The sequence below is a fragment of the Lissotriton helveticus genome, chromosome 5_1 (assembly GCF_964261635.1).
Source record: "Lissotriton helveticus chromosome 5_1, aLisHel1.1, whole genome shotgun sequence".
NCBI lineage: Eukaryota > Metazoa > Chordata > Amphibia > Caudata > Salamandridae > Lissotriton > Lissotriton helveticus.
This window is the reverse complement of record NC_136065.1, coordinates 1866433989-1866578167: the sequence shown is the minus strand read 5'-3', so window position 1 is coordinate 1866578167 and position 144179 is coordinate 1866433989.

Sequence of the window (144179 nt, the reverse complement as noted above, 5' to 3'; positions counted from 1 at the left end):
CAGCCGCCTGAAACTGAACTCAGACAAGATGGAAGTCCTCATCCTGGGCTCTTCACCCTCCGCCTGGGACGACTCCTGGTGGCCCACCGCCTTGGGCAGCGCACCCAAACCCAGGGCTTCATCCTGGACTCCTCCCTCTCCATGACCAGACAAGTCAACACCATCTCCTCGGCATGCTTCAACATCCTGCGCATGCTACGGAGGATCTTCCGGTGGCTCCCCACCGAGACCAGGAAGACGGTCACCCAGGCCCTCGTCACCAGCCGACTGGACTACGGCAACTCCCTCTACGCCGGAACCACCGCCAAACTCTAGAGGAGACTCCAGCGGATCCAGAACGCCTCAGAAAGACTCATCCTCGACATCCCCCGACACAGCCACATCTCTGGACACCTGAGAGACCTGCACTGGCTCCCGGTCAACAAAAGAATCACCTTCCGTCTCCTCACCCACGCACACAAGGCCCTACACAACCAAGGCCCAAGATACCTCAACAGCCGCCTCAACCTCTACACTCCCACACGCCAGCTTCGATCGACCAACCACGCCCCCGCCGCCGTCCCCCGCATCCGAAGAGCCACCACAGGAGGAAGGTCCTTCTCCTACCTGGCCGCCAAGACCTGGAACTCCCTCCCGGACCACCTCCGCCTGACCCAAGACCACCTCGCCTTCATGAAGCAGCTCAAGACCTGGCTGTTCGAGCAGTAGCGGACCCCCCTTCCCCAAGCGCCTTGAGACCCTCCGGGTGAGTAGTGCGCTATATAAATGCTTGATTGATTGATTGATTGATTGATTGGTCTTATTTAACATTTTGAAGTAAAAGGTTTCTGCATCACTTGTGTTAAATCATGAGAAGTACGGGAATTTCCCGAAATATGTTTTTGAACTACCTTTCGGTGGAGTTGCACAATGTTCCCATTGATTATAATTAAAAACATTTCTAGGTTGAGCAGATTTGTGCAAATAGTGATGTGCAAAGTGGTTGTAGCAATACATTTCTTCATAATTTGATGAACCCTGTAAATAATCATGTTCTGTAAATTTTGCTGACATTACTAAATCTGACATCATATCATTAATACTTTCAAAGTCCCAATCATCAGAGAATGTACTTGGTTTTTCAAAGTCACTTAACCCCTTCAGTGCTAATGACAAGGGTAACTCGTCATGGAGTTTCCATTGATTTCAATGGAAATTACATTGAAGAGCCACTAGTAGCTTAGCATCCAAGTGGTTAATGAAATCTTTAACTGATGTGGATATTTCAATAGCTCAACCGGGCCATAGTTTTCGTAATCCGTTTTGTCCCATGCTACCCCACCGGGTATTGGATTGGCTGTGACATTTACTGATGATAGCTCTCTTTTCTCGATGTGAGATGACTTGTGTGGCTTTAGGACCAAGTTGATGTTCTGACTTGCTGTGTCCATTGTACTGTATTTTCCCTCAATTAATTTTCCCAAACAAAGAACCATGATGAGCCAAAGCAAGAGGAAAAGTACAACTAACACAATCCAAAATTCAATCCATGGAGAAATCAGATAGGTTTCTTTGAGTTGATGAAAGAGTTCTGTTACTTTGTCTTTAAAAGTTTTTGTTGTTGGCTGTTCTTCAGGCTCGCTTGGATCCTCAGAAAAGTCATCGAAATTGATGAAGTAGCCAGATGCAGTTCTGTCAATTGTTGGAATTGCTTCCGAATTTTCATTTGCTTTTGGATTTTTCTTTGTTTCACTAGCATAGTCTGGGGCTACATCGTTGTAGACTGGTGTTTCTTGACGAACTGTTGCAATTTGGGTTTCAAGAGGCACAAGTTCCATGGCATTGTTGCATAGTCCTTTTTTATTCACTGCAGGTTTATCAAATGTGATTAGTCTCTCAGTTTGAACCTCTTGTATTGTAGCAAGTTTTGGTATTCTGCTATTTCTTGGGAGTCCACTGGGCCTACTACTTATTATTGGCCACATAATTGTGGTTTTACCAGGTCGATGGATACAACTCGGTTCTCCTTTTTACCAGCAAGGGGCGGTAGTACAACTGATCTTGTTCCGCTGACAGCTAAGACAGGTACTGCTTTTCTGTAAGAAGGCCCAAATTCCTTCTTCACCGAGATCTTCTCTCTGACCAGATCCCCAATCTTTGGAATCCAGGCAGGCCTTGCTGAGACAGGTGGTTTATCTTCAGTGGTTGTTGGCTGCTGTTTTAACTTTACATTGCTCAGGTCTTTTCTTGTTTCATTTAAGTCCTGTAAAATAGCCAAACGATCTTTGATATCAAAGCATTTTTCTTCTACCACTGAAGTCTGACTATCGAGGTCCTGAATATGCATTCTAATCCCGAACAATAGTTTGTACGGACTGAAACCTTTCAGAGAATTTCTTGGCAGATTATTAAGACTACGTTGGACACTTGTTAAATGTTGGACCCACCCATCACCCGAACCTAATACCCTCGCCGTTATAGATTGCTTTATGTCCCGGTTTTTTATTTCCACAATCCCATTTCCCTCAGGATGGAAGGGACAAGAGTACCGCAATGCAATGCTATGCTGGTCATGGCCTCCTTATAAGCTCGAGAGCTAAAAGCAGGACCCTGGTCAGAATGTAGTATGCCAATTGCGTATGTGCCGATATGGACTCGCAAATCTTTTATAACAGTTCTGGCGTCAGCCGAGCGCTGGTGTCTACATTTTAAGTGAATCTAGTCTTAAACTTAAATGGGACGCATTTCTCCTATTGGATTTCTGCGTATAGATAGCCTTATGCTTTCTAAAAGAAAGGTCCTGGCAATACTCCGGCCGGTTCGCCACTGCGATCTCTGTTGCAGTTTTGACAGCCCATTGCAAATTTGTAGTTATGCAGGCTCATCCCCGGCCACCAGTATTCTGATTGTAATTCTTTCAGAGATGTCAAGATCTCCTGGTGCCTTAGACCTAATCCCATATGTGCGTCCGCTATTAAAAAGACTCTCCTGTTCGTGTTTGGAATCACTCTATCCCCCACTCCAGGGATTCGAGCAAAAGGAACGGAGTTTGCATCAATTATGTATGTATAATTGAGTGGATAGTTCAAGGGTAGTGCTGCACAGTCGCCTTTTGAAGACGTTTTTACCGCCAGCATGGTTTCCCCGTCTATGTATTTTTCTGAACGCTTTTTTGTGGCTACGGAAGCCGGATTAGTTGCTTCCGCTGTGGCTGTTTCAGCCAATAAATTCCCTGCAGCGTGAACGCCATCACGCTGATGACTCAGTGTATGGATCACGTGAGTCTTTTGTAGTTCTTTCTGCAAAAGAAGTACTTGTTCCCAAAGCTTTTTATGCTTTATTGTGGCACCTGTGTCATCTTTGAAATCGTTTTGAACTCAGTTCTGCAAGTCATTATTGTAAGATTTGACGCAGTAATGGGAATCGCACACTATTAGTGTCGGGAATTCGCGATCTGCATTTTCCAGCGCCATCTTTAAAGATCTTATTTCAGCTCGCTGAGTTGAACAGTTTATGAGTGATTCAGTTTTGGTAATTAATGGTCTGAATTTACCCAAGCGCCAGCAACCTTTAACAATCGCGCACGCTGCGTTGTAGGATTTTTTCTCTACATCGTAGTGTTGTGCAAATCTGTCCATGTAGATTACACATTTGTATTTTTCTAGAGGCAGAATGTCGATTGGCAGAGGATATTCTTCTTCATATTCTAGATTTTCTAGTTTTTTCATGTTCGGGTCAAAATAGTATTTCACGTCTTCTGCAGCAAGAGAATTTTCCCATTCGATCCATTTTGGATCTAATGCCACTTTAGTCAAATTGCGTGGGCTAGTTAATGCCTCAAAGGCTAATTCTGCTGTTAAAACAGTTATCCTTTTGCCTTATGCTTGGGCTCTTTCTTTTGCTACAGCAGTTTGAACCGCATTTACAATGTTTTCTGTAAGACTGAATGTTTTTTCAGATTGTGTGTACAAGTGTGATTTGTAAGCTATTGGTACCTTTTCTCCCTCATTAGAGGTCAGGTACGTGAATCCGCATCTTCCTGGGATGACTCGGATTACAAGGTTGCGTATGTTTTCGCGTGTTTGTAATTTTGTTTTAGCTAACATGTTTGTTTGCAATGATCTTAAAATTTCTGTGTGTTTTTGAGTCCAATTGATTGGTTTGAAAATCAGGTTTTATTAATTCATAGAGAGGTTTAACCCTCTCTGCATAATTTAGAATGTAAGTTCTTCCAAAATTCAGGAAACCTAGTATTGATTGTAAGTTCTTCAGCGTTTTTGGTGCTTGGAGGACTGCGCATTTCTCTAAGAAATTGTCCGCTAGGCTTTTGCCTTCACTTGATAATTCATATCCTAAAAACAGGACAGTTAGATGGGCAATTCGTGACTTTTTAAAGTTGAATTTGTAACCCTCTGCTGCAAACCCAAGTATTATGGTGTTCACTCTTTTCAAGTGAGTGTCCAAGTCATCATCTGTGAGATAGATGTCATCGACATAAGATAATGCCTCATCATCATATATTTGTAGTAACTCTGTTACTCTTGCTGAGAATAATCCTGGGCTATTCTTGAATCCCTGTGGGAGTCGACAGAAATTGTTCTGTGACCCCATTATTGAGAAAGCGGTCAAATAACCTGCTTTCAGGTGCAATATTTTGACAAAAGAATCCATTAGAGATGTCTACTGTTGTTTTGTATTTTTTGCGCACGATGTTATTCATTAGTGCTGCACTGTGTGAGTTTTGTACTGCAAATGTTTTGCAACATGAGTTAAGATGTCTGTAGTCCAAAACTAGACGATATGAGTCGTCTGGCTTGGAGACAGGAAACAAAGGATTGTTCATTTGAGAGGTGCATGTTTCAATCACCCCTTGGTATTCAAGTTGATCTAAGATCTCCCTGACTTGCTTTTTAGCTTCTTGTTTAATTGGGTACTGCCTCTGTGCAGTTGGTTGACATTTTAACTGGATTTTGTGAGGAGGAGAGTCCTCATCCCATCCAACATGATTTTTGTATAATGCAGGAGCTTGGGCTACTGCCCATCTTCTTGCATATGTATATTTTCTATGAATTGGAATATGATTTGAGAAGTCAGGCATAATCATTTTTTTGCCATGAGGGCACTCCCTGACAAACTCTGGTGGCCAGTCTTTCTCAGCTAAAAGGATGGCATAGCCTTTGGAAAGGTTATCCCAAAATAGACCTCTTACTTTCCTGGTCTTATCTCCCTCTATACGTAATGTTATCTCATATATGTTATGAGGTTTGCTAACTCTGGTATCTGCAGTTTCCACTTGAATGTATTCATTCGTGTCCACTGTCTCCAGATGATTCATCAGGATCTTGCGAGCTATTGTCACTTCTGCTGCGCTGTCTAGCATTGTCTGGGCCCACTCTCCGTTTTTCAGTTGTGTCCTCAGTATCCTCGGCATGTTTAATTTTTTTAATACTGGCTACCTTCTTTCTTGGAAATTGTAATTTTTTACTTTGATGAGCAGGTTCTTTGCCTTTGGACTTGACGTGCTCTTCCCTGTGTTCTGACAATCCTCTTCTTTCCGATTTCTGCGAGGAAGTCTGAAAAGATCGAGAGGGACGTGTATCAATATCTTGATATCTATCAGGTTTTTTCAAATTATCCCTATTTCTAAGGTTGTATCTTTCCTCAGAGGGCTCCCTCTGGGGAGACTTGTGTCCTTGGTCTGGAGATCTTTCTCTCCGCCGAGGAGACCTTCCTCTGGACTGGAATCTTTTTTCTCTGGGAGTGGATTGTTTATTTCCATCCCAGCTCTTTTTTGAAGTCTTTAGATTATTTTTAATAAATGTCTTTTCAGGATTTTCAGTTAGTTGGGGTTTTACTGGTTTCCCACCCAAACTATCTCTACCTAGTTCTTCATAGGATTTTTTTATGATTCTGGCAAGTTCAATTGGTTGGTCTGCTATATCTGTCTCTCTCAATTTCTGGCGGATCGCTACAGATGCTGCTTCTCCTTTTATGTTGGCTAATAATATAGCCGAGACCTGCTTGACGTCTTTCAGTAGTTTCATACCCAGAGTTAAAGCAGGTTTTGGACCGTATTCATTTGAATCTGTCTTAGCACATCTGGTATAACCGCCATGGACGGAACAACATGTGCTTTTGTGTAAATGGAAGCAAAGACTGTGCCCCAAGTGTCACAGTCCTCCACATGTGGTGCGATCCCCACTGGAAGACAGATAGTCAGAATTCTGTGTTTCTCAGTAGGGGTAGTATCCGGAAATACTGCCTCTAGTTGAGTGATTTTTTGTGCTAACCAGAATGGAATTTGTTCCCGTTTTGCAGGTGTTTTACCAAGACAGGATTGTATATTCTGTGGTGTTCAAGTCAAAATTTCTTTATTCGACTGCATGGAATACAGTCATAAAAGTTTCATAAAAATACACATACATATATAAAACACCAATAATAAAAAGATATTTCAACGAAGCTAGAGATCACTAGATGAATTGTACGTGCACAAACAAATGTGAGTATACCATTAATCAGAGACATATTTACAAAGATAGGAAGGGGTGGGGGTTAGCCTTCCATACTTTTCCTGAATTTCAAGGCTGTCTTTAAAAAGTTACAAATGAATAAAGTGCTTTCACAGTGCAGCATTTGAAGATAGAGTTGTGCTGGTCTTATTTGCACAAAATTCATTTTTTTAAGGAGAGGTTTTAAAAACATTTTCCGAGGTATCGTGTAATAGGAGCATACAAATAAAAAGTGTGCCAAATCTTGCGGAGACTTGTTGTCGCAGCCGCAAGTTGGCAACACTTGTCCCCTGTGGGCTCCACTGGGCACAGCTAACAACAGATTGAATAGATCAAATCGAAATCTAGTCAACAAGAAGCGCTCGTATCTGGAAATGGACCAGGATAGGTAAGGTTCAATTTGCAAACATGATTTAGTTAAGACATGTCTCATCACACTATCCTTCTTCAGTTCCAACTCTTCCCTGACAAGCTGTCGAGACAACAAGAAAGCATCCTTTACAGATGTTATGTCATACTTGGATACATGCTGTGGTGTTAGGAAGAGATCCGGCCTACCCAGATCTTGAAGACAGTTTTTGATATATTTTAGCCATGGGATCTTGAGTTTCCCATCCCAGTTGAGTGCTTCGAGGAGGATGTTTTGGGTGAATGGAATTTCATCATTCAGCCAGCAATTAAGCCAACACAACAGTGGTTTTACGGCGATCTTATCCCCTAGGTGTGGCATGCCCAGTTCCTCATGAATGGAGAAATGTGCTGTGCTTTTTGGGAGACACAAGACTTGTTTTAGGAAGTTATTTTCAGTGGTTACAATGTCGCCCACTGGGACAAAGCCCCAAAGTTCGCTCCCATAACTGGCGACGGCGATGCTTTTAGCTTGGTATAATTTCATCGTAGCAACCACTGGTGTGTTTCCCATTTTGCGCGCAAAGTCAATTATAGCAGCATTGGTCCTTGTTAATTCTCCTTTCTTTTTCCTTACTGCAGGACCCCATGTGAGTTTTTGGTCAAACAATACACCAAGATATGAAAAAGTTTTTGTTATGGGTATTTCTTCCCCATTAATATGAAAAGGGTAGGATTTTTTTTAACCAGAACCTACCTTCATAACAAAAGACTTGGTATTGTTGATGCACAGGCCCCGTAGCTTCATAAATTGGAAAAAAGAGTCAAGTAATATTTGAAGGCCAAGTGCAGTCCTAGAGATGAGGACGGCGTCGTCTGCATAAAGCAGAACAGGTACGCCCTTTTTCCCTATATAAGGATAGTCAGTGTTAGTTTTTAAAAGATGCTCCTCAAGACCATTTCCGTATAATTTAAAAAGAAATGGTGCTAAAATACAGCCCTGCCTAACCCCCCGATTTATTTTGAAGTCTCTGGTTACTTTCAAGTCTTTAGTATAACGAACATTCGCTCGAGTGTCAGCTAAGAAATTAATTAAGTTTTTTTCAACTCCCATATTAAGCAAGACGTCCCAGAGTTTTCTTCTGTCTACACAATCAAAGGCCGATGAAAGGTCCATAAAGGCCATGATTAGGGTTCCATTTCTAGCCAGGGTGTATTTGCCACTAATTAGATATAAATTCAGGCATTGGGTTATTGTTGAATGCCCTGGTCTAAAACCGTATTGAGCGGGTGACATTATGTTATTATTTTTGGCCCAGTTGGTCAGTCTGTTTAAAATGATACCTCCAACTACTTTAGTCACTGAATTTATCAAAGAAATTGGCCTGTAGCATGCTGCGTTGCTTCTGTCACCTTTCTTGTAAACTGGTACAATAGTCGAGGTCCCCCAAGATTTTGGAGCCCCAATTTTAGCTCCAGCATTAACAACCGCCGTAAGGATTGGGGCCCAGAATGGAATATTTGATTTAAATAGGTCTGGCGGGAGGCCGTCTGGGCCCGGAGCCTTATTACTGGTTAGACAACGAATCCCCTTTTCAACTTCTTTAACTGTGAAAGACAGAGGTGCTTCCTCAGGAAGTTTGGTTGCTTGAGTCATCTGGGGATCGTCGCTCTTGAAAATTAGGCTAAAATGGGAAATCCATTCATTCTCGGGTATGACAGTTCCCAGGCATGCAGCGTTGGGTTCATCAAACATCGGTTTGTTGATAATGCTCCAAAATTTAGAGCTGTTGCCAAGAATTGACGGGTCAAGCAGGGACTCCCAAATGTTCGATTTTAGAGTCTTTTTACGTGATGCCAGGGCTAATTTGTATTCTGCTCGCAAGATTTTGATTTGAGCAAGATCTCTTGGTTTGTTCTTAAGAGCTGTTTTTAGATTTCGGCTTGCTGCTGAACAAGCATGATCGAAACATCTTGGCTGTTGGTCGATTGGAGCTTTTGATGAAACAGAAAGCATTTTATCAATTCTTTGAGTTAGTACGTTAAAAGCAGATAGAATGGATTCAGGAGTCGTAGAGTTAGAGGCACAAAGGTACAGTTCCTGTTCACAACTCATTTTGACGGACTCATGTAAAGTATCACTATTTATCGTCGTCCATTTCAAACGGCGGTTTCTACTAGTCAGTTTCAAAACACCCGGGTCCTTTTTGTTTTCCCGAATTTGAAAGGGGCCCTTATCCAATTCCACTGAAATTGGGTTGTGGTCACTGAAAATACTTTCATGTATATTAAATTTTAACACTGAAGTTGTCAGGTCAACAGAAAGGAGTATATGGTCTATAAAAGAACCATGCTCAGAACCTTTGTATGTTGGGGTTTCAAAAACAAACGAGTCCACATTCAGAGACATTGCAACCCTCAGGTTCAGGCCATCTGTTAAATTGTTCATATTTGTTCCTCGCGGACAATGCGCAAAGTGAAGTCCCGACCTGTATCCACATCCCAAGGAATCCAAAGCTGTCATAGTCGGGTTTCCACAAACGTGTGCATTAAAATCGCCGACAATTATTTTGTTTCGTGGTAATTTTACCAGATTGTCTTGCAGGTAGGTTAGGAGCTTACTAATGTTACACTCTCCTACTGGCAATAACGAGTTGTAAAAGTTAACTAGGGATAGTGCAGTTTTGCCCCTACCGATCTCCAGAATCTGGGTGTTCCTGTTGTTCGTCTGCTTGTTTTTTATCTGGGAGATAAGAGAGAGGCTAATGAATGTTGCAAGGCCCCCTTTTGACCTTCCACTGGGCGATGGAGTTGCTGGGACAAAGAAACTTTGGTAACCCTCGATGAAGACATTGGTGTTTGTGAGCCAAGTTTCCTGGAAGCACAGAATGGTAAAATTCCTAACGAATGCTACCCACGAATGGTCATTAACTTTTTTAGCTAATCCAGCGACGTTCCAGGACAGAATTTTTAAGGAGTTAAGGACGTTACGATCACTCCGTAGCTCTAAGATCGCATCAGATGAAGAATGCGAGTTTGAGTTAGGTTGACTTATTATTGCTGACTGGTGAATATTGCTGCTATCTGACAAGTGATGGGCAGCAGTAGGGGGAGGACTGGCCACTTCTAATATAAGTGGGGTAGGTGCTCTTAGTGTGGAGGCATTTTCACGACAGGATGTTATCAACTCTGTTAGATTAATGTTTGGAGCCACACATGGGAGGTCGAAGGTACTTGCTAGTTTGTTAGTACTTATTACATCGGTTAGTTCTTGGGGATTTAAATGATCCGATGAAGTACCAGGGATCAGGACAGGTGACAGTCAATCCACCTCATCCAAATAGTCATAGGTATATAAAGCATCATATCTATTTGATGTTGGGATCTCATAATGATTTTGGTACAAGTGGGGATATGTATGTTCTCGCTTGTAGGAGTGTTGGGCAGGTTCCAGTCTCTCAATCGTTGCTTGAGGTGGGTAATTATATGCTCTACCTGCCCATGCGTGTTCATATCTTAGTGGTTCTAAATCTAAAGACATCCCCTGTTTAAAAATAGGGGGGGAGCCTGAGGATAGAGATATGCTTGGGGCATCGAAAATCCCTCTTGACCATGATGATAGTTGATGTTTTTCCTATGACTAGTTATATTACGTGGATAAAAATAACTTAGACCCATTGTGCGGATTAGGCTATTTGTCGAGGGGCTTCTCCAGTTTGCAATAAATTTCGCCGCTCCTCTTTCTTTAAAAGTGACTACAATACAGTCTCCCTCTGTAGATTTAAATCTATGGCCCACCCAATCTACTCTCTTCACTTGGGAGATGGTCCCTGTTATGTGGGAGGGAAGTGGCCTATGAGTGGTTAGCCATTGCATGACCTTGTTCTTTAATTCCACATAGGTTTCTCTCCTGTTATCGGTTAGTTTAGGAACCCCAATCATGACTATAGTATGTGCGTTAGAGTCAGGTGGGAGGTTTATGTGGGTAGGTGTTTTTGCCGTCATTGAGTCAAGCTGACAAGCCCCGGATGCTTTAGTAAGGATGTTTGTCGTTGGTAGCAAGGAATGCCTCAGCGGCTCAGTATTTGTATTAACTACTTCTGGTGTGTAATCCTCCGCAGCCCATTCGCTATCTTCGGTGTCCTCCCTTGTCTGAGTAACTTGTGTATTATTAGTAGGTGTAACTATTACCTTCACTAAAGTAGGTGCTACTTGTGTGGTTAGTGTTGGGCCTGCTATAGAAGGGGATTCCTGAGGTTGTAACGTTATCTCATTGACAATACTGTCTGCTGAGTCGCTAATGTTTTTTACAGATTTTGAGTTGATTACTTTGAGGCTTGTACTAGCTGGGACGAAAATAGAGGTTTTATCAGACATTTTTAGCGATTTAAGAATACTAGAGGATACTTCATTTTGTGTTCTCTCAAATTTCCCTAAGGCTTTTTCAATATTCACAATCCTTTTGTTGATAGGGTGTAGGAGAGATTTAATCATAGATTCTATATCACTCAGAGAAGGTGTTTCTGTTATAAGAGTCTGGGCCATTTGCTTTGTCTGTTCTTTAGGTGAGCTACCCCCCGCGTTGTTCTTGTCAGGTCGAGGGGTGTCCAGGTCTTGAGAGGGTATCAGCAGAGGCCTTGTCATAGATACTTCAGAGGGTTTCTCCTGCATGAATTTCTGCCACATGTCTTTGATTGAGCGTTTCGATTTACCTGGGAGGCAGTGGGATTTTTTCATAAGGTGTTTCATCTTTCGTTTTTTCTTGTGGCACTGAGTTTTACTTTTTTGTTCAGGAGTTAGCGTAGGTTCCGGTTGGGTGGCGGGTATGTGGTTTTCAATTAGAAGAACCTCAGGATCTTGTATTGAGGTATGCAAACAAGAGATGTTACAACCACAGTTAGATGATACCACGGGGCTACTCTCCATTGTATTCCCTGTGGGGAATGTATACAAGGGTTTTGAGGTGTTATCCTTAATGTGTGACCTAGGCAAATCTGTAAATGATTGCATCAGTATGGATTCCTGAGAATGTAAAGTTTCATCCATGGTGTTTGTATTATTGGTGGTATGCATGGATAAATTAGGAAAACACATATCTGGGGTCAGGGAGAGTCGTCTCTCAGTGTTCTGAATTGCGTCCGCCACTACGCTTATCGTTTTTTGCAACATAATATCAATGGCGGTTATAGTGGGTAATGGAGTACTCACTGTTTTTAATCTCGTCGTTGATCTCGTTGCCATTGGGGTTTTCTGTACTTTGGTCATCCTTGAACTATGAGCTTATACCTAAGTGCCTTTTGTTAGATATGTAGATTTATCCTGGTACCGGTGGTCTCACGATGTAGATTAAAGGGGGGGTGGCCCAGCCCGGCCACTACAGGCCTCGGAGGGCCCGCCCTTTGCCCGGGCTTAGCCCCGGCGCGTCCCGCGCGCGTCCTCGCGGGAGGAGGGACCTGCCGGGGCTTTATGCGCCACCTGGCGCGCTGGTGGATGTCGTCGCCGCCTCCCCCTGGAGGCTGCTGGGAGATGGAGTCCGACCGGCGGAGCCAAGCCCGGCCGGTCGGCGATTCAAGCAAAGTGGCGGAGCCAAGCCCGGCCGCTGCAGGGAAAGGTGCGTGTCCTCTTCGTTCAGGGCGTCACTCTTGCAAATTAGTCAACTGCTGGGCTCTGTGGAGTTTGCCTTTTACCCGCTGAACTGGGCAGGGCTGGGTTGAGCTGAGGTCGGGCTGATGTCGGGCTAATGTCTGGCTTTAATCAAAATTGGGCTGGCTTGGGGTGGTGTTCCCAGACTCCTGGGGACCTCCTCGGCTCCTCTCTGCCGCTGCCCCGCCTTGGCTCAGCTGTTTGTCAACACCGGGTGCTTCTGCCTTCTTCCACTTTCTGCTGGAGCCCCCTGCCCGCCACCGGACTACACAGCTGGTGAGACTTGGTGAGGCTAGTTTGCAGATTGGGAGCGGCCGCGGCTCCTAGTGCCTCACGGCGTCTGAGTGGCTCTGCCGCCGGGCACCTCTACCGCGGCTTGCACTTTCTCCCGCCCCTGCCCAAGCGCAGGCTGAGAGCGGGCGGGCGGCTGAAAAGCGGGCGGGCGAGCGGGCGGGCAGACAAGCAAGGTAGGCGGCAGTGCCTTAACGTCCCCCGGCCCGACCCGCAGTGACAAGGGGCTCGAGTTGGCTTGGGTATACTGGTTGAAAATGCCGGCTCGAGCACAACGCGCTGCCGCCGGTCGGCTTCCTTGGGCTCCTCGTCTTCCGCGCACAGACGTGAGCTCCGTGCAAACCCTGGACTGGAATCGCTTCACCTGAATGAATTCAAACATTATTCTGTGGTGTTATTTTGTTTGTGTTCCCCTGATGAGGGCTCAGCAGTGGAATGTTAATTGCTGGTTGGACTGTTGAAGTCCGCATTACATATTGGACCAATTGTCTATGTATTTTAATCAGTTGTTTTAGCTGTGCTAAAAGTTCTGGTACTGACATTTTTTCGATGTCTGGATGTGGTGTGTAGCTGGCTAGAACCGGCCACGTTGCTCCTGGTCTACCTAGTGGACCGAGCCTTGTGATGTGATTGTTATGTTTTAGGGCGCCATTAAACCAGAGCAGGTTCTCTTGGTAATTTAGTGGGATTTCCACCTCCTCGAAAGGGGTGTACTCTTCCTGAGGTTCCTCTATTTTGTAATAGTGGAACTCGTGTGTGACAGCGTTTGCTGCTGGAAAGTTTATCCATGAATAGAATACCTCTGTCTGCCGATATTCATGGGCCTCTATCACGAATATGACTATACAACCTCGTGATGTCAGTCCGTTTTCTATAAGTTTAAGAGTTACAGTTTTCCTTATGTTGACCGGAATGAGTATAGCATTCGGGTCATTGTCTCGAAGACTTGTGTCATCCGCTAGGAGTTGAGCTGCTATTCTAGCTGCCTCCCTTTCGTCTTCACTTTCTGACATTTTTACTGACAGAAAGGTTTTTGTTGCAGATCAAGTTTCAAGGGAACAAAGATTAGGTGCACAATATTTTGGAGCACTGTATCCTTCAACGTTGACTAAACCAAAAACTATACATAGGAATCTCTTCCTACTAAGCTCCGGCGGATTTTAACCTTTTACCCACTCCAGACATCTTTTGGAGTATTTACGAAAAAAGGGTTCTGTGTGAAAAAGCACGACTGAGTTACTCTAACGTCTTGCGTTAGATTTATTGCCTTACCAAACGTTGGGCGCCATGTAGTGTAGTTCCTATATTCACAATAGGCTCTGCGCATTGGAATAATATATTCAGCAGTGTAGACGTAGGACTGAGGTCGACTAGGTCTCTACTGACTATATTAGACTTAAGTTTTTGCCAGCTAGCTCAGAGGTCACTAGAAACTTTCTCGAATAAACGAGGAGGAGTTTAACCTCCCTGAATAGACAAGAAGGGATTAGCTTCTGACAACCATATAACATGACAACTTTGCTCCCTCAGAATAAGAGTGTATCTCTAGAGTCCTGTGAAAACAATAGACAGCTATTTCACTCAGTCAAGTGTGCATACTTAGTTTCACCAGAGTGCAGAGAAAAGAGAGACGGGCGTTTTCAATAAAATGCTGTTCTTTATTGAGAAGTCTTCTTTCTCATACAAGAGAAATGAATTGCCACAATTGCAATACTCAGCATAAAGTAAAGTGCGTACAGTAAAAGGAGGATTAAGAAATAATACTGTAAACGCATTGATATGGTTTCTTAGCCATATGATACTTTAAAATAGATAAAATATATACATACAAATATACATTGACTAACGTACTCAACTGGTGCTTCTAAATACGCCTACCCCGGTGTACCTGACCTAAGCCTAATACGTGGGAAGGAGTAAGTAAGTAGCAGTTTAAGTTAAGTTGGTTTTGCCAAGAATCTGAATCAAGAATTCTCTCTAAGGTTTTAGTCAGCTCCGTACCTGGGTTAATAGAAAGCAGGAGGTCTTGTATCTCTCTCTCAGGACTCGATAACCCAGTAACCCGCGAAGGTATCTGGAAACACCAGAGCTGGATTTCTCGGCAGGAGAAAAGACAGTTGGTATATTTATGCCTGAAAGGTGCCGGGTTTTGACGTAAGGTTGGACATAAGACATCAATAAAGATGTCACTAAGAACTGGCCGTTCTTAGAGTGCTCACAGGAGTTCTAGGACGAAATCAAAACAAAAGCAATGGGAATTCCCAGGTTGCTGGAGGTTTCGTTTGTTTACAGAACTCGTTGTACTTTCTAGGAGCCTGGGGAAGTAGCCTTGCTTAATTTGGACAGCATGGGCTATGACTAAATATGGATATGATTCTTATGCCTTTGTAAGGATATTATTTATTGTGCTTCAAAGACCAAGGTCAAATTTCAGACTTTGTTCTGTGACAAAGTGCTGCTTATTCTTTTAACATGGAGATTGGTGTTTACTTTTCTTTCTCTGACTGCAGAGTGCGAGGAGTTTTGAAGTGAACTATGTGACAAACGTGCTTGTACATAAAGTGTGAATGGAAGGCTGTAGGATGTCATTTTTGAAACACACAACACAATTCAAATTCCTGTAAATGAGCTGTACACATTTCAGAGTATATCAGCAGTTGGGAAAGGAAAAATGAAGCACATATTTTTTGCACTTCTGAAGTGTGATATGATCAAACCCTTGCAAGTATTCCCAAGCAAGACTCAGAGAGAAACTTCCAATATTTTTTCAGCTGTTATTTTACTTCACAAAGTCATGTAATCATACACAACCATCCTACTCATGTATAACTTTCACACATTAATTGAACAATATGGATGTGGCCCAACGACCAGAGCTGCGGACTCTGGATCTGGAGAACCAGGTTCAAACCTGGCATTCTCTCTGGCAAATCATAAAATCTCCCGTGCTTAAAATCCAATTAATCTAACCTCATGTAATGTAATCTGGTGCTCATGTAAACTGCTTCATCTAAGATTTTTCAGAAACTTGTGATTTTAGTGAACAGACGCTAGACGCCAAAACACCACTCCGATAAATGTGCATCCCATGCATTTCACCATTTGTCCCTTTTATGGACAGATCAAACTGTGGCCCATATATGGCACAGGTGGTCGATAATGACATGTCAAAGGGCGTGATCAAGATTGTGACATTTGCAAACAATTTCTGTTAGAGGGGAAGGCAAAAACATGTAAAGAGTATGTTATTTTCGGTACTTCAGAGCATTTTGAATGCATGTCTAAGATTACATTAAAAAAATGTACCAGCCTCATGTCCGTTAAAGGTAGATGGGCAGTGAAAGTTTATCATTCTAAAAATTAGGTCATGGTTCTAAAAAGTTTGAGAAGCACTGTATTTGAGAGTTTGCGGTCCAAACAGATGCTTCAGAACATGGGATAGTGGCAGTGATATCACAGCTGAATGGTGAGGATCAAGATCAACCAGTTGTCTTTATTAGCAGATGATCACTCTCCATAGAGTAGCGCTGGAGTTTCATAGAAAGGGAAGCCTTCACTTTTACGGGTTGGTCACTGATAAACATAGACCCCTACTTGGTTGAGACTCGCATCTGGGTTCAAACTGAATGATGCCTCCCAGATGGTTCATGCAGATGAGAGGGGAAAGCCCCAAAAACTGTTGAGTTGTGTCAGAGGGCTACAGCGCATGTAGAGGCTGCTGGGCCCAGCCATGGTGGTTGAGGTCTTCTACTACTCATGTCCTGGGGCTCGACCTACTATGAATCCTGCTCAGCTGGGAAAAGTAGCCCTTTTCCACTTGACTCTCAGTGGAATCTGTGGTTGAGCAGACAAGGACGGCTCAGGGGAATGTAGATACAGGTTAGTGAACACCATTCATAACTTAAAGTGCAAACAGTACGAACAATAAATAAATATCCAGCCAAATACTTGCTTATATAAGAAAAAGTAGTACTTTTTTTCTAACTCTACACCTGCAAAGAAATGCGACATTCAAATGCAACACAACCCCCCTTGAGGTCGGGGCTCTGATAGTTGTCAGACAAATCCCTCTCCCACCCTCCTTTATATAACACGTTCAGGGTTATTCCCCATTTACTGGTGGCCACATCTGGGAAGGCAAACTATTAGGCCATACTCAATAGTTCTCACTTTTGACCTTTTAGGAACTTAGTCAAAGTGACTATGGTGACTCAGCATCATTTGCAGCAAGTTACCCCAGGCCAGGGCTCAGCTAGCCCAGTTCATGTCCTACCCACTCTTACAGCACAGAAGAGTTCCGCAATGTAGTGGGCACCTTCAAACGCGCATCCGCAAGTCCTGCCTAGTTTGGAGAGGTCGGGCTGCTCGAAGGCCCAGGAGGCAGAACCCGCCGGTGTAGATTCTCTTCCGAAGCGGCACAGCCTGAGGTCTCTCAGATGTTGGAGCAGCTCCCTGCTTGTGAAAAAGCAGTAAGTTGACTTTGTTCAGCTGGGCAGGGGGGACCCTTTCTTCAGCTCCCGACTGGAGCCAGCAAGGATATGACATCGTCCATGGTGTCTCTGGCAGTCCTTCATGGTGAGTTGGGGTCAGTTCCCTCATAGCGGTTCTCTAACTTGTGAGTCATAGGCTCAGTCCCTCCTTTGGGTGATGGCCTGAATCCTTTGACAATGTTGGTACCGGCAGTTCGTCCTAGCATATGGGGATGCGTGATACGGGTGTAGGCTTTTCTAGCCTTTACGCCCCGGCCCAGACAGTCACAAGTCTTGGCACTCCTTGAGATGGTACTTTACCGATGGCCCCCTCTGGCCTACAGGATCACCACAGCACTACGGTACAGGCGTAGTAGGACCCGTACAGCACTCAACACACAATGTCATTCTGCTACGGGCCTCTCATGGCATACAAAGGTTGCTGAAAACAATCTTGCACACAGGCGATGATCCAATCAGTGCTTAGTTGAAACTTCACACAGGGAGTCCTCACAGTAGGGCTCCCAAATGAACCTTTCTCCCTCCAACCTCTCCTCTTCCTCACAGGGCACACTGGTCTTGACAAGCAGGCAAGCGTTGGTGCTCCAGGACAGGGCGTCTTGAGTACTCTGGGTGATGTCCCCTCCCCTGCTGGCCTCACTAGCAGGCCTTAGCCCCCAGTTCTGGTCACAGGCAGAAGTCTTGCAGAGCTTCCCCTTCTCACACAACCAGTCTGGATGCTTGGCAGATGACACATTTTTGGGGACTCAACCCCTCCTTCCTATATCCCTTTTCCACATACCAAATGTAATTTAGGGTCTGGATCTTTGAAGTTTTATGTTAGGGTTCTGCTTCTTTTTAAGTGGGCACTTCTCCTTTTCATCTTCCTTCATGAAAGAGGTCTGCCATAGCAGAAACGACCCCTGAAGCTGATTGTCCACAACACCATTCATGGCTGTGACCAGAGTTCCCACCTAGATGTCAACCACAGTGATATGTGCATCAGAAGGACAATCTCAGCCCTACTCTTTATGATTCTCTTATCAGCCCCATCTCCCTTCCTGAGTTGTGTCAAGGCCCCTCCCTTGTGATCTATCACTGAATCAAAGAGCAGTTTTTTGAAATGTAAAGGATGGCTCTTTCTTTTCCCTGCAGTGTGTGCGTCCCCACCCAGCTCACAGGAATGCAGCAATACACAAATCTGTATGGGGCGTTCCTGTCCTCCTCATGTATTTACCAGGCAGGCCTGAGCTTCCCAAAATGGAACCCAGGATCCTCCATACAATGTACCATTCTAGACACACTCACTCAGTGTACTTTCACAGCACACTTTGGGTCCAGCACTGTTACCTCCATGGATTGTAGCCTTATGTATACACATCGTATACACATCATTCAGTACACACACTCAATCTGCATGCATTGTTCAGCACTGAATCTTTTCTATGTTTAACCAGGGTGTGCTATTTACAAACACACACTGCCAGCACACACACTCACTAACTGTGCGCTGCACAACACTTCACCCTTCATGTATTGTACTCCATGCAAGCACTCATACATCTAGCCCAGGCGTTATCCACACATGCACTATGCACTGCACAGCACTACATTTCTCATGTAATATATTCCTCACAGCATACATACACCCTGTACAAATAATAACCACACAGCACAGTAATACTCCATCCTTGTACTGTACCCTTCCCAGTACACATACAACTAACACAGAGTCACTAATCATGTGTTGTGCTGCAACCACAACTTACCTGATGTAGACCAAGGGTGAGCTAAGCACACAACAGTGGAATTTAGACAGTGGAATGTAGACCAAGGGTGAGCTAAGCACACAACAGTGGAATTTTTAATAAGCGTGCGACACAGGGTAAAAAGATCCTATGCACTACTACTGATCACTACTACACAGTATGCTCCCACCACCATGCTCGTGCTGCTTAACTCTTGCTGGAGGCTGTAGTCTTCCACCACTATGAGGGTAACGCTTTGGGCGCCACTCTCATTTCAGTAAGACTGCAATCTGTGTGACAGGTCTATGTCATGGAGCACACGAATGATCTGTCTTTGCCTATAAGAGAAAATCAGCATTAGAGATCCAGAAAATGGTACAGTTGGGCACTCAGGGACACGCTACACATGGGTCTTTTCCGTTCCAACAAGGTGGCCCATCTGCCTACAAGATATGGACTTTACAGTGGAGCACAGTGAAAGAATCTGGAAAGGCATTGGGATGGGCAGTCCCAGGTGATGAGTACTGAAAAAGGAATGGCTGAGTTGCTCCTCATCTTTCATCTAGAGGGGTCCATGAAAGAATATGCCTCTTTCTGCACAATAACCCTCAATGTATTCATATGTACTGCAAGTAGGAGTACTGAAGCACCCCCAAAATCACCATTCTGGAGTTCAGAAGGTGAACAAGTAATAAAGATACCTTCAGATTTAATTTTTTTCCATTAACATTTGCTGTGCTTCAAAGAGAGAGGTCAAATATAAGGCAATATTTTCTGCCAAATGGCTGTTTATTCTTTTAACATGGAGATTGGTGTTTATTTTCTCTGACAGCAAATTGAGATGATTTCGTAAAGTGAACTGTTAGAAATGCGGGTCTCTAGTTGTCCAAATAGGGACCCTTCTTCCTAGACAGGATAAGGGAGTTACACTCCTAAAATAACCCCCGCTCACCCCCTTGGTAGCTTGGCACGAGCAGTCAGGCTTATCTTAGAGGCAGTGTGTAAAGCATTTGCACATAACCAACAGTAATACAGTGTAAGAACTACAAAAGGACACCACACCAGTTTAGAAAAACATCCAATATTTTATATACTTAAGATAAAACTCCCCAGTACAGTACTTAGAAATCTTCAGTTATCACAATAACCTTGAAAAACAGTTCCTTGAAGTTGATAGCTGCCTCTGGGGCTATCACGGTGTTGTGAACAAACTAATCCAAACAATTCTGGCTGACCGTGGCGTCGCAGGCCAGCAATGGTGTCGGAAAGACCCGCAAAAACAGTACCTTTAGAAATACAGGGCATCAGCGACCTCTCGTTAAGCTTCCGAAAGCACAGCGTCCGCAGACATCAGTACCAGGGGTCGGTGCAGGAGTCGTCGGGACCTCAAAGTCACACGTGTTGCAGATCGAACTCCTCGCAGTTGAAGTCAGGAGTGCTGGCGTTGACAGGCGTCGGGTGCTGTGGTGCGAAATACAGCGGTGTGGCTTGCGATGCCCTTAGGTCACGGTGCGAGCAGCTGGTCGGTGGCAGCGTCAGATGGCATCATCGGTGAGACCAGGGTCGTTGTGCAAAGTGATGCGGTGCTCGTCGCGGTCGCTGTCAGGTCACGGTGCAAGCAGCGGCGTTGTCGTTGCTGAAGCGCTGTCGTTGACTGCCGAACTGAAGTCGATGGCACCGGCGTCGGTAGGCCAAGGCTACAGTGTGGGATGAGGGTGGTGCGTCATGTAGCTTACGAGCTGTGCCCTCGAATCATGGTGCAAGCAGCGGCATCGATTTCGGCATGGAGCTGCGGTGTCAGGGATACCAAGGCGGTGTCGTGAAGCGAGGCGGTGCGGAGTGCGGTGCCCACAGGTCGCAGTGGCAGCATCAGCAGGTGTCGTCAGTGAGCCCAGGGTCACGGTGCGGTGTTGCCCTCTGCGGTGCCTTCAGGACACAGAGTCAGCAGCGTCATGATAGACGGCGTCGGGTTGTTTTTCTTCTGTTGCAGCACAAAACACACAGTCACCAGTGCTGAGAGCAGAAGAACTTGAAGTCTTTGCTGTTCCTGAGACTTCTTGAACAGGGGGCAAGCTCTACCACAAGCCCTTGGAGAAACTCACAAAATAGATTGCGGAAAGTTCAGTCCAGTCCTTTCATTGTCCAAAACAGAAGCAACCACTGCATGCCAACACAGCAAATAATAATAATAATAATAAAGGAGATTTATAAAGCGCATGGTTTCGCCATCCCGGCATGTCCCCGCGCTGTGGTGAGAGAGAGGTAACGGCCCAACTGCAGTCTGAGGCCTATACTAGGCTAACCGGAGAACAGATAAGTTTTCAGCACCTTCAGCACTCAGCAAAGTGGTAGTTCCTCCTCACAGCTTCTCCAGCTCTTCTTCTTGGCAGTCTTCTTGGTCCAAAAGAGTTCTAAAGTTCAGGGGTTTGGGCCCCAATATCTATACCACAAAATCCTTTGTCCTCTTAGGCGGAGGGTGTCTGTGCCCAGCCAGAACCAGTTCTGCCCTCTCTGGTGTGGCTTCCTGGCAGGAGGTGGAGATGGCATTGTCAGAGGCAGACTGAATAATTGATCCCTGCGTAAGCCTTAATGCCAATAAGCAGGGTGCATGGTATTTAAAAGTACAGCATGTAAAATGTAATGTAAAATATGTTCTTACAGTGACAAGGCCCCAAACCCTATTTTCACTGCAGCAGGGTTAGCTGTTCCACAAGAAAACATTGGAAGGCAATATTAAACTTAAATAATGTTATCCCCGCCTAGAAACCAAATAGAAGGTTAATGGACTTTTTAAAATATATATTACAAATCCAAATCATTAGTAAAGTCAGTCAGATTTTAAACAATTTTTTATAAAAGGTACTTTTAAAGAGTCACCTTTACCAGGTCTATAGCCTCTAGAAGCCCATTTGCCTGAGCTTCAAAACTGCCACCCATGAGCTAAATAAGAAAAACACCATTATTAATTGTGGTGTGTTAGATCTGGGGATCTCTAGTTGTCAATGGTATTCACCATTGTCCAAATAGGGACCCTTACTGCTAAGTCAGAATAAGGGGATTACACTCCTTAATAACCTATGCTCACCCCCTTGGTAGCTTGGCACGAGCAGACAGGCTTATCTCAGAGGCAGTGTGTTAAGCATTTGTGAATATACACAGTAATACAGTGGTAGCACTACAGATGGACACAACACAGGTTTTATAAAAATAAGTATTCTTTATATAGACTTAAACACAAGACCACAAACGACAAAAATCCACAATACGACACTTAAGATTACTTAAAAGATGATTAAAGTCTCTTAGTTCAAGTTGATGGTAGATGCGACAAATTTCTCAACAAAGTACCTGGATGAATAACGCAAAGTAAGCAAAAGGACTCGCAGAAGGGGAGATGCGTCGGTTCCGTGACCCGGGGGAATGGTTGCGTCCTTCCTCAATGCTTGCGCAGAGCCTTACCGGTGCGGAGGTGATGCGTAGATTCTCGACCTGTTGCGGTGCGCAAGATGGCGCCTTGATGCGATGCGAGGACGATGCAATGATCCAGTTGCGATGCGAGAAGATGGCTCCCTTGATGCGGCGATATAATCCACATTTGTATAGCGCACAATCACCCGTTAGGGTCTCTAGGCGCTGGGGGGCCGTCGGGAAGATTAAGCAAGCTATTGCCCAGAGTCGCATGGTGCTAGGCTAACCTGCCGCCGGAGCCAGGGATCGAACCCTGATCCCCAGATTCCAGCATCAGTCGCCCTGGCTGCGGCGCCACACCTCTCTCTCGCGATGCGATGACGATGCGATGACGGCCTGGCAACCTTGCGGCGACTCTGTACTTTGGAGCCACGACAGGCCCTGCGACACGCTTCTCCGGCGATGCAATGGCGACTTCCTCGATGGCGTCACGCTTCTCCGGTGATGTGACAGCAGGCAGCTTCGATGAACATACGCTTCCAGGGAGATGCGACGAAGGCTCGCTTCTCTGGCGTTGCGATGATTTCAGCTGCGGCGGCGACACGCTTCTTCTCGATCCGTCGCGCTTCCAGCTCCCAGGGGCACGCAAGTGACTGGAGTCAGAATTCCCAGCAAGGAAATTGAGGAGGGAGCTGGAGGTGAAGTCTTTTGGCCCTGAGACTTCAGCAGGAGGCAAGCGCAGTTCAAGCCCTTGGAGAATATTCTGTAGATGAAAGTCCTTACAAAGTTCCTTCTCCCTTCCCTTGGCAATGAAGCAACCACTGCAGGCCAACCCAGCAAACAGCACACTGGCAGAGGGGCAGTCCAAACTCCTGCAGCTTACTTGGTTGTTCTCCTTGGCAGAAAGGTTTCTTGTTCCAGAAGTGATCTAAAGTCTGTGGGACTGGGTCCCAATATTTATACCCCAAAAACCTTTGTTCTCTGAAGGCAGAGAGGCCTCTGCCTAGTTCAAACCAGTTCCTGAGCACTTTGTTGACATGACTCTCCTCTTCCTTTCACTGTGCAGGGCAGAGACATCAGACGCCTCACAGGAGGTGGAGCCAGCACAGGGGAGGGAAGATACAGCTCTGGAGCACTCTGTTGACAGGAATACACAAACCAGCAGAGGCAGGCTCAAATGGTTAGGCAAGCAAATACCTGCTTTCTAAAAGTGGTATTTGCAAACACAGAATATTAAAATAAACTTTACTAAAAGATGTATTTTATTATTCTGAGTTCAGACATACTGAATTCGAATTTCTATCATGATCCCTGAGTCAGTTAGGATTATTAGAATGTAATAATCTTCACTGCCCATTCTGGCCTATGAGAACGGGTAGCCTTCAATAGTGAAAAACGAAAATGGCTGTAATTCACTATTAGAAGATGCTACACACATCAGAGCATGTCCTACCTTATACTTACAATGCACCCTGCCCTTGGGCCTACCATAGGGGTGTCTAATATGAAGCAAAGGGAAGGTTTAGGGACTGGCAAGTGGGTGCACTTGGCCAAGTCGACATGACAGTGCTAGACTGCACACAGGCCTTGCAATGGCAGGCCTGATACATACTTTACAAGCAGCTTCTGTGGGTGACACAACCAGTGCTGCAAGCCCACCAGCAGCATTTGATCTACAAGTCCTGGGCACACAGGGTGCACTGTACTAGGGGCTGACAGTAAATCAAATAACCCAATTGTGGAATAACCAATCAGTACATCAATTTAACATAGGGAGCACTTGCACTGTGGCACTGATTAGCAGTGGCACAGTGCCCAAAGCATAAATCCAGCAAAAACATATCAAAACAGAGGAGGCAATCCATCAAAAATAGAAGGGAGACGCACGCCAATGATGTCAGGTCTAACACGTGTCCCCTCCAGCTGAAATGTGGGGAGAACTACCCTTCCCCTTGGGAGTTCTCTTCACTAAGGCGGAAAAAACTGGACAGACCATCAGCGTTGGCGTGTTCTGTACCAGGGCGGTGTTCCACCTTAAAGTCCATACCCTGTAGTGAAATGGACCACCTCAACAACTTTGGGTTCTCACCCCTCATCTGCATCAGCCATCTGAGGGACCTGTGGTCAGTCTGAACCCGGAAGTGAGCCCCAAACAAGTATGGTCTCAACTTCTTCAGTACCCAGACCACAGCAAATGCCTCACGCTCAATTGCACTCCACCTCTGTTCCCGTGGAAGTAACCTCCTACTGATGAAGGCTACAGGTTGGTCAAAGCCCTCTTCAGTAATCTGTGATAGAACAGCCCCCACACCATGCTCTGAAGCGTCTGTCTGTACAATGAATTCTTTTGAGAAGTTGGGCACCTGAAGCACGGGTGCTGTGCACATGGCAGTCTTCAGGGCATCAAAAGCCTTCTGACAGGTGTCAGTCCAGTTCACTTTCTTGGGCTGCTTCCTGGAAGGCAGCTCAGTCAAGGGTGCAACAATGTTGCCATACCCCTGGCCAAACCTCCTGTAGTACCCCGTGAGTCCTAAAAAGGTTCTCACATGTGTCTGAGTCTTTGGGGGTTGCCATGCCAGGATGGTATCAATCTTGGTTTGTAGGGGCGCCACCTGGCCGCTTCCTACCTGGTGACCCAAGTACACAACGGAACCCTGCCCGATCTGACACTTACTTGCCTTGATCGTGAGGCCTGCCTTGCGCAGCGCCATCAACACTTCCCAGAGATGCTGCAAGTGTTCTTCACAACTGGCGCTGAACACTGCAATGTCATCCAGGTAGGCGGCACTGAAATCCTCCAGCCCAGCCAACACCTGGTTGACCAACCTCTGAAAGGTGGCAGGTGCATTCTTCATCCCAAAGGGCATAACCCGGAATTGGTAGTGCTTATCTGGTGTGGAGAATGCTGACCTCTCCTTAGCCCCATCAGTCAAGGCGATCTGCCAGTACCCAGACATCAAATCAAACGTGCTGAGGTACCGTGCAGCCCCTAACCGATCAATGAGCTGATCAGCTATGGGGATGGGGTGTGCATCAGTCCTTGTGACGGAATTGAGCTCTCTGTAGTCCACACAGAACTAGAGTTCGGGTGTGGCACCCGGTGAGGCAGCCTTTGGGACCAAGACCACTGGGCTGGCCCAAGGACGGTTGGAGGACTCAATGACCCCTTAAGCAAACATCTTGGAGATTTCCTCCTTAATGTAAGCCCTAACCTTGTCAGTCACTCTGTAAGCCTTGTGCTTTACAGGAGGACTGTCACCAGTGTCCACATCATGGACGCACCACTCTGTGACACCAGGGACCAAGGAAAATAGATCAGAGAATTGCCCAAACAGTTGGCGACACTCTTGCTGCTGATCAGGGGTCAGTGTGGCAGAGAGGCTGACACCATCCACTGACCCATCTTGCTCTGCTGCAGATAGGAGGTCAGGAAGAGGCTCGGTCTCCTCTTCCATTCCATCATCTGTTGCTAGGAGCATGCCCACTTCAGACCTTTCTAAGTGGGGCTTCAGGCGGTTAACATGAAGGACCCTCAAAGGGTTCCTTGGAGACTGCAAGTTCACCAGATAGGTGATATCACTCTTGCGCTCCACCACCTCGTATGGACCGGTCCACCTGTCCTGGAGCGCACAAGGCTCCACAGGGGCCATGACCCAAACTTTCTGTCCAGGGTGAAGCTCAATCAGAGTGGCATTCTGATCGTACCACTGCTTCATCTCTTCCTGGCTGGCTTCCAGATTCACCTGAGCAAGATCCCTGAAACGCCGAGTCTGGTTCCTGAAGGCCAGCATGTAGCTATATACATCCTGGGGAGGTTTCCTGGGAGATTGCTCCCAGCCTTCCTTGACCAGAGTCAAACGTCCTCTTACCGGGTGTCCATACAAAAGCTCAAAGGGGCTGAACCCTAGAGACTTTTGTGGCACCTCACGGTAGGAAAACAGAAGGCATGGCAGGAGGACGTCCCACTTACGCCTCATTGGTTCTTCAAGACCCATGATCATGCCTTTAAGGGTCCGGTTCAATCTTTCAACCAGCCCATTTCCTTGTGGGTGGTAAGGAGTGGTGAACTTGTAGGTAACCCCACACTCCTTCCACAGAGACTTCATATAATTGGAAATTAAGTTTGTACCTCGGTCAGACACAACCTCTCTGGGGAACCCGACACAGGAGAAGATCCCCATCAGTGCACGTCCCACCACGGGGGCCGTCACTGTCCTGCGCGTAATGGCTTCCTGGGTACCGGGTAGCATGGTCCACCAAGACCAGGATAAACCTGTTGCCCATGGCTGTCTTGGAGTCCAGTGGCCCCACAATGTCAATGCCACCCGTTCAAAGGGGGTACTGATTACAGGGAAGGGTTGGAGAGGGGCCTTGTGCTTCCTTCCACTTTTCCCACTTGCCTGGCAAGTTTTACAGGTCCTACAATGAGTATCTGAACTCTTCCGCATCTGGGGCCAATAAAAGTGAGAGACAAGCCTTTCAAAGGTCTTGTTCTGCCCCCAGATGACCAGCTAAAGGAACATCATGAGCCAAACCCAGTAGGAAGGCTCTGAAGCGCTGGGGTACCACCAGCACACGGGCTGACCCAGCCTCAGCAACTTTAGGCTCGCTATACAGGAGACCATTCTCCCAGTAGATCCAATGTGATCCAGACTGATCACATGCTGCCTGGTTTGTGGCCTGTTGTCTCAAACCCACAATGGAAGGGCACTTCTACTGCTCTTCACAAAATTCCTCCCTGGAGGGACTCCCTTCTTGCTGCCAATGGGTCAGCTCAGGTAGGTTCCCCAGTTCAGAAACATGCTCACCAGTGGGTTCCAGTGCATCTCCCTCAAGGTCTGCCTCCTCCTGGACCATGGGAACAATAGAGGCTGGTTTCCCGCGACCCTTACCTCTTCTCTTTAAGGCAGGTCCCTAGGCCATAGTTTCAGGCTCCAGGGTCTCTTGAACACCCTTAGCTGCCATAGACCGAGAGGTCACACATGCCCACTCAGGCAGACCCAACATCTCCAAATGTGCCTTCCTCTCCACCTTCATCCAAGGGGAGTTTTCTAAATCATTGCCTAACAGACAATAAACAGGCATGGATGGCCTCACAGCCACTTGAAGAGTACCAGAGACCCCCCCCCACTCAAAGGGAACTTGAGCCACCTTGAAATGGTTCTCTGTGTTGTCAGCCGCAACAACTGGGAAGAATGCATTGGGGACTACCTGCTCTTCAGAGACCAAGTGACACTTGACAGCTGTCACACTTGCTCCTGTGTCTCTGAGAGCCTCCACTCTATGGCCACTGATGGTCACCCACTGCCTGTATTTTTTAGTGTTCTCAGGCAGTTGAGTTTTAGGGACCATCTCAAAGTCTCCTAATGAGACAAGGGACATTTCTGCGGGACCCCACCCACCTTGGGCACCCATCTCCTCCCCACCCAGGGCTACACTGGCCATCTGACGGGGTGGCACATACTATCCTTTCTGAGGACACTGGGGATCATACCAACGGTGTCCCACCTGCTTACACTGAAAGCAGGTAACAGGCCCCCTATGAACAGGTTTACCTGTCGGGGGTCCTGACTTCTTTTCAGGGGGAGGCTGGGAACCCTTACCTTGGTTTCCTTGGGAATTACTTTGGGGGCCCTTTTTGGAACTCCCTCTGTTTACCCTAGTTCCCCCCACTCCTCTGCTGGGGACCCTGCCCACCTTTGGCGGAGTCTCCCACAAGACCCTTGTGGACCCTGGTACTGACCCAGCGGTCCGCCTCCTCATCAAGCTTTCTAGGATTAGTCAACTTGCAACCAATTAGGTGCTGGCGTAGCTCTGGAAAACAACTAACAGACAAGTGCTCCCTAGCAATCAAATCATAGAGCGCTTGAAAATGATCAACATTGCTACCCCTCACCCAACCATCCATAGCTCTGCAAAAGTAAGACACATATTCTACCCAAGCGGTTCCCTCCAGTTTCTTACAATTCCTGAACCTCTGTCTATAGAGCTCTGGAGTTAACCCATTCCTTGTCATCAGTGCTTCCTTCATGCTCACTGGGTAGGTCTAACAAAGTATCCCTCCCCTCAGTTAAAAAGCGGTCCCACAACCCCGCTTCCCAATCCTTCTCAGGGACCCGGTGGGCCAACATTGCTATCTCATAGGCTGCAAACCACTGCCCAATATCTTCACCTTTGTGAAAATCTTTGATGACATCCTTGGGGATATGTACCCTGCCTTCTGAAGGCACAGATGGTGTGCTGCCACCAGAGGGATTGATCTCTAAGCCCTTGGTCTTCATCTCTAACTCCGTCAACATTCTCTCAGGCTCCATTCTCATTCTCTCTCTTTCCAAAGATAACATGTTATTCTTTTTTTCCCTCTGACCCTCCATCTTAAGCTTAGCCAACTCCAGCTTGAGTGCCCTATTTCTCTCCCTGTCTTCCAGCTGCCTGGGGGACAGGTCTTTGGAAGAGATGCTGCTGCCAGATGGGGACGGCACCCCTCCCCTGGCTGGAAATTCTTGCCCATCAATTTGCCCATTTGTATCCCCAACAGGCACCACCACACGATATGGGGCATTTCTTGCTTCTACCCAGGCCCTCAGCGCCTTTTGGTAGTCTTCCTTTTTAGAAATGCTTGGTGTAGCAACTTTCAATTTCCTGCAGAGATACTTGAGCTGTTTCACAGAGTAGGTTTCCAACCTCTCTACCTCAAAATCAAGATCCATAGATGCAACAGATGCTGGTTTACTCATGGTAGTAAAAATTGGGAGTCTTCAGGAAAAAACTAACAGTCCAAGGAAAAAGGATTCTATAAAAAAAATATATATATGTGGTCGCGTTTGGTCTGCACTCACTGGTAGTGTACACCAATCACTGTATATGAAACAGAAATGCAAAGTCCAAATTCTCACCGCTGACCACCAATGTTATGTTATGTTATGTTAACAATGGTTTGTATAGCGCACTGTCACCGGTTGGTTTCCTAGCGCTGTAAAAGACAGAGGGTGGTCAGAGTTGGAAGCTTATGGAATTAGTGGTATGCTTGTTGGTAAAGCCAGGTCTTTAAGGATTTCCTGAATGACATGAGGTCAGGGCATAGCCTGATCTCGAGGGGAAGAGCATTCCATAAGCGAGGTGCCAGGGTGCCAAATCTGCATCCGCCCATACGCTTACGTTTGAAGGAGGGTGTTTGTAGGAGACAGTGATGTGCCGAACGTAGGCTTCGGGACGGGACATATTTTATGATAAGTTTTTAAATGAATTTGGGACTTTTACAATAGAGTGATTTAAAGATCATGCAGCTGACCTTGAAGGTGCAGCGCTGGGCCACCGGGAGCCAGTGAAGTGTTTTCAGAAGAGGGGTGGCTGGGTGCCATCTAGGCTGGCTAAGAATCAGTTTTGCTGCATGATTCTGCACCATCTGGAGTCGTTTCAAAAGGAACTGAGGGAGACCCAAATAGATTGAATTGGCGTAATCTAAGTGGGAGATCACTGTAGCGATCACAACCTGTGTCAGGGCTTCGCAAGTCAGAAGGCGACGAACCTTCCGGATTTTCCTCAATTGGAAAAGACATTTGGAAACTACCTGACCTACTTGCGTTTTAAGTGAGAGGTCGCTGTTTAAAGTGATGCCAAGCGTCTTTGCCGATGGTGAGGGAGTCGGGGCTTGACCCATGTCTGTTGGCCAATAGTGTGGGCCCCAGTATTTAACACTGTCCCCAGTCAGGACCAGCTCGGTTTTCCCTGGGTTCAGTTTCAGATGATTCTGGTTCATCCATGCTTGGATGAACCTCATTGTTGACTGGAAAAAGGAGATGGACGTTTCAGAGTTGTCGATTGTAAATAGGAGCTGTAAGTCGTCCGCGTAGTTCAGCACCGTGACCTGTTTCTTTCTAAGAGCCTGGATTAGTGGGGAGATGTAGAGGTTAAACAGGCGTGGTGATAGGGACGAGCCCTGGGGTACACCGCATGTGATGGGTTGCTTGGTGCCCACTAGATTGCCCAGGCGAACTGCCTGAGAACGGTCAACTAAGAAGGACTTCAGCCAACAGGCTGCCGTGCCCCGGATGCCAGCCTGGGCGACACGGTCGATCAAGATGGTGTGATCGACCGTGTCAAATGCGGCTGACAGATCCAGGAGCACTAAAGCCTGCGGGATGCGATTGTCTGCGCAGTCCCTGAGGGTGTCCATCACTGCCACTACCACAGCCTCCGTTGAATGGGCTGGGCGAAAGCCCGCTTGATGAGGGTCTAGACAGTTTGATGTCTCTATAAAGTTAGACAGGCAGTTGGCAACATGCGCCTCCAACACCTTCGCTAAGAAGGGGAGAAGGGAAATTGGGCGGTAGTTAGCATTACAGGTAGGGTCTGCGCCTGGTTTCTTCAGGAGGGGTATTACTGTTGCTTCTTTGAATGCGAGTGGAACTTGTCCACTAGCCAGTGAGCTATTCAGAAGGGTACAAGCGGGAGCCGGGATGACTGATAAGCAATCTTTTAGAATGTAAAGAGGGCATCTGTCGGAAGGGGCACCTGATTTCACTCTTATCAGTAGTTCCTGGAATAGTTCTGGGGTGATAGGAGTAAAATTACTTAGTGAGCCGGTAGCTTTGGGGCCTAAATCTGGAAGAGAGGGACTTGAGCTATGAGGAATACTGGATTTGATGGTAACAATTTTCTCTATAAAGAAGATGTTCAGTGAGTCGCAAAGAGCCTGGGTCGGGGGCAGACTAGGGCGGGCATTGTCCAGGTTGGTTAATTCGTTGAGAATAGAAAAGATATCTTTGGATTTATTGGTTGAGTTGGTGATACGAGCAGAAAAGTAGGCAGTTTTTGCCGCAAAGATAGATTTCAAGTTAGATCTAGGGGTCTCTAGTTGGCAATGGTATTCACCTTTGTCCAAATAGGGACCCTTACTTCTAAGTCAGGATAAGGGGATTACACTCCTTAATAACCCCTGCTCACCATCTTGGTAGCTTGGCACGAGCAGACAGGCTCATCTCAGAGGCAGTGTGTTAAGCATTTGTGAATATACACAGTAATACAGTGGTAGCACTACAGATGGACACAACACAGGTTTTATAAAAATAAGTATTCTTTATATAGACTTAAACACAAGACCATACACGACAAAAATCCACAATACTACACTTAAGATTACTTAAAAGATGATTAAAGTCTCTTAGTTCAAGTTGATGGTAGATGCGACAAAGTTCTCAACAAAGTACCTGGATGCGTAACGCAAAGTAAGCAAAATGACTCGCAGAAGGGGAGATGCGTCGGTTCCGTGACCCGGGGGAATGGTTGCGTCCTTCCTCAATGTTTGCGCAGAGTAGGGTACTCGTCGTGAGCCTTACCGGTGCGGAGGTGATGCGTAGATTCTCGACCTGTTGCGGTGCGCAAGATGGCGCCTTGATGCGATGCGAGGATGATGCGAGGATCCAGTTGCGATGCGAGAAGATGACGCCCTTGATGACGCGATGCGATGACGATGTGATGACGCCCTGGCAACCTTGCGGCGACTCTGTACTTTGGAGCCGCGACAGGCCCTGCGACGCGGTTCTCCGGCGATGCGATGGCGACTCTCTCGATGGCGTCACGCTTCTCCGGCGATGTGACAGCAGGCAGCTTCGATGAACACACGCTTCCAGGGAGATGCGACGAAGGCTCGCTTCTCCGGTGTTGCGATGATTTTAGCTGCGGCGGCGACACGCTTCTTCTCGATCCGTCGCGCTTCCAGCTCCCAGCGGCACGCAAGTGACTGGAGTCAGAATTCCCAGCAAGGAAATTCAGGAGGGAGCTGGAGGTGAAGTCTTTTGGCCCTGGGACTTCAGCAAGAGGAAAGCACAGTTCAAGCCCTTGGAGAATAATCTGTAGATGAAAGTCCCTACAAAGTTCCTTCTCCTTTCCCTTGGCAATGAAGCAACCACTGCAGGCCAACCCAGCAAACAGCACACTGGCAGAGGGGCAGTCCAAACTCCCGCAGCTTCTTTGGTTCTCCTTGGCAGAAAGGTTTCTTGTTCCAGAAGTGATCTAAAGTCTGTGGGTCTGGGTCCCAATATTTATAAACCAAAATCCTTTGTTCTCTGAAGGCAGAGGCCTCTGCCTAGTTCAAACCAGTTCCTGAGCACTTTGTTGACATGACTCTCCTCTTCCTTTCACTGTGCAGGGCAGAGACATCAGACGCCCCACAGGAGGTGGAGCCAGCACAGGGGAGGAAAGATACAGCTCTGGAGCACTCTGTTGACAGGATTCCTCTTCTCCTTTCACTCTGCAGGGCAGAGACATCAGACAAGCCACAGGGGGTGGAGCCAGCATTGTAGAGGGAAGGCCCAGCCATATTCATATCCCAGGTGCACTCTCCCCCTCCCATCTGGATGTAAATCTCCCTATTCACCACTGGGCTGTCCCAGACTGTTTCCTGGAATTTCCCCAGCCCTGTCACACACAAACCCAGACAAGGAATACACAAACCAGGAGAGGCAGGCTCAAATGGTTAGGCAAGCAAATACCTGCTTTCTAAAAGTAGTATTTGCAAACACAGAATATTAAAATAAACTTTACTAAAAGATGTATTTTATTATTCTGAGTTCAGGCATTCTGAATTCGAATTTCCACCATGTTCCCTGAGTCAGTTAGGATTATAAGAATGTAATAATCTTCACTGCCCATTCTGGCCTATGAGAACAGGTAGCCTTCAATAGTGAAAAACGAAAATGGCTGTAATTCACTATTAGAACATGCTACACACACCTTATACTTACAATGTACCCTGCCCTTGGGCCTACCATAGGGGTGTCTAATATGAAGCAAAGGGAAGGTTTAGGGACTGGCAAGTGGGTGCACTTGGCAAGTCGACATGGCAATGCTAGACTGCACACAGGCCTTGCAATGGCAGGCCTGATACATACTTTACAAGCAGCTTCTGTGGGTGACACAACCAGTGCTGCAAGCCCACCAGCAGCATTTGATCTACAAGCCCTGGGCACACAGGGTGCACTGTACTAGGGGCTTACAGTAAATCAAATAACCCAATTGTGGAATAACCAATCAGTACATCAATTTAACATAGGGAGCACTTGCACTGTGGCACTGATTAGCAGTGGCACAGTGCCCAAAGCATAAATCAAGCAAAAAGACATCAAAACAGAGGAGGCAATCCGTCAAAAATGGAAGGGAGACTCACGCCAATGATGTCAGGTCTAACATGGTGCATTACCATCCTCCCCACCCTGAAGCTCTTTCATTGTTGTATAAGTAGCTAATTCATATGCATCATTTATACAGTGCATTGTAATCCTAGCAAGATCATGGATCACTCTAGTTTTATCAGGTTCCTGGGTACCCTCAGGTTGTATGGTTGAAAGAGTGCTGGTAGTAGTTTGGCCTATGTGTCAGAAGCTAGGATCATAATACCCTGCTTGTTAGGGACAAAAATGAGCCCCTCGTGCCACATGGCCTCACCACTGGTGGCTCTTTCATAGCGAATGGTGAGAAGTGGTGCAAGCAGGGTAGCAATGGAGAAATCATGCGCTACCTCGGTGTAATGGATTCTTTCCATGATGATCTAACTGAGGATACTGAAAACTGTCGATCATGTGCTACCTGTGTGTAATGGATTCTTTCCATTATGATCTAACTGAGGATATTGAAAACTGTCGATTATGTGTTAACTCGGTGTAACGGAACCTTGCCATTGTGTGTTATGAAAAATGGAAACTCTGAATCATGTGCTAAGTGGGTAGACTGAAAAGTGGCAACAATGTGCTAACGTCTTATGTGCTCACTAGACATATGTGCTCAATATATATATATATATATATATATATATATATATATATATATATATATATATATATATGTATATATATATATATATATATATATATATATATATATATATATATATATATATATATTGTGCTCACTAGATATATTGGAAAATGTCACTGATGGGCTAAATAGGTGTAATAGAAAGTGGCTACCGTGTGCTAACTGGTCATCTTGAAACAAGGGCTATTGTGCTGACCGGTATTGCTCATCTATGACTCTACCATGGACCCTTCATAGAAGTTGTCTGACCTTTAGTATGACCCTGAAGAATCAACTCCATTTCACTGCAATTCGAGAGAAACGTTGCCCCTATCCCTCTATGGATCACAGAACAGCAACTGCAGCAGCGTGTCACAGAGATGCACGAGTCCTCAATAATGCAGCTGGATTTTAGGACCGGCTGTTCTTTCCATCCAGGCGTCTGTGTCTTAGAGCGCTCCAGGAAGGTTTTTAAGAGAACAGAATTTGCTTTGCACCCGAAGCAACTTTCTCGTTTTCCGCAGTGCCAATGCCTCCCAGCACTGAAGCTCTCCAAATTAATAATGCATTGGCAAAGTGTTTATCTGCACATATCCCCGAGAAAAAAATGCATCAGTCATAGAACTTAAAGGATGAAGGAAATAAAAAGCGCCTTTAACATCACGCTGTTTCTGAGCCCCGGGCCTCGTATAACCCTTTTTAATATTCATCAACCGGCGGGCTCAGTAAATAATGCAGCACTGCTCGTGTTGAGGGAGTGCGCCGCTTATTCTAAGTTCACAAAACTATACGTTTTTGTGTGAAAACAAAACCATTGTGGCCTCATTCAATAGTTATTTCGATATTTGGGGTGCACTGCTTCGCGACCACTTCAAAGCGCTTCAAGGAGAGATAGAGGGGGAAAGTACCAGGGTTCCAGCTGTCAGGCTCCTTGGATGTCCTATTTTTCTTGTGGGGAAACAGAACAGCAAGACAATGAGAAGAGGGGTTCGTTTGGGGAATGGGAAACAACCAGCTCAGCGCATGCATTACAGCGCATGCGTTTACATCGCGCCGTCGCGTGCGTTGTCTATGCACGCCATTACCTCGCATGCGCATTTAGAATGCATGCATTCACAACGCATGGGATGGGATGTAATAATGGCGGCCTCCGGGGAACACAGACGACAGGGAGACAACGCGGGAACAACGACGACACAGGTAAGGAGGTGCTGTTTTGGGGTTGCGTTAGGGCTACTAGGGCTACTTAGAAAATGGGTGCTGTTTTGGGGTGGCATTAGGGCTACTAGGGCTACTTAGAAAATGGGTGCTGTTTTGGGGTGGCGGTAGGGCTACTAGGGCTACTTTAAAAATGGGTGCTGATTTGGGGTGGCGTTAGGGCTACTAGGGCTACTTAGAGAATGGGTGCTGGATTGGGGTTGCATTAGGGCTTAGGGTTCGTTTACTATTGATGCTGTTTTTGGGGTTTCGGTAGGGCTTAGGGCTACTTTCAGTATAGGGGCTGTTTTCACCATTGGGGATTAGGCTTTAGGGTTGAGGTCAGAGTGTAGGCTTGTATTACTGTTTAGGGCTTAGGGTTTAGGGAAGGGTTAGCGTGCTATATTGTATAGGGGCTGTTTTCACCTTTGTGCATTAGGCTTTAGGGTTGAGTTCGGAGTGTAGGCTTGTATTACTGTTTAGGGTTTAGGGGTTAGGGAAGGGTTAGCGTGCCATATTGTAGGGTACAAGGTTTAAGGTTTAGGGTTTAGGGTCGGGTGAAGTGAAATGCGCATAAATTTCTATGTAATACCATGCGGGGTGTCTGTATGCGATGTTACGGTCTTTCACATGCATGCCTATACCAATGCGAGGTAATGGTATGCAATGTGATTACTCACGCTGTAAGGGCACATACGGTGTAATAATTGCGATGTAAGGGCATGCGATGCGAGGGTTTTCGATGGATCGTCATACAACCGTTCGTTTGTATTGATTCCCCCATTAGGAGCTAGGTTAGAGCCTTCAAGGCACTCCTAATGCGGTCTCAGCATCTCTTCCTGAAATTGGGTAGGCACCCCTGATTTGGATCTATTGAGATTTACATAGCAGGTTTGCAGGAGGCCTGTATAAAGCTGGCAATGGTTCAGCCTCCAGGCAGGTGAAGGTATGACTGTCCTGTAATCAAGGCTTCTGGTTTTATGCTACTTTTTTACATTTCCTTTTCTATCCGTATTTTTCGTTAGCTCAACATAAAGGCATGTGCCCTTTTTAGGTTTTGCCTACGCAATGCGTACGAAGTACGCATGCGCTAGCAAAATCTAATGTCTTGCAGTGGGGTTGCAGTGGGGAACAGGGACTCGCCCCCTCCTCCCATTGGCTAGCTCCATAAATGGAGGCTAGCCATTGGGAGACGGCTCTGTCCGTCAATCCCGGACCAGATTCGGGGGCGTTCCCGAGAATTTTTCCCTTTTGGTGACGTCAGCCGAAAGCCTGTTCTCGGGAACGCCCCTGAATCTGGTCCGGCATTGCCGGCACCCGCCTTCCTGACCTTCTCAGTTTCTTCCCTCAGCCACGCCTCGTTCAACTGCCCTCACACTCCCCCGTGCTCGTTTTCAGCGGGTGCTTACCTGTAATAAATAAAAAAAAGTATATACATTAGCTTAGAGAAGAAACGTTCGTGTGCAGAAATAACCAGTGTAAATCCCTGACAAAACAATGTGTAAAGTGAAGTAGTGGGCGGGGCGATCGCAAGAGTTCGGGCTTGTCTGAGTCTCTCAGAAGTCATTACCCTCTGCCCTAACCGGCCCAACAGCCCATTAGAAGAAAAAAGTCCGCGTTTAAAGCAACTGTGCGTCTGCTTCAAGCCTAATGCGTCTACCTCACAACGGTCGCATCGGACGTGGTTTATTCCCAGTAAAACCCAGACATGCAGACTAGTGAAAGCGTCAATGCTTTCTGGAATAATTGTTACAAAAAAAACAATACATTTTTTGAACTATTTCCTCCAACACACCGGTGACTGTTCTGCGTACTTCTATAAAAAGTATATTTATCAAGGAAACGTACAGCAGAGATTGGAGAAAGGATTTTTACGTGGACTTTACTCCGTGCTTGCTATCCGCTATTTCTGAATGTATCTGTGTGCAGCTATAGTGAGTTCACCCCTGCGCCCTCGAGCACCTCCTGTGTTTGACCTTGACCACGCGCAGATGACACTTGCCTCCCCCTAGGGACCCGTAGGTCCATCTTTCCAGGAGTGTAAAGACTGCTCGTTTGACCGCAACTAGCACCTGCCAGCGCTGCTGGGAGCACAGACACAACTGCGCCACGAGCGTCGCAAAAAAACGCTCGCAAACATTATAGTCGGAACCTTCTTTCAACCTGGGCCTTCTTCTTCTTTCTCTTGCCTCAAAGGCGTCTCAAAGCTTGTAACTGTTCATATGACTGGACTCTTATATTTACTACCAAAATCACGCATGATTAGCCCTCGTGCGCTCGCACTAACAGCAGGTTTAAAGTTCGAATCTAACTGTTCAGCCTTCAGTTATAATACGTTCTGTAGAGCGCTTAGATGCGCAGAACTGCGTCTGTAGCGCATAAGACAATGTATCACTAGAGAGAGTAGCGTCTAGTGGTATAGCACAAACTGCAGGCAATGCTTGCCTTCCGCAAAAATAAAGATTTAGCTTTGCGCCAGAGCTCATATTTCTGTTACACATTTTCCATAAGAAAAATATAGCACAGTCTTGCTAATTTCTTGCTTTATTATGTGGCATGTTTTATACATCGGATGCCCTGACTTCACGAAGTAGGGGCTGGTGGCAAGGGAGAGCTGTAAGGGGCTCGCAGACCGGCATGTCATGTTTACTTCCTGGCATGAACGTAAAATGGGAGCCCGCTTCTAAAGCAATCGGGGTTACAGTATTCAACACGCGTACAAGTTATTAAATTTTTTCTGGGGTGTGATTCACTGCAAGTCCTGCATAAACTCTGGACTCAAGCCGCGCCAAGAAGTTATATCCAAAGAGGTCAGGGACTGGATGTCTGCGCCCCCTCCAACGCAGACCGTCGTTGGCAGGCACCGCACATCCAGTTTTGCTCGTGTCGTGGTAAGTAGGATCACCAGACTTAGACGGGAGGGTCGAACCAACGTATATAGCAGGGTCGATCATATTATGCGGCAAAAAAAAGTTATGCCCCACATTTTGTGATAGTATCACTTCATTATTGTGTTGGTTTTTTTGTGCTCGGTTTAACACTGTTTGAGCAAGCATTTCACCTCTTTAGTACCATGCTAACACATCAATAAGAAACTTGAAATTGACTAGTAACTCTTTGTGAATGGCCTTCCACTGCCAACAACACCCGTTGCAGCATAGTAGTATTCTTTATCTGTTTGAGTTAGTCATGTTTTTTGTTAAAATGTGCAGTTTATGCAGAACATGATGGATTATGTGGCAACATTCATAATTATGCGGAAAGTGCCACATAATAAGAGATGTTTCGCTGTTTGTGGAACTGATGTCTTCATCTGTTGCATGGAATGAGCCTGTCCCGGCACAACTAACCCAGAACAGAGGGTGCCCTGTTAATGTTCTTATCTCCAGACGCTCTTCACAAGCGAAGTCTGTGGTGTTCCCTTAAAGACCAGTACCCTAAAATGACCAGCGTCAGTGGCACCCGAGGCTCAGCCAGTCTGGCATGCCACTGCTGCGCTGTCTGTCCCAGCTCTACTGGCCTGTCCGCCGACAGTAACACCAGACACCAGTACCTTCCTCTAACATTCGGTTAAACAGGTTTAATATTATCCTAAATGTGTCCTTTGTTTAAAACTCTTTAGACTGCAAGTTCCTGGGATAAAACTCTACGTAGCCTTTCTTTGGTCATGGTAAAAGTTTAATAAGGTTCATGGTCTGTAAGACAGAGCTCAACTGACCATGGACATGACAAGGATGTCTCATGACCTCTCCATCCTTGGATGTCACTGTCAGCAACGCCCCCCCCCCCCTCTCATTCAAGGGCAGTCCACTTTTACGGCAGCCTCTTACACAGAAACAAGACGTATCTTCTGTGAGGCGAAACCTCCCCGACCAAGGGGCGCATGTTCATGCACGGTTACTGACCCTGCCCCATACCTTCTATCCTTTCTGGGACAAAGGCGTTCGAGGGCGACTCCTCCTACATGTAAACCTTCCTACGCAGCAGGGGCGCTTGCTCTCTTTCCACGAGAGCCAGGCAGGCAAAAAAGAAAGAAAGTTTCCGGAAATTGCAGGCTCGGTCCGGAAGAAGCTAAAAGGGGAAAGCCGAGGGTCAGTTAGACCGAGTAGACACGCATCCTTCAAATGCGCGTGAACGGCGGATGCCACGTTCCAGAGGCGGAAATGAATTTATGTCCTGTTAATTTTACGCCGCTCGGACAAAACCCTGACACCTTTCCCGGCATCAGCCTCCTAGGGACTTCTGCACTCGACCTTCCTCTCACTTTTTGGAGATTCTGATGTTTAAAATAAGATTCCCGATTTTCACATGTTCCCCAAGAGTCGTTTCTATGGTCTAGCATTATTGCTACAATTTATTTTTAATCGATTGTTATAGCTAATGTTTAAATAAAAAAAAAAAGAATCGTTGCAATTTATATTCGTTTTTTTCTTGTCGGTTTGAGTCATGGTAAGGCAAACTCCACCTTTTATCCTTCCCAGGTTGGCTGAGCACTAATAAATTGGTTCATAGTACCGACGGTTACTTACAGCGCATAGAATCGGCAGATGTGAGCCGTGGAGCGCCCCCTAGAGCCTGTTATTATTGCCAATCATTTGCCTGTGATGTCACAACTCAGCTAAAAGCTGGGACAAGTGCCCCATGCTACCCCTTGGCCCAACTGCCCTCCCGAAGCCTTACCTTTAAGTGCCTCAGAATAAAATGTAAATGGTGGCATATTATTCTATAAATTACAGCTAAGGCTATAGTGCTTGCACCTGCGCTGTGATTTTAGGAACTTCATGTATTCCCATTGTTAGCACGTGCTCTTTTGACATTTATTTTCAGAGTATAAAATAGTGTCTATTAACCGGCTGTGAATGGACAAAGTTGCATATGAAAAGATGCGGCGCCGTTTTTGAACCCTCCCTGCTTCCCAGTGCCTGGTGTGTTAATTACAGCTCCTGTTTTCCATATACTTGCCGTTCAATGGTTAAGCCCGGGAGCATTCATTACTTCCGCCCTGTCCCTCCCCTGCCTCTCCGGGGGCCTGGTGCCGGCACATATGACAATCGCGGAATGCGGGGCCTGCACGCTTAGTGGTTCCCATGAACTGCCTGCTCGCTGCAGCTGAGAGGGCCCACCCGCTCTAGTGGACGAGCCGAGGGCTCTCAGCCTTTCACTGGTGGCTGCCATTTCCTGCTTTGGAACGCATGTTTAAAACATTGCTTTCCGTCGCTTCAGAGCAGGTCTTGGCGCTGTTAGACAAGGACTGCTGGACCAAGGCCCACAAACTCTCCGAGGAAATATTTCCACACCGAACCTACATTCTTCAAGCACTTGCGGCGCGCAGCTCCACGTACTCTAGGTTTGTATCCCAACATCCACCCTTCCTCTTTGGTATATTGTTTGAAAATGATGCCAAACTATTCAGTTGGAGACGATGTGGCTTACCGACAAGAGCTGCCGATGTTGGAACTGGGCAACCAGCTTCGAGTTTCAGAGTCGGCTCACAATCATGTGATGCTGGGCAAATCACTTATATGATATATCTATCTCTCAGTGCCAACACAATAAATAAATGTATAACGTGTCCTTGTGTAATATAAGTGGTACCCATGTACAGACCTCTAATAGCTTCAAGTCGAGTTGCGTTGTGCAAAAGAAAATACAAATACATGTAGAGCCAGGTTTTCTCACTATGTGGTTATGAAGGCACAGCTCAGTTCCAGATGGTTCTAAAGAGAAACCAGTAAAAGAATCCACTGCTCCAGAGTCTGGTACATCACTCTTGCTTTCGGCAGCAGAACGCAAGAGCGTGGCTATAGAATTTCTTTTATTGGTGGTCCCGGGGCTGAACCACTTCCCCTCAGATTTCCGTGTTTTTTTCCGTGACACATATGCACATTGAAACCCTGGGTCAGACTAACCATGGTATTTTTTTAAGGAGTGGTAAATTCGTATAATGTTCTCTTATATAATTACGCAAACATTCTGGGGCCTATTATGTGCAATTATTCTAATTGTAAATTCTTTACTTAGGGCTACAGTTTAGAGCATGGGTACTCACAAATATTTTCTCAAGGGCCAAAAAGATTGGTCTGTGATGCGATGGAGGGTGGCACTGATGTCAACCGGGTGGCTGTTGGTCGGGTGAGGGGGCTGATGGTATGGTAGGTGTAGGGTAAGTGAAGCATGCACCTCTACTGGTCGGCAAAATTACACAAAGTGAAGCCAGAAAACCTGGGATAAATTTTGGCTTTCCCACTTGACCAAATTGTGTGATACAAGGCAATTGTTTTATTTCACTTTCCCTCCTTTTTAGGTTTTGCCTGGCGAAAGATGCGCTCTGCGCATCTTTTTCGCGCTGGCGAAAACCTAATGACTATAGTAGGGGAGACAGGAACGGCCCCCGTCTTCCATTGGCTAGCTCCATAAATGGAGGCTAGCCATTGGAAGACGGGCCTGTCCGTCAATGCCGGACCAGATTCGGGGGCGTTCCCGAGAATTTTTGGCTTTTGGCTACGTCACGCTACGTCAGCCAAAAGCCAAAAATTCTCGGGAACGCCCCCGAATCTGGTCCGGCATTGCCGGCACCCGCCTTCCTGCTCGGGGCCGTGAGGAGCCCGCAGCCGCCGCCCCGTCTTCGGCGAGGCCCCGGAGAGGAGGAGTTTGAAGGTTGGTAGGGGGGCGGGGGCATGGATGTCTAACGTTAGCGGCATTAAATACAGCTACTGAATTCAGGTTTTACTTGTTCAATTCCAGAGACCAGCACTGCCCCTTATCCCCGTTTCAGCTCAGCCTCTCATCTTGCCCATGTCGTTCACAAGAGTACCACCGAGCCCGGTGATAAAAAGCCCCGGTAGGATTGTAGGGCAGTGTGCTAATAGCAAGCTGTCACTACCAGGGCACCTGCCGGGAGGCTGGCATGTGCCCTCGTTTGTGCACACTTCCTGGCTCGCCTGTGACTCCCATTTCACAAGTGCTCACACGTCGATGCCCCGGCTGAGGACCGGAGGGCACTGGTTCCCGGTGTGTAATAAGGAGGAAGGGACTCACCTGTGCCAGGCCCGCTGCAGACCTCACCCCACGGCCGCTCCTTTCACCCTAATTATCCGGAGGTGAAATCAGGTGTCTGAGACCTCGCCGTGCACGCCCAGAAGAGACGGGCACCTCCGTCGTCAGAGAGACAAAGCAGGAAGTCCGCGGGGCAGGAAGCGAGTGTGGAGCAATAACTGCTGCCCTGGACCGCTGCACACCCGGGCCTGTTTACTCAGCGGCGCGCTGCATTCTGGGGCTTGTATTTTGCGTTTACCTTCCGAAGGATGAGCGTTACATCTCAGCACACAAAGTTAGGTGTTCTAAAGTGCTTAATGAACTCGAGTTAAGTGCAGAGTGAAAATCAGCCATTTACACGGGGCTTTCAGTGGGAGCGAAAAAAGGTGTGTGTGTGTGTGGAGAGGGTGGTCTCTAGAAGGTGCTGAACTCAGTGCTTCGCATTATGTGGCTATCTCAGCTGCTGGCATTGCCACGGTCCCCCATAAAGGCTTTTTAACCAGCTAAAACTTCTGGAGAGCGATGTGGACCACTCCAGTGTCGCACTGTATTTGAGAATGTGAAAACGTCTGTCTTTGGCTACTACATCCTGCCTTGGCTTTCTAGCAGGGTATGTGTATAAATGCCCAGTATTGACATTTGAAAGTATACTTCAGGGGTGCGTGTATGCATGTGCAGCAGGGTATGTGTGTGCTTTGAAATCTGGGTATCTTTGTCTTCAAGGTGAGTGTGTGTGTGTCAGCATACTGGGAGTATGTACTTCTGTCTAAAGGGGATCTGTGTGTCTGTACATGCGAACGTCTGTGCATGATAGAGTTTCTGCATTAGTGTGTCTGCACTGTGGTGTGCCTCTGTAGGGAGGGCTGTGTGGTACTGTGCTGGGGTGGGTGCATCTGTGTAGTGTGGTTGTCTCTGTGTAATTGGGTTGTCTGTATTTCCAGTGGTTAAGCAATAGGCGAAGACAAAATGTAAATACCCATTGGTAAAGAATTAGGAAGACAGCATGGAGAATTTCCAGGTTTGAGCTAATAAGACAGAATCAACAATATTTTGGCGTATAGACTGAGTAACAACTGGTGAAAGAGGTAATGAATGTCAGTGCTGGAAGCGAAATTAGTGCACACCCATAAGGCCTAGTACCACATTCAAAATAAAAGCCGTTTTTTTTTTAATGGACTCTGCTTGTGCCTCCGTGTGCCCCTGTTGCGCCTCTGTGTGCCCCTGTTGCCTGCTTGTGCCTCTGTGTGCCCCTATTGCCTGCTTGTTCCTCTGTGTGCCCCTGTTGCCTGCTTGTGCCTCTGTGTGCCCCTGTTGCCTGCTTGTGCCTCCGTGTGCCCCTGTTGCCTGCTTGTGCCTCCGTGTGCCCCTGTTGCCTGCTTGTGCTGTGTGGGTGTGTGTGGAGGGCTCCGTGTGGCTGTGTGTGTGGGAAGCTTTGTGTGGCTGTGTGTGTAGGAAGCTTTGTGTGGCTCTGTGTGTGAGGGGCTTTGTGTGGCTGTGTGTGTGGGGGGCTCTGTGTGGGTGTGTGTGTGGGGGGCTCTGTGTGGGTGTGTGTGTGGGGGGGCTCTGTGTGTGTCATTTGCGGGAGATAAAGCTAGTGGCATTGTAAATGACAATGCCATTTATTTATGTTAAAAAAAACATTAATAAAAATAATGTCAAGAGCAATGCCAATAGCTCTAACTTTAACAAAGGCAAAACCATTGCATTGTAAATGCTTGTTAGTGTTCCGTCTAAAAATGAATTCGTTGCATCAAATGTGCAGTCAAATATTAGCATGCTGAGCAGCCGTGTATGTACGACAAAACGTTAATCCCGAAAACAATAGATAATTCAGTATCTGCACACTTGCACATCCGTAGCCATTTATTTACGTTTTTTTCTGTTTAAAACTCACCACCCTTTTCAAGTGTGTCCTCTATTCGTCTGGCTGTCACAACCCTATATTTTATTTTTCTAGGTGGAAATATATATATAGAAACAGACTTTTTTTCGTCCGTATTTAATCACACACATCAGTAAACACAAAACTGAAATACTTGCTTGTAAGAACAGGAAGCTTTTTAGATCGAGCCTGGGCAGCGCATGCGCTGCTCTGCGAGGCATGCTGTACTAAGGTATGGAATAGAAGCTCTGTTCATTTCGCACCTATCTTTTTAATTGGTTCTTGTTATTGTCCTTTTGAAATCATTGCTTTTCATTCATGAATAGGCATAGTAGTCCCAACTTGGTACCGCCTTGTCTGAATTTGTAACCTCTCATAATGACTGGACTTTTTACCTGTGTTGTTACACGGTCTGCTTTATGTAGTCAGTGAGTACTATTATCTTTAATGATCTTCCCCTCGGGAGTTCTGTTTGGGAGGAGGGGAACCGGGAGGAGAGGGTGGGTCGTCCAGTGTGCTATGCCGGGTAACAGATCTGGGAGGGGAGGGTGGGTCGTCCAGTGCACCATGAAAGGTTGTACTCATTCCAGCGGCGTCTATGCTCCTCGCTCCACTCAGGGGGAGATTCTGCGCCTTCACTTCCATTATGTCTCATGCCTCCCACAACTATTAAGGTGGTAACCCTCAATGTCAGGGGCCTAAACAATCCGGTCAAGAGATGAGCGGTGTTGTCGCTCCTCGAGAGCACTCACGCAGATATCTGTCTTCTTCAGGAGACCCACTTGCTGGCCCTCGACTCTCATAGACTGCGCTCCCATAAATTCCAGACACAACTGTTTTCCTCTAACACTACTAAGACAGCGGGGGTAGCAATTCTGGTGGCCCGACACTTCAGGGGAGAAGTCCTTCAAAAACATGCAGAACACAAAGGCAGGCTATTGGTCTATCGGTTTAGGATCGGGGGGGTTCCTTTTACGATTGGGTCCCTGTACAGCCCTAATGACCAGCAAGACTGCTTCTTACGATCAGCTATGGTAGACGTTACCGCTTCACCAGATAGGCACATTATTGTGGGGGGAGACTTCAACATGGTCTTCGACTCGGCCCTAGATAGATCCGCAGGTCGGGGAGTTCTGGCGCTCCATGCATCCCGCCGATCCGGGGTATTCTTACTACTCCCACGCACATAAAACATACGCGAGGCTAGATCATCTTCTGGTCACAACCCCGGTACGTGCTCTAGTCTCCTCATCCGAACTGGGAGTGATATCCTTATTGGATCATGCCCGGTCATCGCCACTCTCTGTCTGCCGCCAGTGTCCTGCCCTCCCAGACTCTGGTGCCTTAGGGATACCCTACTGCATAAGAAGGTGGTGGTTAAGCGTATAGAAGATGCGATCCGGGATTACCTATCACACAATGATTTCCCCGATACCTCCCTGGCAACACAGTGGGCGGCCCTGAAAGCGGTCCTCAGGGGAGAGTTTCTGGCCATCTCCTCAGCCGAGAATAAAGAACGACAGGACAAGAGGGAGGAACTCACCCGAAGGGTCCGCGAGCTCAAGCAGATACACCGCCGGACGGGGGCCCCCCGGATTTGGAAGCAGCTTAAAGAGTCAAGGAAACTCCTAACGGCCCTAGACACGGACCAAGCAGATACACCGCCGGACGGGGGCCCCCCGGATTTGGAAGCAGCAAGGAAACTCCTAACGGCCCTAGACACGGACCGAGCGGAGTATGCTGCGCTTCGTTTGCGCCATGCTTACTACACGGGGGGGACCGCTGTGGCCGACTACTAGCCAGCAGGCTCCGAGTAACGCACCAGCGTCTGATGGTGAAGGAGATCTCTGATCCCACAGGGTCAATGGTCACGGAAGACACCCAAATTGCCGAAACTTTTAGCGGATTTTATGCAGATCTCTACACCGGGGATCCTCCGGATGAGTCCGCGACATCGGCATATCTGGCCTCGGTCACCCTCCCGTCCCTTCCCCCTCCACAGGCAGAACACATGGAAAGAGACATTCGGATTGAGGAGGTGATCTCCGCCATCGCCAAACTTAAACATGGCAAGGCTCCGGGACCGGACGGGTATACATCTCTTTTTTATAAAACATTCTGCACGTCACTAGCACCACTCCTCACCCGCCCTATTTAACTCATTCGCCACCCCGGGGGCCATCCCGTCTGACCTTCTGAGGGCCTCTGTCACGGTCATTCCCAAACCGGGAAAGGACCGATCACTCTGCGGCTCCTACAGACCGATATCTCTCTTAAATGTCGATCTCAAGCTGTACACCGGGATCCTCGCGGTCCACTAGCCTCCCACCTACCGGGGCTCATAGACCCAGACCAGGCGGGATTCGTCCCTGGACGCCAGACGGTGGATAACACCAAAAGGATTGTCCATCTCATAGAGAAAGCCTCCCGAATCCATGGCGAGAGAATGCTGCTAGCGGTTGACGCTGAAAAGGCGTTCGACCGAGTCCACTGGCCCTATCTTGAACAAGTTTTAATGAAGGTGGGTATAGGGGAGAAATTCCGATCTATGATCCTCAATTGCTATAAGTTTCCGACCGCAGTGGTAAGGGTGAATGGGTACAATTCATGGAGCTTCGACATTGAGAGGGGTACTAGACAGGGATGTCTGCTCTCCCCCCTACTCTTCGCCCTCTATATGGAGCCCCTCGCCCAACGGATACGTACCAACCGGGCGGTGACGGGGGTTAGGTTCGGAGGTTTTACTCACACCATAAGCCTCTACGCGGACGATATTATATTGTCGTTGGATGACCCCCGGTCTGCTCTCCCGGCGTGCATTGAGGAGCTGGACTCCTTTGCTGCGGTTGCAGGCTTTAGAATGAACATGGGGAAATCGGTTGCCCTGGACGTCTCCCTTGCACCGGCCACTAGATCCTACCTGCAAGGCATGTTTCCAATGCTCTGGTCATCGGATTTGGTACCCTATTTGGGGATCCAGTTGGCTCCCACCTTGCCAGCCATGGTAACGGCTAACTACACCACGCTGGCCAAAAAGATCCGGGAGGAGCTGGGGAGGTGGAATCGTAGTACCCTTTCCTGGTTGGGCAGAATAGCGGCGGTAAAAATGACGATCCTGCCCCAGGTTCTGTACCTGTTCAGGGCTCTACCACTTCAACCACCCACTGGGTGGTCCAACAGACACAGGCAGACCTTTCGCGTTTTATCTGGCAGGGAAGAAAGCCCAGAATGCGTAGGACGCTCTCTATGCTGGCCACTGAGGCTGGAGGGCTTGGAATCCCGGATCTTCGCAAATATTTCCAAGCGGCTAAGTTGCGATATCTCGTAGAATGGAGCAGGTGGGAATCGGATAAGCACTGGCTTTTCCAGGACCAGGCGGTGGCGGGCCGCCCCCTGCAGGAGGTGCAGTTTCTGCGCAGACCTCATCGCCCTGTGAATCTATACGCCTCTTTCGTCACCAGGGTACCCCTGCGAGTCTGGGATGCCACCAATACCACTTACAATCTTACCACGTTCCCGTCCCCGCTTACGCCACTGGTGGACAACCCGGACTTTACTCCGGGGATGGAGAGAGGCGCCTTTACCCACTGGCGAGCGGCCAGGTGCCGGGCCCTGTGCCATCTGTATGGCCCGGAAGGGGTCATTCCCTTTCTGTATTTCCGACAGTATACTCACTCCCAGAATCTGAACGGCTCCGCTACATGCAGGTTTGCCATTGGGCACTAAACCCGCAGGTGCAGGACGCTGCTGACAGGCAGCTACTCCCGTATGAAAGGTGGCTCATGACACGCAAGACAGATACGAAATTGATTACGGACCTCTATAAACTATTGCAACCACCTTCCTCACACTTTTACAATCCTGGGAGGGAGCGTTGGGAACGGGAGCTGGGCAGGACATTGAGCCATAAAGAATGGGATCAGATATATTACAGAGCAAGGCATTCGGCTTATCATATGGAACTCACCGAAACACTAACGAAGGTCTCTACCTACTAGTACTATACGCCAGAACGGATACATGAAATGGACCGGAGTAAGGACGGCGATTGCTGGAGGGGATGCAAGCAAGTAGGCATACTGACACACATTCTATGGGACTGCCCACTGTTAGAATCTTATTGGAAGGAAGTGCTAGATGAGGTAGACTCCCATTTCAACACTGAACTGCCGCGCTTCCCAGCATACATCTTATTGGGACTCCCGAACAGGCTGATGTATCCACTCAAATTCCGCAGAGGCAGACAGATAGCCATAGCATTAGGCTCAGTGGTTCAAAACATTTTGCAATTCTGGCGCACTACCACACTTCCCTCTATCACGGGCTGGCTCCATCGATTGTGGCATATCTTGGGCATGGAAAAACTATCGCTCACAGTGGCGGGGGACATAGAGCAGTTTGACGATCTCTGGCAGCCGTTTCAGTCCTTGTTGGTCACTGAGTTCAGGGAACTCACCTGTCCCAAATACCTCCGCCTTCTGCGGCTCACAGCACTTGCAGAACCAACCACTTGAATAGACACAAGATTTATCTCCTCAGCCGACAGCGTCCTAGGTGGACAACAGGGGATGGACCAGTGCACTGGACGAAGGGGGGGAGGTGGGGGGAGGGGGAGGGGATCCGGGAGTTGGGGTCGGGGGGGGAGTTCGAGAAGAGAAACCTGTTCCATTATAGCAACGTTAAATGCTCTTAGATGTCGCTGCAGACTGGTATGCGGCCGGATTGTCCTTTTGTAGATGCAACGTCAAGAGCGTGGCCCTAGCTGCAGTGACCTAATACCTCACACGCTTTGTATGTGTGTTCATTTGTGTTGCACCAATAAAAATTCTTTAAACCTAATGATCTTCCCCTATTTCACCCACAACATCGCAGCCGTGCTTATTTATTTAATTTACAGTGCGGTCTGTTTTTACTTTAGCGGCAGCGCTCATTTATTTATTTAATTTACAGCGCGGTCCGCTTTCACTTTATCAGCTGTGCTACAGACCTTGCTTTCTTTCTTTTTTCTTTTTGGGTGAAAGTGACCCATACCGCGCTTTCACTTTAATGTTGGCCATGCCCCTTTCTTTAGATGCTGCTCACTGTACCTGAATATGGAAAGCAGCATCTAAAGAAAGGGGCACAGCCACCATTAAAGTGGTCTAGCATTTGCGAGAGTTTGAGTTATGGGCTTTAGAAATGGCAATTCCTTTTGTATATGTGTTGCTTTTAAAGACACATAAATAAAAGTCATTGCCATTTACAATGTCAATAGTTTAAACTCTCACAAATGCAAGATCTATTTAATTGAAAATGCTTGTTTGTTTTTGGAAGAGTTTACAAAGAAGTTCAACCTGCATGATGCAGTTATACTTTTGATTGCTCCCAACTTGTTTGCCAAGGTTCCAAAATATTTTCAGAGGCTGCTACTCCTATGGACACTGAGCGACACAGAATAGCCACCGGACAAGATTGCGATAACAAAAACATGGCTGCAGTTCTCTCACAAATATGGCAGCCGGCCTCTCCAGAATCATGGCGACAGATCTCGCAGAAACATTGCTGCAGGCCTCTTCAGAAACATAACTACAGGCCCACGTCTCTCAGAAACATGGCTGCAGATCTCTCAGAAACGTGGCTGCAGGCCCCTCCAAAAATATGGCGGCAGGCCTCTCCAGAAACTTGGTGGCAGGTCTCTCTAAGACACATGGTGGCAGGTCTCTCTGAGACACATGGCGGCAGGTCTCTCTGAGACACATGGAGGACATGGCGGCATGTCTCTCTGAGACACATGCAGCAGGTCTCTCTGAGCTACATGGCGGCAGGTCTCTCTGAGACAGCAGGTCTCTCTGAGACACATGATGGCAGGTCTCTCTGAGACACATGGCGGCAGGTCTCTCTGAGACACATGGCGGCAGGTCTCTCAGAAACAAGGCAGCAGGCCTCTCAGAAACATGGCAGCAGGCCTCTCAGAAACATGGCAGCAGGCCTCTCAGAAACATGGCAGCAGGTCTCTCAGAAGCATGGCGGCAGGTTTCAGGTCTCAGAAACATGGCGGCAGGCCTCTCAGAAACATGGCAGCAGTCCTCCGGTCTCAGAAACATGGCAGCAGCAGGCCTCCAGTATACCCGACTCCTAACTGTCCATTGGAGCGGTTAGCGCTCTAGTTGAAGGCAGAGAGGGGCTATTTAGCCCTCATGCATCTGCGGCCGCGCAGCATACGCGTGCAGCGGGAGCGCCGTCAACGCGCCGAAGACAAGCCCGTTTGCGCTTGTCCGCGGCCGGCCGGGGCCTAGGGCCAAAGACCCTGGCTGTTGGTCCACAAAACTTAATTCTGTTAGGCGTATGGGATACACTAGACAGAATTTATTAGGTCTGCAGACAGCGCCATTACCAGGATGTGCATTAGAAACCTGGCCATGCTTGGAAGGTCCGTTTTCCTGTCGGCACTGTCAGTTTCAGACGCCTTCCTTCCACTTTGACCATACCAAGTTGCCCCTCACTGATACCACACCTAAAGGATGGAAGAATCTGCTATGTAATATCCGTTCGTTGCCCAAGCATTCAGCCGGAGCTGAGCTTTCTTACCGAAACATGGCTTAAGCCTCACTCAGTTCCGGCTATCACACTGGGCATCCTGGAAGGATTTAAAATGCTTAGGCTGGATAGACCTTCCAAAATTGGAGGTGGCATTGCCATCATTTATAAAAGCGGGATTACCATCTCGATTTTGGACCAGTGCAGTACTGCCACAATGGAAGTTTTGGTTTTTAGGATTGATGCACCTACAAGAGGCTGCTGGAAAGGGGCATTGGTGTACCGTCCGCCTGGTGCAATAACAAATGTTTCTATCTCATTAGTTGAAATGCTGGCCCCGTATAATAAATCAGGTAATAACTTCCTATTGTTGGGTGATTTTGATGTGCATAGCGACCTTACAGAGAATTCTGATGCTCAGACCCTTTTGGCTGCCTGTCCCTATTAGGACTAGTTCAGCGTAATAAGGGCCCAACTCATATAGCTGGCCACACTCTGGATATGATACTCCCTAACTCGTCCAAGATCGTATGTGATCCCCCCAGGCATGTGAACTGGTCGGGCCATTCTGTTATAGAATTTTCTATGCATGATATGAAAAAATCAAAAAATTGGACTCCGGTATCATCTTTTTCTCGTACACAGTGGCATAAGGTTTCATTGGAAAAATTTCAAGATGCGTTCATCGTACCTCAATTTGAAGTATCAGATAACATCGAGGAAGCCTTATCCAAATATAATTCAGCTATTATCAATGCTATTGATGACATAGCCCCCATGAAAGCCTGTATGAAACATTCTACCCAGCATCAGGAAGCTTGGTTTACAGATCAGCTGCGCTTGCAAAAGCAAGCATGTAGAAAGTTAGAAAGGGTTTGGAGGAGTACACACACTGAGGAGGATAAAATGTGCTATCATTCCTCTCTGGCCAGTTACCATAAAAATATCAAACTTGCTCGGAAAACTCATATAGCTTTACAATTAACTCAGGTTGGTAATTCTTCAAAAACATTATATCAGATTCTACAATCCTTCATTAAGCCTTAGGCTTGTGAAAGTCTTGATCTACCTTCACAACAGCTGTGATGACATCTCCCTATATTTCTCTCACAAGATAGAGGTGATTTATGATAAGATCACTAGGACGAGCAGTCTAATGAGCAGCTCTGTATCAACACAGACTCCTAAGCTATCTAATTCTATATTATGCATTGAATTCCCAGCCATTACCGTGACTGAGGTTGAAGCATTAATTCGCCAGGTTAAGTCTGGCACCCCCTCAGATCACATCCCTGCAAAAATGTTTCCATCCCTGGTCGAGCTGCTTGGTCCCATGATCCAATCCCTTGTCAATCTCTCCCTCACAGAGGGTCTGGTGCCGCAGGAGTGGAAGGCGGCTCAGGTAATACCTATTCGCAAGAATTCCAATACTCCCTGGACAGAATTGTCGAATCTCCGGCCCATTTCTCTTCTTCCTTATCTGAGCAAGTTAATGGAGAAGCATGTTAACATCCATCTGTCGAAACTTATCGAACAAACTGGAGGTTTAGATCATTCCCAGTCAGGATTCAGGACCAACTTTAGCACAGAATCCGCACTTCTTTCTGTAAACCCAGATCTTTTGACAGGGTGTGAGTGTTTGATTGGTTCGGATGCTCCGTCCATCACCACCCCCTTTTGTACCGCTTTGGCCGCCATAAGTGTGGCAGGGTATGCTCAGACGTGAGTCCCTTGCTCACTTTGCCACTGGATTCAAGCAAGCCGGGCTGAAGACGGCTGTAATGACAGAAACCGGTCCTCGGAAGCTTGTTTCCGGTCCAGGGAAGGCATGGCTTGGCAGTTCGGGCTGGACTGTTCCCATGAGGCACAGGGTCAGACTGATTTGCATATAGCCATGTCTGAACTGGGGTGGCAGAGTGGGCTAAAGCACGGTGATGGATCAAACCCAGATCTTTTGACTGGGTGTGAGTGTTTGATTGGTTCGGATGCTCCGTCCATCACCACCCCCTTTTGTATCTCCAGAAACATGGCAGCAGGCCTCTCCAGAAACATGGCGGCAGGCCTCCCCAGAAACATGGCGGCAGGCCTCTCCAGAAACATGGCGGCAGGCCTCTCCAGAAACATGGCGGCCGGCCTCTCCAGAAACAAGGCGGCAGTTCTCTCTGAAACATGGCAGAAGACCTCAGGTCTCTCAGAAAAATGGCAGTAGGCCTCTCTCAGAAACATGGCGGCAGCAGGCCTCCAGCACACCAGACTCCTAACCGAGGAAGGCACTCTACCATCCATCATATCAAAGCTAAAACACTGGATCTAAACATTGTTAAATTATCTGTAATCATCACTCACCCCTCATTTATCCATCCGGTATGGATATATGTGATATTTGTACAAAAATAAAGTAGAATTCTGTACAGCGCTTCAGTCTCGTGGATAAAACACAAACTCCTTCACAATCACTGACACCAATAATACCACCACAGCCTTGTGCTTTTCACTCTCCCTGGGGACCATAAAAGCAGGCAAGGCTCTTTTCTAAACATTACTGCAGTCCAACGCACCGCTCATGTCACAACAACCAGAAACACCCCAGTGACAATTATTTGGGCATAGAAATGTCTGCGCTGTCAAACCTGGGCTGCCTAAACACTGTCGCCAAAGACTGACAACTCTAAACTATCCTCTCCATCACAACCCACATGCGCAAACTGAACCAGGTACACTCAAATACGACCTAATGAACTATACTGAACCCCCCATGTTCTTCCATCACACACTCACATCCGAATATAAATCACCCATCTCTACCACAGACATGGCACTCAAATCCCTGGTAGGCACCCTATATTGTAAAAAGTGTAACAGCTAAACCTCCCAGGCCCTTGTATACAGACCAATTGAATAGCAACGAAAGACGTTTCTGAAAACGTGAAAATATTGGGCATCACACTAATACATTACAACAACCATGCCCAAATGTATTAATGCACGCAATAATGTCAACAAGGCACAATTCAAAGTGATCAAGCACACCACCCTTAAATTCAGAGCACAAATCCACAGTAATTAACCCTTATCAAAACATTAACACTATTAATTGCACAAACACACTACAACCACCCTGCATTCCAATTTTACCCTAACATTAATAAGAATTCATATATTAACCTAAAAGCAACTGTCTTCAATACATGCTGCCGAACTCAATCATCAAATCCCAGCAACACGAGGCCCTCAGACTCCTATAGACACCACCACCTTATTCATCACATGTTTTCCCGCTCTCAAACAAATAAAACCATACCACCTTCAACGAATTCCAACCTACAATGATGACAAATGGCGCATGATTGAAGGAAGACCAATATTTGCATCTTAAAATGTAGTATGTACTTTTAGAAAGTGAATGTTTTCAGCAGCCAGCTTTGGTGACACATTTTCAGTGCATAACACGGATTAAATCCGTGATTAAAAACTATTGGTCGGAAACCAAATTCCTATTAAACAAGAAATCTAGTATATTTTTGCAGTTTTTATTTATAGTGTGAACCTGACCCAAAGGCATTGGTAGCGCTGTCCTACAGAATCAGACTAGGTTACTGATTGTTTTTTCTCTTTTTTGGCATGTGGATGTTGGGTAATTTGATTAGAATCAAGCAGGACATTGAGCAGAAGCTCAGGATTCAAACTCGATTCCCCTTGTTCCAAGGTCGGTGACTCTAGCCACTAGACCAAATCTCCCCCTTTTTTATAATGAAAAAATATCCGTATGGATATATTTTTTAGTATCTATACTGTTTAATCTAGTATGGAAAAAAATATATATGTGTATATATATGTATGAAAGCACAGTCGAAGATCAGAATTGTGTCAGCCGACACAAACAGGAGCACGCACAAGAGTTCATGTAGAAATCTTGCTTTTTTTTCGTGTAGAATCCCCCTCAGCGCTGACAGACGCGTTTCACCACTCCGGCTTTGTCCATCTCTTTTTATAGGGAGATTTTACTGTTTTTTAAAATTCTTCTTTTCCCTTGTCATAAGATGCAAAGTGCAGACTGGGAATCAGCTGTCTGATAGTTTTACATTGTGAGTTTTGATAATATGATCAGTTTTATTGTTTATTATAGAAACTGCATACATGTAAGAGTGAACAAAGTACGTATGGAGCTTTTCTGAGATACAAAAGATTGTTCACTTTGTTGATTCATTTAGCTGTACGCAGTTTTGGTATTCCTAAACCACCATTTGACCTTTTTGAGCACAAAAGACCATCACATGTGTAAGAAGGTATATAAAGATATTTCTTGAAATAGGACTTCACTGTTTGGTCTAGTTCGGTGGGAGTCCTTGCTTCTGTGCCTGCCATTTCCAGTTTGAAAGGCAGCTTAGATACCAGGTATTGACAATATATTTTGTGTGGGCTTAAATATTAAGTTTTGTAGCTCATTCTGTTAGTACTTCATTTATTTTGCTATTTTTAGTATGACCTGTGTGACGATTAAAGTTCAATCCAAGATACCACTCACTGTTACCAGGATGTATGTTATCAATGTTTTGTTTTTCAAATTGCTGCGGTTTGCAATAATTCACCAGAATTTTATCTTTGTGATGACTTATGAAAACCCGATGTGTCTGTTTGACATTTAGATTTAGGCCTGTTGTTTTGCTGAATTTTTCAATGTCTTTCCAGCGAGTATTCATGTCTTCCCATGTGTTACTGAGTACTGGTAAGTCATCTGGAAAGGTTAAAGTGATGATTTGTTCAATAGGTCCATCTGAGCCAAATCTACGAAGGCAGTGCGTCTTTTGGTCAGGATTTTTCTTAGTAGCTTTATGAATGCTGTAGAAGTTGTAATCATCTCCAATTACTTATTTCATTCAGCTCATTTACAGGTACATTCTTGAGAATTAAAGTTGATCGGTTCATTTTTGTACATTCAGGGTCGCTTCTCATTTCTAACCAAGTTGATAGTATTCTGGGCAGCAAACATGATTCTTTCTGGTAAACATTGTATAGACCATTTATGCAAACATTGTCAGGCCCTATTTAAGTTGGCTTCCTCAAATAAATTGGTTATTTTAAGAACAAAGATTTGGGACAGGCGTTCATAGTCGCATTCTTCTGTCTATTGGGAGGAAATTCTGGTTTTGCTTGTTTTCTTTTTCATTAATTATGTTGTGACATTGACAAATATCATCAGCACCAATCTGCCAAGCGCCATATTTTGCCCATCTGTAATTATGGCAATTTTCTTTTTTATATTTGCAATGTATTCTTTAATGCTGCCCTTTGATTTGCATGTCTTTTCCTATGATTTGTGTTGATCTTTCAATTTTTCTAATCTTTATTGAGTATGTTACTTTGGACTGAAACAATTCGATTCTAGTCTTAAATTATGGGCTCAGCACCATTTTCCTTAGGTGTTTCATTTTGGTTGGCTTGTTTGGTCACTAGTATTCACTGTGATATAAATCACACTTTCTTCCACCAAGTTTATACCAGCTTTGTGTGATGCTGTGGATTTTTCGAATATTTTTCCACTACTCATATTCTGATATCCTAATCACGAACATTTATTGTTTTAGGTGCTCAGTTTCTGTTATGATGCTTTACACCTTTCTTTTATTGTTCCCTATTTAATTCTAGTTAATCATTCTTGTCACTTTAAATATTAACGGATGCTTGATGCATAACATTTTCAAGTTTTTTGCTTTTCTCTCTTACATCCCATCTTTTGTCTACAGTCTGTTTTCTATTTTTACTATTAAAGTGTCAGACCATAATTACATCCATGTTCCTTTTATTTTTATGTATTTTTCCCAATTTAGTTAGGTACAATATTTAATTTTTTTACCTCAGTTTTGAAGGTTTGCTGCTTGCTAGAGCGGACAGTCTAGATCATTTTGTGCTTTTGGGTGTACACATCTGGTATACTGTGACAAATATTTGTTGCGAATCTCAAATCACAAAAACTACATAGTAATTGAAGCTTACTTTAATTTTTTTACCTTTGCATTTGGCAAAGTGACATGCAACATTATGAAACCCGGCTTGTCACATTTTGAGCAATACGTTTTTAGGTAGAATCTTTTGTGTTTGATGGATGGGTGTATTTTGAGTTTGTTGAAGGTTCCCAATATGTCTCCGCAAACATTACAATTGTATTTGTCACTGGGACATTTCCAATAAGTGACCCTCTTGGAAAAGCACTTTTCTTGTCATTGGGTATGTCAGTGACCTAACGTCTGGCAGTTTTTCAAGTCTTGTCGCATCTGTAACGCTCTTCATAGTTGAAGGTACAAATTTGATGCTTTCACTGAGGTCAATGTTTTTTTTACATCGCTTGGTACAAAGGAGGAAAATGGTGACAAAGTGTGATTGAATTTGATGTTAATCATAGTGTTATTGGAGCTGGGTGCAAAGTTCACAAAACAGGTGAAAAGGGTAGCGATCTGTGGAAAATCAAGCACCTCCTTTCACCATCTCTACCTGGTTTTTGCTATGCAGGAACAAACCCATCGGAATTGGGATGGTTCGATTCACAATTTCTCGCTATCATAGTCAAGACCACTGCGACTGAGAAAAGATTAAGAGAGCCATAGTTACTCCCGCCATTTACCTGCGCTTCATTGAATTTCTTCACTATGGCATTCTCAGCACAAATCACACTGCGTCAACACCAGCTTTGGGCCGTAGTGATGTTCTGTGTATTATAGACAGTCAGATTCTCCTGGTCTGGACCAGTTCTTAATCAGCTTCTAGGCACCGGCCAAGGAAGAACACCAGCCCCACGCCCCAGTGAGGGTCATGGGGGAGGCAACCACCATAGCTAGGGCCATCCACAGAAAGGGCCAGACTCCTGTCCAGAGCTGATACCTCATCCAGCCTTGCGTCATTGCAAACTGCTGCAGAAATGCGCTGGATTGAGGAAGACGGAGGCATGGCGGCAGGTCCAGCCAGGTGGCATCTGGGACTTGCACCACCCAAACCCTTTGACTCTGGGTGGACCACTACTGAAACCAAGCTGACAGGCTGCTGCCTTCACTCTGCATGGTGGGGTGGGACCAGGCCCTCGAGCCTGACAGTCCCTGGCAGGGTGGAAGCTCTTTGCTTAAAAAAAACAGCAAAAGCTGGCTAAGCATTCATCCTGAATGTAACAAGCGTATTCAATCAATCAGAATACCAACCTGGCTGCACTGTCACTGAGCAGTTTACCCTGCATAGGGGTTGTCAGCTTTGCATCCCTGCCTGCTCTTCAGGAAGCTATGCTTGAAAGAATGGCCCAGCGGACAGGGCTGGAAAGCAGCCACAGACCCGTGCCCCTGGTGGTCCAGGTCTAGCCGGCCCAAGCCATAGCAGTACCCAGATGAGAACGACCAGACCACAAGGGGGTCTCAAACACCCTACACCTACTGATTTGGAGTAAGCCCATTCCCCCTTTCTTGTAATCTGTGCATCCCAAGTAACAATGGAGGCCTAAGGAACAACTCACCCCGACCCTCACTTTGAGCCCTGGCTATGCTCGAAGAGTCCAATGAGCTCTCATGTAGACTGCTACAGTGACCTGGGAATCTGGGTGTGCAGTAGCAATGCAGGTTGTCCCAACAGATCAAGGACTACGAGTTATCAGATGCCTGAGCTCAAAAGACTGCCATTGTGCTTTATGAAAGGGAATTCCGTTCATCCTTGGAGTGGACAGGAACTCTGAGGCCTGGGTTCCCAGAGCCCAAGCTGGGGTCTGGGCAAGGGGCTGCATGGGTCCTCACGGAACTTTGACCCAGTGTAGGAAAGTTCTCCTTTTTGCATGGTTACCCCTTCTTTTTGCCTGACCCATGATGCACTTTGACTTGTTGTGCCCTGGGTCCCTGATAATCAGGGTCTTAGGGCCTGTGTTCTTTCCCGAAACTGTACCTTTGTACCCACAATTGACACATTTCTGGCCACAGGTAAGCCCCTTGTAAAAGGTAATATGGGTACCAAGGGAACTGTGACCGGGGAAGGCCTCTAAGGGTTGCAGCCTAGTGCGCCACACTGAGAGGCCCTGTACCTTAACACCAATACACTGCCATTGCAGGCTGCGTGTTTTGGTGCAGAGAAAAGTGAAGAATCGCCATGGCACACATCTCTTTATTGAGGTGGGTGTTTGACATTGTTCAACATTCTGTTGATCAACTGTTCTTTTTCACATTTGTCACCCCAAGTGGGACAGGTACGCCCAGGTGTTAGTCCTGTGCTCTCCGTGCCACTGGAGTCAAGCTAGCTTGGCTGATGAGGGGTGAAACCCCAAAACCAGTCCCAGGATCCTGGTTTCTGGTGCAGGGAGGACCTGGCCTGCTAATTCGGCCTGGACTATTCCCATGGGGGGAAAGGGTCAAGACTGATTTGGATACGGCTGGGTTTAAAATGGAATGGCATGGGGAGAAAAACAATGATGGATTTAGACTCAGATCTCTGTACTGAGTTGAATGTTTGACATTGTTCAACATTCTGTCCATCAATAGTTCTTTTTGCACACATCCCTGTGTGCCATGCCTACAATCCACTGCCTGGGGTCTAGGTAAGTTACCCCTCTAGCAGGGTGCACTAGCCCTCAGGTGAGGGAACAGTGGCATGAGCCCTGGACCCCAACAGCGACTAGGTCCATCCTTAGACATTGTAGGTGTAGTAAAGCCATAAAGAGCATATGGTCTGGGAGTCATTATGAACACCACAGCGCCATAATGGCTTGACGAAAACCTCGGAAGTTTGGTAGCAAACATCTCAGCACTTTGATCCCACACTGATGCCAGTGTAGGATTTAATGTAAAATGCACCCAGAGGGCATCTTACAGATGTCCCCTGAAAAATAACCAGCCCTGGTGTGGTTCCTGAATGGCTGCCCGGTATTTGCCACCGCCAGACAGGTTCCTGACCACTGGGTAGAGGGCATACGCTCTCTGGGTCCAGTAACAAAGCCCATCCTGGGCAGAGGTGTCATGCCTCCTCACCCAGTATGGGCTGGATCCATGAAGGGGAAGCTCCAAAGGCCTGCCGCTTTTGTAAGCTATCCCTTGCCTTTTGCTGCCCTCAGCAACTGGCTCCCACCGGTTCTGATCCCCACTTTGGGCAGGAGATTTGGCGGGAAAACCAAGCAGGAAGAGAGGTGTGCCCACCTTTGCCAACCTCACCCCTCAGGTGGGGGAGGTGAGATGAAGCACACATCTTAGAAGATGTGGGGACCCAGCCAATCAGGAAGGGGCTCATGCCCCCCTCCCACTGGAAGGCGGCATAATAGGTGGTGTACCGACCCCAAGGAAGGGACCCATTGTTCCGGACCTGCATACTCCTCTAAGCCCCCTAAATTTAGTATTTAGGGGCAACCCTGAACCTTGCCTCCTCAGAAAGAAGGACGAAGAACCGTGCTGACCCAGGAAGAAGAGGACACCAACAGCTGTCCCGACTCCGACCTGACTACAGCAAAACCCTGGTGTGTCCAGCAGCCTGCAGCTCCCCAGAGCCCGGAGGACCTACCCTGCACTCAACTTAAAGATGCTGTCTCTCGTAAGCAGTAGAGTTGCTCAACAAAGACTTCAAGACCAGAATTTGGTTCCAGGTGGCTCTTTGGTTCAGCACCACTCTGCACCAGACACCCACAAGCCGAGTTTGAGTGGCCCAAAAGCACGAGGAGTCTGCCCAGCGATCCTGACCTGGAGTCTGGTGATCCCCGACCTCCATCAAGCTTCAAGTCAATGCCTGCAGCCTCAACCTGAAGGGTCCCACTGACGGCGACTGGAGCTGGTAAAAAGGAGCCGACGCCAAAAGACACCCCTGCACCAGGCACACTATGGCCTTGAGTGGCACACCAGACTGTGTCCAGGCATCCCCCATAAACTTGACTTACCTCCCCAGCTGGTACCCGCCTACAGGAAGCCTCCCTGCCCGAGTCTGCAGCATCTGTTCCGAACCGGAAATCTCCATTGAAATACATAGGGTTCCAGGCGTCACAATGGCCCTGTGCCACTGGTGTTGCAGCTCCTGTGCTGATTGTTGGCCCCTGCAGTACTGCTCCTAATCCCAGGAGCTTTGCTCCCACAGCCAAGAGGACTGCTCATAAGCAGTCCCTGACCAAAGGGACCCAATGCCTAACATTGGGCCCTGCACTCTACACCCAGCCGCCCCAGAGCCGCTGGTGGTGCAACTTGAGTGCCTAACTGGACCTTGGGGAATCTTGGTCCTAACACCCAAAACTCCTAATCATAAGTCGTTTACTTACCTGAGCACCGTTAACAGTCTTTTTCCCATTGGAACCAATGTTACGAGTTTTGTTCCTAAAAGATTTGTGTTGACTTACTGTTTTGCATGAAAAGAAAGTACCATGCTACAACTTAAGAATTGGTGGACTTACCTGCAAGTGTCACCTCCAGTACTTAAAGTAACTGAAAAGTAATCCATGAGTAATCTAAAGTAATCTTGCTGTATTTTGAACTGTTTTAAAAGTAATAAAAAACTGTAAACAATTCCAATACAACCCACAATTGCATTTCTGAGTACAGCCTTGCATTTGAAAGTATTTCTTACTTACCTGTGCCAAGTCCTGCTTGGTTCTACAAAATAAACCATAAGTATACTTTTTTTATACTTACCTAATTAGTCTGGATTCGATCACTGAGCGTGTGCCACCTGCCTTGATTGAATGAATACAATACATTATTAACACACCCTCCTGATAAGCCTAACTGCTCACCTATACTACCACAAAAAGAGCTGTTAGTGCTTGTCTAAGTTAGCCTTTGCTATACCTCTATGGACACCCTATACTTTGTGCACACTATACCATACTTTGGTATGGTATAGCCTCCAACACCCCAGAGCCTATATTCAACCTATTCACACTGGCAAAGCAGGGAAGGCCCTCCTGGGTCCTCCAGGACCAGTCCCAGGTACTCTGGGACTCGGCAGGCTCGAGAAAGGAGCCTAGGCCTGGGTGCTCGAACCCAGGGGCCTGCAGGAGCTCTGACTCAGGGCCTGGTCAGAGCTTCTTAAATAAGTCAGGCAGTAGAGAACTTTGTTGCCGGTGGGATCAGGTTGCTTTGGGACACGGCATGGCACTTGGGGATATGGCAGGCCAAGTGATGGAGCCATCCCAGGTCTCCCACCCCCAGGCTACCAGAGGTCTGACCCAGGGCCTGGTCAGAGATTTTTAACCTGGGCAGCAGGGCAGGCCTTCCTGGGCCAGCAGGACGTTTGTGTCATGGTGGGCTGGCAGACAGACTCTTTGGTTCCAGGATCCTCACCCTTCACTTGCAAGAGCATGACCCATTCTTGTAATCTATGCACAACAAGCTACAGAGCAAGACATTCAAGAGAATGTAACTGGCCTCCTGGAGCGCTGGCTAGGCTTAAAGAGCTTCAAAGGAGTTCTCACTGGGACTTCCAGGGTAGCTCAGAATTCTGAACACCGAGTCAAAGTACAAACATAAGTACAAAACATCACCAGTGACTTTGGCATGGCACATTTTGCACCAACCATGTAGGCGTGGTAAATTACCCTTAATTATAGTTTCGCAAAGCCCTAGTTCTCAGAGCCAAAGACGAAAAGAGAATCTCCCTACTTGCTGCACTGAAAGGAACCGTATGCTTGATAGAGGACATCACTGCTACCTCTAGCTCTCAAGAACTAGAAAGCTCTTCTAAGGGAAGTGGCACACAAGTCTGTGGATAATGAGTGAACAGAGAAGCACGTCCCACTAGTAACCCGGATGGGTGTATTTCTGGAGGGGAAGTGCAGAAGGACTTGTTGACAAAACTAGTTATGTTTCCTGCATGACCACGTGAAACGAGATTGCAGTAATCCCTTTAGACACAAAGCTGTAGCTGCTGCAGTGAAATCCCAAGCAGCAGTTGCACTGGAAATGTTGCTGTGGACCTGTACAGGAGTGGATGGTGGGCCGCCAGCAGTAGAAGGGCACGGACTGGTGCCTTTATTAAGATGTATTCAACAAAACAGGTCTTTCTCCAGACTATAAGGGCATTACTTCATTTCAGTTCCAAAAAGGAACGCATTTGTAGGTTTATTTATTTTCTTCAGAAAAGGAATATTTTTTGGTTGAAGCTGACATTTACAAATGACCTTTACAACGTGCTTTTGACATCAAATTTGTCCCCTGCAGCAAATAACTTAATTTGTGTGATATTTACTTATGAAATTCCTTTCAACTAACCTATTTTGGACATTTTAAGTCCTTCTTAGGGCACTGTAATATGGATATGAGGCATTCAGTTTCCAATTGCTGTGATCTAACAGGAATCTTGAGTTCCAGTCTGCAGAGTATTCTGCTTTGAGAGCGATCTTATGTTCCAGACATAAGAGCGATCTTATGTTCCAGACAGTACATCCAAAGTTTATTTGCTAGATTCGAGAGGCCCGCAGATTTGGTGCGCTCATGAGGGCGAAAAGTCAAGAAAAGAGAAGTATTCCCCCTCTTCTTGAGATGGGGAATATTTCTCTTCTCTTGACTTTTCGTATTATGGTGCACTATTAAGGAAATACACCTAGGGACTGTTTTCAAGGCTGTGCTCCAAAGTATTATTTTGCTTGCCATTAATTGGGGTATAATTTCACAAGACTTTTTTCCATTATTTGTACTTTCATTGCCCCGAATGCACTATGTTACAGAATTGGAAATGTTTTTAACTGCAGAAGTGAAATTATATCAGTATGACTAACCGGATTCTGTATGGCAGCTAAAAGATCAGACTCTGCATTTTCGTAGTGCATTATGGGATGTGTATTCGGAAAAATCATAAAGGTCACATGATGGCAAGCTTTTACGGGAAGCACGTAGCCGCCCTACAACAAACTGCCCCACTTGTAAGCAAGGATCATTGGAGCCGAAACGTTAGGGAAATGGGCAGCAAGTTGTGTTGCTGGAATAAATGCATTTTTTTTGCGAACTGGGCCTGGCATCTGTTTCTTTGATGAAGTAAAATGCAGGCTTCTCCGTGCCTGTGTAAGCCAGGCCGCCCTGCAGGGTTGGAGGCTCTAATATTTGTAGACTTTCTGTGTTGGATATATATATATATAATATCTAAACATATATATTACCTACTGGCGGTCGCCAGTAGGTATATATAGTTAGGATTTTTTCTCTATGGGATTTTTGAAAATTCTATGTCTAATTACTTTGGCGTTTGTGGACGGAATTGGCTGAAATTTTCAGGAAAATGGTACATTTTGTTTCTGAGCAGCCCCTGAAAATTTGGGGGGGTTTCGTCAAGGGGGGGCCGAGAAAAAAGGGGGGTCCCAAAACGTGTTTTTAACATTGAGTTTTCCATAGGGCGGTTGGCCTCACTTTTAGCCCGAACGGCTGAATGGATTTGCACGAAACTTGGCAAAATTGTAGGGACTGGTAGCCCGATGTGCCTTTTGTAGGTCTCAATATATGTGCTCCAGTGGATTTTGAGAAATTAACGTTCAAAAAAAGATATATATCTGTAACAGCGGACCGGGCAGCGCTCCGGTTCGCGTACTTTTCGCGTTACGGAGCTTTGTGAAGCGAAGCTGATTGGTTCTCCGGCGTCTGTAAACATTCCAAACAGTCCGTAGCGGCCGCCATCTTGTCTCTCGGTAGGATCGAGAGACAAGAGGAGGCCAAAGCGAAGGGGCAAATGACCATAAGGGGGCATAGTAGATCCTCCCTGACCCCCTAGGTTTGATGTGGAGGTTTTAAAAGGGCCCCGCGGTGCAAAAAAAAATAAAAATAATAATAATCGAACGGCTGAATGGATTTGCACGAAACTTGGGGAAATTGTAGGTACTGGTAGCCCGATGTGTCTTTGCTAGGTCTCAATATATGTGCTCCAGTGGATTTTGAGAAATTAACGTTCAAAAAAAGATATATATCTGTAACAGCGCTCCGGTTCGCGGACTTTTCGCGTTACGGAGCTTTGTGAAGCGAAGCTGATTGGTTCTCCGGCGTCTGTAAACATTCCAAACAGTCCGTAGCGGCCGCCATCTTGTCTCTCGGTAGGATCGAGAGACAAGAGGAGGTCAAAGCGAAGGGGCAAATGACCGTAAGGGGGCATAGTAGATCCTCCCTGACCCCATAGGTTTGATGTGGAGGCTTTAAAAGGGCCTCGCAGGGCAAAAAAAATAAATATCGTTTTTTTAGTTCTTTTGCGTGGGGAGCGCCCGGTTCGCGAACCGGGAAGCGTTCTGGGGAGCGTACATTCTTGAAAATTAGTGAAAAAAGTTAGAGTAAAATAATAATTGTGAGTGATCAGATGTAGGGTAGCTCTGAGAAGAGCTTTTGGGTTTATGGTACATTTAGGTACTTATAAGTAGGTACCAATGCACAGTCTTAAATTCAGAATGAAAATTCTGTTGCCCTCATCTGAGAAGTGAACTCCATCTCCTCTGTAGATATCTTGCATGTAGTAACGCAAGTTATTGTTGTACAAGGAGCCCATTCCATGGTCTCTCATGTAAGCTGAAACAGATTTGTTTACATGCTTCCTCGACTTCTCAATTTGTGGACAAAATTGGTTCGACCACCTCCATTTCTGTCTTTGGCATATATTTGAATATACCAAGGCAGTCTGAGGAAAAAGTGCCATCAATTGCTCAAAGGTGTCCTTTAAAAGCATTTCCAGACCTACCCCAGTCAAAGTGCCCAAGTCATTACCTCCACAGTGCACAATTAACAGGTCAGGTTTTGGCAAATGCATAAAGGTTTTCACCAATGGTATCAATTGGTGACATTTTAATCCTCTGTGGCCAAACCACTTAATTTCCACATCTTGTAAATTGAGGTTAGGTAAATTCCTGTTTTCAGCGTACCTCTGAGCCCAATAGATGTAACTATGTCCAACAATCCAGACAGAAAACATGGCGAGAGAAGGTTCTGCTGCAGTCAGATGAAGTGTGGCAATGAAATGGAGTTTCTGTGTTAATGAAGCAGTAACAGTGATTGGTGGATTTTGATTGCTGAAAACAGAAAGTTAGGGTGCATGGATGAGTTCGTTGAAAGATGTATTTTGAGTGGCGAAGAAAAAATCATTAAATGGAAGAATGCACTGGATATGCAGGTGCACTGAGAGTTCAGAGTTAAATTGCAACATTGTTGTGTGAACTTGCAAACACCAGAGGTCTTGCAAGAGGTGGTTGCTATGCAAAAAAGGAGAGAGGGCAGAGGGGGGAAGGGTTTTCATTTGAAAAAAAGTGAGGGAAGAGTTTTGATTGGGTGACATGAGAGATATGTGTGAAGAATTACAGCATTTCTGTGCTTTTGATAGCTGCAGACTCTGGAGTGCATTCCTTTTGCTCTGCTGAAGACAAATTGGTGTGTTTCTGAGACTGTTTTGAAACTCAAAGTATTTGCTAAGGTGAGAAAAGATTTCTTTAATTTAGATAGAAAATAGTGTGCTTTAAGGAGAAAATTATGAAGAAAGTTGTGTTTTTCAAATGTTGCTTTGTCTCAAGTGTTTTACAAATAGATTTTGTTTCTTTGAGAAATTGTAATTGGAGAAAATGTGAAGTATTAGTACTGACAGGGTTTTTATGTGCATAGGAGCTGTGGAGTGTTTTCAAATTATGCTTTGTAAATCGTTTTTGAGGAAAAGGAATGGTTTTAATACTTATGACAAGGACATAATGGTCTATGCTTCTTTATAAGGCAATTGAGTGTCTCTGATGTTATTTTTCCCATTTTAATGTAAGACATTTCCCTGTGGAGCAAATTGCTTGTAAATATGCTCCCACCTGTGCATGGCAAATTTAGATTTTGAATGTTTGCGTTACATAGCCATAATAAAAGTGACCCAAAAAAGTTGCAAAGGCTTTAAAAAAACATTTTCATGTGTCTTGAGGACATTTTAAGTCATTTCCCCGTGGGCAGTGTTTTCAAATTATGAGTTGAAAATCGTTTTTGAGGTAAAGGAATGTTTTCAAAATTTATGTGCGCCATATGCCCCCAAATTTCTTTTTCAGGGGTGCAGCAGGGTGTTCTGTAGACACCCCTGCACCCTCGAAAAAATTCGTAATTTGCGATGAGCTAATTGCTAATCGCAAATTGCACGTTCATTCCTATGGGCCTCCTGCTCCATGGAAATGAATGGGTAATTTGTAATTAGCAAATAGCTCATCGCAAACTAGGAATGGTAAAGAATCGCTATTTATTCCTTAAAGTTCGCTATTTAGGAAATGTAAAAAACTTTGATGATACATATGGCGGTTCATCTCTAACAAGATAAGAAGCTTAGGGATAGATTTATGATGACTGGCGTATCATCAGGGATGTGCCAGTCATCCAATCGCGGGCCGTGGAGGGAGTTACGGTGGGGCAGGGAGGCGGGGAGGGGGAGGGGCAGGGTGGAGGGACCTAAAAACTGGCATAAGGATAATTGCAGGTAAGTACACAATTTAATTATTCAAACGAAATTCGTAGCGCGCACAGCATCCCATTTTGCGATGCAGTGCGCGCTACGAAATTCGTTTGAATAATTAAATTGTGTACTTACCTGCAATTATCCATATGCCAGTTTTTAGGTCCCGCCTCCCTGCCCCTCCCCCTTCCCGCCTCCCTGCCCCACCGTAACTTCCTCCACGGCCCGCGGCTGCAGTCATCCTGTGCCGCTGTTCCGCCACCCATGGTGTGCTGCATTTAGAATGCGGCGCATCATGGGGTAAAAACAGCATAGATGCGTGACGCATCTGTGCCGTAAAGGTGGCGCATTGCTGGAGTTGTATCGCAAGTGTGATGAAGCTCCAGCAAGGCTCAGGGGTGCCCCTGTCGCAGGGTTTCTGTTCTCACACAGAACTGTGCACAGAGGATTGGAACCTCGCCGAATTAGGGTGCCCCAAAACTCACCTTAGTACCGAAAAAACCCTTAGCAAGCTAGCTACAGTGTCACATTGGATATAACAAACTCTCAATGTTTAGACAATCCAGAATATGAACTTACAGTACCTCAGGATACGTGGAACTCATGAACACTCGGTCGTTATATATTCATTACAAACCAGAACATGGAGTTAAGAAGAACACATGTGTATTTGAAATGTTTATTTACTAATGCCGTCTTCTCAGGCGTAGTATCTTAGATAATACAAGTACACATCTTCGTCGCCATTGTAATAATGTGAGAACGTACGTCTTTAAATGTTTTTTAGTTATCTTTATTCCAGAGCGCCGGGGCTAAGCTGTTGCTCAACGGTCGGCGCCAAGCAAACAATATGGCCGCCTTCCGCTTTCTGTTTCCCCAAATCCTGTTCCTGTGCAGGAACACTAGAACGCTACCATAATTATCAGTAGCAAAATTACCAGCATAGTTACTAGTACATAAAAAGCGAATGGTGACAGTATGTTAACATGCTGTAAATGAATAAGCGTTAGCAACACTTATATCTCACCCTGCCTAATACACATATTATATTATTTGCTAAGAAGGTCTCTTTGGGTTAGTTTAGGGCGTGCCTATACTTTAGTGTCCTAGATTTGAAGGTATCACATCAGCATACACCAGCTCTCTCTTCATGTGAACCGCATCAAGTGTTGTGTATGTGTGTGTTCGGTAGAGCAATAGAAAACCCGCCTCATGCCCAGAATTGGCAGAAGCTGCACTTATGTTATGACTATGAAGTCGTGGAGATCAGACCTCATAACAATTCTGTATCGTGTTGTTCTTGAAACTTCAGCACTCGCTGTACAGATATAGTTTAAGAAGCAAAGCAGATAGTAGAGCAATAACATATTATTGTCATGTAAACCATGATGAACTACTAGGTTGAAAGCTAAAGCAACAACTAAGTGTCGTGTGCAGAAGTTGCAAAAAAGGAAAAATGGCGTTTAAACCGGTAATGAGCCCATGTTAACTTAACACGGTGTAAAGATATCCAGGATCTACATGATACCCCTCCATGATCCGGAAACGAACAAAATAAGGTAATAGAAGTGCCATCTCATGAGAGCAGATTGCAACTTTATATGTGCACGGTCCGCAAGGTAAAACATTAAAAACTAGCAAAATTTAATGCTAAGAAAAAATAAAACAGTCAACTAGTTTATCGAGGCTTAAGCCAATAGGCAAGCTAAATAATAAAAACTTGACAAATAAGTCAATGAATTGTCAATGAAATACTAGTACTCAGCATATCAAACATGAAAAAGGTCTATGACATAATTGTGTATGCAAAATAAGCTGCAACAGCCTCCAATAGGAAGTCACCGTCTTCATCCGAAAAGAGTTCAGCCATCCAATTTAAAAGCGGAAAAGAACATACGTGCTCTCCCAGCACCGGATCCTCTATCACCATCAGAGGACAGCTCGGTGGGTTTTCAAGAAAGCTCTGTTCCAAGAAAGACTGTGTTGCCGCCAGTAAATTCCAGGGACCAATTAGTCCATGCATCAATGCCACAGCCATAATCCTTTCGCCAGGACAAACCAACTCGTGAGTAATGATAGGACTCATCAGCTGATTAAAGTCGACGACAGGAGAAACCGGTCCGCAGAGACACAAATCAATGGCCCAATCGAAATCACAGGGCAGGCAGTGAAATACAGGCTGGACACAGGTGAAGTAGGAGAATCGAAAAGATAATCCATATGCCGTGCTTAATATCGCCAACGGCATTGTGCCATAATATTCAAGCATGCGATTGCGGAACAGCGTCAGCAGCTGCAGGGCGGGAGCTTGCACAGGAGGGACATCCATATTTAAAAATGTAAAAAAGCACAAGAGCGTCCGCTGCTAATGCAAGTAAAAATGGGAATCCACCAAGCACAGTGGAAAAAATAGAATGAAAGAAAGCAGGGATGACTCCAAAGATTTTCTCAAATGAAGTCACGAGACCACTGGTAACAACTTTAAAAAAGTGCGCCAGGCCCTTTGTGGAGGACGCGTTAAAGATAGTCCGAACCATCTTGCTGAAATGGAAAGGCGAATCAGTATTTTAAAGGGTCTGCACCTCTGTACGGGTGTTCGCTATGTGAAGCACGAAAGTTTCACGGGCCGAACTCAAGGCCACCTCTCTCTGAGACAAAAGAGCCCTTATTCTTGTCATGCCGTTGAAATCTGCTCCCAAGGTTGGTATTTGTGGCCAGGTTGAAAACTCCCTATGTTCATGTGTGGGAGGAAATAGAACATTTCTGCAGCAAATAACCCGTTTACTTACTGTTACGATAAAAGGAATACTTTTAATTAACCCAGAACAATCTTCATTATTGAGCATCAAATAACTACCATTTTCCAACAACTGAACGTGGGGATGATAGCAGGAACTGGCGTGCCTTGCAACACGCAAGCCATATTTGGTCGGTCTTTGTTGCATGAACCGTGTAACTGTATGTGCCTACACATTAGTGAATGATCTGGCGTCTCAGTGCATTCCTCTCCATTCAGATAAACTTCTTGATCATCTTTGAAACATCTGTATGTGTATGGAAGCGACCAGACCTCATGAAGAAAACCACTACCTAAAGGTTCATAACGACCTATTGGTATATATTTCATACAATTTGAAAACTTATATAAAGCAAAAGGCAGCGTTATTAAACCGTGGATAAGGCACGTTGCCAAAGCAGCCAACCTTTTGGATTTATACTGGAAATGTTAAAGGAAGAATTACGGAGTAGGGCCTGTAAATCACTAATGGACAACCGAGTAAAATTACTCCAACCATCATATTCCTCTAACTCCGGGATAGTAGGGGTGTTTAATTTTTTAGAAGTAGCCAATCCAAAGCATTTGGTCTGGGAAATTGTTTCATTCACAAACAACATATGATTTGGGATGAGACATGCACGGTGCAAAGCCTCAGTGCCTTGTACCTGCCAGGTTCGTGAACCCCAAACTGATGTAGATCCTGGATATCTTTACACTGTGTTAAGTTAGCATGGGCTCATTACTGGTTTAAACACCATTTTTCCTTTTTTGCAACTTCTGCACACGACACTTAGTTGTTGCTTTAGCTTTCAGCCTACCTGCGTCAAGATCTATGCCTGCTTCAAGCAGGCGCAGGGTTTTGATGCAGCTTTGTCCTATCTGATTGTAAATGCGGTACACCGTGGGTGGCAGAGCAGCGGTGCACGTTAACTGGTGCATCCCTGGGGATGTGCTAGTTAATATAAATCTGCCCCTTTACATTTAATTATGTGCAGGGGACACAGAGTCGGTGAGGTTTATCCAAGGTTAAGAAGAGATGAGTCCTGTTCAGTGAAAAATTGGAGATAGGCTTCACCTCCTCACAGCCGCGGGCCGTGGAGGGAGTTACGGTGGGGCAGGGAGGCGGGGAGGGAGAGGGGCAGGGTGGAGGGACCTAAAAACTGGCATATGGATAATTGCAGGTAAGTACACAATTTAATTATTTAAACGAAATTCGTAGCGCGCACAGCATCGCATTTTGCGATGCAGTGCGCGCTACGAAATTCGTTTGAATAATTAAATTGTGTACTTACCTGCAATTATTCATATGCCAGTTTTTAGGTCCCTCCACCCTGCCCCTCCCCCTTCCCGCCTCCCTGCTCCACCGTAACTCCCTCCACGGCCTGCAGCTGCCTCCTCAGCATCGTTGGACATGGTTAAATAATAGCTGCAAAATGTTACTCTTGTTAAACAATTTTACTATTATAATCTCTGAGATTTGTCTCTTACTCTGCAACATCTCATTGTTGTTATCTTTCTTTAAAGATAAAGACAACATCAACATGAGCGACAATCAGCAATCAGTTGATTTCGACCTCATCATTGAACTCGTAATTGAAACATCAGTGGATGTTGATCCCTTGGATGATTTCAATCCTGAGGATGAAGAACAACGTGATGAGGATGCAGATTTGTCAGAATTGTATGACATAGGATGGGAAGCTGACGTGCTTGAGCCTATGGAACTATAAACATTTATTTTATAAATTTATAATAAATAAAAAGTACAAATTTAAACCGTTTAATTTAAAAATAAAGACACCTTCAAAAACAGGTTATGTGTAGTGTCTTCAATAACATATTAAAATATGGTCATAAAATTAGATCAGATTCATATATAAAACAGCACAGGTAAAATGAATATAAATTCCATTTCTTTTCTGCTATTTCTGTATTCTAAATTTGCCATGTACAAAAAAATCTTCTATGTAAAAATGTTAAGTAGTGTGTTAAGTTTTTGATGACTGTTATTAATTTACTGTTGGGTAATAGTGGTTAATAACATTTTTTATTATATTTTACCACAGATTCAACTGCAGATCATTTCAAGATTTCAGCATGCCAACCAAAGAAAGAGTGAGAAAGGCTGCAAAACGTCAAAGACAGCAGGTGAATGAAAAAAAGCAGCAGTCCTCTAACAAAAAGATTTGTCAAGTCACCAAGAAAGCACCGGGTAAGAGTACAAAAACATTCATAAGAAATATCTGTATTAAAAAATATATTACTACAGAAAATGTTTCAGTCCAGAAAAGGAGAAGCAATTCAAACGGTAAGGAAAGGCCAATGAAAAATGTTACTGCTAGAGTAAGAGATAACTCTATGCATGAAAGTAGAAGGAAACAACAGTTTAGGGACATTCGTAAACGAATGTTCCGCAACAGGATAATTGGCAATTTGTTAAAAAATATTAAGAAAGGTCAACAGAAAGTGGTTTTTTATAAGAGAAAAAAAATAGTTGAGAAAGTTATTGATCAGGCATTTGAAATTAAACGCAAGTTATTTATTTTGACAATCAATAGAATTAGGAAGCTAAACAAGGCAATTTATGATTTCAAAAGAAATAGTAGATGGAAGAGAATAGTTAATCGTAGTAATTTTTGTGAAGTTTTTTCTGGAGAATGGATGCATAGTTCAAGCTCTGAGGCATTTTTTAATGAGGAGAGTTATTTCCAGGATAATGATTTGGTGCATGCAGTTGACACCAGTGGTCGAGCTTATGAAGTGAAAGATGGTTGTCCAGTTGAAAAAGAAAAACTTGTGACAACAGAGATAGAAGAGGTGTTCGGTAATGAGGTTTTAGGGAGACGTCCTAAGGGTCCTGTGTACACCTGGAAGTGTAGTAGTATTTGCAGTGTACGACAGGATTCCATCAATTTGCTTTGTGATTTTATACGGTCATTTAATAAGAAAAGTTTGAAGCAGAAAATGAAGTTGTTGCAAGAATTAGATCCTTGCAGAGTAAGAGAAGTGATAGGTTTGCATGGTCATTCACTGGCTTGTCTTTCCAGGAGAGTATGCCAGAGTGTTTTTCATCATTTCAGGATGCTAGCAGTGCATCATAATAAAGTGAGGAAATTAGTTAGAATGTTGTATTATGCTAAGAGTCCAGCAATTATGCTTAAACAATTATGCGCTGCTCTTTTGCATGGTTCTGAAATAGATGTGAAGAATATATGTGAAGAAATTGAGTTTTGTTACTTTGGAAGTAAAGAGGAGAATGTTGAAATTGACCAAGAAGAAGAGAGTAATGTGGAAGATAGTGTACAGGTTTCCAGTACAGATAATTTCCAGAGGGAAATTGCGACGTTTGAGGTGAAATCAAGTGAGAGGCCAAATTTCACTTGTGTGTGTTGTCGACGCACTTATTATAAGAATCAGACTAAGTTAGTGGATTTATATGGAAAAAGTGAAAGGGAAAATAATAGTGAATGGAAGGATTTTACAACATACTTGATGGTAGAAAATTGTTTTGATTTGGGATTGGATCAACGTGTGTGTACTTATTGTTGTAACAAATTAAATCAAAACCAGATGCCTGCTAGAGCAGTTCATAATAATCTGGAATTGGTTGAGATTCCTTCTGAATTGAAGGATTTAAATACTTATGAATCTATTTTGATTCAAAGTATCCATCCCTTTCAGGCTATTGTAAGAATGGAGCCAAAGACAGGGAAATTGCCTCCATCAGATTTACAGAGAGGATTAAAAGGAAGAGTTGTTTATTTGCCTCTAGATTTGAAGAAAAACATTAACACAATTGGAGTAGAAAAAGTGGAAGAGGAACCTCTTGTTATCTTAGTTAATGGGGTTCCGACAAAGAATAAGAAAATATGGCAAGATTTAGTAGATGTTAGGAAAGTCAAAAGGGCAACATTGTATTTGAAAAAATATAACAAATACTATAAAAATGTATATGTTGCAGAAGAGGAAGTAAGTGAGGAAGAGGATAGCGATTTGTGTGCTGGTCAAATTGAGAAAGTAGAACCCTGTACTAGTGAAGAAATATATGAACATTATAGTGTTCATCCTTTGCATTCCAAGGAAGTCATGGGGAATGCTATTGAGTTGTTTCAAATGAAACAAGCGAAAGGGAGTCCCATTAGTGTTTGGGAGGAAAGTTTGGAAGCTCGGTGTTTCCCACAGCTTTTTCCAACAGGTCAGGGAGGAAGATATGATGAGCGACCTCATCAAATTCCTGCTTCTGAATACCGGACTTTGCGATTGTATGCAGGAGATCCTAGGTTTCGACAATGCATTCCTTATTTGTTTCATCTCCTGTTTGAAAGCAATCTGTCTGGACTGTCATATGCAGTGAACCACATCTTGAAAAGTGGTATACACATGCAAAACATCTCGGCAAGTGACTTTATGGATAAAGTCAATGTCCAAGACAGTATTTTGGATTCTCACCTGATTAATCTCATGGCGTGTCAGCGTGGTACTAATGAGTACTGGTACCGTCGTCATGGTGATTTAAAATGTATGCTGAGGAACTTAGGAACTCCCACATGGTTCCTCACTCTGAGCTGTGCTGAGTATGGCTGGGAAGACTTACTTGAATTTCTACGAGAGGCAAATGCTAACGTAGAAAACATCGAATTCAAGACACCCGGAGAACTGTGCTCTTTGGATCCAGTCAATGTATGTAGGTACTTCAATCATAGATTTGAAGGTATGATGTCTTTCATCATGAATAAGAAGAATCCACCTCTTGGAGAGGTGTTGGATTTCTTCTGGAGGAAGGAGTACCAAGCAAGAGGTGCTCCTCATATACATATGTTGCTGTGGATCAAGGATGCACCTAAATTTGGAACGGATGCAGAAGACTCAGTGATGAGTTTCATAGAACAGTATTCTACGTGTGCTGTTCCAAACGCAAAGGAGAAAAAAAGCCTAAGAGAAAAAGTTCTACGTTTCCAAAGCCATCGATGTGGAAAGTACTGTCGTCGTAAATTCCGGAACAAAGACAAGTTCTACACCAAATGTCGTTTTGGCTTTCCACGACCGGTGATTTCTAAAGGAAGAGTGAACAGTTTGATGTCTTCGCTGCGACATAATGTGATGAAGAAATCACCTAAAAACACATACAATTTGAAGAGGAACGAAGAGTCTAAGTACATCAACGACTACAACCCGGTGATTTTGTCCATGTGGAATGCTAACATGGATATACAGTTTGTGGCTGATAACTGTATGGCTGTGGCTCGGTATGTGACATCTTACATCACCAAAAAAGAGAAGACAGAATTGAAGGATATGTGGGAGGACATTTCCCATGAAAAGAGCCTCAGCAAGAAGTTGTACAGTTTCAGTCTGAAGATGTTGTTGCATCGAGAAATCGGAGCTTACGAATGTTCTGACCGGTTGTCTTCAGCAAGTCTCTATGCCAAGTCCAGGAGTATCGTTTGGGCGAGTGTTGGTCTTGCTGCAACGCGTAATCGAGTTCTCAAACCTGTGCGGGAAATTGAGTATTTGGCGGAAAAGGAGCCAAACAGTACCGACATTTTGAAGACCAACATGTTGGATACATATTATCCAAATCGAAGCAGTCACCTCGAGAATGTTTGTCTGTATGAGGTTCTGCAAAATTACATATTCAAGAGGAACATCAAAGAAGATACTGAGAAAGGAGTGTATGCTGTAATAGGAAGTGAGGGATGTCTGGTCAAGCAAAGAAAATGCCACTTGATAAACCATCGAAAATTGAGTGGCGAATCTCCTGAAAAAAAGGAGTTTTTCTATTTAGCACTTTTGCAACTTTTTAAGCCTTGGCGTGCAGAAGAGGAACTGCTTGGAGATTTCCTTTGTTACGAAGACTCTTTCAATGCTGCCAAGGAGACCATAGAATGTCCTGCTTTTCCCAAATATGTAGAAATGTTGAATGTGGAAATTGAGCAGGAAGCAACGATTGCAGCCGAGATTGCCAGAGACAGTTCTCAGGACAGTCAGAGTTCTGCTTCATTGAGTCAGGATCCACCAGGAGGACCTGTTATCGAAAATGAAGCTGCCACTGCTATGAATGAAGTGGAAAGAGCCATGGCACATGCTCAGGAGGATGCGGTTAACTTAGAAGAGTTGGAAAGACAACTCAACGTTGAGCAGAGGAAAATATATGATGAACTTACCATGCAAATTGATCATGGATTAAGTCATGACAAGAAAGAGTGCTCATGTACGTCGTTGAAGCCTGTCCGACTGTACGTGAGTGGAGAAGCGGGAACTGGAAAAAGTTTCCTTATTAAAGCAATTTCATGTTATTTGCAGGAAAGGACAGAGTCATCGCTGTCTTGTGTTGTCACCGCTCCAACTGGACTGGCAGCACATAACATTAAAGGGATTACTTTACATCGTTTACTGATGCTGCCAGTGGAGCATGACAACAAATTAGAATATCACAAGCTATCTGGAGATGCTTGTTTTGAAGTTTCAAGAGTCTTGAGGAAAATGAAACTTCTTATCATTGACGAAGTAAGCATGGTTTCCAATATCATGCTTGCCTTTGTGCATTTGAGAATGCAAGAAGTTCTCAAAACAGAGTATGATGTGTTATTTGGTGGCAAACACATCATTGTTTTCGGAGATCTTCTGCAGCTGACACCAGTGAAAGGGCAACCTGTGTTCAAAATGCTCACGCATGAAGATACCAGGAAGTGCTTAGGGAGCATTGGCAACGTCAATATATGGTTAAACTTCAATTATGCTGAACTGCATGAAAATATGCGTCAGGCAAAGGATGAAGTTTACAAGACTATTCTACAAGATGTTAGAATTGGAAAAGTGACCGAGCATGGGAAAGAAGCTTTACATGCACGATTACTGACAAATTTATATCCAGACCAAGATGTTGTGCCTGAGAATATTTTTCAGAAAATTACTGAGAAAAAATCTGGAATATGTTTGATGCCAACTCTTGCAGAATGTGCCAAATTCAACAACAAAATGTTGCATTTAGAAAAGCAAGAGATTGTGAAACTGGAAGCTATTGACAGAGTAGAGCATATGGGATCAACAATTATTTTGTCTGAGAATCTGAAAACAAAATTGGATTCATTAGAGAAGAGTATATCTAAAACTGCAGGTTTTGAAAAGACTCTGAATGTGTGCTTGAACTGCCGTATAATTTTAAGAAGGAATTTACATGTTGAAAGAGGTCTGGTAAATGGATCCATGGGTAATGTTGTTGATTTTGTGAAATACAGAAATAGAGATGGAATTGAATTTTTAAAAATTAAATTTGATGGCATTGAGGAAGTACAGCTAATTGGTCGTTGTTCTGCTAGATTTTTGCTTGTAAAAGACTTATATGTTCGTCGTAAGCAGTTTCCTGTTTGCTTGGCATATGCGGTGACAATCCATAAATCGCAAGGTTTAAGTGTAGACTGTGCATTGGTGAATATTGGCAGTTCTGTGTTCAAGGAGGGTATGGCATATGTGGCATTGTCACGAGTTAGAACTTTATCGGGATTGTACTTGATTGAGTGTGATGTCACAAACATTTGTGCGGATCTAGATTGTGTTAAGGAATACAATAGGTTAAGAAGAGAGTATGCGCCACATTTGCCTCAGTATCCTTTGTTTGAGAAACGTGTGGTAGGCCGGAAACGAAGAAATGTGACCAATACTGGGGAGGTTGTAGCAAAAAGACGAAAAGTCGATGAACCTGAAACAAAAAGGATTCTGTTGAAGATGTTGTTGGTTTTCAATTTGAAAACAGTTCTGGTGTCAACTGCTATGCTAATGTAGTGGTTAATGTTTGGTTTTCTCTAGAAAATGTAAAAGAAGAGATTGTGGTCAATTCTGATCAAAGATTTTGCAGTTTGTTAAATTCTGTGTTAGAGAAATGTAGCACTGATAGAACAAACATAGAAAGTGTGTCTGAAATTCGAAATCTGTTAGACAGATATTCAGGCCAAACACAATTCTCTCAAAATAGTCAGCAAGATTGTCAGGAGTTTTTAATGTATATGCTTGATGTATTGCATGATGAAGGTGTAGATGTAGATCACCTGTTTGGGCTTTCTTATCAATGGCAGCATGACTGCGAGAACTGTAGGGTATCAAGTACTACTAGTGTAGACTCAGAAAGATTTATATATTTAACTTTGCCAGACAGTAAATCAGTCTCTTTTAATAAGCTAGTAAAAGCAGCTGATCACAACATGGAGTGTAGCCAATGTAAATCTGAAATGATGTCCACATTATTTATACGAACATATGGCCAGTATGTCATTTTAATGTTCCAACGATGTAGGCCTGATGGAACAAAATTGACAACTTTAATTAAAAATTTTGTGGCTTCACAGTTGTCAATATCAGGAAGGACTTTTGTAACTGTAGCAATTATATATGATGATGGTCCTTCAATAACATCAGGACATTACACAGCTTATTTAAAGTGTAGAAATGGCTGGTCATTCTGCAATGATTCTGTTTTAATTTAAAAAAAAAAATTGCCGTATGACCTTAAAAACTCTTACCTGGTGTTTTTAAAACCAAAATTTTAGGGAAAGAATCTCGGGATGTGCTCTGAGGAATTTCAAGAAGTTCTAATGGCTCCTACACGATTTGGCCTTGAGGATAAGTGTAGTACAGAGACATAACTTCTTACCATAACACTGGACGTCATGGAGAAATACGTGCACTTTGAATGAGTTCAGAAAAACTGTTTCTTTTTATAAGCTAATTGAAGCAGCCAATCAAAACATGGAGTAGAGGGAATGTAAGTCTGCAATGCTGTCTACTGTTTTACATTGCTTTGTGATTAAAAGTGATGTAGAGAATTAAATAATTGTACTAGTCATAAAGGTAGTGTAAGTCTGCTTCATAGTAAGGAGTATCAGTGTGATAGGAAATGTAGAACATGATTGAGCAAGAAGGGGAAGATATTACTAGTCCAGGATTGTGAAAATGATCTTCAACATTTTAATTGTGAAAGTTGCGGAAATACAACATGACGGGATTGGCTTAAAAGAATTCTAAGAGTTATAAATGGCTCAGACACGATTTGGCCTTGTGGAAACGTGTGGTAGAGAGCGAGAAGTCATTTATTGTATGTAACATGTTTTTGAAAACGATGGAGGTTTTCTTTCAGAAAGTGGCGGGTTGAAAGTAATAACAGCACAACAGAGTGTAAGCTGTTCATAGGACATCCTTCGCCGTCATGGAAAGTAAGTTAACTTTAAGGAGTTCTGAATTCTGATTTGTTATGTTGTATGGGTTTTTTAAACACAATCATTTTGATTGTGTTTTTTTTTTCCCGCTGTTATATGATGAATACCTTCAAGTCACTGTTTTAGTGAAATTTGATACATTCTGAGAACAGCAAAAATAAACCATTTAACATGTATAATTAATTCTGTTCTGTTTGCATTTATGATGTACATGTAGAACTGTGTAGGAGGCATGGAGAAGGTGAGGCTTCTGTAAGTGTCAAAGTTGTTGCATACAGTGCTCATATTCTACGTAGTCTTTTATATTTCATTACTTTCACTGTTTCTGACTGATCTAAACATTTTTTTTTAAAAAGAACAGTAAGTATAAGGGAAGGAAACAGACAGTTATGTTAAAAGAAAGACAGCTATAGGGAGTAAACTAGGGATACTGTTACCCGCAATCCTCTGCTGATGATGTCACTGACCATGTCATGAATGATGTAATATGTGACATCATCAGCAGTGGATTACGGGTAATAGTATCTCTAGTTTACTCCCCTATAGCTGTCTTTCTTTTAACATAACTGTCTGTTTCCTTCCCTTATACTTACTGTTCTTTTTTCAAAAAAAAATTTTGGGGTTCGCTCCCGGTTCGCGTACCGGCGAGCGAACTGGGAAGCGAACTAAGAGAAATAGAGGTTGGCACAGTTCCAAATATTGTACCAATTTTTTAATAACGGGAAGGTAGTTCTGAAAAGAACTTTTTTTTAAATTGTTTTTGTTGTTTTATATTTTTTTTATTATTTTTCTGAACATTTTTTTACTTTTTTTGAATTTTTCTGAACGGTTTTATATTTTTTTTTGTTTTTTTTCGGGGGGGGGGGAACGAAAACGATTCATTGTAAAGGGCTCAACAGGAGCAACAAAAAAAAAAAGAATTTATTATTTGGGGCGTTTCGTACAAACTTGCATATGATTGTCAATAGCTCTGTTGATCAGAGTGATGCTACTTTCTCTGTAGCAAATGAATCCACTGCAATGTATGCAGACTTGTTTTACTTCACCAAATCTCATTTGTATATTTGGCACCATCTCCCTGCCCTCTGGTCCCGTTACTTCCGGTACAACAGATCTTCTGGCCATAATAGGGAGATTATCTAGGTCGTTACGAAACTGTGCAGCACTGTAGTTGTTAGGATGCCACCTAGTCATATGGCGATGCATTGTGTAGTTTCCGAAACTGTATTTTTTCTCGGTCCCTCTGGACAGTCTATCTTGACATATAAGGCAAGTTACGTATCTTGCATTTACTTTTTTCTGACCTTTGGGAATTTAAAAAAATTGCCAAATGAAGTTTTCTTTCCGGTGAGACGTCCTGGGCTCCTCAGGCAAAAACTGCCTCTCTTCGTGCTCTTCCTCCTCTTCCTCTTCTTGCTCTTCTTGCTGAATTATAACTTCAGCAGGTGGTCCTCTCTTCCTTGGATGTGGTGGAGGTGGTGGGGAAGCACCAGCTGAAGCTACTAAAGAAGCCATTGCTCACTGGTAACAAAGGGTCTTTCTCTCACAATGATGAAAGTCAGAGTGAGGAAAGAAGGAGGGATTTTCATCATTTGGGAAAAACAATAGTTCTCAACCAATGAAAAGTGTTCATTTTAGATTATATGACCTAGTCTTACATCATTAGGAAACCAAAAGTGAAATGAACCAATGAAAAGTGTTATTACCAAGTCACATGACCTGCTGTGTTTACGTTACGCGCTTTGCGCCGCCTCCCGGTTTGCTTCCAGAAACCTGCGCTTTGCGCCTCGGTTCGCGTACCAGTTCGCTAACGTAGCACGTCATATGACGTATCACGCGACAACGCGAAACGTCATGCGGACGGGAGGCGTCACGATGTTGTTTTCTAACGCGGCAGTTGCGGTAAAGGAACGTTTACCGGCTCGCGGTCTATTTCGCGGCATCAAGGTCAGCTAACGGGAAGCTTCCCGATTCGCGAAGCGGGAGCGAAGAAAAAAAAATATTAAAAAAAAAATTATTAATAAACATATAAAATAGATTTTTGGATTTAAAGAAGAATACATTTTACAGCTACAGATATTAGCTGTTAAAAAACCAATGAAATTCACTGAAAAAAAACCATAGGTTATAGACCATATATAGTTAGGAATTAGCATTTACAAAACCTTGAAAATTCACTGAAAAAACCATAGGTTATAGACCATATATAGTTAGGAATTAGCATTTAGAAAACCTTATTTTACTCACACAAAACCATTGAAATTCCATATATAGTTAGTTGCACTAACTATATATCGCGCACCCGCAATCCACTGCTGATGATGTCACATATTACATCATTCATGACATGGTCAGTGACATCACTGATGACATCACTGATGACATCTCAAATGACATCACTGATGACATCATCTAGTGTCTGTGTGTTTTTGTAAAGTTTAAATATGTTTTACATATTGAAGAATGAGTGGATGTATGGAAGACTGAGTGTGTGTGTGGCTGGCTGGGAGGTGTGTGACTCTGTGCATATCAATGTGTACTTGTATCAGTGATTGTATAAGAGAGTAAGTATGTGTTAGTATATGTGTGAAAAGTATGGTGTTCTGTGTTTAACTATAGATGAGGAAATCGAAGTGTGATTGATTCTTCACAGGACTGACTAGGTGTATGAGTGCATATGATAGTGTTGTAATAATGAGTGACTGTATGTATGAGTGATTGTATGGGTGAATGAGTGAATGTGTGTGTAGACGTAGGAATCAGTGAGTGCATATGTAGTAACTGGTATTGGTGTGTCATGATGTCATCAGTGATGTCATTTGAGATGTCATCAGTGATGTCATCAGTGATGTCACTGAAGTATGGTGTTCTGTGTTTAACTGTATAGATGAGGAAATGGAAGTGTGATTGATTCTTTACAGGACTGACTTGGTGTGTGAGTAACTCCATGGATGAGTGGCAGTGTGTGACTGTCTGCATAGGTGTATGAGTGCATATGATAGTGTTGTAATAATGAGTGACTATGTATGAGTGATTGTATGGGTAAATGAGTGAATGTGTGTGTAGACGTAGGAATCAGTGAGTGCGTATGTAGTAACTGGTATTGGTGTGTCATGATGTCATCAGTGATGTCATTTGAGATGTCATCAGTGATGTCATCAGTGATGTCATTTGAGATGTCATCAGTGATGTCATCAGTGATGTCACTGACCATGTCATGAATGATGTAATATGTGACATCATCAGCAGTGGATTGCGGGTGCGCGATATATAGTTAGTGCAACTAACTATATATGGAATTTCAATGGTTTTGTGTGAGTAAAATAAGGTTTTCTAAATGCTAATTCCTAACTATATATGGTCTATAACCTATGGTTTTTTCAGTGAATATATATATATATATATATATATATATATATATATACACATACATATACATACTACTTTCTGTGTGTATATATATATATATATATATATATATATATATTACCTACTGGCAGTCGCCAGTAGGTATATATAGTTAGGATTTTTTTGAATAGGGATTTCTGAAAATTCTATGTTGAATAACTTTGGCGTTGATGAACAGAATTGGCTGAAATTTTCAGGAAAATGGCACATTTCGTTTCTGAGCGTCCCCTGAAAGTTTGGGGGGGTTTCGTCAAGCGGGGGCCGAGAAAAAAGGGGGGTCCCAAAACGTGTTTTTAACATTGAGTTTTCCATAGGGTGGTTGGATTCACTTTTAGCTCGAACGGCTGAATGGATTTCCACAAAACTTGGCAAAATTGTAGGGACTGGTAGCCCGATGTGCCTTTGCTATGTCTCAAGATATATGCTCCAGTGATTTTTACGAAAATTAACTTTGAAAAATATATATTGGGCTACATTGGGCTATATATATGTTAGAGCCCAAATGTAGCCCAATGTAGCCCAAAGATGGCCACCAGAGACAAAAAAAACAAATGTAGCCCAAATATCAGCCAGATGTAGCCCAACTATAGCCCAATGACAGAATGTCCCAGAGTGTTCTAAAGAACAACTAGAACGCTAACAGTCTTACTTATAACAAAAGTATGGCACACCTGAAGTCATCTTGATTGGAATAAAGTGGTAACACTTAATACATTTAATTTGAAAAGGAACAAAATGAGGGGTTTCATTTTGCCATAGAAATGTTATATATATATATATATATATATATATATATATATATATATATTACCTACTGGCGGTCGCCAGTGGGTATATATAGTTAGGATTTTTTTGAATAGGGATTTCAGAAAATTCTATGTTGAATAACTTTGGCGTTGATGGACGGAATTGGCTGAAATTGTCAGGAAAATGGCACATTTTGTTTCTGAGCGTCCCCTGAAAGTTTGGGGGGGTTTCGTCAAGCGGGGGCCGAGAAAAAAGGGGGGTCCCAAAACGTGTTTTTAACATTGAGTTTTCCATAGGGCGGTTGGACTCACTTTTAGCTCGAACGGCTGAATGGATTTCTATGAAACTTGGCAAAATTGTAGAGACTGTTTGCCCGATGTGCATTTGCTAGGTCTCAAGATATGTGCTCCAGTGGATTTTGAGAAATTAACGTTCAAAAAAATATATATATCTGTGACAGCGTCCCGGTTGTTGTGTTGTGTGGGTGATGTAAGTACCAACATGTAGGTACCAATGAAGAGTCTAAAATTCAATGTACACCGTCTCCTCTGTAGATATTTTGTATGTTCTAATATGGGTTATTTAAATGTAAATGTGTGGAAAAGCACTTCATGCTTTAAAGCAATTGTATTTTTGAACTGATTGTTCTTTCCTCTTAGTCCTCCTCTTTGTTTTTTTTTCCCCACACTCTTCTTCAGCATGATAGTTGATAAATTCGTTCCCTCAAAAAATGTATATACATAAAAACATTATATTAAATACATATAAAATATATTTTTCCTTTAAAAGAAGAATACATTTTACAGCTTTTGATATTTGCTAGTAAAAAAACATTGAAATTCACTGAAAAAACCATAGGTTATAGACCATATATAGTTAGGAATTAGCATTTACAAAACCTTGAAAATTCACTGAAAAAACCATAGGTTATAGACCATATATAGTTAGGAATTAGCATTTACAAAACCTTATTTTACTCACACAAAACCATTGAAATTCGCATATATAGTTAGTTGCACTAACTATATATCGCGCACCCGCAATCCACTGCTGATCATGTCACATATTACATCATTCATGACATGGTCAGTGACATCACTGATGACATCACTGATGACATCTCAAATGACATCACTGATGACATCACTGATGACAACATCCAGTGACTGTATGTTTCTGTAAAGTTAAAATATGTCTTACATATTGAAGAATGAGTGGATGTATAAGTGTCTGGATGAAGGATTTAGTAGGTGCATGACTGACTGTATGAGTGAGTGATTAAATGTGTCTCACTGAGTGCATGGGTTAGTGACTAAACTGTCTTAATTTGTGCATCATTATGTCTGTTGTTCTGTAAACTGCTGCATGTGTTGATCAGTAGCTATATGAGTAACTATATGGGTTATTGAGTGGTTGCCCAAGTATTTGTATGGGAGACTGAGTGTGTGTGTGGGTGGCTGGGAGGTGTATGACTCTGTGCATAGATGTGTGAGCAGTTGATTCACTAGATGTATGGGTTCAAAAGTGCATGTGGAAACAGCTGTATGGGCGGTTGACTGTGTGCATGAGTGTATTGGTGAGTGAATGGATATCTCAGTGCTACATGTCAAAGTAAGTACATATGTAAAACACAGTACATGTGAGAGTTGACATATATAAATAACTGTGCATAAGAGCCAGTGAATGTGTGAGTGGCTGTATGGATCATTGTGAACTTGTATCAGGGATTGTATAAGAGAGTAAATATGTGTTAGTATATGTTTGAATAAGTAAGGTGTGTATAACTGTATAGTTGAGGAAATGGAGGTGTGATTGATTCTTTGCATGACTGACTAGGTGTGTGAGTAGCTCCATGGATGAGTGACAGTCTGTGAGTGTCTGTTTACACTGAGTGTATCTCAGCTTATATTAGAGTCTGAAGAGGTTCATCGTATTATCACATGAATGATGTCATCAGTGATGTGATCAGTAATGTCAAATGAGATGTCATCAGTGATGTCATCAGTGATGTCATTTGAGATGTCATCAGTGATGTCATCAGTGATGTCATCAGTGATGTCATTTGAGATGTCATCAGTGATGTCATTTGAGATGTCATCAGTGATGTCACTGACCATGTCATGAATGATGTAATATGTGACATGATCAGCAGTGGATTGCGGGTGCGCGATATATAGTTAGTGCAACTAACTATATATGAGAATTTCAATGATTTTGTGTGAGTAAAATAAGGTTTTGTAAATGCTAATTCCTAACTATATATGGTCTATAACCTATGGTTTTTTCAGTGAATTTTCAAGGTTTTGTAAATGCTAATTCCTAACTATATATGGTCTATAACCTATGGTTTTTTCAGTGAATATATATATATATATATATATATATATATAATATCTAAACCTATAACAACCGAGTTCAAGCGTGCATGGTCTAATTAAATAAATGTGGAAAAATACTAGCTGCACCGTCTTCTTTTGCTTGCAACACAAATAAATGTGGATAAATACAGAAAAAATGACCAAAAAATAAATATGGATAAATACAGACGGAAATGTTAAAAAAATAAATACCATAAAACCAGGAGCCCTATTTATGATGAATCCTAAACTTTCTAGGAGATTCATCACAGTCTTCAGGTCTTTAGCTAGTTGTGAAGGCTCTTGAGAAATTATAAGAATGTCATCTAAGTAAATGATTAAACGAATGCCCCTTATTCTTAGAGATGAGGCAACAGCACTCATGACCTTGGTGAAGCACCAAAGGGCAGAGGAGAGTCCGAAGGGGAGAGCCTGAAATTGGTAAAGGTGATTTTTCCTAGACAAATTGAAGAAAGGGTTGGTGGGATTCGGCCATAGAAATGATGAAGTAAGCATCCTTTAGGTCTAGTTTGCCTAGCCAGTCTCCCTCTAGAGGTAAATCCCTCAAGAGATGGATACCCTCCATCTTGAAGTGTCTGTAAACTAAATATTTGTTTAGTTCTCTTAAGTTTATGACAGGTCTCCAACCTTTGTCTTTCTTTTTTACAAGAAAAAGTGTGCTTATAAATGATAAAGTTTCTAATGGGACCTCTGTTATGTCTCCTTTCTGAAGCATAGAGGAGATCTCCTTCTCTTTTATTTTTTGTTGCTCTGGAGAGAGAGGCATGTCTCTTGGGAAAGAAGTATGTAAAGGTATGTGAGTCCAATCTATGAAATGATGTAAAGAGTAAACCTTTTGGGTTTTGCGAGGGTTCTTTAGCCGCCATGTCAGTTAGTGTTGGATTTATTTGAGTCAAAACGACTCTTTGTCTTTCTGCATTAGTGCTAGCGTTGGCATTACCCAGTAGAATTAATGCTCTCTGGCTCCATCCCCTGATGAGATTGGTGCTGAGAGGGGTGCCATTGATGTGGCTGTCTTCTGCGGAATCTAGGATTCTGGTTAATGGTCCCGGTACGTCGAGCAGACCTCTTTAGATGAGGATGGTGAGTCATCATTAAGCTCTTTGTTAAAATCAAGGTCCTCATCACTGTCCAAATCAAGGACAAATGAATCCGAAGGGTCAGGTAAGACATCCTCATTTTCTGAATCAGAGTCTGTAATATAATGAGCACACCGGTCTTTTGTGCTGCTAGGGACACCCATGTAAGACGTGCCGCGGGTGACACCATCGTAATTTGTGCCGCTTAGGATACCGGAGTAAATTGTGCCGCTAGGGACACCTTTCAAATTTGAGGTGCGGGGACCTCCCTTCATGAATGAGGTGCTACGAGCTCCCAACTCATTTGAGGTGCTAGGACCTCCCATGGTGATCTTAGTATAAGGCTCGGAATAATTAAATTGTTTTGCTTTTTTTACCCTGGTTAATAACTGGGGGGTTGAGACAAGTTGGCCCTTTAGGGAGCTCGTCTTGAAAGGGGAGGAGTCTTTTAGAGGACATACCCTCCTTAAATGTATCTAAAATACAAGATCTCATTTCCTTTTGAATTTTGCGACGTGGTCCTGAGGGAACCACTCAGAACTTCTTGGGTGTTTCAGATTTAATGGGGAAAACATTTCTTCCCCTAAGGGGTCAAGGATAATGTTCTTAGAGGATGATGAGAGTTCCTCTTATGGATTATAAAATTATTGATCATCTTCATCAAGATCAAGGACATACTCATCAGGTGTGTCTGAGGATTCTATATCATTAGATTTGTTATCTCCCATATTGTAAAGAGCATTATGATATTTTGTGCCACTAGGGACACCCAGATGTTTTGTGCCGCTGAGGACACCCAAATAAGTTGTGCCACTAAGGACACCCAGATAAGTTGTGCCGCTAAGGACTCCCAGATAAGCTGTGCCACTCAGGACACCCAGATAAGTTGTGCCGCTAAGGACACCCAGATAAGTTGTGTCGCTAAGGACACCCAGATAAGTTGTGCCGCTAGGGACACCTTGGGAGTTTGAGGAGCGAGGACCTCCATTAGAAGTTGAGGTGCTAAGACCTCCCTGAATTGATGAGGTGCTTGGACCTCCAATATTGCTCTTATCAATGTTTTTACTTTTCTTAAGTCTTTTACCCCTTAATTCAGCGATCTTTTCAGAGTAGAGGTTTGGAATTTCTGAGATTTTGTCCTCATCAGGGAGTGACCTTTTAGAGGACATGAGCTGACTTAAGGTCTCAGACATGCAGGACCTCAATTCCTTATGAAGGATTTTTTGCAGGACTTCGTTGTCTATGTTAGGAGTAGGGGCAGAATCCTCGCCTAAGTCGGAGTCAGACATGGTATATAGGAAATGTTAACTTGTAAAAAGTGGTTAAGCCCTTTAATGAAAGATAATTAGGAAGGATTTCGCTTAATAATAGTGACTAGGTTTATAGATGAAGGAATGTCAAGAGAATAATTCCTCTCTTATTATAATTAATTTTGTTATAGAATGTTGAAAAGGCCATTTAAATGAGGATTTCCTGCTAAAACACCACTTTTTTTAATGAATACGTTTGTAAAACAATAACTTGCAGATTAAATCCGAAATAATAAAAGGTAGTGATGCAGAGCCGCGTTGGAGTGCGCAGCTTGCATCAGTGGAAAGAGGTGAAAAACAGGAGTTAAACGAAGGCATTAGGTAAACTCGTTAGGGCATGAGGAAGTAGAACAAGGATGAAATAATATTAAGGTTCGATTAAACATCTACAAATCTTTAAATATATTCAAACATTAGAAATAGTACATAAACTGAAAGAAAAGGAAGGTTAATCTGGTCAGTCACGCAAGGATGGGACTAGGGAAGAGGGTGTAGGGAGATCTCCGTAAATTGGAGATCGGTATAGAGGCAGTAGGAAGGAGGGGGGGGGGGTAGGGTTATCCCTCCCATCCCACCCCTTGGTGGTCTTACAATGATTTAATGATGTTTTTGTAACAGTCTATTACTGTACTTTTTATTAACAGTACTTGTTTAATCTCTTGTTCCTTTTAGCTTGATAAGCTTGACACTATTGTTTACATTCAGAGATATTTACTTCTTTCTCTTTTCAGGTAACGCTCCTTAACTGTGTGTTGTCTGGCCTTTGGTTTTACCTTCGTTCTTCGTTCTCCTTCATCCTGCTCATGAGAAGATCGTTTTGATGTTTCAAGTTTCATGAACTTATTTTCCTCATATTTAAAAGAGGCAGATTGTTGATGGCTCATGCCTTTCATGCGCTGCTATTGTTTTACTCTGGAACCTTTTAATATTGTGATGTAAGCGGCTGCTTGGACTGTATTAAAGGAATGATGCATAATGCCAGCCTCCGTGTCTTTAATGAAATCCGGAATCTCTAGTCATGTTAATATGAGAATCGCAATTCCTTTCAACTAACCTACTTTGGACATTTTAAGTCCTTCTTAGGGCACTGTAATATGGATATGAGGCATCAACCAGAGCAACTAAGGAGCTGTAACGATCCCTTTAGGTGGATCGCAAGAACCATTAACAACACAAAAGATTGATGCGATCCTTGCCTGCTGTACACAGCAAAAAAAAAAAGGAGACAGTACGGATCTGTACTTGGAATGTAAATGGCCTCACCAACAAACTAGCTGACATGTATTTTGTCACCTATGTCAGGGCCTTCGACATTGTGGCACTAAAAGAAACATAGGTATTAGACCCTCATCTCCAAGGATTCTTGCGCTTCTACACAAATGCCATCAGGGGGGGAAAATATGGCCATCTGCAAGGAGGGCAGTTACATACGTGGCAAATACAATTGTTCATTCTGCTAGCGTCTTCGGCCCCACAATGCAATCATCACTAGCAGGTATTGCATCCTACTCGTCAACACCGACAAACAAAAGGGACACTATATCATGATAATCAATGTGTATATTCAACCGAAATACATAACCAAACTAGTAAAGGAAATGTGCAATTTTGCGGAAACATGTATGAGAGAGGGACCTACAGCTGATCTCATCCTAACCGGGAACTTAAACCATAATCTAATGGGCTCCTCCTTGGACGAAGAAGTGCTTTTGCAAAACGCAAATAGGAATATCCCGCTGCAAGGAAAACCTCAAGCGTGTAAACAAACCAAGATAGGACAAACTACCTTGGAGGACTTGGAACACCTCAACCTGAGTGCTCTAAATGGCAGATTGCCCGAACATAACCCTCCTCCAACAACATACAGCTCCACAAAAACAAGCTCAATTCTGGACTAAACCTTTGTTTCCCTAGGCCTTTTCCAGCAAATTGCATCTTTTCAGTTGGGCAATAAAGGTGATAGTGATCATCGGCCTCAAGAAGTAGAACTGAGAACAGTCACCCCAACATTCGAACCGCCACCATCAACCTAAGACAAATTAAATTCAAAATAGCCGCAGGCAGCGTGATGCTGGAAACCGCAAAGCAACATTTCGCTGTGAGGGTCGGAGATAGGAGGTTTTTCCATTTCTCAACTTCCCTATCAGTGATGGAATCATACGCGACCAAACCACTAAACCAGCAAAGATTTAGTGGCACGAAGCCCATAATATACACCGCAAAACAAGAAATCAAGCATGCAAAAGAAAGGATTTACCAACTTCTGAGACACTTTCGGGACAGATCAGCGACAAAACGCAACTACAAGCATTACAGAAACAAAGGGCAGTCCTCAAAAAACTGAAAAGAGACGCGAACAGAACTATGGAGGAAGATCTCTGGGCCAAACTACATGCCGATGTCAAACACAACAGCACCAGATTTTGGAGCACTATAAATCGATGTATCCATAACAACCACAATGGTATCTCCTCGAACATCTCAGAGGAAGTCTGGGCAAATTACCTCAGGTCCCACTTCCACCAAGGTACCGACCACAGAGAGCAGTGTCAAGCATGCCAAAATGAAGCAGACTGCCAAACGACACACAAGTCCTGGGCCAAAAACAATCTTACCGACTCTGGGAACTCAGGGTCAGACTTATCAACTGAGGACTTCCAAAGTAACTACCAAACGGCAGATGGGAAAGGGGCAAGGGGAGAAGAGAAGGTGCTCCTGGCTCAAATGGAATACCACCAGCACTATACAAACAGGAGGCAATCTTCTGGGCAGAAGCTCTGGACCCACTCTTCAGAGAAATTAGATCGTTGAATATCCTGCCTAGTTCATGGAGAAGTTCAATCATCTCCCCAATCCATAAATCTGGTGAGAAGTCGGAACCACAAAACTACCGATTAGTGGCACTATTAGATAACAAAGCTACATTTTTTGCAGGCTTGTTACTGGAGGATCTCCAGGCATGGGCGGAAGAAAAATCCACAATTCCTGGCTTCACAAAATCGGTCGGGACAATGTAACATACTAAGCATGGCTATGCTTATGGACAAGGCTGAGGCCACGCGGACCTCTTTACATCTATGCTTCATTGATTATAAAGCTGCCTTTGATCACGTCAACTGCATCAGACTCTGGTCCAAAATGCACAGTTGGGGGCTGCCTCAGCCCTTACTCAAATTAACAATGAACCTGCATACGAATACGTGGCTACAGGTGAAGCTGGCAATGGTACGTATCTGTTGAGGCGCATACCCACCGAAAAAGGGTTGAAAAAGGGCTGTCTTAGCACCCACTCTTTTTAATCTGGATATTGCTGATCTAGTCCCGCTGCTAACCGGCTGCAATTCAAACACCCCGAATATAGCGGACATCTCACAACCCGATCTCCTCTATGCAGATGACCTAGTCCTGATCAGCAAAACAAAAGTAGGGCTACAATATCTCAAACACAACGCGGGATTTCTCCCAAGCTAATGATCTAACGATTAATTTGGACAAGACAAGAACAATGACTGTCAGGAAAAAAAGGCGACAAACTGCTGCCTGGTTCTGGGGGGAGACCAGAATAGAGGACACAACTGAATACAAATATCTAGGCGTGAAACTGGATACAGGCGGCCACTTTGTGGCACAGAAGAACAGCATAAAGCACAAAGGTCTAGCACTAGCAATCTCCCTAAAAACATTAAACTCGCCCATTGATCCTGCCACTCATTGAGGTGGTTCGGGCAAAACTTCTGCCAACAATCACCTACGGTAGCGAGGCACAGAAAGGCAGGGACGTGAAAACACTCTATGCCACAGTAACAACAGCATATAGGGTTATTTTTGGGCTGCCGAAATACACTTTACCTGCGCAAATCAGGCTTGAATTTGGCGTTTTGAAACAATCACTTGCTAGACATGGGGCCTTTATCATTACATGGAACAAAGTGCAAAAAGCCGAATGGGGTACGCTAAACGAACAATTATGGAAGGAGTTACAATCGCACCCCACATTTCCAGCTGCGGAATATCTACATAGCAGTCTACAAAAATTGGGGCTAAACCAACTTTGGGAAACACCGACAACCACCCGAAACTTAAAAAAATTAGTCTGGAAGACAGTGAAACTCCTCTCATGGCTGGAGGACAAGGACGCACTCTCAAAGAGAGTCCATGGTTGGATGACCCTGAATACATATACGAAGCCGGGCGCCCAAGCCTACTTCAACTTGGGATATGACAAAAACATAAAAATTGCTTTTATGAAATATAGATTTGGACTGCTTCCCTGCGCCCAGCATCTCCCTCCCTGGCTTCACAACAAAGCTGGCGCTGTGTGCCGCCTATGTGGATCGGCTCGGGAAGACATGCTGCATCTACTATGCTCCTGTAAAGAACTCACAATAGCACAAAAGAAATTTCTGAAACAACTTTTCAATCAACGAGGGATTCTCACCAGGAGGCAATCTCTGCTGGCATGTTTTGCACCTAGTGATCCACAATTGAACTGTAGAACAGTAAAATATCTGAGTGTGTGGCAGCAAAATGCCAGAAATACAGACAATAGGAACCTAGCCAGAAAGAATATATGCAAACGTGCGAGGGGTCTGAGGACACTTCGAGCATATAATTCAAGTTGATAAAACTGACAAGTTATTTATGCTACCATATCTGCACAAAATCAGCAAGCTTTTATAGCACGGTCTTTAGATACAAGAGTTTTATATATTTACGTGATAGTTTTTAATTGAATATATTTTTTTGTATTGCAACGGTTTTAATTAACTATGCAAATAAACTACTTGACTTGAAGTCAAAGGCGAGCCAGTCTGCGCCCGTCCGTGCTTAGCGCTGACCATGCTGTCTCTCCCTTGGCCCTTAGGGCCCATGACCAAGTAAGCTGTATGATCAGGTACTCGGGGGCCGAACTACATAACATAAATAGGAGGGCAAGCACCAAGGGAGGTCTGGGTTTTGTAGAAACCGCATTTCCGTTGTCTGATTTTTTGGCTAAAGACCTTCTCCCATGCGGGCTGCTAAGTGTTCGATCCTTACCAAAACATAGGACCCAAATTCAACTATTAGTGGAAGCTCATGAATTGGAAGTATTGTGTATGACTGAAACTTGGACTTGCCAAGACTGTGAAGTCGACCTTGGCCTGGCTTGCCCACCAGGCTTCAAAATTTTACATAAGCCAAGAGTGGGGGGGGGTGAGGGGGAGGGGTTGGACTGATTTATAGAGAATCCCTGAACCTGAAGACCATCGATATTGACTTGGTAGCAGGGGTTGAACTCTTTGGGTTCATTATTAAGAGTGCGCTACGCCAGTCTCTGACAGGGATCATTTGTTATCGCCGTCCTGGGTCCTTTAGTATATTGCATCAGCAACTTCTTTTGGAAATTTTTACCAATATGGCTGCCACACATCGGAGATTGCTAATTCTGGGCGATTTTAATCTTTGGCTGAATGGGTCCCTTGACATGGGTCTGGCCAACATCACTCAATCATGTGAGGGGCTGGGACTGCGTCAACAAGTTTCTGCAGCTACCCACTCGGGGGGACATAGGCTGGATCTTATCTTTGCATAAAATGATCCGTTGTATATGGGGGACGTTCTCCCCATGGAGTGGACTGACCATTTTTTAGTCAAATTCTATTAGAATATGGCCAATTTGGACAAGCGAGAAGGTAACCAGAGAATTAACTTTGTGGGCAGGGATTGGAGGGCTCCGAGGCGGAAGAGAGGTCCTGATGAGGTGTTCTCAGTGGAAGACTGTTTTTCCCTGGAGGCCCAAGTAGAGGAGAATTATACCGCCCTCTGTAGGAAGATCACCCTGACCCTTGACTCTCTTGTGCCCCGTAAATCCCTTCGGAGCAGAAGGAGACCTTCTGCCCCCTGGTTTGGGGAGGAACTGAAAAAAATGAAACTTGACTGTAACTGGGCTGAGAGGAGATGGAGGCGTGAATATCTTGATGAGGACAAAAGGTCATGGAGATTAAAAATCATAGAATATAGGAAGGTCATTAAGAGGTCGAAGGCCGACTTCTTTGCCTCATTGATACTTAGGGCTCCAAATAGCTCTCGAAGTATCTTCAATATCTTTAACAGCCTAACTAAACCAGATTGCTGTAAAAATGAGTTCCTTCCGTCTCAGGTGCTCTGTAACCTGGCCGGCTTCTTTCACGATAAAGTTGCCAACATTATTGAGGAGTTGGGGAGGGCTTCTTACCCCTCTGAGGGGGGTGAATGCTCTGTCGTCTTTTACCGAGGAAATCAGTACGACGGTAGCAAGTGGTAGCGCGGAGGAAGCTGCCTTTGGATCACTTTCTGAATTCCCTCCCTTGCAGTTTGAGGATTTCTGTAAGATAGTGGACAGTATTGCATCAGGCTCTCCCCTGGACCCGTTGCCATGTAAAATCTGGAAGGAGTTTGGGGTGGAGCTCTTTCCCTCACTCCGTATGATTTGCAATCAGTCTCTTGCTGAGGGGTTGGTGCCAGGTCAATGGAAGCAGGCTCTAGTGACACCACTGCTCTAGAAACCCTCCCTTGACCCAGAATGCCTTAAAAATTTTAGACCTATATCCCTTCTCCCTTTTCCTGCTAAAATAGTAGGACGGGTGATGAGTGGCACGCTGTCCGCACACCTAGAACAAGCTAAGCACCTGGACAAGGAGCAGTTTGGATTTCGACCGGCTCACGGCACCGAGACGGCTTTGGTGACCGTGATGGATGAGCTTCGGGGGCGGGCAGACAGGGGTCAGGCAGCAGTGTCGATTCTGCTTGACCTGTCTGCCGCCTTCGATACGGTCAACCACAAAATCCTTCTGAGTCGGTTAAGAGAGATGGGAGTTTCGGGTGTTGCCCTTAGGTGGTTTCATTCCTTTTTATCAGGGAGGCAGCAGGCAGTGTCCCTTCCTCCCTACCAATCCGCCTCTACACATGTCTTACATGGTGTGCCTCAGGGTTCGGCCATCAGCCCTATTCTTTTTAACGTTTATCTGAGACCCCTGATGGCGGTCATCAAGCGATACAACATCAAGGTTATTAACTACGCTGATGACACACAATTAATCCTCTCCCTTGAGGAAGAGCAGTCAACTTCTTTAGAGGGGTTTCACAGCTGCTTGCAAGACATGTCGCAATGGTTGAGGGAGAACTCACTACAATTCAATGTAGCTAAAACAGAGTTGCTGCATTATGATATGGGTAGGAATCCCTCTGAGCTGCCCTGCAACATTTGGCCCCCAGAGTCTTCTAACCTTGGCAAACCTGTTAAGACAGTTCGTAACCTGGGTGTGACTTTTGATTGTAACCTCACGCTAGAGGCGCATGTTACGAAAGTGGTGGGCTGCTGCTTGGCCATTATTCGGTCTCTTAGAAAGATCGTCCCTCCATTACCCCATCAGGCGCGCTCCCTGATAGCATGAAGCACGATACTCAGTCGGGCTGATTACTGTAATGCCTTGCTCCTTGAGTCTCCTAAATTTTTACTGGATAGGCTGCAGAGGATGCAATCTATTGCAGCTAAATTGGTATTAGGCTGGCCGAGACGGTCCTCCGCCTCCGGGGCCCTGGCGGAGCTGCATTGGCTCCCTGTGACACAAAGAATCAAGTTTAAATCCTTGGGCCTAGTTTTTAAAGCTTTGCATGAAAAGGGACCTAGTTCCCTTCAACGCAAATTTGAATGGTATGTCCCTGGCAGAACTTTGCGCTCCTCCGGGGCAAAATTAATAAAAGTCCCCCGCTTTAAAAAAGTTAGAGCAGGAGGCAGATCATTTGGGATTGCTGCTGCAAGGCTGTGGAACACTCTACCTTTTGAACTGAGACAACTCAGTGAACTCCTACCGTTCAGAAAGAACCTAAAAACATGGTTATTTCCTAAGAATTAAGGTTGAGTTATAGGGAGCTTTCGCCGCGAAGGCCAATTTGGGTCAATTTGAGTTACGAGCGCCAAGATGCCTGTTAGGTGATAGTGCGCCATACAAATTAAATAAATAAATAAAGGTGTAGACTATAAGGCAGAATCTGTTGAGAAAGCAACACAACTGGATGAAGCCCAAGGCCACCAAGCACAAGATCTCTTACAAAGGAGAGTGCATGTATGTCTCGCATACTGCACTCTAGCGGATTGTAAAATGTATCTGCATTCCTGTGCTAAGTCAAGGACTTCAAATGCTAAATGATGAAGAGCAATATCTAAAGTTCTCATGACTATGGGTATTTGAGCAGAAAATGTGCTTGCTCTAGGGTGACTTGGCTGGGTACACCGGGTAGTATGTTTTTTACTTCTACTGCGGGTAGGGGAAGACTTTGGAGAGTGTGGCTGTGAGCTAGTGTTGATGATTCTGCCAACATGTGCCAGGCGGTGACTGCCTATATACAGGCACTCACGCTCAGCAGGTACGCCAAAAACAAGCCCATTTGCAGCACATACGCAATTTGGCAGGTGATTCTACTGGCATTACCTGCAATGAGATCCAGAGGCGTGGCAGTTACTATTCCAGCTCCCATATCTGCTAGTAGTGGGCTTTTGCAGGGACTCCTACGGGGATAAATGTGCTATTGTAAGTCATCTAGAACTCTAAATCATATTTCGGAACCAAGAGTCCGCTCTGATTGGGATGGGTAGAGGATGGAAAGTCTTTAGAGACTCTCTCCTGCACTTTAGTTTCTGAATGGGACAGACTATGTACTTTTATCATTGATAACCTGGCTTACAGTAAAGTACAGACTTTGTGGCCATTCTTAGGAATTCGAACTGCACCAATTGATGGATCAAGCCACCCATGTAGAGGGGCCTACCATTAAATGGGTCTCAACAAGATTCAATTGAGTCAAATGACTTTGTAAAACCACTTGCTGGACAGAGTATTCCCTGATAAAATGTAGTATATTCTACTTTGCCTTAATTTTTGCAAGCCCAATTGTGCTTCCCCCTTCCAAAATACCATGAACGTTTCCACTATTACGGACAAGTTTGCCAAACACTATAAAAAAATACTATCATCTTAATGATTTTGAGAATTTATTGGTACAATTTAATTTGTATTTTAACCTTTGGAGAATAATGGTCACAGAAAACCTTTTTCTGGCTGTACCGTGAGGCCTGAGAATCAATGGAGTGAAAGTGATCAACTCTGTCACCAGACAGGCTTGGCAAGCCTAGAGGAGCACCTATTTGTTAAACGGGAGAGACACTAATAAAGAATTGAAATTTCCAAATTTAGGAAGACCACTAGCTAGGCTAAATGAGAATTTTTGCGTTCACATCCCTTGAGAATGGAGAAGCCTTCCGCTGCCTATTCTCAGTGGTGAAGACCTTCCTTAGCCCAGGCATAAGTTGCCAGGCCTCTCACTTGTTCTCAGGCCTTCTGCAATGAGCTTGCAGTCTTTTTCCTGGATAAGGGGAAAAATATGTGCTCCACCATTTAGGACTAATTAAATTAGTGAGCAAAAACTCTGCCCTCTTGCTGAAAAATTGGAAGAATTAAGTTCCTGTAAGTCCCAGAAGCTGAAGGTATGGCTTTCCTCTAATTAGCAAATCCAACTCACCTGGAGAGCTCTGCCCTACAGCATGCGTCCTGCAAACTTTTACAACAGCTATGTCTAGAAGTGTGGCTGACATGGTTAGAGCTCATTTTAAATCCCACATTGTCCACACTCAATAAACAATTGGCCATGTCGAATTTGTTTCCGAAGCACACTGTGTATTAATCTAAGACTATGTTGCTGGCCAGGGTGAAGAAACTGGAAAAGGTAGTGTCCAAAAATCTTTCCAGGTATCTGGAAGAGCATGGGATCTTTGGCTGGTTGGCTTTCGTCCTTGGCAAGGGACCGAGTAGATCGTGGCAGTTGTACTGAACACAGTGTGGGAGAGACAGGATTAGTTGGATATTGTGGGAGTGATCCATTTTTGAAGCTCTCCACCACATTTGAAGAGTTTGTCCACACTGCTCTTCTTCGGAGGATGATGGATATCGGCAAGGAGGTACCTGTGCTGAAGTGGTTTCACTTCATTTTCACAAATCACTACTGGATACTTACACTTCCTTCCTATAAACTAGAGAAGGCAGTGGTGACCTGCAGTGTCCGACAAAGGTCATCCCGCCCTGATGTTATTTAATATCTATATTCACCCTCTAACGTTTGGGCGTAGGGCAGTTGCAGCTCCTCCACTAGGGTGGAGTAGCGTCGTCCCACTGCTTTCTCGCAGTGCGAGAAAGCCAAAACATAAAATGGAAATAACTTTGGGTTATTACCATGTTTTGTTTCTTTCCGCATTGAGCTGGCCGGGCAGGAGTGGTTTGCCCACTCCTGAGTACACATGACTGGATTGGTCGGTCCTCTTGGGCTGCCCAAACCAGTCATGCGTACTCTGCACTTCTCCACGCAGGCTATATTGCAGGGTACATGTAGAACATGAAATCCCCTACAGCCCCTGGCTGGGGGGCGTACCGACCAATCACAGTGCTCCACTGGAGCGATGAGATTGGCTTAGGGGAGGGAAGCTGCCTGCTTCCTGTTCCTGCCAGAGTCAGAAAATTGCAAAAGTTTGAACAGGTACATAGGAGTTATTGGTTACCAACAGAACAATGTGTTGGATGCAAGTACTTTTGCATAGCTCTTGGCTATGGCAGAAGGAAATCAGAGCTCTCGCTGCTGCTAAGCAAGCATGTCCTGACCCCCTCTGCTTCTCTTTAGCCTTGAATGTATTAAGCTGGAAATCAGTGCAGGCATCACTGTCCTCCTTTTTCACAGTTTTTGGGTAGGCACAGGTTACACACCTGATGGCTTTCCCTTCTGCCCAAACCTGTGGTGGCAGTTAGAGAAACATCTGAATGGTGTGTGCTCCATGCCGCAATTTCACTCTCCAGTCCACGCTGGCAATGACCTCGTGGGTCGTATGGGTTGAAAACAATTGAGGTTTTTTTTGGTGGAAAACCATGATTTTCCTCTGTATTCTTTAGGAGTGGAAAAAAAACCTGGTGCTTTTTCTCAAAGTCCAACTTCTTTCTTCTGTTCATCCGGAATGCCTCTCCTCTGCATCCAGACCCAACAGGGGAAAAAAGAATCTGAAGATGATGGGGACTTATGAGTCATACATCTGACATCGGTGGAGTTAAATAGAACCTAATGGTCGACAACAACACCCACTCAAAAACACATACAGCTCGTGAATCCAGGAAGATTCATGCTCCAAAACCTTATTCTCGCAATTCTTCGTATAGTCTTCATGTTTTTTTGTTCTTTTCCAGAAGCAGGAAGCCCTCCTAAGACAGCAGTGCACCTTATAAAATATTAAAATGAAACTAAATAAAGTGTTCTGTGTGCTCACCTGGAGTATTTGGCACACTCTCTGCATGCCTATATTGCCTGACTAATGCTGGGGCTATCTGTTAATATTCCTTCACTTTCATTTGACCAGTACTGTGGCTACTTATGGGAGTGTGAGAAAAGGGTACAATTTTAGTTCAAGAATTAAAACTGGACCACTAGTTCCTCGTTGGGAGTGTCTGCTACAAATGATCAGCATTTCAAATTGTCGGTTAAGGCGAGCAAAGATATCCTGAAGTTGGACTCAATCTTAGCACCCCTCATCTGCCATATTTAAGGTATCGGCTCACACTGTTCAACATGCCATGAAGATGATTGCCATTTACATATATACGGGGGAAACAACATTTACAACGCAACTTTTACAACGAACTACCATTACAACGAAACTTTTACAACGCAAAAACTTTTACAACGCATACCATTACAACGCAGGATTTTACAACGCAAGTACCTTTACAACGCATACCATTACAACGTAAGTATTGGTAAGTATATAATTATTTTTAAAATATTATATGTTTGGGTTTTTGGGTAAAGGGGTATTTTTAGGGTTCAGGGTCAGTTTTCAGTTTTTGGGTAAAAGGGTATTTTTAGGGTTCAGGGTCAGTTTTCAGTTTTTGGGTAAAGGGGTATTTTTAGGGTTCAGGGTCAGTTTTCAGTTTTTGGGTAAAGGGATATTTTTAGGGTTCAGGGTCAGTTTTCAGTTTTTGGGTAAAGGGGTATTTTTAGGGTTCAGGGTCAGTTTTCAGTTTTTGGGTAAAGGGGTATTTTTAGGGTTCAGGGTCAGTTTTCAGTTTTTGGGTAAAGGTGTATTTTTAGGGTTCAGGGTCAGTTTTCAGTTTTTGGGTAAAGGGGTATTTTTAGGGTTCAGGGTCAGTTTTCAGTTTTTGGGGTACAGGGTTAATTTGTAAAAATAAATTAAAATTATATTTAAATTAAATTAATTAATAAAATTACATAAAATTTAATTATATTTTAATAATTTAAAATAATATATATTAAAAAAAAATTATATACTTACCAATATTTACGTTGTAATGGTATGCATTGTAAAGGTACTTGCGTTGTAAAATCTTGCGTTGTAATGGTATGCGTTGTAAAAGTTTTTGCGTTGTAAAAAATTTGTTGTAATGGTAGTCGTTGTAAAAGTATGCGTTGTAACGTCATACATCCATATACGGAGTTGAATAGCCCACATCCACATCATTTGAACTTTCCTTGATAGGATCACGTACCTTGTGCCTCCCTTCTTAAGATTATCCGTTACAACCTTTAGGGTCCTTGATTGGATGTTTGTCAGAAAGGTCCTCACATGTAACCTCTTGTGCTCTTCTGAAAAATACTACTTGCTATCGATTTCCAAGGTGGGGAACGAGTACCATTGAGACTGACACTAGTAGAGCTCCTTCCTGAAAACTTAGACCAGCTTGCAGATTTGGTCTTGCCATCATCGAAGTACCAGTTTGACCGAGTTTTTTTGTTAAAAAGGATCTTCCCAGGGCACGTTGTTTAATGCCACTGACACCTCCAGCTTCCCCTCCCCACTCCCGAGTCTCTCACTTCTAGCTTGCAACAAGGGTATATATTAGCGCCATGAAACCTTTTTGGTATAAGTGCGCTCTACAAATTTCCCCAACTTCATATGAGAAAAGCACCCTCAATGGTGGCTTGCATGTCAGCATCCGGCAGGTAGATTCTTTTTGTAGAGTTGGTCAGCCTAGCAATTAAAAACACTTTGAAGAATTCAAAGAGGACTTCTTAATGGTCATTTACAGTTTCAGGACCGTCACAATTTATTTTGTTTATTTTATTTTGAAAGTTTTATATAGCGCGAACAAGATCTTTGCAGATATCACAGCGCTTTACAAAGTAGGGAATACCAACAAAAGAATGATTAACAGGTCCTTAAGTATATGGATATTATAGGTAGTAAGTGGGATGGGTAGGTGCGTGAGGGAACATAACAGCACAGGAAAATCAATACTGCATGTATATGGTCAGGTAAGCGATTCAATAATACAGTTAAAGCATATGTCGTAGTGATCGCTCAGATAAATACATGAAAAATACATGAAAAACACATAATCGTAAGGATCGAGCAGAATAATACAGGTAAAAGACATAGTCGTATAGGTCGGGGAGAAGAATACAGATCAGTGCAGAGACTTTGCAGATTCAAGTTAATACATCAAGTGTATTTGGCCATGAGAATAGCTTTTACTTCTTTCTTAAAAAGTGTGACGGAGGGGATGAGCCTGATTTCAGGAGGGAGTGAGTTCCAGATCCTGGGTGCCATTCCTGAGAAGGAGCGTTTGTACGTCTTTTCCTTCCGGAATCTTCGAGGTTTTAACAGGAGATTGTTTGTGCCTCTGGTGTATCTAGAGCCGCCAGAGATTGACAGTTTCTGGGTGAGGTATCCGGGAGAGCTCAGGTGTACAGCCTTGTGTGTCAAGCATGCGATTTTCAGATGTATTCTGGCTTCAAAAGGCAGCCAGTTCAAGGATTTCAAGTCAGGGGAGATATGCGAGTGTTTTTTTGACCCAGTGATGAGTCTCGCTGCAGCGTTTAGAGAGGCTCTTAGGGGTGCAGTGGTGGTTAACGGGAGACCGCAGAGGGCGATGCTGCCGTATTCAATTCTCGGAATTACTAGTGCTTGTACTGCAGTTTGGATGTCTTTGGCTGGTAAGAAGGGTTTGAGTTTCCTCAGGGTATTGATTTGGAAGTTCGCTCCCTTAGTAGCCTTGCTGATATGATGCTGCATGTTGAGATTGGAGTCGAGAGTTATGCCTAGAGATTTGGCGGAGTCCACGATGGTGGGTAGGACATTGAGTGCAGTTAGCTGTTTAAGCCATGTTTGAGTGATAGAGATCTTCGCGCGGGGGTGAGATCAGAAGGAACTCTGTTTTCAGAGCGTTGAGTTTGAGATGATTGTTGGCAAGCCAGGATTGGGTGCTTCTGATCGTTGAGTTCAGGAGTAGAATGTCATTGGGGGATTGCAGTTTGAGATATAATTGGGTGTCATCTGCGTACATGTGAAAAAGAACATTGGATGCTTGTAGCAAGGTGGTGAGAGGTTCCATAACTAGGTTGAACAAAGTTGGTGATAGGGAGCATCCTTGGGGGACACCTAACGAAACAGGTATTGGCGAGGACATCAGGTTGTCACTCTTGAATTTCTGAGACCTGTTGTGTAGGAAGGAAGTGAACCACTTGAGAACCGTCCCAGATAGACCCATTCTTGTGTTCAGAAGTTCGAGTAAGTTCTCATGTTTGACAGTGTCAAATGCTGAGGAGAGATCAAGAAGGATGAGGAGGCAGGTGTCGTTTTGATCCAGCTTTTGTAGGGCGTCGTCAATTATGTGGGTCATAGCAGTTTCCGTACTGTGTCCTGCTCGGAAGCCTGATTGATGAGCGTTGAGGAGATCAAACTGATCAATGTGTTTAGTTAGCTGTAGTTGTGCGCATTTTTCCAGTAGTTTGGCGAGAGTGGGAATATTGGTAATAGGACGGTAGTTGTTTAGGTCGGATGGGTCGGCCGTAGGTTTCTTTAGTAAGGGGGTGACTTGTCCGACTTTGAGAGAATCAGGGATTGTTCCTTGTTGGAGCGAGCTGTTGATAATTTTAGTCCACAGTGGAAGGAGCCATGGAGTGAAATCTTTGACAGCGTTGGCAGGGAGGGGATCCGTGAGGTGATTAGAGGGTTTCAAGGTGCTGAGCAGCTTGCCTATTTCTTCTTCGGAGTAGGTGTCAAAGGATGACCATGAGGCATTGTTTTTTAGCTCGGTGGGTGTTATGCAGTTGGGTGTGATGTAGAGGCTTGCGTCAATGCGGAGATCACTCTTAATGTTATCAGTTTTTTGGGTAAAGAAAGCGGCAAAGTCTTCACAGGAGGGTGCTTTGCCCACAGTACTGAGCGGTTGGGGTTGTTCCTTGGCTTGTGTTCTGATTAGCTCGAACAGTTTTCTTGGACGGTTTTTTGCTTGATCGAGCTGTAGGCTGAAGAAGTTTGCTTTTGAGCGCTTTATTTTCCTGAAGTAGGCGTTTCTCTTTTTCTTCAGGATTTTCAGGTGCAGTGCAGAGGGAGCTGATCTCCAGGTGCGCTCTGCCATTCGCATGGCTCGTCTATCTTCATTGAGACTCCCGTCGTACCATGGATTGGAGGTTTTAGCGGGAGCTCTTTTTAGCTGCATGGGAGCAGCCTCATTAATTATTGAGGTCATGGTGTTGAGATAGTGGTCAGTCAAGGATTGGACATCTGTTGCGCCCGTGGGAGGGAGCAGGAGGTCGCGGCTGTTCGGGGGTAGGGAGTATGGGTTGAGTTTTTTTAACTCTCTTTTCCATATTTTAGGTCTGGAGGATTGAGTCATGTTGAGTTTGACTTTTTCATTGATGAAGAATGTGACGATATGATGGTCTGACCAGTCACAAGGTTGGATAGACTCAAGTTAAATAGCGTCCTCTTTGGCGATGATAAGGTCGAGGATAGAACCTTTCTCATGAGTCGGCCTGTTGCATAATTGTGTGAGGTCCATGGCATTGAGGAAATTTTTAAGACTATTTACCACCGCATCATTGTGATCATTCCAGTGGAGGTTGAAGTCACCAAGGTATATTTGGGTGAGCTGTCTTCCGGTGTTAGTTGAGATCATGTCCATGATTTGTTGGGTGAAGGTGAGGTTGTCTCTGGGTGGGTGGTAAATGCCATGTAGGGAGCATATCAGTTTACCCTCACTGATAATATCGAGGCAGATGTATTCGCAGGAAGTTAGGGAGGCTAGGGAAGGTGCAGAGACTTTCAGGACCGAAAGGTTGTTCCTGTATATGCATGCAATTCCACCGCCTATCTTGCCAGACCTGTCAAGCCTGATGATGTGATAGTTGGGGGGAACCAGTATGTCCATTATATGTGTAGAAGAGTCGGTTAGCCAGGTTTCAGTCAAGATGATTAGGTCAAGGTCCAATGATAGAATGAGATCGGCAATGGCAGAGGCGTGCTTGGAAGCTGATCTGCAGTTGAGGAGAGTGCATTTGAGACGGGGTTTGTTAGGGGAGGAAGAGGGTACTAGAGAGAGGGGGACTTTTCTAAGGTTATTCGGGACGGATATTGTGTTGTTTAGTGTGGAGGGTCTACTGGCATTTGAGTGTATCGTGGGGATGGGGAGGTGCGTGGCGGTTGTGCGGATTAGGGGAGCTGGGTCGTAGGAGCGGAGGAGGGTGAGAGTGTCGAGATCCGAAAGAGGGTTGCATGCGCGACGTGGGCGGTTGTTGCGATTATGAGCAGGGATCGCGGTCCAGTGTGGGCGGCGGGTGCGGTTGTTACGATTGTGGGCATGGATCGCGGTCCTGTGTGAGGGGTGTAGCTTGCGAGCGTCATCAGGACGGGTGGGGAGCCTGTTGAGGGGGGGTGGTGGTGAGTGGGGTGTGTCTGGGGGGTGTGTTCAGTAGCCCTTTGATGGTGTGAATGTCTTCTTTGATGGTGTGAATGTCTTCTTTGAGCTGGAAAAGGAAGGACATAATCTTGTCCAGCGTGGGATAGGTGTTAGTGCTGGGGGAGGTAGTCGTGGGTGGGTGGCTGATCTGTGAATTAGCGTGCGGGTGGGGGGGTGGGTTGGTGTACACGCAGGGCTCCGTGGTGCCGGCGTATGAGTTGGTGTTAGGGAGGGGAGAGGGAATGGGGGCGATGGGAGTGGACGAAGTACGGAAGAGATTGGTGGCGTAGAGGAGGGTATTGTTGGCAGGCGGAGAGAGCGGGGTGGAGGTGGTGTGTATGTTGTTGGTGATGGGGGAGCCTAAGGGGTAGTGAGGGCTGAGCGTGGGAGGGGGAATGGTGTTGGAGATGGACCTGTCGTGTGGGGCGGGAGTTATAATAATAGATGCAGCGTGCTCTGTGTGTTTAATTAGCGGGTGGTAGTGGGGACTGAGAGTGGGGGGGGACGAAGGGTGGGAGTTGTCGTTGTGCGTGTCATTCTGATGCTGATCTAGGTTAGCGGGATTGTGGGTGGGAGCTGTGGTGTCAGGGGAGAGAGGAGTGGGAGTGGTATGTGTGGGGGTCCAGGTGTTGGTGTTAGGTGGGCGGCTAGTGTGTGAGGGGGAGAGATTTGCGAATATGATTGAGGAATGCGGGGTGGTAACAGCAAGTGGGTTATTGACTGGGGTGCTGGGGGTAGAGGTGGGGTGCGTGTCGTTCTGATGCTGAGCTAGGTTAGTGTTGTGGGAGGGGGCTGTGATGTCAGGAGTGATAGTGCTGGAGGAGATATGGGTGGGTGTCCTGGGCTTGGAAAGGTGCTCTTTGAACTTGGGGAACAGGTTGTCAAGAAGTTCCAGGTTCTTGTCTGTGGATTGAATTAGGACAATCCCGTTATTGTAGATAGTAATGGTGATTCTGCCAGGGAAGAGTTGGGATGGTGTGGTGGAGAGAGTTAGGCCATGAGCCGTTTTCCTGGTGGTGGAGACGGAGAGTAGGGTGAGGAACGCTTCTCTCCATTGAGCTTTACGTGAGGTGTGGAAGATGATATCAATGTTCAGGGATCCATTAACCGGTGAGAAGTAGGTGTCGGCAAAGGGAGTTTCGGGGTGGGACATCAGGAAGTTGTGTTTAAAGCGTTTAGCGGCTTTTTTGGTGAGTGTGGGTGGATAATTTATTCTATATGTGTACTTGCCGATGAGATCCATGTTGGGATGGCTGTAGAAGTGGGTATGGGAGGGAGAACGATAATAATAATACAAAGTGAGTGTGTGCGGCTTACAAGAATGAGCAAAGTATATGAGGTAACAATCAGTGCAAAATAGGGATAACAGTGAAATAGGTGTAGCTTACAAACTATGCAATATACCAAATAGGAGTAAAGTACTAAGGATATACTGGAACCAGCTTACAGACTATACAATATACCAACTAGGAGTAAAATACTAACGATATACTGGGACCAGTATAAGTGCAGACAGAAGGATACAGAAAACAAGTATGACGCTGGTGAGCAACCGGTACAGTATGAGGTAGCGATTGGTGCAGTACCGGTGAGGGAAAAATGAAATGGGTGCAGTTTACACAGAGTGTATAGAATACAAGTAGAGGTATAAAACTGCACTATAGAGCGGACTCTTAATAGCCACAGAAGGGTGGGTACACAGCAGTTCGTTTTGAGATGCACTGTTATGTGGGCCATCTGGGGTGCCAATTTGAGGCCAAATAAAAAAACAAAAATAGATTCTGCCGGTCATTTACAACAAAGCGGAAGAATCTTCTCTACTTTTATTGAATTGGAATGTGGAAATACTCATCATTTTGGACTATAGCCACAAAATATCCTAATCCTCTTTTTGGAGCAGGAGTGCCAGGTTCTGTAATATTACCACGAGGAAGGACAGTTTTCTAAGAAACTTGTTCAGGAACATAAAATCCAAGACCAACATTTCACCTAGAAGAATTGAAATAGATTCCTTGTCTACTCTGGGAACGTGGCCCTATGTCTATGGCACTCTTCAGAGTCATATTCAAGGCAACGTTTCCGAGATACTAGAAAAGAGTAAAGCCTTTTAGGCCAAGATAGCTTTACAGGCTACCAGGTACCTGGAAATCCTTCGCCCTGCAACCCGGAGGAAAAAGTGGAGGAGTTCCTCCTGAGGGAATAAAGCAAATTGAAATGTTTGAGCCTTAGGTTGAAAGACCCCCTTCCTCTTGTTGTAATTGTACTTGAGTGATTCCGTTGTAGCTTCCATGGGTATTGGCTGTTACCGGTTAATGCTTAGTACCTTCGATTTTAGTAACTAGGAGCCTGTATAATTCTAGAATTTGTGTGCTGCTGGTATTGCGAGAAAAAAAAACTCTCGATCTGAAGAGACCTCAGGATATGGCAATCTAGATACTGATTTTGATGGTTAGCAACACTTGCTTGCCATTCCTCATTCAATAGCATGGTAAGCACCATGCCTGAAACTGATCTCTGTAAGCCGGCCCAATTGGACACCTGTTGATAGAAATAGTTACTAATCTTTGGGTATGCTTTTTTACAGGTTTTCCACCGATTGCCTAATTGATGTAATATCTCGAAGGTTCAAGCTCGCCCTGAAAACATTGAATGCTATACTGTTGAGGAACTAGGTGTAGATCTACTAGGTGTCACGGACTAACCAGGACAGTCATTTTTTTCACCATCTGGCCTGGCAAATGTCAATATATTTAGCACATGTAAGAGACGGTCAACGGAACACAAAGGGCGACATGTTATGTGTTCCATTGCAGGATTACTTACCAACCCTAATGAGGAAAACATTTTGGAACCTGTATTTTTAGTGGATGTGTCATTACTAATTTTGCATTGCAGGATACCTTTCCATTCTAGGTCTACCTTACTACGTACAATTTTCCTAATTTATTTTGGGCATGTACTCCAGTTATCTGTTTTACTTGCTTTCAATTTGTGAGAACAACAAGTTGTCATCTTTCATATTCATCTTAACTGCAACATATTAAACCATATAACAACCTATGGCTCTTGCCATTCTTCTAATACATTCTTTGTCTCTCCATCTGGGAGGGTGGCTCCATTTCCCTATCTGGGATTGCTCTTAATCCAAATCTTGTGGGTTCACAAAGGTTTAAAGTATCTCATCCCATAGATGTGCTATTGGCATCAGAAAAACAATTTTAATAACTTAGATGATTCTTTCTCTAGAAGCAGCTGGTGTACTCACCTGTCTACACTGCGGAATGGCAAAGAGTAACAAGCAGCCTGGCCCAGCACAAAACCATACAACTCGGAGCTGTCAGAAGACAGTATGAAGACAAAAAGTGAGCACAATAAGGGGCACACCTCCAATGACTGGAGGTGGTGATAATTCTAGCTGGGCCCAGCATTGACAAACCTGGCTTAAGCCTCGACAGATTCCGCCTTTCCGTCTGGGGCGCTAAGATGTATGCCTTTTCAAGAACTACGTATTTGCCAGCTAGACAACAAGAATCCATGACTCCAAAAAACAAGTTACTTACCTTCTGCAATGCTCTTTTTGGTAAAGAGACTATGTAGCCACAGACTCCACCATTTGAATATCGCCCGGGCATCAGACTACATCCACAAACTTTTCAGTATTACCTCTGGCTGCTGAGAGTTGGTGGTATGAGGCTCTGCATTGACACACACACCAGAAATGACGTGAGGGGCCTACATTGGCACCACTCCCGTACGCTGACAGTTGCTTTTAAGACTGTCCTGCTGCCAGTCGCAGAGCCCCAAAAGCAAGTTGGTAGGCAGTGTGCAGATTCCTAGACCAGAAATATTATTAATGAAGAGTCCAATCACAGAATGCGGAGGAAGAGATGGTGTGTGAGGATTCTGAGACTACAACTGGCTAAATAAGGTAGGCTTGCCTCAGTCAGTCCTGGACCACCTCCACTTTTTTCTACTAGAAAAAGCGTTACCAAAGGTAAGCAACTTGTTCTTATGATAGAGACTTCTAGCTGGAGATTCCTCACCTTTTGAATAGATACGTCTAAAAGTACTTATTTGGAGGCAGGTCTGTGAATGTACTCAAACCAGGAGAATACACCTCTCGGCGAACCAGACTCCACAGGCAATAGTGCCTTGTAAACATATGGAAGGATGTCCACGAATCCACCTGGTAAATGTCTAGGATAGTTACTCAGCGTGTCTGATTGTTGGTCAGTGCATAGCAGATCTTAATGCAGAGCACTATATCCAGCAGGACATGGTCCTCTTCTGCACTGTCTTAACTTTTTTTTTCTCCAGAGAACACAAAGAGCTGAACATCTACTTGGTGGTCTTTGGTATGATCTATGTACAAACTAAGCACTCACTTGGGGTCCAAGCAATGAAGTCTCTCCTTCTCCTTAGAGGGGTGAGGTGGAGGATAAAATACCAGCAGGGTGATCATTTGACCGACGTAGAATGGTAACACAACTTTTAGCAGGAAAGATGTCAAAGTCCACAGAACCAGTTTGTCTGGGTAAAAGAAAGTGTATGGTGAATTGACACAAAAAGCCTGACACACACTCTTAGGCCTAGCCGAGGTGATGGCGATGAGGAACAGTCTTGATAGTAAAGAGCTGTAAAGGACAGCTATGAAGCGGCTCAAACAGAGTGCACATCAAATAAGTCAGGACCACATTAAGGTCACATTGGGTAAAGGAAAAATGGGGGAAACACATGCTGTAGTGCAGGCCTTTCAAATGTATTTATTATTATTTTTAAATATTTTTATTAACAGTCATTGACATTCAAGCAATCATGGCAACAATTCAATATCAGTTTAGGCGTGACAAAATCTGGCAATAGTCATTCACATTATACAGAGTAAGGACAAATCATAGGGAAAACAAATCGTCTAAGGCAAGGGTCTGAGGTTGAGTACAAATGTCCCCCCGGTATGAGTTCCAGGATCCCTATAGTCTGGATCCCTTTTTTGGGCAACCACGAGCAACATATACTGTCTTTTCACGGAACATGAACCAGTCCATACTTGACTTCCATGCTTCCAGTGTGGGCGGTGCTGCCGCCCCCCAGGCCTGGGCAATGTTCCTTTTCGCTAACATGAACCCCAGAGAGGCCCATTGTATCTGGTGTGTGTTCAGATCAGTTGGTGCCCATATGTTTAATAAACATCTAAGTGCTTCCGGTTGAAGAAGAATAGCAAGGATCATCCCCATCACTTCATATATCTCCTTCCAGTAGGACTGAATGTGTGCTCATTCCCAGATGTGCATAAAAGTGCCTGTGTCCCCACAACGCCTACCACAGTCCCCTGTTTCTGCTCTTCCCATTTGTACCAGTCTAGGCCCTGTCATACATATCCTGTGCAGGATTTTAAGTTGTACTAGTCGTAGTCCTGCTGGAATCGCTACTATTCTGGGGAGGACACAGCCTCCTGCCACTCCTCACGGCATTGAGATGGATGCAATGCCGTCCGCCGCCCATTTTTGTCGTAATAAGGAGAGAGGGTCCTCTATGTTGTATATTAGTTTGTTATAAATCAGCGAAATGGTCTTCTCAAGGAGGTAGCCATCTATTATTCTATCCTCCAATGGGGAGGACTCTGGAGGGGAGGAAGCCTTTGGGAGAGCTGAGCGTAGGGCATGGCGCACCTGTGCATAACAAAAACGCTCAGAGTCAGCCAGTTCGTGTTGGCTTTGAAGGGCAGTGAATGTTTTTATTTCTCCCTTCTCCCATAGGTCTTGAATTCGTGAGATGCCAATCATGTCCCACTTGTCAAACCCTTTTGTCGTCCACAAGTTACCCAATTGAGCAGAATCCCATAGAGGGGTGGCCAGCGTCAGTTTACCCTCCCAACCTAGGGATCTGTTAGCGGCATGCCATACACTCAGTGTCCAGTAGGGCCCATTAGGTGAGGCCGGACAGGTTTCGAATAAAGCGATCTATTCTAGTTCCCTCCTGGAAGAAGCCACTTGTCCATTCAAAAGCCTGGATCTTCAAGGTCACCGTAGGTGCCGTGATTAATAGCAGCCAGATGAACCGCCCAATAATATTTTTTTAATGTCGGGGAGAGCGATGCCTCCATCGTACCATTTTAAGGTAAGTTTCCTCAGGGCTATATGTGGTGTTCCACTCGATAATAATTCTCTCTGGAGGCGCTCAATTTCTTTAAAATAGGTCGGAGGAACAGTGTCGAACAAATTGTGTAGGGCGTATAGGAAGCGGGGGAGGGACATCATTTTAAAGAGGGCCGCCTTACCCAGGAGGGACAGAGGGAGAGATTTCCAAATGGATATATCACGTTTTATCCGTAATAGCGGGGGAAGCATGTTGTTATTATAACTGAGTGTGGAGTCTAAGGAGATGAATATCCCTAAATGAAATGAAATAAATGAAAATGAAATGAAAAGATCATTTGTAAAGCGCGATAGCTACCCTCAGGCGTCCTAGCGCTACAGACAACACTTGCAGGTGAAAAATCATTGATGATTTATTCGGTTTTATTGAAGAGGAAGGTTTTCAAGTGTTTGCGGAAGAGGAGTATGTTCAGAGTGCAGATGGAGGGGAAGGGAGTTCCAGAGCTTGGCCGAGTTGTAAGAGAAAAACCGGCCTCCACTTCTGGATTTCTTGATCTTAGAGACTGTGGCGAGGAGAAAGGATGCCGAGCGGAGCTGTTTTGGACGAGTAGTAGGGGGTGTTCAGAGAGTGATTGATAACAGCCCCTGTTTTCCAGAATGCTCGGTGGGCGATGCAGAGGGTCTTGAAATTGATTCTTTCCCTGACTGGAAGCCAGTGAAGGCTTCTTAGACCGGGTGTAGCTGGAAGGCGACGGGGAATCTGAAGCAGTGTTCGGGTAGCGCAATTTTGTATGATTTGAAGCTTGCGTAGGGTGGTTTGTGGGGCTCCTAGGTAGAAGGCGTTCCCGTAGTCAAGACGGGACAGAATTAGACCTTGAACCATGATCTGTCTTGCCCGGAAAGGCAGGAGGGGTAGGATCTTCCGAAGAAGCCTGAGTAGTGGCTGATAGTTTGGTTGCTTGGCAGTTAAAATTAAGAGATTTATCCAACCAAATGCCAAGGCTCTTTATTGTGTCCTTTGGTGTGGGCGGAGAGCCAAGGCAGGCGGCCAGAGTGAGTTGATCATGGAGGTGGGGTGGTTGCCACCCCGTGGTACTGACTTGAATCGGACAGTTATAAGGGAAGGGCCGGTACTCCCCCATAGAGGGCATATAGATGGGACTTTGTCCAGTTAATCGTGAACCCCGAATATCTCCCAAATACCGCCAATATGTCCAGTAAGGTGATTCTGGATTATTTGTGGTTGGTTAGATACAGTAATATGTCATTGGCGTAAAGCGAGATGCGGTCCTCCCAATCCGGTGACTAGCGATACCCACGAATAACTGGATCCCAGCGGATCCAGGCCCCAATGGTTCCAACGCTAAGGCAAATAAAAGAGGGGAAAGCGGGCATACCTGACGGGTGCCCCGGCTCAAGGCGAACGTGTCTGACTTTTTATTATTAACCACGACCCCCGCCAATGGCGCAGAGTATAGGAGGCGCACCCACCGAATGAACTCCGGGGCAAACCCCAGTTTCTGGAGCACCGCAAAGAGATAAGGCCATTCGATCATATCGAACGCCATAGTGGCGCTCAAGGAAACCAGAATAGCAGGTTCCCGTATAGTTTCCGCCCTGCCTAGAACCCCATGGACTCTGCACAGGTTCAGAACTGTATTCCGATACGGAATAAAACCAGACTGGTCAGGGTGTACTATATATGGTATAAGGCCTTTCAAAATTAGCATCTCAACTGGTGACAATGAGAGCTGGTCTGGCAACCTTAAGTAGGCTGACAGGGTAAAAAGATAACACTTGACTGTGCCCAAAGCAAAGCTTTGCAGGGCAATAGACAGAACAAATACCAGAATGTTAGATAAGTTGGACTGGTGGTGGGGGGTGGGGTTAAATCTTGCATTTGCCACACCAAGTCATGCATTTGTCCCAACAACAGTTGAATACAATTTTAGTCGAGGGACACCTGGCCGCTAAGATAACATCAACCACCTCTGGAGGAAGGTGGAAGGTGTTAATCTGTAGCTGTTCAATCTCCTAGCATGTAGGAGGAGATTGCAAAGGCCCGGTTGTAGGACCTGGCCTGTTGCTAAAACAGCACGTCCTCCCAAAGAATTAGCCTGACCTGGCAAACATGTACTCAAGCCCATGAGCGCTGCATATCATACCACTAGGATGCATTATGTTCCTGCTGCTAAAAATCATCTTGAAAACTTTGGGCAGGAGAGACATTAATGGAAACGCGTACAGGAGTCCATTGTTCCATTTGAGGTGGAAAACATCTCTGGGCAGGACACGCCTTGGAAACTCCAACTTGCAAAAGTGTTCACATTGCACGTTCTGGACAGCGGCAAATAGATCGAGCCAAGGTTCACCCCATGCGCCACATCTGGGTGCAACTGCCATTCGTGGTCCACTAGGCACAGGCGGCTGGGTACCTATGCCCTGGCATTCAATGTTCCTGCCAGATGGTTTACCAACAGGAAAATCACTTGGTTGTCCAGCTATTTACAGAGGCACAAGCATGCTGGCACAGGATCCGTGATCCGACCCCGCCCCAACATTTGTTGCAGTATCAAACGGCAGTCATGTTGTCCGTGAGCACCTATACCAGCCTCCCCTTGATGGATGGAAGAAAGACTTTGAACGCCAAATGGATGCCCCTCAGTTCTAGAAGGTTGATGAAGAGCCAGCCCCGATCTCCACCTCTCTCAGATGGCGACCCCCAACCCAGTAGTGATGCATCGATCACCACTGTGTGCTCTAGGTGGGGAAAGGAGAGGGGCCTTCCGCTAACCCAATCTTAGTCCAGCAGCTGCCATAGCAGAACCATTGCAGTCTTCTCCGAAATCTGAACATGGTCCGGAAGGTTCCCTTGATGTTGGGCCCACTGGGATTTCAAATCAGACGTCAGTCTGCATATGCCACCTGGCGTGATTGACCAGCAGAATGCAGGAGGACATCAATCCCAGCAGCCTCAGAGTCGACCTCACTAGAATCTAGGATCGAGGCTGAAAAATCAGGATCATGTCTTGGTCTCCTTTTCTTGGGAGAAACGCACAAACCGAACTATGTCCAGATTAGCTTAGATGAAAGGGAGTTTGAGGAGCAACCAGGTTTAACTTGAGCACATTGATTGTGTACCCCAAAGATGACAGGAGGTTCTCCATAGTCTAGAGGTGGTTGACTCACTGGGACAAACCTGCTTTCAACAGCCGGTCATCGAGGTACGGGAAGACTGTCCCCTCCGAATGTGTGCCGCTACCACCGCCATCACTTCCGTGAGAACTCGAGGTGCACTGATTAGACCAAACGGGAGCACAGCAAACTGAAAATGCTCCAGTCTGAACATAAAACGCGGGAGTGCCGGCAGGAAGAGTAAATGGAAATAGGCATCCTGCAGGTCCAATGCCACCATTACGTTTCCAGTATTAAGTGTAGATAGGACCTGGGCAAGGGTGAGCATTTTGAAGTTCTCTTTCCGTAGGAAGGCCAGGGCTCAGTTCTAAAATTGGTCAAAGGCCTCCATCCTTTTTGGGTACCTAGCACAAGCACTCTCTCGATAGCACCTTTCCCCAAAAAGGGCTTGCACTTCCTCCCGCAAAACAGAGATGGTCCTCCATCAGTTGTTTGGGGGAGGGGTGGTAGGTAGTGCAGCAGGGTAGAACAGAAGGGTAGAGCACAGCCCTTGTAGAACGGAAAATATTGGAGCACACACCTATCCCATGTATTGTCTTGCTAATTCAGTAAGAATCGTTGGATTCTGCTTTCCACCGTCAGTGGTCGTGCTCCTGTAAAGGCACGATAAAGAGGTTCAGCAGGTGGGGGCTGAAGGTGGGGGGGGGGGTGGACTAGGCTGTCCAATGAGGTTGTTTGCGGGGGTGCCATAGCCTCGACCGCACAACTGTTGGGTTCCCTGTGGGGGTTGGACAGGCTGGCTATATGAGGTACCTCTGGCAAAGCCACAAAAGGGGCTGTTGAATGTATGCTGGTAGGGAGGTGGGATGGACAGGCCCAGAAAGCGAGCCGTAGCTCTGCTCTCTTTAAAGTGCTTCAGCGCAGAATCAGCCTTGTCTCGGAACAGGTGAGTACTGTCAAAGGACATGTTCATCGGGAGGACTGGACATCGCCGGAAAACCTTGTTGATTGCAGACACACATGGCGGTAAATGCCAACACCAGTGCCCTTGGCTCACCCAATGGTGTTAGTGGTGCCCAAGGAGTAACAAATTGTGAAACTGGCCGCATCATAACCACCTTAAATCATCTGACAAAGAACAGGTCATAAATTGTGAAGCACACCAGGGAGGAGTTGTGCCACGGATTCCCAAAGGGTGTAGGAATAGCGCCCCAACAAGCAGCTGGCATTAACAGATCAGAGTGCCAGATTGGTGAAAGAAAAGAGTTGCTTTCCAAATATGTCCACCCATTTAAATTCTCAATCCGGGGAGTGGTTGGAAACTTATTCGGGTTAGACTGACTCTTGGAGGCTTGCACCAATAAATCTTAAGGGGAAGGGTGCTGCGACAAGAATGCCAGGTCACCTGGAGTATGGTGATTGCGTCTGGCAATCTGTCGATTGACTAGATGTCAGACAAACTATGGCCCAGGCTCCCAATAAGGTATCCATCAGTGCCTCATTGAATAGAAGGATGGAATCAGAAAAATATACCCCTGCTATAGAACCTCCGTTAAGATATTGATATTGACCTCCATGAGGGGAGCTGGAACTCAAGCACTTTGCCTGCCCTACGCATGACCATGGCATAGGAAGCAGATTCTTCAGTGGTTGGTCCAGGAGGTGATAGGAGACCAGTTTTTGGGGAGATATTAAAACCGCTAGTGCCCTGCAAGTCTTTGCACCAATTATCATCCTGGTAGGTTTGTGCAAACTCATCAACCGGGTCACAGTCATCACTGGAGTCAGTTCCGAAAAGGGAATCCAGAGTATGCTGCCTTCTCTAAGGTTGCAAGGCAGGTGGCATTGGGCAAGACTTTGGTCAGAGTTGGGCCGGCGTTGGAGAGCAATATCGAGGTCTCATCTGTCTGTGTTGTTGGAGTTGGCATGGGCATTGAGGAGCCAGGAGCCGGTCAAAAGCTGGGTGAGTAGTGGAGCCAAAGGTGAGATGGGCTTGGAGAGTTCAACTGACACCGAGGGCGAACCCACCAGCAGTTTCCCAGATGGAGGGGATCTTGGATCCATGGAGCCCAAATGCGCGTCAGAGGGAGTAGGATGGGTACTGAAGAGTGCCAGAGCATACTATGCAGAAGTCTTCATTCTGCTTAGGCGTGGGTGATGTTCCAGAATCTCTGGTTGTACGGATACCAGCTGTGGGATTGGCTCCTAAGTCAACTGACTTTGAGAGCAAGATTGTGAAGAATGATGATGGATGCTCTCCAGGTCATGCGAGCACCAATGGCACAAGGGATTGGAATCCCGCTTAGATTTCTTGGGGTTTCTCTCTGGCTTACCGGACGACTTGAATTGAGAATAAAAATGGTCTCTGGAATGACTGCGTTGACTTTGAGAATGAAATCAAGACTGAAGTTTAGGCACGGACCAAGATTTGGAGTGGTCAAAACTTCTTGTACCTCGTGACTTAAAGTTTTGCTTCCTGGTTCCTGATGGCCTTCAGGTTTATCGACACACAGAAGCTGGAGGCCTGGGAGTTGTGGCCTCACCCAGACATACCTGACCTGACAGAGACATCTGCTTCTGATAGTCCCCTACAGGGTTTTAAACCTGTTGTCTTTGGGTGACATACTTTGCACACTGGAAACTTTTTATGAAGCTAATCCTCTCAGAGACACAAGGGAGCTTCAGATCTGCATCTGGAGGCACGGAAGGATTGGGACTCCACACGTCATTTCCGGAGTGTAAAGACATCAGTGCAGAACTGCACAGTGCCACCTACTGGCGTGGAGAGATACTGCTGAAAAGGTCTTCCCTCAAGATGTACTTCCACCCCACTTCTGAGAACACTACACTGGTTACCGGCCAGAAAGAGAATTATATTTAAAATATGTTGCCTAACCCATACAGCTCTAGTAGGAAAAGGGCCTAGCTACTTACACTAGAAGCTCAAACTATCTTCTAGTCAGGAATTAGCGTTCAAAGGTTAAAGAGTTACTTTCCATTCCACGTATCCGACGATCAGGTGTGGAGGCAGTTCTTTTTCATATCTGGCTCCCATTTACTTGAATAACTTGCCATTTCAGATCCGTGCCTGTACTGATTACATCAAGTTCAAGAAATGACTGAAGACAGATTTATTCTAATTCAGTTCTCTGTTCCTGCTGTTGTGCCTGTCCTCAGCGCCGAGATACCCTGATTGGGGTGATTTGTGTGTAATATCACTTTAAAATAACATAACATAACTGAGTCCCCAGGTCCAGAACAGTACTGAAGAGTTGGGTCCAATATTTATACTTGGAGGCACTTTGAAGAGGAGGAAGCTTCTAGAGGTTTACACTTTCTCTGCCTCCCCCCTCCAAGGTGCTAGGCACCCCCTTCTTCTATGTCCCAGTCCCAGCTGGTTTGGGATCCCAAAAGAACAGTATCAAACAGTTTGTGAGAGTACTTCAGCAGAACCTTTATAAAGTACAAGTGTATTAGGTGACAGCTCCTCCCCCTTGTTAACTCAGAGTGGCCAATCCTATCAACATCTATCTTCCTTTTGTCTCACTGTCTGGGGCCAATACACAAATGACAACTGCCAGCTACACGTAGTCATGTGACCTAGGGTCAGTCTGCAGGCACCAAATGGTTAGGGCAGGCAATGATAACTTTTTAAAGTGGCATTTTCAGAACTGTGATTAAAAATAAAAATTTACCATTAAAGAGGAGTTTTAATTACCATTATTTAGACGCCAAACTCGACTCATCCACCTGCTCCCAATTGTAAGTTACAGCTTATGAACTGTAATAAGTTAACTCCAATGTTATCCAATTGGAGAGGTAGGCCTTGCAGCAGTGAAAAAAGAATTTAGGAGGGTTTCACTAGCAGGACATGTAAGTTACATGGCCTACTTTTTAAATACAACACACCCTGTCATCTGGGCTGTTCCTAGCCTACACTAGAGGTGACTTATGAGTTAAAAAGGAAGGTTTCTGCCTGGCTAAAGGTTTATTCTGCCAGATCAAAATGACAGTTTAAAACTGCACACACAGGCTGCAATGGCAAGCCTGAGTTCGGTTTAAAAGGCTACTTAAGTGGGTAGTGATGAAGCAAAGCTTCGCATATTTTGCGACTTGCCGAAGTCATGAACCTCGTTTATGTGTAACAAGGTAATCACATGTACGTTTTACTAACGTTATTTTATGTTTGAACAAGGTTTCTTGATGCTTGCATATGTGTTTTACTAAAATAATTCACTCGAGTCATTTAACATGGCTGCTGCTTGTATTTAGTTACTGCGCATGCGTCAGTCACACTCACGTGTCCTGACGTGTCTGCAGAGTTGGAGGGAAATGTATGCGCATGCGTAATACATAGCTTTGCCAGTAACGTGGTACTGCTCGTGCCACTGCTCTTGTGTTTGTTTATATGTAGCTAACATTTAGGTTGCATAAGTATATTTTATAGTGATAAGTTGAAAGTACAAACCCTGTGATGTGTTTTCATAATGTTATTTTTATGTATTAATTTGTTTTCGCTTACTTTTCATGTACCGCGGGGAATGGGGGTCTAACTGCACCAAAAGCCATCTTGGAGGTCCCTTCTACGCATGTGCGACTTTCTGGGGCACCGACAACCTTGGCTGATGGAACACCGCCAGTTGGCAGTGATGGGCAAGATGCTCCTGAGAACTGACCTGCAACCCTAGCAGGACGGAATCACATGTTCTTATTCCGAAACAATGTAATATCTCTATTGTATTTCTATGCAGTTTCTCATGGGAACCCCAATCTCGCTAGGCGGTACCCAGATATGTAAATGAAGCATCCAAATAGTGTGTTATGATTGGTGTGTTACCCAAAACCTACCTTAGGACCAATCCAAATTGAGGGATTCTGACACTTTGCAACATTGGGGGGTGGTACACCGTCCCCAAACTGTATATCTACCCTGGGTTCACCTAGGGAAATTGTCCGACTTGTCTGGTTTAGCTGACCTGTCACTGACCCATCGTACTCAATAGGTGACTGAAGATACAGAGCGCTGCGGAGCACTCTGTCCGAAATTGACCATAGACTAAGGTTCTACTGAACCTTAAAGTGCTGGCGAAGCACTTTGCTGGGAGTTCGCTGATCCAATCGGGGTCTTGATCGATAGCTGCAGAGAGGGTGGAGCGCAGGCGTTGCTTCCAAACCGCGGGTGTGGTCCTGTCCTGAGCGGTCCTGTCCTGAGGGTTTGCTGTCCTGTCCTGAGGGTCCTGTCCTGATTCCTAATCTGAGGGTATCCTGTCCTGTCCGGGGTGTCCATTCTGCACCTGCTGTCCTTTGAGGGGTATCCTTCCTTGAGGGTTTCCTGTCCTTAACTGACCCGTGGCCAGGGTTTGGTTTTCACACCAGTCTAGGTAAATATTGCTCTAAGTTCTTTAAACTTGCACCTTTCTATTTTTCTGTCTTTGCTTTAATAAAGTGACATCTTGCACATGTTGATTTTCCATGCTTTTGCCGCAAACTATTGAATCTTAAAGTCAATTGCATATTTTCTTAAATTGTTCCTATGCTATCCTACCTTTTAGAAATCATATTTGGCATTGCAGTTTGTCATTTCCTGATATGGTCTAGAACAGCCTTACTTAAATTTTCTAAAGAGTTTTTGCCTTGAATGCATAGCATATTTCCCTTGTCTTTCATATTTGCATTTGAATGATTACCCTGACTTTATTTCTCTATAGTTATGTACTTTTCATTATCTTGGTTATTGATTGCCTTATTCTTGTAAGTTTGATGCTTGATGAAAACGAACTTTAGATAAACATTTTAAAACTTCCAGTTGTCCGTGGTCATTTTACAACAGTATTAAATGTCATTTGAATTTGCATTTGTTGCCTTTCCTTTTACAGCTAGGCCCCTGATCCGTTGAAGTCATAGGTACCCGTGTCGGTGGATGGTAAGTCGGGTACACTGAGTGATAACAGTAGGGAACACACACAATTGGTAGCAGCCCGTGAGATCGCCCTGTCAATGAATAGTGTGAATTGAAAGTATATGGGCCCTGAAGCCGGAAACGGCGGAATCATTGGCTGGGTGACCTCGCGCGCTCTATCAGTTTTCTGGTAGATCAGAGGATGGTTAGGGACTAGCTAAAGGTTAGGTAGGACTAGTTAAGTCGGTAGCTGCTAGTACATTAATGCTGCTATAAGAGCGGCTGTTCCGAGGGACCCGATCAATCTCTTGTGAATACGCTGCTGAAAATCAATGAACTGTTTTTTCATTATTATTCTTGTTCTTATATTGTTATATGTATTAATCCATGCGTTTGTAAATCGTGTCAGTCAGTGTTGTCCGAACTCCCCGGGGAATTGAAAGGGCAAGTGGTGAATAGAATCCATTGTCCTGAGGTCACAGGCTTAAGGAAAGTTAGGTGCAGGTTAGGATAACCGGGAAGCACTAACTAGGGTTTTCTGAATACATGTGTGAATAAATGTCAGTAACGAGGTTCATTGGCAAAATTCCCATAGTGGCGTAACCTAGTAAGGGTCACATCGGAAAAGTAGCAGGTTCCTCGGAGCTAGGGTGAAAGCAGAGGGGTCCGCTGGGAAACCTTAGACTCGGATATATCCCGGAGAAGTGGATGAGTTTAGGGGAATAACAGGTGCACCGATGCTGGAGTGAAGGGTAGGCGGAAGAGATCTGCCCGCAGCGCGTGAAAAGTAAATGGAAGTAGTTTACTTGCAGTAAAACAACGCTATCCTGTCTAGACACTTGAGCACTGTGGCGAATGTGTATTTGTTGTAAAATAACCAAGCACTGAGCACTTTAAAAGGAAAGAAAGTTTCCGTTACCTTGTGAAGGGAGGGAGTCAGTCGCGAAGCGCCTCTGACGTCACTCCGGGCCGCGCTGGGATTGGTAGAAGCAGCGGGCGGGTAGCGGGGCTGGAATTGTAAAGGAGGGGTGAAGCGCCGGAGCGTGAGGACAGTCTCACGAAGGGGCCGCGCACCCATTGGCCGAAATTATTTGAACGCGTGCACCCCATTGGTCGCACGGAATTGCAAGACGCGTTCTGATTGGAGGTGACTTTGTAAACAGAGTTAAGCGTAGAAATTGTATGTGGCACTCGTATTGTCCAGAGACTAGACCCGATCCAAGAAACCAAGGGTTTGAAAGGGATCAGTGGAAAGCTAATAGATACGATATTATGTACGGAGCTAAGAGAAAGATGTCCCTTGTAAATAGGGTAAAGAATTATTTCAAAACGGACAAACCGATTAAATCTAGAGAGGGCGTTACTATCCCGCCACCGAATACTCCTGCCTCATTCATGATGTTTGACCGAGGGTACAATACCTGTGTGTGGTTGGAGAATTGGGAAAAGTACACAAAAGATGACGGAGTATTGGCTTTTCCGTTAGACGGTACTTTCAATGGCAGAATTTTATTTAATTTGAGAACCCGAATGAATGAATTGCATCCCAGACCGAGACTAACGCAATATGAGGCATTAGAGGAATGGGAGATTGAGGCTTTTGAAAGAGAGAAACCCCGAATGGACAAAGGTCTGACTAAGTGGTACCCAAGGCTGAAACAAGAGACCAGAGATAAAAGGATGAAACAGTGGAGGCAGAGCATGATTGTTGAGGGTCTGTTTCCCATGATGCCAGCAGGTACCCCTTCTGCGGGAGAGAAAAAGACAGAAAAGAGTAAGCATTGGGGAGCGCTTGGAGAGTCAGACGATGAAGTGTTAGATGACATCTTTACGAGAAGTCCGCCCCCTTATGATGAGGGAGCCCGACTTTCCAGTACAGGAGGGAATCCCCAGCGTCCATCTATTAAGGAGGAGGACAGATCCCTAAGTAGGGGGGGAGGTGGTCAAGTATTGCCCTATTTTGAGAATCCTGGACCCGCGGAGGTACGAGATATATATCCTAGAATGCCCGTGAGCTCAGAGGAAAAATATTCCCGTGAAAGAAAATTTTTTCCCAGACCTCTGTATGAAAACGAAGAAAAGCCAGTAGGTTCAGGAGTACCCTTTTTGCAGCCTCCATATGGGGAGGAGCGCAGGTCATTTAGTGCAGGAACTATGTTCCCAAAACCAAATTATGGTGGAGGACCGAGTGAAACGCATCCTACTGCCCCGAGTTTTACTCCTCACCTGACCCCACAGATAATGCCTGAACGAACATTAGGAAGGATACTGGAAGAGAGGGAGCAAGAAGTTCTAGCTAGACAGAGGACAGAAATAATTCAGAAAATCTCCCAGTTAAACACTAGTCCTGAAGCTTTGACTATTCCGGTAACGATCGGACCAGTAGTCCCGTTGTATGGGAATAGTCAAGGAAGTCCGAACCCTCCAGTTATGAACCCGATAATGGCCCCGCCGAGGCAAGAGCCCCTACTGATAGACGATCAGTCCAGTGAGTGCGAGTCCGAAGTGGTGTTCTTGGATCTGCCAAACAAACAGACCGGAAAGGGAGTGCAGAAGAGGCATAATCCTTTTGATGCGAAAGAAATTAAATTAGAATCAGCAACAGGGACTAGGAGTGTTTCCTTGGTAACGCCGGAAGAGATTGAAAGTTGGAGTCGTGATTTAGAAAAACAGGCTCCGCAAACGAAACCTTTAGACCTCTACAAGCTGAGGGTAGAAATAGAGGAATTGATGGCAGGAAATGTGGGGTTAGACAGATTAAACACCTATTCTGAAGAAGAATTGCTGTTCATGTGTAAAAGCCTTACCAGAAGTACCAGGGTGCTCCACGAAAAGCTGACAGACACCGCAGCTAGTATGGGGGTAGATATTTCAAGATCCAAGCCCTTACAAAAGCCTTACAGAGCTGAATTCTCAGACAAGGATTTAGAGAACCTGAATATGTCAGGGAAGAAGGTGCAGATTAAAGAGTTGCTTGCAGTTTTGCAAAAATGGGGAGATGTGGAAAGGTGGAGAAGCAGGTGGGCAAGAAAGAAAGATGAGGCTCGATCCAGACAAGCTACCCCTGAGTTCCCTTTAAGAGAAGTAGACAAGCCTGAAACATTATGCCCCATGCGTGAAGTGCCAGGTGGGAGGTATGTGCACGTTCCATGGTCCAGACAGGATATTGTGTCCTTTACTAACGATTTCCCGAAGTTACGCGAAAAGCCAGTTGAATGGTACCGGCAAGTGGAAAGGTTCGTAAAGGTGCAAAAATGCCTGTGGAAAGACCTGGATGGGTTTTTCGATATTGTGGTCCCGGTCGATCTATGGACCGAGTGTAAAATAGGCATAGGCTGGCCTAGTGAGGAGTACCCGAGGGACTCCGCCACAGGGGAGCCGTCAATTGAAGTGATGAAAAAATAGTGATTCAGCATTTGAAAAACAAGGTGCCAGCAAAGGAAACTGATTGGACCAGGATAGATAGAACAACGCAGGAAAGAGAGGAGACAGTGCACTCCTATTATGAAAGGCTGTTGCAGGTGTTTAAAACATACAGTGGTATAGATAACATCGAAATGAAGGATATGATGCATTTCATTTACAGGTTTGTAAACGGTTTAAGGCCTGAAATTTGTCAGTGGATAAAAGATAATAAAATCTGTTGGCATACCAAAAAGGTAGACTAGGTCCTGCGGTACGCAAAGTACTGCGAGGACGAGATGGCAGAAAAGAAAAAGGCTCTCAAGGAGAAGGTGATGTGGGCTCAGGTGAAGCTCACAGAACAGCAGGAAAAACAGTTGAGTAACATGGTCAAGAACACTCAGAACCAAGGTACTGGGGGTGGGGGAGGAGGTAAGCCCCGGCCCAAAATGAGCAGGGAGGAGGCTATGAAGAAATTTCCCTGCCATCAGTGCGGCGAAATTGGACACTGGCGTAACGAGTGTCCTTACTTGCCGGATGATAACCCCAAAACACCTGATTTAACTCCACAGACGCAGAAAGAAAGACCAAGAAAGACTCAACCACAGGTAAAAACAGTTCAGGTGCCCCGAGCACCAAAGCAAGTATACAAGGGAAAACAAACAGAGGGAGATGAGATAGAAGTCTGGGAAAGCAATGAGAACAGAAATGCAGCAACTTCGCAGTATCTATTAAATGATACCTTCCTTTGTGATGACCAGTACTGACGGGGCCTGAGAGGGGAGGACGAGGAGTGCGTACTTGGCGCCTCCTTGCCGGTAGACCAGTCCGGACCATACATTGAAGGAAAGGTTGACGGAAATGATGTCACTTTTCTGTTGGACACTGGTGCTACCCGTTCTACTGTGAGAACAGTGGACGTTCCAAACCTACCCCTCTCGGGAGAAGCCATCCAAGTAGTGGGTGTATCTAATCAATTGATTAGTACTCCTGTTACCAAGCCCATGGAGATCTCAATTGGAAACTTTAAGGAAATGCATAGATTTGTCGTTTGCGACACCAGTCCAGTGAACTTGCTGGGACGTGATTTGCTGTGCAAAATGAACTGTACCATCTTTTGCACACCAAAGGGTGTTGAAATTCAGACCCCAGATGAAGACGGCATTTATAAAATAATGTTAGTCCGCCCTGACTCGGAAATTAAACGCATGACCATGCAGGATTTACCCAAAGAACTCCAAGAAGCAGTGAAGCCAGAGGTGTGGGACTTTACTGGGAAAGATGTAGGGTTAATGAAAAATGTGGACCCCATACAGATAGCCATCAAGGACAATGCAGTATACCCCAATACTAAACCCTACAGAATGAATGCAGAAGTGAAAGCTGGTGTTACTCTGGAAATACAGAAATTGCTAGAAGGAAACATCATACAGGAAGTAATGAGTAGCCCATGTAACTCCCCGATTATGGGCATTAAGAAGCCTAGCGGCAAGTACAGGGTAGTGCAGGACCTGCGAAAAGTCAACAAGATAGTGGTCCCCTGTTGCCCTATTGTCCCGAACCCAGCAGTGATTCTGTATCAGATTCCCTGGGATGCTGAGTGGTTCACTGTGATAGACCTGTGTCATGCATTCTTTTCCATTCCTTTGCATCCAGATAGCAAATTTCTTTTCTCATTTGCCTTCAATGGTCACGTGTATTGCTGGAACAGGGTCCCTCAAGGGTACACAGAGAGCCCCTCTATCTTTAATCAGATCTTGAAAAAATGTTTGGAAACTTTGGTCTTACCTGGAAACTCTGTCCTAGTGCAATACATAAACGACCTCTTGGTGGCGTCTAAAAGTCATAGGGATTGTGTGATTGACACCATTGCCCTCCTGAATCATCTGAATGAGAAAGGACATAAAGTGGCCCCTGACAAATTACAGTTCTGTGCAAAATCAGTGAAATATCTGGGGCACCAGATAGAGAAAGGGGTCAGGAAAGTGACGTCAGAAAGAGTGAGAATAATACAAAAGATGCAGTTACCCCGTACTCAGAAAGAGATCAGAATGTTCCTGGGAGTGATAGGATACTGCAGACAGTGGATTCTGGGATTTGCAGTCCTAGCTAGGCCCTTGATAAAAATGACCAAGAGAGGAACACCAGATATTGTAGAATGGGATGATGAAAGCTTAACAGCCTTCACCAAACTGCAAGATTGTCTGTGTACAGCCCCTGCATTGGGAATGCCAGACTATTCCAAAGAGTTTGCCCTATTCTGTGACACTCGTGATAACTGTGCATTATCAGTCCTGACACAAGATCATGGCACAACAAGAAGGCCTGTGGCATATTTCTCTGCCACCCTGGATCCAGTGGCTGCTGGATTACCAGGTTGTCTGAAAGCAGTAGCTGCTACCTGCGCAAGTTTAGAGCAGAGTGAGTCCATTGTCATGGGACATCCGGTAACTGTGTATGTCCCACATGGAGTGGTAATTTTACTGACCAGAACAAAGACTCAGTATCTCACCCCTAGTCGGCTGACTAAATACGAGAGGATTCTGGTGGGTGCTGCAAACGTAAACATTGTTAGGTGCAGTATTTTGAACCCTGCCACCTTACTCCCCGACCCAATGGATATGGAAGGTGGGGTGGATGATGAGCATGATTGCATCGATTTAACAGAATTCAATACCAAGCCACGTCCAGACATTAAAGAAACACCATTGCCTGTGCATGACAAGGAATTATTTGTGGATGGTTCATGTCTGAGACATGAACAAGGAGGCCTGAGTGCTGCCTATGCGGTAGTCTCCTTAACCAAAATTGAAGAAGCAGGTTATTTATATCACATAAAGTCTGCACAAGTAGCTGAATTGATTGCTATGATAAAAGCTTGCCAAATTGGGAAGAACCTACGCATAACAGTGTTTACTGACAGTCAGTACTGTTATGGGGTTGTGCATGACTTTGGCCAGTTGTGGCTACAGAGGGAGTTCCTGACTTCATCAGGTACCCCAATTCGAAATGGAAAAGTTGTTCAAGACCTTTTAGAGGCAATCCAGTTACCAAAGGAACTGGCTGTGGTAAAGTGTGTCGCCCATAAGAAGGACCTGGACACTGTATCACTGGGAAATGATTTTGCTGATCGAGTGGCCCAATGGTGCGCCAGAGATCGGTATATCGTAAATCCAAAACGAGGGGGGCCAGGAACCAGCTGCCAACTTCAGGTGTTTGAAGAAGTGCCTACATGGGATGAAGTGAAAGAGTGGCAGCAGGCGGCACCTTGGCAAGAGAGAGAAGTGGAAGGACGATGGGTGTAGACCAAGACGTGTGGATGGTGTCATCATAGGTCCAACTGGTATGCCTGTGTTACCTAGACACTTACTTAGCACAATGGCGAGATTGATACATGAAGGATCACACATTGGTAGGGACGCCATGATTCTAGTGTTCCAACAGACTTGGTACAGTAAAAAGTTCAGGAAAGTAGCAGAGTCCCTCTGCCAGAGGTGCCTGACATGTCAAAAGATGAACCCAGGGAAGAAGACGGTGGTTGAACTGGGAAAAATTGGGAGGTCAGGGGGTCCCTTTGTGAGAATACAGGTTGATTTCATCACCATGCCCCGTTGTGAAGGGAAGCGGTATGTCCTTGTCATGGTCTGTTTATTTTCAAAGTGGGTGGAAGCTTTCCCTACTCCCCAAAATGACGCAAAAACAGTAGCTAAGTGTTTATTAAAAGAACTGATACCTAGGTTCGGGGTTCCAGTCACTATTGAATCAGATCAAGGCTCACATTTTCATAATGAAGTGATCGACGAACTCTGTAAGGCCTTTGGAATTTCACAAAAACTTCACTGTGCCTACCGTCCAGAGGCTTCTGGAGTAGTGGAACAAATAAATGGAACTATCAAGAACAGACTAGCAAAACTGTGTGATGCATCTAAATTGACCTGGGTGAAGGCCCTGCCTCTGGTCCTGATGGGACTAAGAAGTGTTCCTGATCGCAAAACAGGCCTAAGTCCCCATGAAATCATTATGGGAAGAGTGATGAGACAAGCATGGGTGCCTGGAAGCAAACTGTTGAGTATTACTGATGATTTGGTACTTGAATACTGCAAGAGATTGGGTGACCAAGTGCGTTCTATCTCTCGCCAGATCGGAGAAGACGCCATCCTCAATCCAACGACTCCTCTCCACAAACTGGTCCCGGGGGACTGGGTGAAGATAAAGAAGCATACTCGGAAGAGCTGCCTGGAGCCAAGGTGGGGAGAAAAACGTCAGGCGATCCTGGTAACTACCACAGCAGTAAAGTGTGCAGGAGTTCCACGCTGGGTACACGCCAGCCACACCCAGAAGGTACCACCAGACGAGGTGCCTGAAGCAGAAGGACGTCCCGCAGAGGACTCTGCAGGAGCCAGACCAGAAGTAGCTGACGACGTACAGCCCAGTACCAGTCGAGCTACAGAATCAGCAGACGTTGGCCCAAGAATAGTTGACAACGAACTACCAGGAGCCCAGCCTGCTGAAGGGGTCAAAGAAGCTGAGCCAGAAGTAGCTGAAGACGAGCTGCCGAGCATATGGCCAGAGGAGTGGATTCCCTTGATTGATCTCACCGAAGACCCCATTCGAACAAGTGAACGACTTTGGGAAGGTAGAGAGTGGACTAGAGAGGAAAAGCAAGGCACAGGCGAAGAACCTCAGACTCTTGAGATTCACATCAAAACTGAGGAAGGAGAAGGTCAGACAGGGACAGAGCACGTGGTTGATACAGAACAAGTGAATGCTGCAGAGCCGGTGCCCGATACTGAACAAGTGAAGGATACTGAACAAGTGAGGAATACAGAGCAAGTGATTGATACTCCTCCACTGACACCTGATATCGGGAAGGGACAGACTAGACATAGCGTAATAGTTCGAGCAGAAGAAAGTCCAGAGATCGAAGTGCTTGAACAGGATCAGATAGAATTAGAAGAACGTGTTCAGGAAACAGAGTCAGAGACACTTGAAGAGCAAACACACAATTTACCTGAACCAGGCCAGATTAGTACCCAGGCAGAAGAAACAGATGCTAGCCCTGGAATTAGTCAGATAGAAGAAGAAACTGAAGCAGAACTGCCACAAGCTAATGAAAATAAGAGGGCAAGAGAAGAAAACGAAGTCCAAGTGCCAACGAAAAGACTTAAGAAAAGAAAGCATCTGGAGCCTAGATTTGTAAAGAAATTGAGACTGAGAATAAAAACGGTAGAAGAAAAACGTGCAGAAGAAAGGAGAAGTGCTCGCATAGCAGAACAACCAGAAGACACTTCCAAAAGAAGGAGTGATCGAATAAAGAGGCAAAACAAAAAGTACAAGTCACCTGAATGGACCCTTGTGTTAGAAGAACTTGAAGATCTCGATATCACTGACGTAAGCGACGGAGAGCCCGTCCCTGAGTACTCTGACGAAGAGGAAGAAGAGCCACCGTGAATTTGCACAAAGTAAGATACTTGTGTAGAAGACACAAAGAGGGGTCGAGAAACTTCTACTGAGCCAAAATGTCTGATGCAAACGTGAATGGTAGACCTAGTCGCAGCAGTTGCAAAACTTGCTGCAAGGTATGTGTCTGTAGTATAGTTGTCCTGATATTACTCTGGATAGGACTAACAATTTTCATTCCCTTTGCTGTAAGCAAAGATACTAATATTGTCCCTACTGAAATTGTAAATACTGACAGTGAGGAGCTGACAACACAGAGTGTAGCTAGACATGAGAGAGCACTGAGACAAACAAAACAAAACTTAGAAGCATCAGATGAGGGAGAACTACATTATCATGGAATTAAAAACAGGACACGCTTAAATGTTTTCGCAAACTTATTAATACACTATGTAGAGAGTATGGAAATTGAAGATTGCTATGTCTGCATGAAGCTACCTACTTCTGTAGCTGAAGGCGTGACATACCATCACTTGCCGCTGACATACGGAATTTCCTGTAGCATTTTAGCTAGTTTATTTTACAAAAGAGGACCGTTACAGTACTATTACTCTAATAATGACGTGATCTTTTCTGAGCTTCCTATACGTGGGAACTTGAATCCTGTACATACCAAAAGTGACGTGATACGATATATGGGAGATTATTTCCTGACTATTGGTGATATTGACATAGGTGAAGCACACAGAGATAACTTGACTTGTTCTTTGCGTGAGCAGGAAAAGATGTTCCTGAACATGGCAGAGAAAAGGAGAATTAAAATACAAAAGAAAGCAAATGACGAAAGTCAGAAAAGACCAAGGTGGGCAGAGAACATGGAAGGCACCTCAACTGGTGGGGCGGGTCCTGCTCTGTTGCTGGATTTTGAAAAGAAAGGCAAGCTATGTCTTCACCGCGAGAAGACTAGCTATTATAATAACATTTTCATTGGTTCCAGTGAATGCGAACATAATTACAAGGTAATTGGAGGTTGGGGTTTCAAACATGGGTCAGAGCCTGTGTTTCCTGGAATTTATTATATTTGTGGGGACAAGGCTTATTTCAAATTGCCGGATCACTGGTATGGAAGTTGCTATTTTGGCATTGTCTTCCCGAAAATATACCATGTGAATGGAGTTGCTGGAAGCAGTGAAAATACTAATGGCTTAGTGCGTAGTAAAAGAGAAAGCATAGGTGAAATAATGGGTAGTATTTTCAGTGCACTGATACCTGGAGTGGGAGTGGTTCTGAACACTCACAGAATTTGCAAATTGTCCACTATAGTGGATGTGTTGTCTACTGAGACAGCTCATGGATTTCTGCTGGTCAATACTGAAATGGTTGCGATCAGATCAATGGTTTTGCAGAATCGACTTGCTCTTGATACCTTATTAGCGAAAGAGGGCGGAGTCTGCCGGATGTTGAAGGCGCAACATTGTTGCACTTATATTCCGGATTAAAGTGTGCAGCTCAAAAGATATGTGAAAAACATTACTAATTTGGCAAAGGAACTCAGACCACTCGAGGTTGATAGTGCCTGGAAGAGACTGGTAGATGGTCTCTCAAATGTAGGTCATTGGTTTGCTAGCATAGGTAAAGGCTTATTGTTTAAAGTACTGATGCCAATTGGAATTATAGGTCTCATCCTATTTTTCATATTTGTCTGTTGCAAATGCCGTAAGCACACCAGAAAGCATGAAGGGAATGCAAGAGGGGTGAAACGAAGTGTGGATGAGCTCGAATTGGAGGAAGTGAATAATCAGATCTATAAAAAGGTGAAGAATTCTCACCCTACCAAAACTGAAAGGGAAAAGCTGGAGAAATTGCTGGAAGAGATAGAGTTGTACAAAGTGTGAAAGAAAGTTGGCATCTGGTTCCATTAAAATTTTGTGATGATAGTAAATATCATCAAAGAGGGGATTGATGAAGCAAAGCTTTGCATATTTTGCGACTTGCCGAAGTCATGAACCTCGTTTATGTGTAACAAGGTAATCACATGTACGTTTTACTAACGTTATTTTATGTTTGAATAAGGTTTCTTGATGCTTGCATATGTGTTTTACTAAAATAATTCACTCGAGTCATTTAACATGGCCGCTGCTTGTATTTAGTTACTGCGCATGCGTCAGTCACACTCACGTGTCCTGACGTGTCTGCAGAGTTGGAGGGAAATTTATGCGCATGCGTAATACATAGCTTTGCCAGTAACGTGGTACTGCTCGTGCCACTGCTCTTGTGTTTGTTTATATGTAGCTAACATTTAGGTTGCATAAGTATATTTTATAGTGATAAGTTGAAAGTACAAACCCTGTGATGTGTTTTCATAATGTTATTTTTATGTATTAATTTGTTTTCGCTTACTTTTCATGTACCGCGGGGAATGGGGGTCTAACTGCACCAAAAGCCATCTTGGAGGTCCCTTCTACGCATGTGCGACTTTCTGGGGCACCGACAACCTTGGCTGATGGAACACCGCCAGTTGGCAGTGATGGGCAAGATGCTCCTGAGAACTGACCTGCAACCCTAGCAGGACGGAATCACATGTTCTTATTCCGAAACAATGTAATATCTCTATTGTATTTCTATGCAGTTTCTCATGGGAACCCCAATCTCGCTAGGCGGTACCCAGATATGTAAATGAAGCATCCAAATAGTGTGTTATGATTGGTGTGTTACCCAAAACCTACCTTAGGACCAATCCAAATTGAGGGATTCTGACACTTTGCAACATTGGGGGGTGGTACACCGTCCCCAAACTGTATATCTACCCTGGGTTCACCTAGGGAAATTGTCCGACTTGTCTGGTTTAGCTGACCTGTCACTGACCCATCGTACTCAATAGGTGACTGAAGATACAGAGCGCTGCGGAGCACTCTGTCCGAAATTGACCATAGACTAAGGTTCTACTGAACCTTAAAGTGCTGGCGAAGCACTTTGCTGGGAGTTCGCTGATCCAATCGGGGTCTTGATCGATAGCTGCAGAGAGGGTGGAGCGCAGGCGTTGCTTCCAAACTGCGGGTGTGGTCCTGTCCTGAGCGGTCCTGTCCTGAGGGTTTGCTGTCCTGTCCTGAGGGTCCTGTCCTGATTCCTAATCTGAGGGTATCCTGTCCTGTCCGGGGTGTCCATTCTGCACCTGCTGTCCTTTGAGGGGTATCCTTCCTTGAGGGTTTCCTGTCCTTAACTGACCCGTGGCCAGGGTTTGGTTTTCACACCAGTCTAGGTAAATATTGCTCTAAGTTCTTTAAACTTGCACCTTTCTATTTTTCTGTCTTTGCTTTAATAAAGTGACATCTTGCACATGTTGATTTTCCATGCTTTTGCCGCAAACTATTGAATCTTAAAGTCAATTGCATATTTTCTTAAATTGTTCCTATGCTATCCTACCTTTTAGAAATCATATTTGGCATTGCAGTTTGTCATTTCCTGATATGGTCTAGAACAGCCTTACTTAAATTTTCTAAAGAGTTTTTGCCTTGAATGCATAGCATATTTCCCTTGTCTTTCATATTTGCATTTGAATGATTACCCTGACTTTATTTCTCTATAGTTATGTACTTTTCATTATCTTGGTTATTGATTGCCTTATTCTTGTAAGTTTGATGCTTGATGAAAACGAACTTTAGATAAACATTTTAAAACTTCCAGTTGTCCGTGGTCATTTTACAACAGTATTAAATGTCATTTGAATTTGCATTTGTTGCCTTTCCTTTTACAGCTAGGCCCCTGATCCGTTGAAGTCATAGGTACCCGTGTCGGTGGATGGTAAGTCAGGTACACTGAGTGATAACAGTAGGGAACACACACAATTGGTAGCAGCCCGTGAGATCGCCCTGTCAATGAATAGTGTGAATTGAAAGTATATGGGCCCTGAAGCCGGAAACGGCGGAATCATTGGCTGGGTGACCTCGCGCGCTCTATCAGTAGCACAACCAATGCTGCAGTCCCACTAGTTGCATTTCATTTACAGACCCGGGGCACATGTAGTACTACTTTACTAGGGACTTGCAAGTAAATTCAATATACCAGTTGGGTGTAAGCCAATTCTACCATGTATAAAGGATACGGCACAAGCCGTTCCGCACTGGACAGCAGTTGTAACACAAACAGAGCCCTAACGCAAATAAAAACTAAGCCAGCAAAAGGAGGGTTGAAGGCAAAAGGTTAGGGGAGAACTTGGCATTCCAAGGATGACAACTCTAACAATCTCCAACAATCCAATGCAAACCACCCATTCTCTGGACTCGACCCAACAAATTTCCATCTTTGTCCTTATGCTCTGTGTCCTACCTACAAACCAAGGGCAACACAAAAGAGAAGATCAAACCTTCAGATCCTTCATAGACTTCCGCAAAGACAATAGCATGCTTGACCTCATATCACACCCAATTGTGCCCAACTCCAACGCCCTACTAAACAACTTCAACAATTTTTTTGAGTAGTTAATCAAACATTGTGCCCCAACACGCAAGTAAAAGCCAAAGCCTTCAGCACTCTGGAGATCTCTAATGAACCTGCGGACAATAAACGTCCCATCTTCAACAGGGAAGAAAATGGAAGATAATCAAAACTCAAGGACTGTTTGCTATTGAAGTCCCTTTTGTGCAACATGCAAACTGCTCATCACATCAGCCAAAGTAAAGTACTACAGCAACACCATCCATGAAGCCACAAACAGAAGCAGAACGCTGTTCAAGACAATTAGGCACTGTATCAACCCCTTGTCAGAACAATTTATTTCTCACTCCACAGAAAAGTGCAATGCCATCAACCGTTTATTCAGTGAAAAAAATGAATGTGATCCAATAGCACTGCGATGACACCACCCTTGCTTTATCCCTAAGAAACCACAGATTTCTATAGAATCCTGCAATAGTCAGTCTTCAAAGTCCTTTACGTCCCACATCTCGCTAACATACTCAACTCCTTCAAGTTGCTTCTTATGAGGATGATGTCTTACCATTGACCTTCATCAAAGTTCTCTCTGGGAAAACTCTTACTCCTACTTCTCGTTGCCTATGCCTCCCACACTCAAGGCATCTTTCCATAAGCTCAGGCCAGATCCTTCCACTCACAAAAAAACCCACATGGACCCTCATGACCTCGCTAACTATTGGCCTATAACTCCCCTACCATTCATGGACAAGATCATTGAAAAGGTAGTCCATGTTCAAATAAAAGATCACATCAATGCTAAACATCTCCTGCACGACTACCAGTACGGCTTCAGATCGTCCTCCAGCATGAAGACTACTGCCTTAGACACTGTAGAGGATGCCCTCTTGAACAAAAATGAAGATGAGCCCTGCCTCTGGATATTGCTGGACCTCTGAGCTGATGTCGACACAGTTGACCATCCCACCCTCATAAGCACCCTAGAGTCTCAAATGGGATTCACCACTAATGTCCTTCACTGGTTCTCCTCCTACCATTCCATAGTTTGTTAACATGGGGACGCCCCCGGTCACAAAAGATCCGTAGTTCCAGATCTGGATATACAGCTCCTACCTGAAGCTCAACCCAACCACAACAGAATTCCTGTTTGCCAAGAACAATAAACAAGATACAGAGCAATCCTGGCTCAATTACATGAACCTTCATGGCTTTGAACCCAAACTTTTACCTAATGCCAAGTCACTTGGACACATGAAACCCAACCTCACCCTCAAGAAATACATTGCCAAAAAACACAAATACAGCCTGGTACCTGCTCTTTCTTCTAAAGAAAATCAAACAGTTTCTCTAAAAAGTGACTTCAGAACTGCTGCTCAAGCACTCGCGCTCTTGAATTTGGATGGTGGTAATTCCCTTCTCCGTGGCCTCCCAGGCTGTGCACTAGCACTCTCTAGGGACCTTCTACATGCAGAAGCATATCTGATCCAGGGGAAGAAGAAATATGATCACATCATCCCCATTCAGATGGAACTCCATTGGCTCCCCTTCCTGGGCTGCACCATCTTCAAAACAAGCTCCATCATTTACAAAGCCATCAAAATGAGCACCTCCGCTTATCTTGCAGAGAAGCTCACCATCTTACTGAAGAAGCCCCACCTAGATCCAGCGATATTAGGCAACGTTTAACCTATCTCGCTATTATCCGTCCTAGGAAACATTTTGGAGAAACATGTCAACCATACCTGATCTCCGTTTCTGGAAGAGAACTACTATCTACATAAGACTCAGATGGGTTCCCAACAACACCACAGCATCAGCTTTTCTGGTGGTCACTGAGAAGCTAAAAAGCACATTAAATCAGGGTGGCTCAGCAGCAATCCTGCTTCTGGACTTAAGTGCGGCTTTCGATACAGTAGACCACTCATATCTGGAAAAAAGGTCGAGGGAGGTCGGTATCCAGGGAAAAGCCCTTCAGTGGTTTACCTCCTTTTTGAGCAAAAGAACATTTCAGATCATGGAATCCACACTTCTCTCTGATACATTGCCAGTCTTATGCGGAGTCCCACAGGGATCATCCCTTAGCCCCACATTATTCAACTCATACATGCGTCGATTGGCGAAACTCGTCGAGGGGTTTGGGTTGCATATCACCTCCTATGAGGATGACACACAATTGGTGGTATTGGTGGCGGGTGGGCTGAAATCAAACCAATTTTGATGGACAACTGTTGCCTGAAATTAAACAGTGACAAAACTGAACTGATGATCCTGGGGAATTATCATTGTCCCAGGCCCACCCTCCCGCCCCCAAATCTGCTATATAGAACCTGGGCATGTGGCTGGATAATACTTTAACGATGGAAGATTAAGCACAAAAATTAGCAGCCACCTGTTTCGGCCTACTTCAAATAATCCGGAAGAACATAGAGCTTATATTGGAAGAACCTTGATCCAAGCCCTTGCGGTCTCCCATCTGGACTATGGCAACGCCCTGTATCTGGGATCACCAGGATATGTTACTAACAGATTGAAAGTTATGCAGCATCCAGGTTACTTCTCAAAATCCCAGGGCACGAATCAGTAAAGTCCTCCTTGAAACCGCTTCACTGGCTGAAATTAGAGCCAGGACCAAATTCAAAGCGCTCTGCGTGGCTCATAAAGCAATGAATGGCAGGGGTCTCATTAAAATCGGAGAACTCATCTCCCCATACGCACCAATGAGATGTCTCAGGTCATCACAAGACCACCTTACAGAGAGGCTAAGAATCAAGAGATCAAGATGGGGAGGTAGATCATTTTCATACTTAGTCCGGAAGTTGTGGATCTCCATGCCCAGGGAGCTGAGACTGCTGGAAGAAGAACCCAGCTTCAGGAAAAAGCTCAAGGCATGGCTGTTCCCACGAGAAGTACCCAACTTGTCCCGACACACGCAATTCCCTTATCTAGTACTGAGAAGCCCTAGGGCAGCCATGCGCTCTACAACATTCTAAACATAAACATCTTTGGTGGTTCTCGGAACACCTGCAGCCAGGACACCACCAAACTGCAGATGAAGAAGTGTGAAAAAGAAAACAAAAGACAGCAGACCTTTCATCTATGCACTTAGTATCTTCAAAAAAAATCCCTGGACCACCCCAACTCTGATCCAATTAAGGAAAGAGCTGAAGACTCACCTCTTTACAGAACACTACATCGCAATCCATTAAACTACCACAACCAAGCTTCTTCTCTTATTTCTTCTTGACTTTATGCTTGCCTTTGACCATGTACAGCACTCCAATTCCATTTGGTTAAGTTTGCCCTATAGAAATACCTTAGACATACAAGAGAGTGAACAGTTATTGAATGCAATTCTTTTTCAATTCACCAGATTCAGACTTGGCTTGGAAAGGTTTATTAGTTGATAGGGCTCTGAGTTGGGGCCAAGATCTCCTGGCAATTTTGTGGATTGTCTAGTAGAGCGAGCTCCAGGTGTTCAGTAGCCATGCTGGTATGGTTAGAAAAACTGGGTTAGAGTGAAGAATCTTGGCGTTTGCTTGGGAGAGAGGGGACATTTCTAAAAGATGTGGGAGATTGGCGAACCAGTATTTGTGAGACTAAGCTGGGGCTGTGTGTGTTAATTGGCAAAATTCATTCTTGGTTTGATGCAACTCCCACTTGTAGGAAACACTTGCTATTCTGCAGCGGGTAATGACCAACATGATAGAGACTCCTGTAAGATGTTCTGCCATCAGGGAAATGGTTTGCTTGGACTTCCTCTAACTGCACTGGAGACTTTGTTCCCCCCACTTGTTTTCACAGAACATGGAGGTGGTGTTGTCTGTCCACAATAGCACCAGTGACATTTGTAGTCATTAAGGGAAAGAATGTAAGCCCCTCTGGATCGCTCTGTGCTCCAGTATGTGCCAATTCTGATGTTCCAGGCAGTACTTTGTCCTCATCTTCATCAACCTGTAACTGCGTAGGACCACCCAAGAACCCAGAGATTCTCCTTCTGACTCTAAGAATGCTTTAGTTACCTACGGAGATACGTCATCCTCTTGAGCCAAAGTCTGTCTTGGAATAGGAATAGTTTTTTTTAATGGTGTAGTCGAAGACAGTGTTGTTGATGGTCTCTCCATCGGCAGTGGATACATTTTTGCTCATTTGTAATGATAAAAAACAAGTTATACATGTTAGTCTTCTGTTGTACTCAAATCATACAATGCCCTACGGCTAAATAAAAGTAGAAGGTAGGCAAATATTTTTTACGTTTTCTTTGTGCAACTTTACCACAACTTGAGTTTCTATCGCTGACTACCATATGCTCAAGACTGCAGATACAACACAGTAGTGACAAGGACTCATATTGTGAGCCTACTCTTGTAGATCGTGAAGATCAGCGCACAGACCTGGCATTCTAATAGTCTGCAAAGTGCATTATCCGGTCTGTATTTTTCTTAAAATAACCTCAACATTTATTGAAGTAAACTATGATTTTTCAGACTTTGTGCTATTTTGCCTACACGAGGTTACACACATTCAAATGCAAAAATTACATTAGTTTGTTAAAGAGTATATGGTTCAGCATTTCAGAAAGTAACACATTAGGGGCCGTGTCCCACGAAATGGTGCACTATCCCAGTGTGTGTGAGGCTGAGTATATTCTCAGCAGACAGTGATATTGCACCTTATTAAATACAAATAACGTGTTGTCCCCAAAGCATGAATGAACTTAAAGGAGGTCTGCCAGCTGTCTGCCACCGGCAATATCAGGGGGTGCACTTATTGTTTTCCACTTAATATGTGGTGCACAATCATCATGCATCCCAATGACATATTTCGATCCTACATCTGCTGCAGCAAGGGAGTTCCCTCATTTCCATAATGTCACACCCCCATGCAAATCATCGAACAGCCCTTTGGGATAGATTAGGTGCACAACGTGTCTTTCATATTACAGAAAGAGTTGAACAAATGTCTGTGGCCTCTTCTGTAATACCGAAGTGCCTGGAGGTGGGGGGCAAAAAAATAGACACACACTGTACCCCTGAGGAACTCTGTAATTTCCATTGTGCAAAGCCCATATATGTGACCTTTCTGTCATGGCTACTAGATAGTTTAATCAAACTTCAGCATACTGTATTTTAAAAAAGCACTGGCAACACCAATACATCTCGAACTTATAATGCAAGTGCTGAGCAGTTAGCTTTGTCAATGTTGGTCCGTAAAATATAGTTTTAAAAAGTAAATGAAAAACCTTTCAAAATGCTAGAGGAAAAACACACCTATTTTACAGAATCTCAAAATTGTACATTAAATGCAATGTTTTCAATCCTAATAAATGGCATTGTTTATTTCTCAAATAGTTTTCACTCAGTAAACTATGAACAGAATTTAAAAAAGGATGAGGAAGTGTTTGAGTTTAAAGGGAAACTCTTGCCAAAGTTGAATTTACTTCCCACAGGCTTTGACCATTTAGTTCTCTACAGTAGCCCAGGGAACAGATTTATGAGCCTCCAGCAGAAGTGTCATGCTTAGTACAACTTTTGCCTCAGACATTAGCTAACGGAGTCCAATAGGTGGCCAGCCCAATAAAAGCCTGTGTGCCAAAGCCTATGGTTTCATGCGATATGTGGAATACAGGAGATAAAACAAAAACAACCATGAAAGTCTGTTTTTCAGCAATATTCCAGGAAAAAATATCCCTATTGCTTTTGAGTTGAAAGGTGTAGTGATATGGAAAAACAGATAGGTACTGTAGTAAAAACCATCTACTTTATGCATGTGTTGCCCCAGATGCCTCTTTACCTATCTAGACACTTTTATCAGAACCCTTCAACAAATATATTAATTCAAGCACGTTTAACTATCAGTAGAGGGTTTATCTTGGCCCCCCCAATACGTACTACAGGGTCTACAAAATTCTACTGCATGGGGCATATTTAGCCGATGTACATGACTCCTGCTTTAGAACAGCTCCACTGGCTTCTAGCCGCAAAGTGCATGTTTGTTAAGTGTGTGTTCATTGCGTATACAGTGGTCCAGGTTCATCAGTCCTCTCTAGTGTGTGCGCACTTCGGCTGAGCATTAGCCAAGTACAGTTAATAACTGTAAATCCCGAAAACAAATAAGATGCGTGGATAGAGCATTCATAGCTTCAAGACTTTGGAAAACAGTCTCTATCTGGGAGAAAAGCAATCTCTCCCGTCTTTCAGATAATGCCAAAAGACTCCTCCGTTTTCATAATAAATTCTAATTCCACAGCCTTTTTCTTTCCTCAAAAACTCTCTTCTGGTCTCGTTTCCTACCGTACCAGATGCAAATGAAGGCTTGGATTGGACTGGAAGAAGACACTAGCTGCATAGAGGTAGCACAAGGCCTTAAGAACTGGTTATTTGAACTGGGGAATGGTCATCTCATAGCTGTGCTGCAAGTAGCGCCAGCTGCACTGTTTTTGTCTCCTCTTTACTTGGGGTCATTTCTGATTTCTGATTGAGGCAGAACTCTCGATGGTTTGGCAGCAACCTTGACATTATGGTTTCTGATTAGAGTCCATTAGTGGTCCGCTGAGACTATGGGCGTACAATGCGGTTGGTGCCGAATGTGCTTGTGTTTCGGGCTGATGCTATGTACTGTGATTACCAATAGTCACTGGGCGTTCGCCTGTGATCTGCTTTTCGTTGACTAATTGTGCATTGTGATAGTTTTGACAGTGACCCAGTTGGTTCTATCATTTGTAATCATGTCCCTTGTAAATATTATCCTGTGCCAGTGGTTTTCATTTACACCTAGATGAAGGGCCCATCAAACACCCACTTCTCTTCCCGAACTACACATTGTCCAGTTTTCCACTCCCAACGCCTGGAATATGTGCCCCCTGTTAATCCCTATACTTCTCATCTGCACTGCTCTCCTAGGTACACCCGTCTCATACCCTCCTAGCACTCTCTCTCACGTCCCCAACATGGCCACCTCTAGAGTTAAGGATGGAATTAACTGTTACAAAATCATCTATCCTCCTGGCCAAACTAAAGCTTCAGCTAAACGATTGAAGCATGAGACTATTGTACGTTTCCCTGATTCCCTTTTTGTTGACCTTTTTTACAATTGTAGTTCTGGGAGGCGCAAAAATGATTTCATTTTCTTCACTCACGACACCCCTTCTTGGTCCAACAGCTTATCTAATTCCCTTAACGTCACCTCCTCCTCCTCTATCCCTCATGGGAAACAACTTAAGATTTCCCCTTCTGCGTATTTCAACGGCTTCCTCACCATCTCAATCTATAATAATGGTACTGTCTTGATCCAAGGCAAAGACACCTCTCTCTCTCTCTTTGACCACCTCTTCCCCTCCCTACTCCCCTCCCCTGCGAACAGGTTTTCCCCCGACTCTCTAGCCAACTCCACCCTTTACTCCCTTTCTCCTCCCCTGACCCCCCTACACTCCAATAGGCTGCACCCTCGGGAGGCTCAGGTCGGCCCTCTTCCCTCCCCCTCCCTTGTGCCCTCCTCTCCCTTTCCTCCCACTCCACAGTATGCCCCACCCTTCATCACGTCAGCCTTACCACTAGGCAATACGCTCCTCGTCCAGTCGGCACCGTCTCGGCACCCCAATCTCATCTCGTCCCCCCTATTCCTTTCTGCTACTCCCTTTTTCAGTCCACCCCTCCGCCAACCTCCCCTCCCTGCTAACTTTCCCTATGTTCCCCTCATCCCTCCCTCTCCCCCTTTTCTCTACCCCCTCCTCTCCTCACCTCTTTCCCCGATTTCTTCACAATCCCACGGCATCTTTCTTTCCTCCCACTCCGCTAGCAATGCTGTGCTGCCCCCCCCCTCTACCCCCATGGTACCCCTTTCCATCCCCCCCTTCAGGCACAGCAAAACCACTTCCTGTCGTCAACTTCCCCTCCTCCCAACCCCCCCCCACTCTACCAGATACCGGCTCCCTCACAGCCACCGCTCCTAGCCAGTAGGCCTTCTTTGTTTGTTGTCTTTCGTCTGTGATACTTTCTCTTTTAATGTGTTATGTTAGTTTACTGCAGCCTGTTTCAATTAAAAGCGCCGGGACACTCTTTTTGAGTAGCCGCGCGCTCTACAAAAACCATTTTAACATAACATAACAGGACCTCTCCAACCACCTCCCCTTTTTCCCGCCCAAACCTCCTACTCTCCTATGTCTCCTCACAGTCCTCCCCTCTCCCTTCTCCTCACCGTCTTGTTCCGCACCCATCCCCCCCCTAAACATGTCCATAATTCCTTCCCTTCGTGCAGCGCCATCAAATACAACTCCCCCTTTTCCTCTGATACCCCAACCCCCGCTCTCAACCTCCCCCTTTCCCCACCTATGAACCCTATACCTCAACTCTCCTCCTGTCCTCCCACCTCTCCCTGCCTCCCACCACCTATACCACCCCATCCCTCTGCCATCGAGACACCCAACCATCCGTGTTCTGCCCTACTCTCTCTCGAAAATAAGATATGCTCTCTCATCACCTCCATCTCCCAGCTTATAGCTTCCATTTCACTTTTAAGCTCTAAGATTTCAACTTTCCCATTCTCATCAACTCCTCTGGAAAACTCTCACCTTCCCACGAGAGGCACCTCGACCCCTCACACCATTATAGCCAAGCATAACCTGTCGTCCGCAAACATCGCTCATTCACACAAGCCTTTGAACGCTACCCTTCTTCAACCAGCACCTCCGAGTAACACAAGTACCTACTCCATTCCAACCATCTCCTCGGTCAGAACGAAGCTTCCACCCAGACACTCCCGTGCACCCCCATATAGGTATAATATCCCTATCACCCTTCTTTGCCCTAGTGCCCCCGTCACCAAAACAGTCTCGACAGAACTACGCTGCATGCTCCACAACTGCAGATCTGCAATAAAACACAAACTAGAAATCTCGGATACCATCACCCTTCACAATATTGACCTGTTCTTCTTAACAGAGACCTGGTTCAACGATACCTCCCATTCCATGTTTGATCTCCTCCTACCCACTGGCTACTCTATTTTCAGGAATGACAGACCTATCAAAGTTGGGGGAGGTGTTGCAGTTATCTTTAGAAACTCCCTTCAACTCAAGGCTTTTCCCATCAGCGCATTCCGCACTTTTGAATGTCTATCTCTTGAGCTTCAACTACACCACCGCTCACCCCTTAGATTCCATGTCATATACCGCCCACCTGGCAGTGGCCCTTCATTTATGGAGGAACTCACTGACTTCATCAGTGACCAATACGCACAAAGTGACAATCAGACCTTCGTGGGTGACTTCAATCTCCACTGGGGCTCCATGCAAGACTCTTCCGCGAACGGGCTGGCCTCCTTCCTCTCTACAAACGATCTTACCCAACACTGCACAGAATCAACACACTCTAAGGGTTCTATCCTGGACCTTGTTATTTCTAAATCAGGCATGCTTTCTATCGCGACCCCTATTCACGTAGACTGGTCTGACCACCTCCTCATTCCATTCTCTCTTCTCCTAGCTCACTCTATCACTCTTGGCCAACCCAAGAGGGCTACCTCCTGGTTCCGTGACGCTAAAAACATTGACACTGCTTCCCTCTGTGAATCAGCTTTGCTGTCACTTCCAAGGCTAGACCCGAACCTAGATGTTGATGATCTCACCTCACAATGCCTCTCAGCCCTTGCAGTCGAAATCAATAGCGTTGCTCCTCTCCAAAGCAAAAAGAAAAGGCCCATTCCCTCAGCACCCTGGTTCAGCAAATCCCTATATTTATTTATTTATTTATTTATTTATGCAACTTTTATAGCGCAACAAATACCCTAAGGTGTCTCGGCGCTGTGGAGCTACTGAATCAGCCGTCCTATTACTGGTTGAACAACCACGTTTTTAAGAGCCTGCGGAAGCTCATCAGGTTCGGAGCGGATTTGATGGCAGGTGGCAAAAGGTTCCACAACTTTGGCGTAGCCACAAGAAAACGCCTGTCTCCCCAAGTGGCCGTTCTTGTGCGGGGCACAGAGAGGAGACAGGTGTTGGCCGATCGTAATTGCCTTCTAGGGACATAAAGCTGAAAAGCTTCAGTCAGGAACCTAGGTCCTGTGCCATGTACTGCCTTATAGGCAATACAGAGGGCCTTAAATTTTATACGGCTCTCCACTCTCAGCCAGTGAAGCTGACGGATGCCAAAGGTGGTGGATTTACGTCGGGGGATATTTAGGAGGATCCTGGCAGCCGCATTCTGGATGGATTGCAGCTTAGTTATGACACGCTTCTGGGTGTGGAGAAAGAGAGCGTTCCCATAATCTATTTTTGAGAAGACTAAGGTAGAAACCAGAGTCTTCCCAGCTGAAGGAGGGAGATAGGGCAATAATTTCTTTATTTTTTTCAAGATAAAGAACGAGGATGAAACAACCTTGTTGGTGTGAAGGTCAAAAGCCAACTTGCTGTCAAATATGACTCCCAGATTTCTGGCTTTTTCCACTGGGACAGGCGGAAGGCCGAGTTTTTCCGGCCACCAAGTAGGGGACCAGTCAGGAGAGAGTTTTCCGAAGGTCATAATCTCGGTCTTGTCCGAGTTGAGTCTAAGACAATTCGAGGTCATCCAGGTACTGACCTCCAGCATAACTCTCTGGAAGTTGGCGGCCACAGCAGGACCATCCCTATGGATACCCAGAACCAGCTGGGTATCATCTGCGTAAGATGTAAGCCGTACCCCATGGGCTTTTATTACCCTCGCCAAGTCCGCTACATAGATATTAAATAGCAGCGGGCTTAGCGAGGAGCCCTGTGGGACTCCACAAGGGAGAGCAGAGATGGGTGAGTAGAATTCTCCCAGCTTCACCGTCTGGGTACGGTTTGCAAGGAAGGATGAAATAAGATCCCTTGCCAAACCGTTTATCCCCATGGCTGTGACACGGTCGACTAGAGTGACATGGTCGACCGTGTCAAAGGCCGCTGATAGGTCCAGAAGAATCAAGACGGCCGCTCCTCCCTGATTCATGATCACCCTGATCTC